Source organism: Corvus cornix, chromosome 6 (genome assembly GCF_000738735.6).
Source record: "Corvus cornix cornix isolate S_Up_H32 chromosome 6, ASM73873v5, whole genome shotgun sequence".
Taxonomy (NCBI): Eukaryota; Metazoa; Chordata; class Aves; order Passeriformes; family Corvidae; genus Corvus; species Corvus cornix.
This window is the reverse complement of record NC_046336.1, coordinates 17,162,883-17,303,612: the sequence shown is the minus strand read 5'-3', so window position 1 is coordinate 17,303,612 and position 140,730 is coordinate 17,162,883. Positions and strand designations below refer to the sequence as shown.

At 42.8% G+C, this 140,730-nt stretch overlaps 7 protein-coding genes across 24 annotated transcripts; 5 read left to right on the top strand and 2 right to left on the bottom strand.

Moving 5' to 3' along the window:
* Positions 1-14,328: 14,328 nt before the first annotated feature.
* On the top strand, positions 14,329-30,271 carry TMEM72 (transmembrane protein 72). 3 transcript variants are annotated; one of them, XM_019293421.2, is made up of 5 exons: positions 14,329-14,346; positions 27,415-27,481; positions 27,893-27,964; positions 28,652-28,791; positions 28,977-30,271. In XM_019293421.2, exon 5 carries the CDS (start codon positions 28,982-28,984, stop codon positions 29,435-29,437), a length of 456 nt encoding a protein of 151 aa, XP_019148966.1. In that variant the 5' UTR covers positions 14,329-14,346; positions 27,415-27,481; positions 27,893-27,964; positions 28,652-28,791; positions 28,977-28,981; the 3' UTR covers positions 29,438-30,271. The 3 variants fall into 3 exon arrangements, with proteins under 3 accessions (XP_019148966.1, XP_019148961.1, XP_010409281.1); XM_010410979.4 differs by lacking the exon at positions 14,329-14,346 and adding an exon at positions 22,950-23,545; XM_019293416.2 differs by lacking the exons at positions 14,329-14,346; positions 27,893-27,964 and adding an exon at positions 22,949-23,545.
* A 15,561-nt stretch (positions 30,272-45,832) lies between these two features.
* Positions 45,833-56,760, top strand: LOC104696583 (lipase member M-like). Of its 3 annotated transcripts, none has more exons than XM_019291601.3 (10): positions 45,833-46,029; positions 47,477-47,588; positions 48,705-48,822; positions 49,514-49,712; positions 50,220-50,329; positions 51,038-51,174; positions 51,685-51,831; positions 52,862-52,933; positions 54,833-54,904; positions 55,701-56,036. In XM_019291601.3, the coding sequence occupies exons 1-10, from the start codon at positions 46,013-46,015 to the stop codon at positions 55,944-55,946; spliced, it is 1,230 nt and encodes a 409-aa protein (XP_019147146.3). In that variant the 5' UTR covers positions 45,833-46,012; the 3' UTR covers positions 55,947-56,036. The 3 variants fall into 3 exon arrangements, with proteins under 3 accessions (XP_019147146.3, XP_010409271.1, XP_019147144.3); XM_010410969.4 differs by lacking the exon at positions 55,701-56,036 and adding an exon at positions 56,043-56,760 and having other exon boundaries at positions 45,839-46,029; XM_019291599.3 differs by lacking the exon at positions 45,833-46,029 and having other exon boundaries at positions 47,588-47,668.
* A 2,414-nt stretch (positions 56,761-59,174) lies between these two features.
* On the top strand, positions 59,175-72,464 carry LOC104696575 (lysosomal acid lipase/cholesteryl ester hydrolase-like). 4 transcript variants are annotated; one of them, XM_019293950.3, is made up of 12 exons: positions 59,175-59,327; positions 61,036-61,144; positions 61,726-61,911; positions 62,693-62,831; positions 64,134-64,248; positions 65,307-65,505; positions 66,131-66,240; positions 67,760-67,896; positions 68,480-68,620; positions 69,754-69,825; positions 70,716-70,784; positions 71,773-72,464. In XM_019293950.3, exons 3-12 carry the CDS (start codon positions 61,886-61,888, stop codon positions 72,004-72,006), a joined length of 1,242 nt encoding a protein of 413 aa, XP_019149495.1. In that variant the 5' UTR covers positions 59,175-59,327; positions 61,036-61,144; positions 61,726-61,885; the 3' UTR covers positions 72,007-72,464. The 4 variants fall into 4 exon arrangements, with proteins under 4 accessions (XP_019149495.1, XP_019149496.1, XP_019149497.1 ...); XM_019293951.3 differs by lacking the exon at positions 61,036-61,144; XM_019293952.3 differs by lacking the exon at positions 61,726-61,911 and having other exon boundaries at positions 59,176-59,327.
* An 848-nt stretch (positions 72,465-73,312) lies between these two features.
* On the bottom strand, positions 73,313-84,002 carry ANKRD22 (ankyrin repeat domain 22). 3 transcript variants are annotated; one of them, XM_019293953.3, is made up of 6 exons: positions 83,758-84,002; positions 77,398-77,589; positions 76,511-76,618; positions 76,118-76,195; positions 75,173-75,271; positions 73,313-74,406 (listed from the first exon to the last, which is right to left on the bottom strand). In XM_019293953.3, the coding sequence occupies exons 1-6, from the start codon at positions 83,791-83,793 to the stop codon at positions 74,329-74,331; spliced, it is 591 nt and encodes a 196-aa protein (XP_019149498.1). In that variant the 5' UTR covers positions 83,794-84,002; the 3' UTR covers positions 73,313-74,328. The 3 variants fall into 3 exon arrangements, with proteins under 3 accessions (XP_019149498.1, XP_010409254.1, XP_039410114.1); XM_010410952.4 differs by having other exon boundaries at positions 83,520-84,000; XM_039554180.1 differs by lacking the exon at positions 83,758-84,002 and having other exon boundaries at positions 77,398-78,510.
* A 3,249-nt stretch (positions 84,003-87,251) lies between these two features.
* LOC104697927 (lysosomal acid lipase/cholesteryl ester hydrolase-like) lies at positions 87,252-98,316 on the top strand. Of its 3 annotated transcripts, none has more exons than XM_039554482.1 (11): positions 87,252-87,402; positions 89,160-89,286; positions 91,159-91,273; positions 91,517-91,715; positions 92,505-92,614; positions 93,454-93,590; positions 94,537-94,677; positions 95,405-95,476; positions 96,788-96,856; positions 97,110-97,179; positions 98,020-98,232. In XM_039554482.1, the coding sequence occupies exons 1-11, from the start codon at positions 87,266-87,268 to the stop codon at positions 98,136-98,138; spliced, it is 1,296 nt and encodes a 431-aa protein (XP_039410416.1). In that variant the 5' UTR covers positions 87,252-87,265; the 3' UTR covers positions 98,139-98,232. The 3 variants fall into 3 exon arrangements, with proteins under 3 accessions (XP_039410416.1, XP_039410414.1, XP_039410415.1); XM_039554480.1 differs by having other exon boundaries at positions 97,029-97,179; XM_039554481.1 differs by lacking the exon at positions 97,110-97,179 and having other exon boundaries at positions 98,020-98,316.
* A 3,225-nt stretch (positions 98,317-101,541) lies between these two features.
* STAMBPL1 (STAM binding protein like 1) lies at positions 101,542-123,218 on the top strand. 7 transcript variants are annotated; one of them, XM_019293726.3, is made up of 12 exons: positions 102,248-108,814; positions 109,727-109,834; positions 112,609-112,803; positions 113,728-113,945; positions 115,339-115,414; positions 116,848-116,943; positions 117,568-117,922; positions 118,486-118,610; positions 119,504-119,641; positions 120,266-120,378; positions 121,897-121,996; positions 122,911-123,218. In XM_019293726.3, exons 3-12 carry the CDS (start codon positions 112,720-112,722, stop codon positions 122,965-122,967), a joined length of 1,362 nt encoding a protein of 453 aa, XP_019149271.1. In that variant the 5' UTR covers positions 102,248-108,814; positions 109,727-109,834; positions 112,609-112,719; the 3' UTR covers positions 122,968-123,218. The 7 variants fall into 7 exon arrangements, with proteins under 7 accessions (XP_039409708.1, XP_039409705.1, XP_039409709.1 ...); XM_039553774.1 differs by lacking the exons at positions 102,248-108,814; positions 109,727-109,834 and adding an exon at positions 101,542-101,788 and having other exon boundaries at positions 118,486-118,568; XM_039553771.1 differs by lacking the exons at positions 102,248-108,814; positions 109,727-109,834 and adding an exon at positions 101,542-101,788.
* Positions 123,219-124,780: 1,562 nt separating this feature from the next.
* Positions 124,781-134,409, bottom strand: ACTA2 (actin alpha 2, smooth muscle). Its single transcript, XM_010410909.4, has 9 exons — positions 134,305-134,409; positions 131,563-131,734; positions 129,724-129,852; positions 128,253-128,363; positions 127,678-127,762; positions 127,432-127,593; positions 126,995-127,186; positions 125,910-126,091; positions 124,781-125,125 (listed from the first exon to the last, which is right to left on the bottom strand). Exons 2-9 carry the CDS (start codon positions 131,689-131,691, stop codon positions 124,982-124,984), a joined length of 1,134 nt encoding a protein of 377 aa, XP_010409211.1. The 5' UTR covers positions 131,692-131,734; positions 134,305-134,409; the 3' UTR covers positions 124,781-124,981.
* Between the last annotated feature and the right edge of the window lie 6,321 nt (positions 134,410-140,730).

Below are 140,730 nucleotides of genomic sequence, written 5' to 3'. Positions count from 1 at the left end.
ATGCTGAGAAATCAAGCACCAACTTCTACCTGGTTTTAGGTACCCACACAAAGTGGGGTCAGCATAGCTCCTACACAGTCCCCCAGAATAGCACTAATGACACACATCTACCTGTCTGTCAGGGCCATGCCATCTTGAGTGAAGGCTGATGTTTGATTTGCACAGTCTTTACACTGTGTTCCTAGGTTTTAACCAGCATTCACCATTTAGCCACACTGATCTTGTGTGCACAGCATCTTCTCAACTTTGCATATCCCCTCTAGACAGCCCCAAACCACCATGCAACCTTCCTCTTGTACATTCAACACACAAGGCTATGACAGTGATTAACCTGCCTCATATGCAACCAATTACCCCACTTTACAGGCAAGTCCTCAAGACTCCACATTTCACTTTGTCTCCACAAGGTCATCCATCATGATAAAAATGCCTATCTTCAGCACTGGCAAATTCCTCCTGGGACAGGTAACTATCCTAGAGGTACAGACTCTTTGTACAGGTCTCACAGGCAAGTATAAAGCAAAGAGGAGGAATCAGAGAAAGAAAGGCCAGAGAAGGTATAGTTGTATGAATCTGACCAAAGGAAAGTTCATGGAGATTGATAGGAAGAAATGGCTCCTAGATGAAGGAGGAGTTCAGGAAAAAGCAACAGATTTCCCATTACTTGAGACCATTAAAGGTAGCTTGGACAGAGTTTGGGAGGGAATAATATCCCTGAGTTTTTGCATACATCATATGCCAAATAACTACTGCAGAACTGGCTCACTGCTATAGTATTTATTTTCTGTATCATTTTGCAGATATTTCAGCTGCACAGAGGAGCTATGTTTTACTCACTTAGTCTTGTTAGGTGGAAAGCAGTATCCTACTCACAGCTTATATTCGAATTCAGACAGGTCTCTCCCACTCCCTGCTAGCAGGTCTGCAAACATTGTTACAAAACTCTTCCGCATCCTTCCTTCTTCCTAGGCAGATCACTTTAACATAAGGTACAATGTTAAAGTGATCCTCCATAGAAACATCGCTGTATTCCTTAGCACAAAGTTCACTGAGCCTTTTGGTGTAAATTGCATTTTATTTCAACCAGGAAAGCATCAGAACTACAGGAACCAAAATAAAACATTCTAAACCAAGCATCATATTTATGTCCTCATGATCCTGATATTCTAACTGCTCAAATCAGAAATTTAGCCAAACATGTAACAGCCTCCTTTTGTCCTTTAGGATGCCTTTGCAAGGCAGGAAGGTGACCATGCACTGAAACCGACTGTCCCAAAAAGTTGTAGAGTCTCCCTCACTGGAGATATTAAAGAACTACCTGGACACAATCCTGTGCCATGTGCTATAGGATGATCCTGCTTGAGCAGGAAAGTTGGACCAGATGACCCACTGTGGTCCCTTCCAATCTGACCCATTCTGTGACTGAGAGATCAGTGGAGCTGGTACTTTTCATATTACAGGATTGAAATACAGCCAGGACAAATATTCCAGTCCTGAAGGCAGTGTCAAGGTGTACTGACACAAACAGTGCACGCTGCTCTGCAGACCTGTGCAGATGTTACAGCAGACTTGAAGGAACACCCAATTTCCACAGAGGCCATGAGGCATCTTCTTCCTCTTGCTGTGAGATCTCAAAGAAGTTTTTCCAATGTCCTTTCCTTTCTCCTTCATGGGAATGTTTTGGATGGTCAGTTAAGAGGGGGAGCCTACTCCCTTGAAACCAGCCACAAGCTCACCACCCTCTCACACCCAAGTGAACCCCTCCTTCGATAGCAGCTTTAGCCGTGCTGTCCTGGAGGAGTCTCCACCACCAGCAGAGATGAGAGACAGTGATTCCTCGGGGTCTGCTCTGTATCACTTGAGAACAGATTGTTCCAATATGTTGTGCTGGTTTTATGAGACAGACAAGTGTCCATTGGGACATAAGGTGTAATTATAGTGCAATTTCAATTAAGAGTTAAACTGTGGTCCAATAAGGTAAAAAGGTCAGTGCTGTATCTAGCAATACAGCTGGATGGTGGTTTTGCACTTGGCTACAAAATGAAGGGAAATCCTAACTGGGCCAAAAATAGCCTTGTCTTCAGCCATGATTTGCTGCCAAGCATCAATCCCAGAGAAAATTCTGAAAGGATATTTGCTGGGATTTACAGTTCAAGCAATGCATTTTGCACTCCATTGTTTTAGCAGGTTTAGGCTGCAACTTCCTTTCTTTCCAGAAAGCTTTTTTTTTCCCCCTCTCCTTTCCAAGCTTTAATTACAGAAGAACTTGCTGAAGAGATCCTCCTTTATAGTGAGTACCTCAGCTGTCAAGTTTTACATTATAGCAAAAAAGAGAACTAGCACATCATCCTGCTGTAGCTTAAACAAGGATTTAAGGAGCAAACACAGAAAAGAGACTTGCCAATTAATCATCAAGAGTGGGAAATTATCTCAGAGCACCTCCTAGAGGATGAAGTCTGAGAAAACATCTGGCAGGGAATTGGATGAAGCACTAACTAGAACAAGTAAGTTAACAGAGCATTCAAAAGGCAATAGAAAGGCAACATAACTGGTTCAAGCTCTAAAATTCCCTCAAAAATTCAGTACACTCAAAACTATTGGACAGTGCTTAAAATCAGAAGTCAAAAGCTGGACCAAAGTGTCATGAAAGAGTATACTAAGCAAGAGGCTGAAAAACAAGGAGGAAAGCAGAGGTCAGTAAATTCCCATGGTGGCTGGAACCAGTACTGTAGGTGGGTCAGCCCTGGCACTACAACTGTTTATTAGGGATTATACAAGTGGCTTAGGCCATACACAAAGCACACTATCTTTACAAGAACTCAAAGAAATGTTACACAGGAAAATTATTTTTCTTCAAATATATCTTATCCCGGAAGTAAATTTTTGGGAAAAATTTGTGTGGCTGCTTTTTCGCAGTCATAGACATGCAGGCAAATGACAACAGATTACAGCTTTAATGAAATCCTCAGTCTGGCATTTCACATTGAGTCTGCAAATGTTCACACGTGTCCATGAATGCTGCAAATCACAAGAACTGGAGACAACAACAAGCTCTCCATCTGAGCCCCCTTTGAAAATACCTCTGCCATCAGCAGGAATACTATATATCTTATTAGGGTTTTGGGAGCTACAAATGGGAACCTGGTTTTAAAGCTGGGCCAGCTACAATGTCAGACACGTGCTTGTGTCAGCCAACCATGAAGTGTCATCCAATTTTAAGTGCAAACAGCCTTCTGGTACTGTGAACAAGGACATCCAGGGGAGCAGCATCTCTACAGCTTGCTCCAGAAATAGAGGACACAGCCTGGGGAAGGAAAGGCTGAGTCAGTCATGAGAGCAATGAATTTTACCTCAGACTGGAATAGAAGGTCCTTTCCAAATAAGGCAGACATCACAGAAAGGACTGGTCTTTATCTGTCGTCCACTAAAATAAAAGATTTATCTGGGCCAAGTAAAAAATACTGAACACTTGGGCACAGAGATCTGTGCCAAGAAGATCTGAGCAGAGATAAAATGGATCTGGAGGATAACACAAAAAGCATAATGCAAGGCTCTGAACCTCTCATTCACAGATATCATGGAAAATGAGAAAACCCCGAAAAAATTTTTCTTAATTGGCTTGTTGTTACCTAAGTAACAATATCTGACCTGACAGCAAATTATGGGTAAAATCAAACTAATCTGCTCCTTCTTGAATAGGCAATATTTTCACCCTGTTCAATAACACTGGTAAAAAAACTGAATAGCTGAGATATGCCTCTTGTCCAGAGATAACTTTCTTCCGAGAAACATTTGGCAAAGTGGGCAATGCCTCCATATCAGAGGATTCTCATTTATCTAGGTTTCTTGTGAAAAGAAGGTTTATTTATCTTGGCTTTCCAGAAAGTTGTCAAAAACCATTGTAATCAGAGCAGAAATGAACTGTTCATCTTGCTCGCACTCATGAGAATTGCCATCAACTTCAGCAGGACAGATTTGCACCGAAAAAAAAAAAAGAGGAAATCAGTGGAAGAACTTCCTCATGATTTTGAATATAGTAACAGTGTGTCTCCCAAATATGCTCGTGTGCAGTTGATAACAAATGCATCATTTTGTTGATAAATGTTTTGGAAGACATTAAATCCATAGGCAATCCCATTATAGTAGAGAAAGTTATCTTTAAAACTGCTTATGAGTTCACCTTTGTAGGAAACAGTTTTTATTAGCACTGGAAATACACCCATTTTGTGTTGGCAAGGGAAAGGCAAGCACTGATTTCTGGAGTATCATGACAATATGGAAGTGCAACCTTATTAGTGTCAGCAACAAGACAGAAATCTGTAGCAGCAATGCAAAAGCTATACTCTACCCAGCTCTCAGTTGCAGTGCCTGAGCCAGAAATGTGGACAGAATAAAGAATTAAAAAATTTGGGAGTGTCCATGACTGCCCACAGCTGCACAAAACATGCAGGAGAAAGCTGCCTTGCTTCAAGGCTGCTGGACAAAAAGGCTTCTCACTTGAGATCTGCTTCAGTGTTCTCTAAGCCAAAAGGAAGACAAGCTGGTCCATTGGGGCCCAGAGCAGAAATGATTGAGACAGAACCTTCACACACACTGACAACTTGAAGAAATTAAAAGAAGAGCCCAGGAAAGACTTGGCTGGCAGTTCTCAGCCTTCTGCACCTGACAATGCGAGCCGCCAATTCTTTTGGATATCCTGCCATTTCCAGTTTGATGTGACATGGGAAACAAAACTTCTTGTCCTGACTGCTATTTGAACCCAGCATTTAAGTCCCAAAGGAAGAGGCTTCATTAAAGATGCTAGTTCCCAACACAAGACACATACCAAACAACACCCCAAGCTCTAGCTAATTAATCTTTTATCTCCTAAGCTCTCTGCCCTTTTGCTGGAATCACACCATGAAAACACCATTCTTGCTCCTGCACCTGGTTTTCCACCCTTCCCTGTGATCCCAGTGCCTTTGGCTCAGTCTGAATTCCCCATCTCCTCTAGGCCAGCCCCTTGCATTCAGCGTTCCTGCAGCCTGACAGCCAGATGTGGAGCTCAGCCTCAGTGCCACTCCTTTTTCACTCGGATTAAAGATCTGCATCAGCAACTGACATCTTTTTGGTTATATCTTTTTTTCTAAATCATTTCACTTGCACACGTGATCAACTGAAAAGTGCTCACGACTGCTGGAAAAAGCAGGCAGTCTCCAGCTTGCCTGTGGATGCAACAGAGGAGCCAGGACTCAGTTTCTCCCTGGAAGTACCTCCAGATCACACTGGACACAAGAGTCAGTCCAGGAAGCCAAGCTGCTATACACAAACCACGAGCTATCTGTCAACACCCAGAACTGATCCTGCCCAACTTTATAAATAACCCAGACCCACAGTGTTATTCTGCTGAATCTCAGAACTCTGCCAATATTTCTTGGACTGCCCATCTCCAGCTATCAATATATTGAGACCCACATTCTCTGTACCCATATTTTAAAGGCAGAATCTGGGAATGAAAATGTTACCCACTTCTAAAGCCCTCCCTGCAGGAGGTGTCAGAACAAGCAGCAGTCCACTGCCATTCCCATCACTCACATGAGAAAGATCATTGATCAGGAGGAGAGTTTCTTGCTCCCAACAACCTCCTAATGTGCCTGATGCAGACATGGCAGCAGAGCAACCCAGGCAGGCTGGTACCTGTGGGACAACAGCAACCTGAGAATACAATGCAGGAAATAAATTAACACCCAAAGCAGGGAACACCAGGAATGCATATGCATTTTAAAACAAAGGGTCCTATAATGCCTGCCTGGAACACTTAGGAAAACTAGACAAGTGTAGCAACCATGGAAATATTTTCCTGCTTCACGGCAGTGAGAGATTAGTTAGGTCCTGGACACATCAGTTACACAGTCTCAGCTTAGAATCTGTTTCCACAGAACAAGGATTGCATGTCCTGGATTTGGATTGTACCTTTAATTTGTACAGCCTTCCTTAGGGCTTCAGAGATCTTCAATACTAAACATAACAAAAATAAATTAGATAAAAGATAACAGAGCAGAAGCCCTAAGAACAGGAAAAAAAAAAGGCAGCAATACACCCAGTACTTCCAGTCTGGTTACAAACTGCAGTGAACAGCAAACTTTCCAAATTCTTTTGAAATATTTGAGTGCTGCAGGGATAGCATGATGGATTTAGATTCAAGACAATGAAGAACTATCCAACAAAACTAAGCCTTTGATTTGCACTCAAGTAAATCTTCCTCTGGATTAATCTGCCCAGCTCTGAGATAACATGTAGATTTTTTTTTTTTTCTTACACAGCCTAACATAAACAAATCCCCCACATGCAGTGAATGGTGGGGCAGCAAAAAGAAAAGCAGTTTGTACTTTCCAAGGAATGGAAAAACACTTTGTCATTCACTCCAGAGTTTGGCTTTCAGAAGTGCTGCCAGGGCACTGAGTGTTTGATATAATCAGTCTGCTACCAAGAGCTTCATTTAAGCACAGGGAGCTGCCTGCATCGCTGGGTGATTCCCAAAACAGCAGGGGTCTGGGTAACATCACCTCACCCGCCCCTGCTCTCCCTCGGCTAAACATGATGGAGCAATTGAGCTCCAGCCTGAAGAAGCTGGTGGGTGCTCACACAAATGCATAAACTGGTATTACTGGTCCCCAGGGGATATAAGGCTATGAAGGCAGGCTGGCAATTTTTCAGCAGTAAATGAAATCAGCCTTTACAACTGGTCATCACTTACTTTTTTACCCTCCTCTCCCATCAGCAGCAGTCTGATGTTCCACTGCTTGATGCAGGAACAAGACAGTGTTGTAGGATGGACCAAGGTGCAGTGAATTCTTGTCTAACCTGCACAGACCTTTTAGAAAAAGACATGTCTTGATTTCTTAGCCCCTCTGCCCTGCAGGCCCTACCCAAGGTGGAAGGCAGCTCCCTGGGGCTGGGCTCAAACACAGCCCCTGCACAGAGCCCATTGCCTGCAGGCCGTGTGGAAGCATATGGGTGCTGAACTCTGCTGGGGGGAAAGATCTCAGCTCCTCGATTGCCTGCTACAAAATCCCTGCTGCGTCTGTTAGTTTGTTTTCCTCAGCAGCAATTTTTTAGGAACAGCTGAGCACTCAGATTGCCCTTTCCCTGGGACTGAAAGCCAAGCAAACCCAGCTAGCACACACAGCTGTTCCTTCATAGGAGAGTGTTTTGCATCTGGCTAGATCAGTCCTCGAAAGCATGGTGAGAAAACACACTTGGATATCAGTCAATTAACACAACAAAAGACACTTGAAGTAGTCCTTTGCCTGCTAAATGTTATCCCTGCAGCCAGTCTTCTGGGTTTCTACCGCATGCATTTTCTTCATGCAAGGGAAACTTACCTAGTCTCTTCTTGGCACACCTCAGACAGCCCCCTACTTCCTAAAGACACAGCCCTCTGGCTGGGGCAGCCAAACTGAGCCCGAGTCAGCAATGTGGGTTCTTCAAGCAGTTTCTGCTCGGTGGCAGGTTCCACTGCTGACAAGCCCTTGCCAAGTGACTGCATGTGTACTGCACTGTTGCAGCAGTTGTGGAGATTGCAGGTGATGAAGGCTCTTTGGCCCTTAGTCTGATGCACTCCAACATCTTTTCTCACGTGGCTACACTGAAGCACCTCTCAGCAGTTTGAAGCAACAATCCTTATACATCTCTGTGGAAACTGGGTCACAGGCCCACACTGACCATCCCATGACCAACCCACCTGCTCACAAAGGCAGGGTTGGAAAGCTAACCCAGACCTGTCAGCTCTCAAGACTTCAGCAACAAACCACCTGATCACAAGCAAAATCACTAGGACTGGCAAGAGACCCAAGTCTTGCAGCTTTCAAGTCCACTCAAATTGAGGCAGATCTCTGCTGAAGATAGTCTGCAGCACTGCCAGGAGGGAGCATGGGCGGACACAGAGGCTGCTGTTCAGGGCAGTTTCCCACACCTGAATGGCTCCGTTTTTATACTCCTTTCCAGCAATAGCTGTAGAAACAGCCAGCAGGTTACAGACATCAGCACATTATGTGGAAAGCTAAAGGAATCAAGAGAAGTAACTCATGCCAATTATTTTACAATGCCCCTGGCCTTCACCTACTGCACTGTGCACAGACTGGTGAGGAGAGAGTGGAAAAAGCAGACACCACCTCCAGCTGAACAACTTCAATTAGAACCAACTGACTGTTTAATAGGGAGATCCTGAATTCAGGGAGTTCAGGCAAGTATAGCATTAGATTATGCCTATATTTACATCTGTCCCACAGGGCCACATTTCCTGTACTGCAAACCCCACAAGAAGGGGTAATCAGATTTTTCCTTCATTGATTTTTGGCTCTGTTACAGAGGCTTTGGCTTTTTGTTCCTGCAGGGGCTTCCCTGGGGAAACTATTTTCTTGAGTTCTACTTTCTCCTTCTGCCTGGCCTTTGCCTGAGCAAGGGTTACAGTGGGCCCCCAACCTGATCCTCAGGAGGTCTCCCAGGCTGAGGCTGGCCAGGATCCCTGCAGAGACCAGCCTCACTCTGCATCAGGCAGCATCTTGCTGACTGACACCCTCAAAGGAAGGGCAATTGCACAGTAACTGATCTTCAGTTGCTCATTCCACTCCCTAAGGAGGAGAATACCCAGACAGGAGATGTCCCCAAAGCATCCCTGTGAGGCAGTGAGCATGTGCATCCCAGAGGTGCCAGCATGGACACAGAGTCCCTGCAAGGCTGAGACTCCTCATTCACATTAAAGTTATGGCACAGGGTACCCACGAGCCTGCAGATGTAGCAAATCAGACTCCTTCCTTCTTAGATAGTGTGGCTGGCACCCCCATGCTAAAATCTGAAGTTTATCCAAAAAGCTAATAGGCAAGGAGCTGGAGTTGTCTCTCATCCTTTTCTCTCCATACAGATCATTTCAGCCTGAAAACTGTGCGAGCAGCAAAATAAGTCCCTGAGAAAAATCTAGTGACTGCATGTGACCTTACCCCTGCAGCACATTGTCAACACGTTAATTCACTTCTGGATAGAGTTCTAATAGATTCTGACCTCCAGCATGAGGAAGAGTTTCCTCAACAGCCACACAGCCTGGCAGCTTGCTCCTTTGTTCATGCAACGCTTGCAGGAACTTTTCAACAGAGTCAATAAGAGGAGCATACATCAGTTTCTTAAAATTGTTAATTCTGTCTGACAGAACACTTCTGATATCCTTAATCTTCCAGCTCCTCGTCATTCATAAAGAAATCATTTGGGAATATAGCCATGACCACACTTTACTGGGAGAAACACACTTAAGCCTATAAAGATCAATGTTCATCTTGAAAGGTTGTGTCACTGCACGAGTTAGTCACAGCTTTATTGACTACTGGCTGAGTCTCTTGACTGTCACACAACTGGCTCCAGAAAGCCCAGGCAAGGTTGGTTTTGCTGCCCTCTTAAGCACAACAAACATTCAACAGCAAGGAGATGAGAGCATGCAAAGGATTCGGAACATGGATTTCAGTCACATGGCAGCAGCAGCCTTTCATTCCTGGGCCTTGTGACATTTTTGACAAAATGTAATGCATTTCATAGATAAAGGTTCTGCTGAAGCTAAGCTTGAGACATGACATGCAAGACTCCACAGAGCTGTGGAAATCAAATTCCAGGCAGAGCTGGGATAGTGGCAGAGTCCTCAGCAAAGACACAGTGCCTCTGTACATGCCAAGACAAGGCACACAAGAACCAGGGGGTTCCAGAAAATATTGGGGAGTGCAAAGGAGGAAAGTTTGCACATGTATGTAAGACAGGTTTTCTCTGAAGGAACCCCAAGTGGCATGAAAGCTTTGTGACCCTGTGTTGGCCTAAGCAGCAGTCACCAGTATCATCCCACTGCACATGGCACAGCTCTCACCCCAAATACCCCACCCATAGGTTGTGAGCACAAGGCAGCTCAGACCCACGGCAGATCAAATAACAAATGTATAGAAAGAGCCACATTCCCCCAGGTCTTTCACAGGGGTTTGGGAAAGAGTAAGGACAGTCCATGAGACGAGCTCAGGCACCACAGGGAGAAGAAATGCCCTGGCTGTCTGCTGGGCTGACAGTGCCAGCATGACTCAGTCCCCAGCTGCAAGCAGAGCCCAAGCCAGAGTAGCCAGATGGAGAGGACTCAGTGGGCTGGAGCTGAGGAGGTGGACAGCCTGTAGGACACATTGCAATTCCTCTGTACAAAAAGCCTGAATTACACACTGCTCCTGGGATCCAAGGGACAGAGCCAAAAGCTCCTCATCTGGCATCCTTCAGCAAGGAGCAGTGCAGGGAGTTTGGAGAGAGATTGCTTTTTGGTAGGTCACATACAGAATAAGCCTCTTAACCACTACTGAGAAAGCAACCAAGCAGAACAGCATTTCTGCAAAACTATTTCAATGCTGTCGAATTTACTTCCCTACATAACACAGCTGACAAATACACAGAAAACAAGATCTTTTAACAAATAGAGCATTTACACCTCTTGAAGATATTTCTGAAACACAGGTTTGCTTCCAAACAGTAACAGAGGCAAAAAAACAACCCCATTTCCCAAGCCATCCATCTGTGCTCACGCTCCACCCCAGCAGCTGTAGAGCTTCAGTTCTGCCTAATACCTCTCCAGATTTATTGGATGCCCAGCTAAAAAGCGCTGATTGTTCCCTGTTGCAGTATTTTGCCATGGGTGAGGAATGTGGGAGGGATCCACAATATTTTTATGACTATTATATGACCTTCTGTTAACTTAATGGGACAAGTCACGGGGCCCTCCCTGAGAAGAGGGCAAGAATCCCTTGAGATGTATGCTCATGGAGAGGCATAGAGGTCAAACCAACAGTGGAGCCTGAACACTGCTAGGAGTTTTAATTATGAATTATGAATCTAGATACTACGGGTTGCTATTTTGGGAGCTGCTAAATTAACATGCAAGTAAGAAACAGGAGGATCTTCTCAAAAGATAGGGCACTTCCGCCTCCCACCCATTAAGGGATGTGAAATTTTTAAGTTCTGTATCTAAACCAGCAGTGATTTGTGGTGCTTGATTTATCAAGGTCATAGAGCACCAAGGCAAAAATCTTGCTTTCACCTCTGTCTCTCCTCATGTCAAGGGGAAAGCTAATCCTCCAGAAACTCTCTCACCAGCACAGATAATATTTCTTAAAATAGAGTATCATCTCCTCTCAATTCACTTTTCACACTCTGAAGAGTAAAATTGAGTGGCTTCTGGCTGAAGCTAGGTGATGCAACATTTTCTCTCATAAGAAAATGTTGCTAGATTCAAGCTGAGAGTTTTGCAAGCAGACATAAATCTAAAGCAAGAATAACTTCTGCTAGAAGTAGAAATATGAGAGTAAGAGAGCTTGGAGTCATTAAAAGAGAATTTTGCTTCTGGTTAAGACTACTGTTTTCTGCCTTTCTGAAAAAGGCTAAAATTTCCTTTGAATTTCATGCCAGAGTTGAAACAAGTTTTATCATAGGCTACAGGAGATTCACAATCCTGTGTTCCCCAATCATAGGAAATTTCATATCCATCAGCTAAAAATGCTGCTACAGCTATTCCATAAAGATGTTAAGCCACTGAACTAGTGATAGTAAGTGAAATTTGGACATGCTTGCACTTCTGAGAGGCAGCCGTAGCATCAAAAAAGGCAAGCTAAACCCCAGGATCTCTCAGGGCTCAGGATACCCCAGTGTGGATGGGAAAACCCCATTTCCAGGAGAGTGATTGGCCTTCTGGGAGCTCAGTGTGGCTGTGCCTGCAGAGAGGGGAGTATTTCAGCACCTTTTCTCAACAGAGCATTGCATTATTAGGAGCCTGGACACTTGGAAATTACCTTCCTGGGAACTGCTGCTAGCACTGGCCCGAGAGAAGCTGGCAGTCACGTGCAGAGCCTGCTTGAACCTCAAAACTTTGCTCATTTCCCCAGCTTCTTTTTTTGCCAGCAAAGCACAGAATAGGCCAGGGCATCAACAAGTTTCTTTTTAGGGCTGGTGGGTAGGGGAAGTACTTTTTCATTCTCTTCATAATTAAAGCATATGTCATCACAGTGCATGAGGGCAATTTACCTCCTCAGGGGGAGGAGTTTGCTGGCACTCAGCTCGAGGAAACAATCAGCTGGCTGGTGGTGGTCCTCAAGCTCTGCTTGCTTGTGTGGGAGCGGTCCCAGCCATGGCAGAGAAGCACCTGCTGCCCTTCCTGCTCCCAATAACCACGGCTCACAACCAGCCTCAATCAGCAGCTACACAAATCTGCCAAGGACAAGAGTGATGCGCAATAATTTAATACCATTTACATCACCAGCTCGGGTGAGCAGCACCATCTCCTCCCAGGACCCCAATACCACCAGGAAAGCCCTTGTTGATGCAGGGTGACCAGGGAAACGCCCTGGAGCTTGAAGGAAAGTTATGTACTTCAGACTCATGAAAGTTTCATTTACTTTTCTTGTAGTTGCTAAAGGAAGAAACAAGCTGCGTTGAATGCAACACTTCTACAAAATACATTCAAGGTAAGGAAGAACCTTTCAGCTGGAAGCAAAGTTGTTTGTGATCACAGACCACCTCCAGCAGGCCTTGCAGGCAAGAGGTCACTAGAGCTGCAGCAGGCTGTGCGCCACTGGAGATGCTGGCAGAAACAGATCCGCCCCATTCCCTCCATGTGTGTAGGGTGTGGGAGGAAGATGAATGCATAATCAGCTCCCAGCTGTCATGGAATGGCTTCTTTTGGGGGGGCAGGGGGTGTTCACCAAAGGAATGGCAGCAAATCTCCTGGGTGCGCACTTGAGAGACCTGAGTTAAAGCACTGCATCAAGAAACCTTGGGCCTAACTCTGGTCAGACTGATGTTTAGGAAACTAAAAGTTTCCTAATTGGTATAAACATAGACAGATGTATAGACATCTTATAGTCCATAAGACTGGGTTGGTTTTGCAATTTCAAGTTGTATTCAAGTGAGAATGTTTGAAGAAGGGCTTGAATCTGACCCAGGTTCATATCCAAAGGTGGCCTCAACTTCTGGTCGTTTTGCTCACAGCAGGACACTCCGGCATTCATGGCCACACAGCCAAGGAAGCTCGGAGTTACCTCCAGCCTCCTCAGTTTTCACTCATATCCCATGAGTGAAACTTCCATACATTTTATTCCATCCTCATTTTTAGCTTTCTAATTCCATGGTGGCCTCTTAAACATACTAAATATAAATGTGTGGACTCAGCTATGTAAATAAAGTGGCCCATGTGGTGAGCACACATGAGGCCAGGGGGCCTTTCCCATCGATGGGAAGGCTGATTGCCAAGCAAATCCCAAGCTCTGCACTCCTGCACTGGAAAAGGGAGCCTAAGATTTAGGAGCAGTCACAACTTTTCTTAAAACAGCTGATATGTTTTTCTGCCTAGGGTAGAAAATTACAGGTACTGGCATGCCAAGATCTGCCTCCATCACCAGGAGATGAAGGCATGGAGGAGAGAGGGTCAGAGGACAGGGAGGAATTTTATGGATAAGTGGCATGCAACCAGAAGAGATTACCCGTCTTACTGTTGTGTTGCTGATATATGTGCACATCAGTGTTCATTGGGATGCACACCTTATGGGGAGAGTTGGGTATAATTTGTTTGAGTGACTCCTTTGTTCCTCCCTGAAACAGAAGCAGCTCAGACTTGAAAAATAAGTGATGGGGCAGCTCAGGCTGCCAGACAGCTGTGGCTCCATTTCCTGTGCTATATCCCACGGTGGTAGGGGATCTGCTCCTCTGTCAGGCAAGTGGATGTGTCAGGGTCTGCATGTAGGGTGGTGGGGCTGGATGTGAGGACTGCGAGCTCTCCCTGGCGCACACCCTCCAATAGATAGAGGGTGACTTTGCTGTGTGCCCCACAGTGAGTCTCTTCTGACTCAAGAGGTTTTCATCATGCTGCCTGCTCTGACAGTCCTCTGTGCCATCCCACAAGGGCAAAGGAGCAGAAGGAAGGTGATCCAGGGCACATGACTTCCTAAGAGGAAGAACTCAGGGTGGGACAGCAGTGAGAGCACACCCAGGCTCTGGCTCACTGTCCCACTAACACAGCATTAAGCCTGCTCCTAACCTTCAGCAGGCACAAATGAGCCCATGCCAGGTTCAGGGACTGGATCTCAGTGCAAAGGGAATACAACTCAGCCAGTGCAATGCTGGATTGCAGGGGATGCCCAAGCCAGGCAAAGGTAATACATGGCAGAAACTTCTTCCCGTTACCACAGGCTCACCTGATGTGACGGACAAATTCAAATTTACATCCCAGCTTTCCAGCTAAGCCCAGGACTGTCTCCTCTTCTCCCTCCAAATCACACTAGCCATGGCAGGATCGCAAGGTTTATGGAGGTAAGCACCCATTTTTTCTGACACAGTGCCCAGTGCCTAGGCTGGGAGACCAAGCTGGCATCTGGGGTCTCTCCAGGGATTCATCTGACCTCACCCAGCCTCCATCTCCAGGAGGTATTTCTCCTTTTCTGCTGCTTCTCCTTGCTCTCAGACTCTTCCTATTCCCAGCCCCAACTAGGGGTGAAGTGACCAAACTTCTGGTTTTAAAGCTACATGCTTGAAACTCTTTTAGACAACATGGTAAAAGAGGTGATGGATCCTGCTGTGCTTGTTTGCTTTGCAGCCTTTTGGAGGCAATGCCAAGTAAAATCAAGCCCCAGAATAAATCCTACTAACAGGAACACTTTTACAAATAACCTCAGCTACACAGCTTCCAAGTCCTTGAGCATTTCCACATCTCTGCAGCCGAAAACATATGTTTTGTATTGCTTCACATAAATCTCCCTGGTTATTTATCTACATAAACCCTTCTATAAATTGCTCACTGGGACTTGCAGCAAGCAGGCTCTTTGATGTGTCTCAACCACCAGGTGCATCAATCACTGCTCTGCACACCTTGTTTGCTCCCATGCAGGGAGAAGTTACCAGTCCCCTTTGCCGCAAAAGGGGGCAAAGAGTCAAATGGTTTTGATGGATGGATGAATGTCTGTGGGCTAAAATTTATGCCAGAACTTGTTTATACTGAGTTACTAGCACTCCCTCCTCCCACTTACTGATAAAACACTGCTCCACCAGCCTTCCTTATGACATATACTCCAGATCAAGAGCCTGCACATGAATATTTGATGTCTTTGTGAGCTCCTTTTGCACTACTGCATTTCCTCGCATGGTGGCCATTTCTCTCTCTACAGGAACAAGTAAAACATCAGCCTTATTTTGTGATGTTAAGGTGGCATTTTTGTTTTGTTACAGACCTGCTCCACACAGAGGTGGATCTCACCCTTCATCATTATAGCACAACATTTAGTTCAGGGAATGAATCACGGGTTTAGGTTAGAGTTTAGCTAAGTAACTTCCCCGATTGAGAGCTGACATTGTATTTCACAAGGGAAGTGAAGACTTACAGACAGGTAGGCAAGATTCATCACCCTTGAGTAGGCTGTGCTGCTGACAACACAGTGTGATACTATCTGGATCAAGGCATCACCCTGCCTCAGTTTCCCCATTCAAAATGAAAATGAATCAGTGCAATACATTAACTGAGAGCATTTACTTTATGATGATACAGAACTCCTGTTGGCCTCATTGTCGGGTCTCAGTGATGAGAGTCAGCCTGCATGTAGAGAACACTGTAACATGTCACACTGCTCCAGGGAAAGCAGCCCCTTGTGAACACCCTTTCATGCCTGCATGTGGCTTCTGCACTGCTGCTGCAAGTTGCTGTCTCCCAGGGGGACAGCTGATAAGAGAATTTTTTTGGTGGAGTGGAAGTTGAAGGGATGGAGAAGTTGGAAGAGGGGAGATGGAACCTTAGAGCAGCTTGGCCATCAGTTTAAACACCTACTGTGACAGCCCAAAGCTCATATCCACTGACAGCTACTGAGGAAGGAATTGGCTGGCTTTGGGAGCAAGCTACAGTCTTTATTCAGGGGTCCCAGCAGCTGCTGAACAGCAGATTCAGACAGAAGATGTGTGACTGATTTCATCCCTTCTTTGGCTCCATACAAATGGGCTGAGGCTACTCTGGACTATCTCATGGGTAATTTTTCTGCCTCTGCACTGCTGCTGTGTAGTTACCTTTGGTGCCCCCTGGACTCTGCTTTTTTGTGACCTGTGGTGTGGGGCTGGATTTTTACTATAGTCCACTGCTAGAAACAACATGTTATTATTAAAGGTGGGGATAGGTCTTTCAAGTCCACTGCTAGAAACAACATGCTAATCTTAAAGGTGGGGATGGGTCTTTCAATCTTCAATTACCTCCCTATTTGATTACTCCAGTCCCATGGGACTTCTTGTGAGGTGAAGAATTGTTCAGTGTCAGTGGGAAAAGTGGATGTGTGCTTACTGGATCCATGTGATGTGAAATCCATGGCCTTCACATCCAGATCCCAAGCCATGCCTATGCTGCAGTAAGTGATCCTAAGCACAGCCTTTTCCATCTGCTCTGCCTGCCCATGTGTGCCTTACTGATCACTTCTAGCTGCCTCTTAGACAATGCTAACCAATATACCCACCTGCTAAAGGACTTTCATCAAGCTCAGACTCTGGGAATGTTTTAGACTTCAGCTGAGACATGGAAAAAGGAGATGGAGCTATTTTTAGTGTGACAGTCCATTGAGAGGCACTGATGCCAATTTCAGCATGATGAGTGTCTCTCAAGTTCTGCAGCTGATTGATTCATGGTAGGGGGTTCCTGTATGTGTGGACAACACGGTCTTTGTGACCCGTCATCTTTGAACATGTCTGGAGTTCCCACGGTTATTGTATGGGTGCAGTTCACAGCAAGGGAGTCTGACCAAACCTGAAAGAAAGAATGAGAACTGAGGGGCAGCAGGCAGAGAGGACATGCAGGGACTTGTGCAGGGTGTAGCCATGCCTTAAGATCACGAAAGTAGCTGCCTTCATGTTTCCCTTCCGTCTTTTCGTGCAAGTCGAGATCTCTATTCATCCACCAAGATCAGTCTCACAAAGACCAGAGATTCCTAAGGAAGAGGGACAAAGCACCAAGTCCCCACATCCAAGGCCAGCACTGAGCTGGGCTCCCTTTGCCATGGGCATACTGCAGCAACCCCATCAGGCTGAGGCTGCGCCCTCGCCCCACTCCTTGTCAGTGGGGCTGACAACCAGCTCCGTGGCTGTGTTGCCTCACAGTGGAGTGGAGACAGTCCCACTGGAGAGGGCTTGTACCTGCAACACGGAGCAGCCCCGCCTTGGTGCACCAGGCACATCCCTGAGGAACTCCCTGGCAGCTCCCTGAACAGAAGGCTTGTGCATCCCACTGGCTGGCATCCCCTGCCCCTTGATAATTTGGGGGAACACCCCTATCCCTATCAGGCCTCTGCTGCCTTCATGGTGTTTTGCAGCTCCCAGCCCCAGTCCTGCCTCAGCCCTCCTAGAGACTCACACTCTGCTGACAGCAAAGAAACTCCACAGGCACCTGAGAAGTGGTGAGATTGAAGGTGTTTCTTGCCTTGGGGCTTAGATTTTGAATTAGTGCTTTGAGCTTTATCTCAGCTCTCCTGACGTCCCCTCTCCCTAGTTCCACTGTGATATTCCTTGTTTAGCTGTGCTGTAATCCCCCAAAGATCATGCACTTAAATCATACAATTAGAAATAATACTATTAATAATAGGAAACAAAGCTTTAACTTGGGAGCTTTTTTCCTCTGGATTTTGAGTCTCTTTCTGCAGTTTTTCTCTGGAGTTTTGTGAGCTAGAAATGTGTTTTCATGGAGAGTCTTGCATAATCACGTGGTTCTGGGAGCTGGACACCAATCTGTGGGAGCCCTGCTGTGGAACTGGAGATCAAATGCATAATAAATAAATGTAATTTTGATAGTTCTTGTTATTACAGCTTAGTTTAAGAAAAACACAGGGGTTTTCAACACATATAGATGTGTACTTGCCTATGTATGCATACACCCTGATACACATCTCTCTGCCAAATACTATGTAAAATGTCACAAGCTCAGCACACATTGCTCAGCACACATTACTCAGCCCACCCCCTTGGAGACCAAAGTGGGACTGGGATGGGATTGATCTCAGCTGTACTGAGTTGGGCCAAGACCTGGGGGATGGCCAGCCAGGAGCCCCTCACCGTGCTGCCACAGGGGACTGGTGTTAGTCCACTTTTTGGAAAGCCTCTAAGGTTGGTGTCAAACAGGTGACCAAATAAGAGAAGGGAAGTTCATGCTGACATGCTGGGAGGTCGCTTTCCTGAGCAAGGGGCGTTAGCCTGGGGCTGGGGTGAGGAGGCTTGCAGGCTTCACAGGGAAAGCAGGAATCACCAGCAAGTCAGAGGTGCTGTAGAGGTCTGTGAGATCCCCACAAGTGCACCAGATGTGTTCCTACATCCATTTTCCGCTTAAGATTGCCTTTGCTACGGAGGCACCGACCTCACTCCCCTTCTCGTGGCATCATGCCCACATCATCACCCACCACCGTGTGCCGTGAGTTTTGCTAGCGCTGGATGCCTGGATAAGAGCTCAGCCCGCAGCTATCGCCAGGCACAGGGCACAGCCTGTGCAAACGCCAGGCCTGGCCCCGGGATAAATGCAGTGTCTCTCCCATTGTGACAGCAGTGAGAAGGTCCCCAGGAGGGGCTGCGCGTACAAAAGCTCTTCACCAGCCCCTCCAGCTCACCCTCTCTGCTGGTTCAGCCTGCAGCACTGGAGCTGCGCACCAAAGCTCTCCGGGGCTAGCTGCTCTGATGTGAGATAATCGGGGCAGTGTACTGCTGAGCCTTGGCACTTCTGGTGGGGTGGGAAATTCCCGGAGGAGCACACGAGTGTTCGGCAGCGTGTTGATCCCTTTGATCGCAGAGCATAAAGCAAAACACGGCAGTTACTGATCTGTGTTCGCTGCAGCTCTGGGCTCCCCCCGGTCCCCTTCAGATCCATGTGGTGTCTATCATGCTTTTCTTGTTCAAAGAGTAAAACTTAATGGTGCCCTTTCACCCGCACCGCGCAGGGGGCTGGCTGCAGCCGGCCTCGCACGGGGAGCAGCCGGGCTGTCTGTGCAGCGGTGGGGTCCTGCTGTCCCCTGCCGGGCATCCCCAGCACGGCTTGCAGTGCTGCCCCGGGTTTGGAGGCTCCAGAGGGCATCATTTCCTGTTATAGCAAAGGAAGAGGGGACACACTTAGGATTTGCTCTTTAGTTCTTCTGGTTATGTGACTTCAGGCAGCCCTCTGCCATGTTTTTCCCTGGCTCAGGAGGGGAGAGGGGGTCTGCCAAGCTAGCCTCAGGATGCTGTCAGTTCATTCGGACTGGTTTGAAAAGATGTGGACCTCTGGGGTTACAAGGCAAAGTGAAACTCTTGCTGACTGCAAGGAGATATTGGTACCCAGTGAAACCGCAGCTGCAGTTTGTTGGTGCTTCCAATCGACTGGCCCCATCTGCCATCAGCCTGCTGTTGTGACAGTCCATTTCCTCTCCAGGACAGGTGACCTGGTGGAAGGAGGGCACAGGGAGGTGGCACATGGCACCACTGTGAAGGCTCTGGGCAGGTGCTTGCTGGCTCCCTGTCCTCTGGTGGGAAGACAGTGTCAGTCTGTCTCAGCTGGACACTCTGGTGGGAGCACCTCAGCTGCTGCTGCTCAGAGAGGCGACCAAGGCTGCTGAGCAAGGCTACCTGACATGGTGGTTATAGCTGAGGGTTGAGGAGAGAAGAGGAGGAGAAATATCAGAAACAGATTTCCAGAATGTTGTACCAGGCAGTTTGGGAACTGTTTTTATACTTTGGGCAAGCTAAGTTAAGCATGTTCCCATAGGTTTCTTCCAGAGTGTGGCTTGTGGTACCCTATGCCCCGAGATGGGATCTCCACTATCTGCAGCTCTCTTGCAGCATCACCATTTTGTAGAGACAAGCAGGAGGTGAGTGTGCTGCTCCCCCACATCCTTACAGGGGCAGACACTCTGCACAGATACTGCCCTGTGGCCTTGGTCACAGAAGAGTGGCCATGGTGGTCATTCCACAGCAAAACTGGCTTGAGAAAAGTGTGAAGAGGGAGGGATGAAGACAAAGACTAACACCGCCATGAACCATAACCCTGAGATAAAATCCTCTCAAATCAACCCATACATCATGGGAAGCAGACTGTAAATGTGAACCTTGGCTGGCAGCCAAAGTGCAAATTGCAAGCCTCTGTGCAAGAGAAGTGGTTTAATGTGCAGTGGAGACCACTGCTTTTATGTGTCCTGGAACAGCCTGTGCTGGTGCATAGGTTTTGCAGTGTTGGTTACAGGCTATTAAACCCCTCTAAGCTCAGAATTTGTCAGTCCTCTTCTGACTGCATAAACTCATTCTTAAAACATCACCAAAACATACCCTCATTGAGGGTATCATCTCCCCACTTGAACAGAAGCAGAAGGAGAAGGGATCCTTCTACCAAGAAAAATCAAGTTCATGTGAGGTTGCTTGTAGGAGCACCAGCAAAAAAAAATCCTAAATGGAAGGAAGAAGCTGCTAAATGGATGTTGATACAAATAAAGTCTGAGGATACCAGCTCACTCCTGCTGGGCACTGGAGTGAAACACTTAGTGCACCCAGGAAGAGTGAGTGAAGACCTTATGCTGCCCCAGATTAAGGGTCTCCCTACGTGGGGGACAAGGACCTTCAGGAAGGCTAATACAGGCCCACTCAGAGGATGGAGGTTGGGCAGTAGCCAAAGGAACATGGGAAGGAGATGGAAGGTTTAAATAGTTAATGTATTAATCTGCATTTTCCAAATACATTTTGTTCCTCCATGACCAGCACCACTGCTGCCCATACATTTACATTTATTTAAAACCCTGGGGCATTTTACTCCCCAGAAAGGAAACATTGCTGTCAAGGGCACTTAGACAAAGTCATTTACTTTCTGGGTGAGAGCTCAGTGAAGTTTAATAGGAGTGCCAGAGTAAGAGCCCAGTGTGTTGCCTTGCCCCTGTTGGCTAAGCAGACCCCCACCTCAGGAGGAGGCAGCAGCTTGCTGCCTTGAGCAGTGCTGGGTGCTGCTGAAGGATGGGTGCTCATAGCTCAGGGCTGCACTCTGGTGTTTTCTGCTTCTCTTCAAGCCTAAGCTCATGGCTCTAAGTGATTCTGAAAGACTCTTATATCTTCCTTTCCTCTATTTGCTTTTAAAGTAGTTTTCTACTTTTCACATTTGTAAAGAGGCGCCTTCAATTCAACACATCAATGTTAAAAAAAAAAAAAGAAGGCAAGGAAAAAAGCATCTGGACTGCTTACACAACCTGAAAGAGCCTGCGCAACCTGTACAACCTGGGAATCCCTGAGATTAGCTCTACTGGTTAGAGTATGGTGCTAATAACACCAAGGTTGTGGGCTCAGTCCACATATGGGCCATTTACTTAAGAGTTGGACTCAGTGACCCTTGTGGATCCCTTCCAACTCAGAAAATTCTATGAATCTGTATTCTGTAAACCCCAGGGCTCTTAAGGCATTTTGGTGATTTCTGGATGCGGAGAGTGCTCCTAGAGCCTGCAGCAAAGCACAATTAGAGGGCATGGGGATCACCCAGGCAATGCCCAGCCATAGCATGCAGGGCAGCAGGTATCCCAGCTGGGCTTTTCCTCAGCCTTTGTGTGACCTTCTCTGTTGGCTGCCTCTGTTTTTCACTTTCTCGAAAAGGAAGGCACACCAGTGAGTCACCAGTTGTGGAAAATGGGTAGTTCCATCAAACACCTGAGGTGGTGCAGGAGGACAAGAGCAACACCCAAAGGGAGTGCCAGTGCTGCAAGGCAAAGACACGATTTGGGGGTGCGCCATTCAGCACTGCTCCTCAGGATGCTCTGGAAACCCTTCCCCAGTGGGTTTTTCCATTTTTCACATGCAAAATGTGCTCTGCACCCAAACCTTGTCAGGATTGCCTGCTGCAAAATCCCTGCCACTCACAACCTTGTGAATGTTCAAAAAACCAGTGTCAGCAGTTTTTTACAGGAATCATGGACCCATTTCATAAGCTCAGGCATTTGGCTGCCCTGGGAAAATCCTAGTTTGAAATACAGACCAAGAACCCATGGAAGAGAAGCTGTCACTGTGCCCTTGGAACAAGTCATCTCTACCCCCAGGACAAGTCAGTACAACACATACTGGCCAGCCTCAGCTTTGTTGTGTCAGGCAGGTGAGAAGGGATCACAGGGGACAGGTTCAGCTGGTTGCTCCCTCCCTGCAGGGCTGTCTGTGTGTGAGTTGAGGGTGATTCACCCAGTCCCTTGCCCACAGCAGCTTCCCAGCCAGCGCAGCGAGGGGCAGGAGCTGCAGTGACTGTCCAGATGCAAGCTGCAGCACAAGGTGAGCTCACTGACCTGTGAACCCACAACCCTGCAGGCACCACACATCCCTGCTGCCCACTGGGACTGTGCTGTGCTCACATGACCCTCTTGCCAGGACTGCCATGCTGCTGCCCCCACCACCTCTTCCCTGAGTGGCAGCAGGTGGGGATCGATGGTGACCTCCAGCAAGATGTACCCTGCTCAAGCACAAAGGAGTGTGGGGCTGGGGTGCCAGAACAGGCAGTGTTTTCATCTCTTGTCCTTCAGACATACGTAGGGCTGCCCCTCTCCTGAGGCAATGTGTCCTGCAGGGACAAGCCAACGATCCCCAGATTGTCTACCAAATCCAAGGCAAAGAGGTCGGAGTATCTGTGCAACCTATTCCATACGTTAGGACACTTGTGCAGCCCTGGTGCTATTCAAATGGCTCTGGTAGCTACAAAACAAAACCACATGTCACTGGGGTTCCCAAAACACAAAAATCAGATCTGCCTTGCTGTGCCTGTCCCAAGTCTGTAGGACCCCTGTAAATACATTTGATCTCCTTGTTCCTGTGATTGCACATCAGCACAGATGCTTCCCAAGTCATACTTGTTGGAACCTGGATGGCAAGCAGCAGCCATGGCCAGGGGCTCAGCTGCAGGAGGCAGTGGGTCTGGAGTGCCCCTCGTGACTTGCAAGAAATGTGCTGCTCTCTTGCCAAGAGCAAACATCGTCATCCTCACAAATGGTTAACCTGCCGGGAGCTGCACAGCACTAATGACTTCACATTCATTTAATCAGCTTGGGCTTCCAGAGCCTCCACCTCAGGAACAGGGAAGGCCGTGCACCCATGCACTTGGGGTACAAATGCTCCCAAAGCCGCACCCCTGCCTTACCAATCATTAATCACCCCGGGCCGACAAGGAGCAAGCGGTGAGCAGGAAAAGGCCAGGTCTCCACAGCCCCCACGGGAGCAGCAGGAAGCAGCACTGACCGGTTCCCTGGGGTGGCAGCTCATTCTCCGACCACCCTCCCCTGGGAGGCCCTGTGGAGGTGGCCAGTCCTGCACGAACTGCCCTTTGCTTCAGGAAGGTCACTCAGTCCAGGGAGCGAGAGGCTCTGCCTGTTCCTGGGAGCTGCTGGGCTACGCTTGAGGTGGGGGCTCTGAAGAGGGGTTTCTGGCTGGCTGTACCACAGCCCTCATCTCCTCACCATGCAGCACGAGGCATTTTGGAGTGCCCTGGAGTATACCTGCCGATTGCTGGGCATCTCCACCGCAGCAGGTAAGAGCAAATTCTCTTTTTCTTTGGCACTAAAAGGCACTGAGTGGGTGTTGGGACCCCCAGGCTGCCTCCCTGCCTTTGGCCAGCTGCAGCCACTGCCTCATCCTATGAGGGGGACAAGGAAACAAGTGCTCTTTTGCTTTGGGACCCAGGGTGGGAGAGTGCTGTGTGCCTGGCCAGGCTCTTTCCAAATGCTGTGGGAGGCACAGCGAGACATCAGAAAGGAAGAGCCAACATTCAGAGGTCAAGCTAAAGCACAAAAAAAAAAAAAAAAACCACCAACAAAAAAACTAAACTGTATTCTTCTAACACAGACATAGGCATAGGCAAGATGTGAATGAGACTGAAAAGCAAAATACTCATGGCTGTGCAAAACTGCCGGGCTACTCTGTGGCATGTAAAGATGAAGGAGGAGCTCCTTGTACTGCGCACAGTGAGATGTCCTGTGCCAGGCAGGATGGAGAGGTTCTGTCCCAGCCATCCTGGCATAGTTACTACAAAAGCACTGCTCTGCCTCTCTAGCAACCTGTTGGGGAGCAGCTCAGAGCAGTTCAGGTTATAGCTGCAGTACAAACACCATAAATTCACCCACCTGGTGAGTTGCATCCTCTCACCTGCTGCCAGGGGCTGCTTTGGACCAGGGTGTTCTGGGTTTGGTGACACACCCAGGTGCTTGGTTTCAGGTGAAATGCAGGTGTTTTGAGCCAGGTGTCAGACAGAGTGTCTCACTCAGGAGGATGGAACACCATCTCACATGGAGCATCTCCAGATGGGACTTGGGCAATCAGCTAAAGCAGAGGGCTCAGGGGTTGACTCTGGCACTGCTGCTGACTAGCTCTTACAGGACAGGACAGGCAGCACTCTCTGCCTCAGTTTCCCTGTAAGTAAAGCAGAGATCAAAGGGGCTGATTTGTCCAAAGTCTGGAGGGGTGAACCAGAGGTTCCTGGTGAGAGGTGGCTTGAGGTGGTGCCTGTGGTTCCTGTTTCAGACCCCCAGGGATTTCAGAGTCAGACACTGTAGAGTAAGTCACAGCAGGCCCTTCTGCCTTTGTATTTCCTTTATCAGCTGCAGACAGTCATGAAGAGGCACTTTGCTCAAATCAGGGACAAAGTGGAAAGCACACAGGTCGGCTGAAGCACGCACAGGTTTCCAAGGACACACAAAGCCCAGCTGGGGTGATGGAGGCTCTGGAATGTGTTTTAAAGGACTGATACTGATAACAGGCAGAGATCTGAGTCTCTGAGTTTATACAAACTCCCAGTAGATAAGGGCATGTCATGATGATACTGCAACAGTGGGAGATGGGACACATCTTTAATCAGAAAATGCAGATCTCTTCATTTCTTCATCCCCATCCCCTTGGGTCCGCATGAGCCTCATGCTGGTCATATTCTCAGTTAAAACTCCAGGGAAACTCAGAGACACCTTCCTGGGAGAAAACGTGAGCTTGTTGCCATGAGAAAACTAAAGCTAGAACAACAAAATTGAAAGTAGTTTACAATGTGGAAGTGTGTTAGTGGAGTATCATCTTTCTCTCCTTCATGTTTTCTTTTCGTCATTTTGCAGCATCTGCACCTCTTTCCTTAATTTTTCTTTAAATGAGCAGTGCAGTTATCTGTCTGCTGAGGATCATGGAGCATAGAGAGCTGTGCTTTTCCATAGCTCTGGTGCATTCCCAGTACCACCTGACTTTCCCGAAAGGCCAGTGAAGAATGGGATGTGCCTGTGTTTTATTTCTCTGTGTGTCTCAATGGAGTAAGAAATCAGCTTGATGCGGTGTTTAGTGATGATGAGGTGTGTGAGGTTTATACATGAAATGGAAACCATGCAGAAGAAGTTCCCATGGGTTTTGTTTGAAAAAAATCTATGAAAGGGAGAGTGCATCAGCCTCACTAATTGATTCTGAGAAGGCCTGGCCAGCTCCTTATGCTGCTAGTAAATACAGGTTACCCACATAATACAAACCTTCCCTTCCCCCAGAATCTTGGAGTGTAATGGCTCTCTGCAATGGTGGGGCTACAGGGCTTCCTTTGTATCAGGAAATGGCTAACTTGTCCTATGGCAAGTCAATGAAGAGTCGTCAAACAGCTCTGTGATTTGCTGCAGTGTTTGCAACATCTCTAGTTCAGAGATTCTAGGCCTTGTGATTTCTGCATCTAGGAAAGCGTTCCTACTTATTTCTTAATTCTCATGCTTTCAACCATTTAATTCCTAATCATGTGCCTTTAGCCACATGGTTTGGACAAGATCCAAACCAAGGCAGTGACTAGTCCAAACAAACACCTCGAAACAGCTCTTTTCTTCTTGCAGATTCTTCATCCAAACAGCTTTGTGGATAAAGCAGAAGCTGTGCAAAAGGAGGAAATCTCCCCATCCAGAGCAGAGGCTCGAGCTAACAGCCTAAGCTGTAGAATTCTGCATTCATCCACAGGGAATGAATGAATGAATGAATGAGAATGAATGAGCTCCACATTTGTAGGGAAGATTATAAAGAATGGTCCTCAGTCACAAGATAGTAAAAGACAATACTCTGCATGTAGATTACACAGCTCTTGCAGCTTCACAGCCCTCTGATGAGACTGATTTCCCTGTGCTATGCTCAGGGCTGGAAAGGCAGTGTAGGAGGGTGGCACATGGGCCCCATGTGTTCCCTTGGCTGACAGGGGCCAGCAGCTGCAAGTGACACAGGGAAAACACAGAGGGATTTCTTTCAGCCCAGATGGGAAAGCTGCCCCTTGGCATTGGCCTACATGGCAGTCTTGATGGACACTGATCTGTGTCCTTGCTTGGGCGCCTGGTACCCTTCTGCAGATGGGGCAAACCACAGCTCAGAGAAGTGGATCCAACCTGCGCCTCAAACCTTGGCCAGTGTGCATTGAGCAGGACCAGTGGTGAACTGCCTGAGCACCAGTGGATGGGTGGGGACTGGTCAGTGAGGGGGGGTGGAGACATCAGGTGCAGACAGAAGATTGCCCAGGGCGATGCTCTGGCCATGAAACCTGGGCTCCATTCAGCTCTACTCTGCTAACACTTGTGCCCTGTGAGTTGGCAAGTACTGGCCAACTCGTCACAGATTGTGTGAGGCATTAAATTTCCACTCCATTTTAGAAATAGTCTTGAAGGGAACTGAAGGATGTTGAAGGAAAGTTTCCGTCCCCTGAAGCTATTGGCCAATCCATCAAAGATTTTAGCCTTGCTAATACTCTTAATCCCCCTTAAACTGACTCCCTGGTGTTCTGTACTGGCTGAGGCACTGAGAGAACGTTCATTCTGTTTTTAATCTGCCTGCTCCCATTATATGTTTTTCTGTTTGGCTAGCCTGATGCTATGGCTACAGCCCTTTGTGAAGGCAGCTGGCACAGTTCCCCTGCTCTGCAGCCACGTGTTGGGTGCAGCAGGCCTAGGCAAGCAGGGAGGGCAAGGGAGTGGGGCTGGCAGGCACTGGGGGGGACCTGGGCAGAGAAAGATGGGGCAGTGGGCCCTGTGGCAGCTGAGATGTGGCAGCACAACAGAGGGTGGAAGGGTCACAGGACACTGCTGGTCACCTCCCCCAGCTGTCCAAGGCCAGCTGGTATTCCCAGAGCACCTTTCCCCAGCCCACACAGTGTCAAGGCTGCCACGATAGGGGTGCAGCTGGGACAGGTTTCAGGGCTGTATGTCAAGGACAGCACTCAGCTCTGACTCGTCTGGGCTGCCATGTCAGCATGAATCACATGTGCTAGCAGTCCTAACATGCTGCCCTGCATGGGAGAAGCAGCCTCTCTAGCCCCTGGGGGAATGGGGGCATCTATCCTGGGAGCTGGGAACTAACCTGAGGGAACTGGGAATGAACCCTGCAGTCAGCATCTTTCCTACCTTCTCTTTCTAGTGCTGATCGGTGTGGGCGTAGAAACTCTGCAGCGAGGACAGTTCAAAAGCCTGGCTTTCTATCTGCTGTGAGTATTTTTGCCCTTGAAATCAGAGCTGGCAGGGGTGACAAGGTGAACCCCTCCACCATATGTAGCACCAGAGTAGACTTCAACAGCAGCAGGGAACAGTGTCCAAGCCTTTGGGGATTTCAGATCTCCATACTGAGGTTTCAGAAAAATAAGATATTTCTGTTAGAAAAAGAGATGCTACTGAAGACTCAGGCAGGCCAGAGGTGACACTGGCTGCAAGTTGACTCCCCAGGGACAGAAGGGCTGTGAGTTTTCCTCCACAAACCAGATGAGCAGAGGGTGTTCAGACCCCAGCACACAGACTGTGCTGGGAACTGGATAGTAAATTCTGGCCCGCTGTGCCCTTTCTGCCCACCTGGAGAACATACTCAAGCACAGCCCTGCTCCCCTGACAGCTCCACCTTTCAGTTTTTCAGGGGTTGCAGTTACTGTCTGTGAAGGCTTCTTCTTTATCAGTTTGTTCCTGGAGATATGCTTCACGTGAGTAGACCCTGCCCACTGCTCTCCAGCCATGATGGGACCTCCCTAAGGCACCTTGCCCCTTACAGGCAACACCAGATCTGGGGGAGCTGCAAGTGCCAGACCAAATGTCCTGCCCCTAATGCCAAGGCAAGTGCACTCAGACAGGGGGGAGGTAAATGTGTCCACGTGCGCACACATTTAAACCTGTGTTTTAATCCAGGCTTGTGCCCTAACTTCCTGAGCATCAGCACAACAAACCCTGGTCTTCGGCGTGTGCTTAATACACTGTGTAGGCACAAGGTACCAGGGTTGAGGGAACGGTCAGATCCCCAGGGTGAGCGTCAGCTCCCTCCAGAGACAGCACAGAAGTTAAAGTAAAAACATAGACAATCCTTATGTCCTTTTCAGAGGCTGAGCACTGCTGCAGTCTCCTAGCATAAACTCAAAAGTTCTCACGGCTGAGAGGCAATAACTTACTCCAAAAAATAGGCACTTGATTAGTGAGATGCTGAGGTGCTGGCCTCTGGCAGATGCTCTTCTCCCAACAGGAGATGCTCGCTTTGCTTTCCTTCCCTGAAAAACACCCCAATCTCCTGGCAAACCAGAGTGAGGATTTGCACATCTAGATGGGTCACGCTTAGGTCCAAAACTTCTTGACATATGCTTGCTGCCTCATCCCACAAGGACCTCTCTTTGTCTCCCCAGTCACAAGCCTGAATCCCTGGCACAGGCCTGCTGGAAGCGAGCTAGACGCCCAGGGAGCTTCCAGAAATTCCTGGGGTACACGCTGCTCTCAGTGGCTTGCTTCCTGCATCCCGTCCTCGTCTGGCATGTCACCATCCCTGGTGAGAAGCTTGGGTGGGGAGTAGCACAGATGGAAGAGGAGCATGGTCTGCCAAGGGCCAGTGAGGGTGGGGATGTGCAGGGAGCTGGGCTGGTGGCAGATGGTGCTGAGCTAGCCAGACCAAGCACTGCTTGGCAAGCTCTTCCCACCTGCTCCAGCCCTCAGCCAACACATTCTTGTCCCCAGGGTCCATGCTGGTGCTCACTGCCCTGGCCTACTTCCTGCTGAGCAAGAGGAGGAAGAGTCCTGGGCACAAAGAGACGCATGCCCAGGCGGGCCAGTACGTGGACCCTTCGGCCACTGAGGCAGCCCCAACCATCATTGGTGACACTGAGCAGACCTACACCTTCCATGGGGCCCAGAGGGAGCAGCACTGCTCACTCCTGGGCCATATGAAGAGCATCCTGAAAGGCAGCAAGGACAGGACCTCAGCCCCCGAAACTCCTGCCCAACCAGCAGCCGTGCCAGTCCCTCGCAAGCAAGTGCACTTTCAGGAGAAGGTGGTGCAGATCATCCCCTCTGTCAGCGAGAACTTGGAGGATGTGGAGAGTGAGGCTGAGGAGACCACATCGGACACAACACCCATCCTCACCCCACCTGATGCCCCCATCATCCTCGCTCCTCTCAGCTCTGCCGGCCTCTTTTGAGCCCTCAGCAGGAACGAGGACAGGACAGACCTGCTACCCTGGAACGGATAGATGCTCCAGCAGCAGCCAAAGGGCCCCAGGAGGTGGCCCTTTCTGCCTTCCATACTTTTGGGGTGACAACTGTGCCACCCCCTCTTAGAGGGGCTGCCTGCACTACCTGGTCACACGCGTTGTGCAGGGCCAGGGGACAGGCAGTGGTTCAGCCAGGGCAGTGCCAGCACAGCAAGGTTTCTGCTCCCACAGCCTCATACACGTGTCACAACCCTGTTCAGCACTACACGCCACTGCAGTGCTCCTGCCTGACATCTCAGCCATGGCCTGTGCCTCCTTTCTGGCAGCAACAGGCAGGAGGAGGGGAGACTGCCATGCCCCAGAGCACCTTCTCCTGGGGCACTTGTGTCCCTCTGGTCCTCGCTGCACATTGCAGAGCTCGGGGCTGGGCCACATTCAGCACAGGGCACTGCAGCCCGCGGGTTCCCTCACAGCACCTGCACGCGCCGTAGCAGCTTGAGACATCCAAAACATTATTTCAGAAATGGGCCGACACCAAGCACACCCCTGGCCCTAGCACCTGCTTAGTACCACCACCAGGCACTCTCTGAGCCCAGCAGGGAAATAATCTCTGGCCCTGGGGACACCTAAGCAGGAGCAGAGGCCTTCGAGGTGTCCCCTCCTTGGACAGCCCCCTTGAATTAGAAGAACTTTGGGATGATATAGCAGCCCAGGTCCTGAGGTTCAGCAGCATGCCAGCACAGCAGACTGTGTGTAACTTCAGTGTGTGTAGTTATGGCCCCCAGAGGGCAAAGGCAATAATAAAATTACCATACTGTCCTACCATTTTCTTCCATGCCAGCTCTTCCCTGAACCCCTTAACTCTAGCTTAATCCTAGCATAATTTCTGCCTTTTGAGGACCATTGAGTTACAATCAGGCATTTTTGTCCTATTCAACTTATCCCTTTGGCTCTCTCCCACCTGAGGACATGTGGGAAGAGCTCAGGTGGCTGGATTCCCTTGGACACAGGACATGAAGCCACACGGTCACCATTGTTGGGACGAAATCTGTAACTGCTCTGAACCCAGACACACAGCCCTGGGGAGAAGTGATGGTAATTAGAGAAGGTTCCTGAGATCTGCTAGACTATATATAAGGTAGAAGCCAGTTAAGCTGGCTGTTTTCTTGTAAATGCGTTATTTCTTCTATTTAAGATCTCAGCTCTCCAAGTGGCAATCACCATGTTCATTTAGGAAAGCAGTGTAGTTCAAAGTGTAATCAGAAGGCAATTGAGATAAGAAACCAGTGCTACATTTTAATACATTCTTTTTAAGTGACTTCTAATTTGTGATATAGCTGAGGAAGAAGATGAAAGATATTGACTCACAATATTTGACTGCCTGTGTTTAATAATGAAACTGTTGACAAGAGCAGTTTATGAAGGGCTACACACACTCATCAGTCCTACAGTGAGACATAGACAAAAAACTTCATTGCATCACCAACATTTAAAATGGTAGCTGGTATCAATCGGCTCTAAACATGATACATGGATAAGAGACTTCCTGTTTCTGGCTGCATATATTTACCTTCCACCCTGCCATGGTGTGCTGGGGAAGAGTCACGTACACATGCGCCTTCAGGGTGGATTTGCACCTGTAAAAATATCTTCAGAAAATTGCACCCAGTTAACACTGAACAACTGACAGCAGCAAGCCCAGGGTCCAACCACTTCACCCTCAACCTGCTCTATTCATCACATTAGGAGATAAAAAAATAAAGCTATTTTCCTCTAAAGCTGGTGACAAACATATCTGCAGCAACCAAGATCCCAACCCAGCCATGCTAACAGGATACCCACCCTGGCCAGGTCTGCCCAAAAAGGCTGTGCTTGGAGCTGGCTCCCCAGATTGACCACACATCTGCTCTGCCATTAGAGCCCCTCTCATTAGCAAAGTCAGCTTTCTGCATCATCCAAGGCTCTCCTTTGAACATTGCATAATTAATTGCACACAGGGAGATAAACTTTGTTGAAAAGACACTGCTCCCAATATATGAACCAATCTGCTGACAAGAGAAAAACCATAGTTCTGCAGACTCCTCTCTAGCCCTCAGCAAAGCTCCTGGGCTGCCTGGGTGGGAACAGTTGCTCTGCCACAGATTTCATCCTTCAGCCCTCACTCGATCAGCCAGCCCCATTATTTGTACCCGTGGGGCAGCAGGGCCAGCTGGCAAGGAGCAAAGCAATGTGCTGACAGCACCTTTGGCACCCTGAAGTATGTAGGGAGTAAACTGCATTGTTCTGTGAAGTGCTTAAAACGTGTCTGCAGCTGTTAGAGTCTGCACAATCAGGTTTCTGTTTTTAGGCTCATCTTTTAAAAGTCTGTTGTAGGTTTTCCTTCAGATCCAAGACTGGAGGAAGCTACAGGTGAAGTGTTTTTTCAGGCTTCATGGAGCCAGCATTGGACCTGGTTGCTTTTCTTGCACGCTCTCTTGTGTTGGCCTGGCTCTTCTCCAACCCCACAGCTAGTTGGCTCAGGAGATAAAGGCTGGGAAAAAAAGCTGCTTGTCTTTTCTGTGGTATTAAATTGCCTGTTCAGTTAAGGTCCGTGGCTGACTCACCCTGGAGTCTGCGAAGAGCCTGCATCCATGCTGGGGAAGTGGCTGCTCCTTCAGAGGCAGACAAGCTGCACCTCAAACAGCACCTGAGCTGCCTCCCAGGTTCTCCCTGCCAAGGAGCCCATTTGTACATCCCCCCCCTCTGTTCCTCACCACCCATCCCACCCCTGGTGGGATGCCATCTTCCAGCTCCATCAGCATACAGACCTGTTAGTGCAGAGGAACAATAATTAGGAAAAAGAAAGCAGGTGGCTATCTTCTTGGGTAATGAGCCAAACAAGTTCAGGGAGGGCCAGCCATAAATGAAGGGGATGGGGGATAAAAGAACCCCTTTCAGAAACAGAGAGCAGCTCAACTGCTTAAAGAAACAAAGCCTCAGGCTTTCTTTAAAACCCAGTGCAGAGGAAATGTTCAGCCTCAGGGGGTGTCAGATGACTTTGCAGAGGCCTCAGAGATTATTCACTCAAGTGTGCACTTCTCTGTTGGCCCCATTCCCTACATCTAGCTGTGAGAGCCCTCCCAGGGGCTACCGAAAGCACCAGAGATGCTGTAGAGGGCTGTAGGAGGTCTGTATGAGAAAAGCTCTCATATATGTATGGTAATTGCAGGGAAAGAGGAAGAACTTGATGCTATTAACTTTGCAGTGCATAGTGTCCAAATATAAGCTGCCCGAACTGTAAGTCCACATAGCACTACATGAACTCTGCTAAGAAATTTTTGCCTGCATTGCAAAAATTCATTACTCAGCTGGTCCATTGAGATTAATCCACTGAGTTAGAGTGCATAAAGCTATAAACTCCTGTGGATTCACATACTGAAAGGAAATTAGATGAATCATCCAGAAGAAATACATGTGTAAGTTAAAACACTGTGAGGTAATCCTGGCAGAAATAGTTTCCTTCGAAATTTCCACCAAAGATCCCTATGCATCAGGAAAAAATTGCCTGCTTTACATGTACATGTGAAGTGGAAACACTCTACAATGCTACTTGACACCCCCACCAAAACTTAGTGAACTGGTATGTTGCAAGCAGTTAATCCATTTTGAGTTTTATATGCAGGAAAACCAGATTTTGGTGCAAGCTTCAGTTACAATTCCTCTCTTCTTCCAGTGCACAAACAGCTGTTGCAGAGTCCTGGAGACAGGCACACTACCTGCCCCACCATGGTGCTCCCACCTCACACCAGGGCCTTGGATGGTCACCTGCTGAACCCCCTGGATCCCCACAGGCACTCTGGTCCCCAGGTTCTCTGAGCACTGCTGTATATTTGAAACACGGAAATCAATGTTTTACCCAAACAACAGCAGTGCTAGGAAAATAAGGCACACTTGGAGAGAAAAGCATTCACTTTCTGCAGTGCCAGTACTCGAAACCAGGAATGCCCCGCTTTAAACCGTAACTGCAACACTCACAGCAGCAAACACCGCTATCAGCATCAGGGGCATTGGTGGTTTCTAATTTAGTATTGAGTCATATCCACATGCAGGAGAGGACCTGTCTCCACTTGATTCCAGATGCTGTATGCTCACATACCTGCAACCCCACCACTCTTCAGCCCTGCAGCTTCTCCTATCCCAGTCAGGAGATTCTCCCATGTGCTGGGCCAGAAATGCTGTTTCTGTTTTGGCTGGCCTCCTGCATTTTGTGCTGTGTGGGACGTTACAGGAACAGAAACTAGATCCCAACCCTACCTGGGATTGCTTAGAGCTGTCAGCTCCCTTGTCTGCTTGGCATGGTGCAAAAGCAGGAATGTGACTTGCACCCACAATGTATCAGCTGGCACGCCACTAGTGAAATGACTGCACAGGTTATATCCTAATGAATGATTGAGGTGCCTCTTGCATTCTAATTCTAGGCAATTATTCACTCAGCATGTGACTGTTTTAAGGCTCTAGGCAAAACACCAGGAACCAACCCAGGTCTTTGGATCACAGACTAAAGAGGGAATCCCTATTTCAGACAGGGAAAAAAAGGTAAATAAAAAGGAAAAAAGAGGGAAGAGTAATGTTTATTGGCAACTCCTCCTCATCACATCCTGGACTTCCTACAGCTCAGGAGGAAGTTGTGAACAGCATCTTAACACTACTCCCCATCCCACTCTCATCTCTTCCTTCTGCCCAGCCACTTCTTCACCCTTTTTCACTGCTCTTTTCCAACCCAGAGCACTATTTAAAAGGAAATATTGTCTTGATCTAGTCATGCTAAACAAAATTACATGCACTGTGACATGACTGCACAGTTCCTTCCTGCCCCTCCCTCTCCAAAACTCCTCTGTAAGGGGACTTGTGTTTGGTACTCACCCAGATGCCCAGCCTTGCTTGTCAGCCCTGAGCTCCCTGCTGGCACCCAGCTCCCCAGCTGCTGCACAGCCCTCTCCCTCAACCCTCTCTGGAGAGACATGCTTGCAGGTGAAATTTTGGATGAGGCTTTCAACACTGCAGAGGGGGCAAACATCTACCAAACTGTGCCTAGAAGGAAAGAAGCCAGCAGACACAGGGAATGTGCCCAGGAAAAAGAGACTATATCACAGCCCTAGCTAACTTGCTTTGTTTTTATGGGATTTTTTTTGGCAAACCTTACCTTCCAACTCTTGGTGGAGGATGCCTGCTGATGCACTACACATTTTGCACCATAAAAAAGCAATCTGGTTTTTTTCAATAATGTTTTTGCTAGACTGCATTACTTCCATCAATAGCATGAGAAAGCAAAAGAACACAAAAAAGTTTTATTGTGCGCAAAAGCGAGGGGAAGAAGCTCTTCTACACTGGCTACTCTCTAAGCCACACTCAACTAGAATTCTCTGGGGGAATTTGGTATAGTGATAGGACTTTTGAATTTGATATAGTAGCACTACATTTCTCCCTTTCAAGGTGGGGAGGCTTGCTCTGGGTTCTTTATTACTTTTACTTTTGTGCCTATTGAGGAAACTGTCCCCAGCCCTTTTCTGCGTATATGACTTTGCAGCAGTGTGGCAAGGAATCTTGATCTGAGAAGTTCTTGGGAGGTTGGACTTGAGAAAGAAATTGCACCCATTAGCAGCACCTTCCCCTCAAAAACCAAGGCCCAGGCAGGAAAGTGAACCCCATCTTATTCCTCTCTAACTAATTCTTATTCCATCTCAGCATCTGTTTCTCATGCAAGCATCTGCAATCTCAGAAGAAATCATCAGCTGCAGAAATGGAATTTCAGTGTCTTCTCCACCATAGACATGTTATGTGTTTCACATTGGGACTACATGTTGTGGCAGTGTAAAAAATATGACAATCTCACTGTCAACATCTCTCATGGAAGTGCCCTAAGAAGGAAACTGCAAACAAATTCCTGCTGACTGGTTAGGAAATGAAGAAGGCTCTGCTTTTGTCATTATTTTTCCTGGCTCTTATCCAGTACTAAAATACTGCATTTCTGCTATAATCATTTTATCAGCTTCATTGTTTCATGTTTTCTTCACTTCCAACTAGTAATCACAGACACAAATATTTCCTTATTCAAGCTGATTCCTTCTAAATCAAAATTCCGTGTCTGTTTTCCACTTACATAGCACTTTCAACCGTGGAAAAGATGGCACAAAATGGCAAAATATTTTTTGCTTTGTGTCCCGCGGCTAAAATAGAGAATGCCCCAAACCCATTAATTTCAGTGCTGCTCCTCCTGAAACTGTGCCACAGGTATGAATTACTCCATCAGTACTGTGCATCTAGACAGGGTACCATGACAGATCATGTGAGACAAACTACCGGACAAGGCAAAGTAAAAAATACCACATGGAATTATTGCCACAGAAATGCTGCTGCAGCCGCTGCGCTGGTTCTGCCCCAAAACAGTGTCCTGTGTGCCATTCTGGACAGACTCCCTTCTTTCTTGCTACTTGCCTATAGCTGTGAAAACTCTTGTGCCACCTCTGAAATGCTCATGCAGCCACTCTAGACTGCACAGAAGTGCCATGCAAAAGCTGAGCTTTGTTACTCAATACTTTTACTAAAAAATTAATTATTCAAGTAACTGCTCCACAAGCAGCTAAGTCTGTAAAACAACTAAAAACAAAAGTGTGAGAAAAATCAAGTTGAGCAACCTTTTTTTTAGGACTGTAATTCACATGTAAGTGGCATTCATTTCAGCCATTCAAATGGGCGTTTTTTCTTATTAAAAAGATTTTACATCTCAGGCAAGCACAGCCAAAATTAAAAGTTGAATGGAATTCATTCAAAGCTAATCTCAAGTAGAAAATCAGCAATGATAATTGTTAATCAAGTTTTACAGAGCTTTCACTTAACATTAATTAGAAATCACAAGTTAAATTGTATTTCTGAAAACATTCATCTGTTTTACAATGATTTTAATGCTGTAGTTGCTAAGAGAAAAGATAATTTTATTAATAGCATTTTGCCTTTGTTCTACCCTTTTAAGGAAAAGTTTGACTTCTATGAAAAGTTTTCTTGTGAAGCTGAGTAGGTGTGTACGTGGCTCAATACCTGTGCAGAAGAGCTGCTAAGAAGAACAGGAGCCAGTAGAATTTCTGTTTTGCTGTGCTGTGGTTTATATTTCATTTGATCTATTTAATCATGTTTTAGATCTGATTTATTCAAAGCAGTAACGAGAAACATTATCAGACCTCTGAGTTCACAAGTGTATAAACTTGCTCTGCCCTGGATGAATCACTCATAAATGGATGTGTACGAAAAGCAGGAGAGGGGAAATGGAGATTTTTTTCCCTTCTCCCTGAGCAGAAGTATGGCAACTTATAGTTGTATTTGAAACTGAAATTGCCACATATATTAGGAGTACCTCTTTCCCATTCCAAGACCAGAAGGCAGACTAAAAGTATGCAAATATATAGCAAGCATAAGCAAACAAGGTTAAATGATGATTAGGTGCCCTGTATAACTTCTCCATCAGCTTGTTAATTCTGAGCTGGTTTGAACACTGTGTGATACTCTGCTGTTGCAGCACTGCTGTGTGGTTCCATGGCAGGAGCAGCAGGACAACGTGCATCACCTCCCAGTGCAGAGGGAGGTCAGTGGATGGGACAGTGAGCCACGGCATGCCAGGGTGTGTGTGGGAATGGCTCCTTCTTATAGAACCCTGACTGGAGCTAACCAGATTTCCCTCAGCTCATCCAGGAGATACCACAACTTTCCATGCTATGATTGTATTTAGCAAACCAGGTTCATCTTAAATGACCACCCCTATCTATTCCTAATAAACGAGACAATGTGCACTGCATAATAAGAGCCTGCTATTTCATCTCATGTAAATTTGGTAAATCCACGTTGCTTTGATGGGAAATATCAGGGTGATTGTCTCCACTTAGGTGCAGTGGCACTATTTCTGACTGTGATTTCTCGGATAGAACCACCTGTGTGCACACTGGGTAGCCGATGCACCATGCATTTGACATTTCAGAGGTAGCAAACCCTCCGGGATTCACCTGCTAACAGAGATAACATCTGCAGCATGGTTACACACACACTCTCTGTTGGACAGATCTCTGCAAGCCAAAGTCTGTTGCAGGTAAGAAAATACACCATGGCTAGAAAAGTCATAATGTTGTAAGGTGGCCTCACCACCAGAGTAAATACCAAAACCAAATATATCAGTAAGAGGAAAAACAAACAAAAAACCCAACCAAAACCCTCTAACTTGCACAACATCAAAGAACTGGATAAACAACTATGAGATTATCTGTCAAGTATTCTGAAGTCCAAAGATAATATCAAACCAGTTATGATCATGTTAATGATTCCCAGGCTTGTCACAGCTATGAAAAACCACATTTTAAATTATAATGATGTTATAAATGAACGAATTTACAGAGATTTTGTTAAAAGGTTGGTTGGCATTTCCATAAAGATTGCTGTTCCTGGAGTCATGTGAGGTTATCAGACACTGAGCTCCTATTCAAAGGGATCCCTCTGTCACAGAGAAAAATCCTGAAGACTGGGAACACCTGCTGATCCTGGAGAGTTTGTTTGTGCCTTTGAATGCACAGAACTGGCTAGTCTGCATCACCTGGAAAGGGAAAATGTTTAGAATTCCTCTCATAAATGACTACTTCTTTCATCCTTTTCCCCCCTATCACGTTCGGCTACATCCAGTGTAAATTTTGCAGACCACTGATGTTCAGGATTTTAAACAACTTGTGCCCATCAGTCATCACAGATGGAAAATTTCTTGTACACCTGAAAATATGGCTGTTGCTTCATGTAAACCAAGTGAAGGTTACCTGAAAATCTGGTCTTCATTATTTACTTACAGTTTTGTAAATAAAGCAATCTTTAGCAGATTGAGATAAAACGCTTCACACAGTCCAGACATGATCCAGCAAGAAACTGGTTCAGCCAAAATGACTACATACAAAGCCTGAGTTGAATCCCAGAGGCAGGCAAGGTTCTCAAGTGCATCTGAAATGGCACTGAAGCCCATTGGTTTCTTCTTGCTGATGAATCCAGGATCTGATTACTGGTGTGCTGAGCAGCCCCTACTTTTTCTACACTCCACTCTTTGTCTAGAGTTCCACAGGTAGCAATGGCCAAGGATTAAAGAAAAAGGAAAAAACAGAGACAATAGTGCCTGAAATTCTGTAATTCTGTAAAAAAAAATGCATAAAATTCCCTCTGAGGTGAATTGCCATGTAAGGGAGAAAATCGCCGCTGTGAGCAGAGGATTGCATGAGCACACCCTGTGCGTATATACACCCTGTGTTTATGATTTTACCCACTGGTACCTGATAGCTACCACATAGAGAAGTCAGTTTGCTGTAAGTAATTATCTGCCTCTGGTTTGGATTTAAATTTCTAGTAAATAAAGTCCAAGGCTGTAATTCTCTGCAGTCCCAAGTGAAAATTATAGACCAGTGGTCACAGAAGCCATCTCAGAGCCAATCTGCTCTTCATGCTGCTCCTCTTCCCTGGCGCCAATAGCAGCATCACACGTGGAGAAGGCATCACGTGTGGGGAAGGCATCATGTGGGAGATCTGCTGATCTGGGCAATGCTGCAGTGGGGAAGGCAAGGCTGTCTCCTTCCTCAGATAATCCCAATGGCCCTCCCCAGGATCCCTTTCTAGGACTTGGTATGGAGACATGATTCACTGCTGCACAGTCTGGAACAACCTCCAGGGTGCTGAATGTGCCAGGTGAGAATTCACAGTACACAAAATGGTAATGATTCTTTCCACATACTTTCCAAAATCCTTGAAGACTGGGAACTCCCATCCATTTTGGGGTGGATCCCATTTTCTCTGAATTGGTCTAATTTCAGTTCCTCCCTTGTTAAAATTGAACCATGCTCAGCCATGCAGAAAACAGTGGCACTAACTTCAGGGTGGCTCCCAAGCCAATGCCTTCTGTGGAAACAAGTGCTTTCTTATGAAACTAAAAAGGCAGGTACCCAGTATATACATCACATACAAATTTGGCACTGTACATTGCCCATAATTTTAAGGGTGACCCTGACTGCAGAGGGTCCATTATATCAGAATAACTCATTTATTAAAATACTTGTGCATGTCTTCATTATTTGAAAATTACACGAGTCTGAAAAAATCTTTTTTTTTGCAATGGCACAATCCCTTTTCAAAACATGAAGATGAGCATTCCAACAGGAGTATGGAAGCATAAAGTGATTTTATTCAAAGGCTTAAGGGAGGATGGTTTAGCTGCCTTCCTAAGGGAACAATGTTCAGGAGATTATGCTGCCTGTGTGTTTGGCTGCATGTTCCCTGGCTTTCAGCATAGTCCTCCACAAAATAATTAAGGCTTTGTTGTTTGATAAAAAAAGTTGACGAACTAGAAGAGAAAGATGTGATATTGTCAGTGTCTCCTGACCAGTAAAGACTGCATCATGATTAGGAAATTAGAAGAGGAAGAAGGGGAGCAAGAGAGATACCCTAACCTTTGGAAATATTTAACTGGAGCCTGCAATCAACTGTAAGGTACAAACAGATAGAAAACCAAGATTGCTTCATCTAGCACTCAGAGAATGATTTATTAAATGAAAAAAAATTCTGATAGGACGAATTAAATTTTTTACAGCATTGCTAACTGCAAGAATTTACCTGCTTGTTAAAATTTTGTTTAAATATTTTCTTCAGATATTTTATTTTTCTCAAGGCAAAGAAAAGTGACATATTTATCTTCAGTAATCCATTCTCTTAAGTCTCAGTAAAATTTGTAATTAGGACATGATTTATGATTTATATGAAAAAAAATCTGACGTCCCTTAGGGCACAAAAAGAAGGATTTCAGCCAAAATTTTCACTTACTTATTTGAATATTCATTCAGATTAACAAGATTGCATCTTAGAGTTGTTCAGACAAGTAGCAGGGAGAGTTCGTGCACAAAATCCTCCTAATTGGAGGTGCCAACTGAAGCAGAGGAAGGAAAAAAAAAGCCCTGGAGATCAGAATTACTTGAGAAGACTGAACAACAGTAGTGAGTCGCTGAATGTCCCAGTTGTTAGACAAGGACACCAGACACTTATTTCAAGATGTCAGGATGAGCTGAGCAAGACTGTGGATACAAGTGCCGACACATTTGGCTGGACAGTGCTGCAGTGGCACCAGGGAAAGCAGCAGCAGGGAGATGCCAGCCCAGCTTTGCCAGCTGAGGGTCAGGGCACAGCATGAGGGGTACAGACCCTAAAGGTGATGCTGCCAGGGCCAGGGCTTAGCACGTACCCTGTGTGCTGCTCTGTAGGGCTGCTGCTGGCTCAGACCAGAATCAGCCTGAGGATCACCACACCACTTGTTGGACAGTGAAGACCTGACTAGATGTTCTGTTGGCTTTCAAAAGGAAAATACAAATTACCAGCTTTTCAGACCTGTTCTCCTCTAGTATTGGAGTCTCTCCACTGCAGATTGACAGTCCCACTAGGAGAGAGGGACACAGCATCCTCTTACACAGACCCTGGGAACTCACCACTTTTCAGATGGCCACTACTATCTACTTCAGGGGAGGGAAACCATCACAAGACCCCTCTGCAAAGGGATCTTCCTACCTCAAAACCCTTTACAAAATGTTTCCAAAGCAAAGAGGTCATCCTGATCATCAAAAGGACAGGGAATTCTTTTGTGATGGTAAGAATTATGCCCTTGTCTGATATTGTTTGTCTTAATGAAAGAACACTTCCTTGTTTAATGTAAACTTTTGATGTCTAGTGCAACATTCAGTGGGGCAGAGTTTGAAAGAGGTCCCTAAGTTTCATTTGTCCTCTGTGCAATGTTGTGGAACTATGCGTTGGCACTAACATTTTAGAAGTTAACTTCCTTCACGTAGCAAGAGCATGAAATATTTTGTTGACATAAGTAAAAGGGAACATGTAGGTTCTTCATTTGGTTTGGAAAAGTACTACTTTGGGGTCAGGAGGCAAATTTTGTCTTTATAAGGGAAAGCTTCCATTGAAAACACAGACTATATTTGATAAGCAGCTTTGCTATTTAAAGTGCATTTCTATAGCTAAGGTTAAAACACTTTGATCATGTCCCTTTTGCATTACAAAAGATCAAAACAATATTCTGCATCCCAAGTACAAAGTAATCATCTTAATTTTATAATTACTATGTGTTTGATTTTTCATTGTTTACAGTAGATTATTTCATGTGGGAAAATGAATGTTGATGCTCACAGCAGACCAGTAGTTTGCATTGGTAACTGTATCTTCACTTTTTAAACAAAAAGGATCCAATCTCTGAGTAAGCAAAACCTTTGCTGTTTCAAAAGAAATTCCTACTGTGTGCAAAGGTACAAGTGAAAAATAAGTGCTTTACAATTTGGAAAGACAGGTCTGTGATTATCTAACCTGCTGCCATAGTAAAAGTTAGGGGGAAGTTGGTTTTAATGCGTGAAAAGAATGGACAAACCATGATGGAGATGATTAGTAATGGAATTCATATTTGATGAGAATTTTCTAGCAGGAAGAAGGCCAGGAGAAAGGTGTTCATGGGAAGAGAGACAGGGGTCCCAGCCCACTCTGGGCTGCTGCTAAATCAGCCCCCTCTCAACCCAGTTACAGGTATGCAAAAATCCCTGTTTGAATGGAGGACAGAGGTTTTGTGATGCTGTCACTAACCCCCCAGCACCCCCCCTTCTGTCCAACAGCAAACCCATTACTTTAATTCTTAGGATTAAGAAAAACCCAAGCCACTCTGCCCACAGTCCCTTTGACCCCTTAAAAATAGCAGGGTAGGTCCTGCTGATGGCAGTACTAAGCTGACCAGAGACTTCTTTAGTCTGTGCTTACCAGTGCTCAGTGGCCCATGCTCACCAGGACACTGCTGCACACTGAGTGCAAGGCCTGCATAGTGCTCGTACTGCTCCCAGTTCTTCTGCCAGAGGATTTCAATTCACACTCACAAAGCTTTCATCCAGCAACAAGTGCAAGAGAAATAAAGCATATGTAATTTTCAGCTTTCCACATGTGTAGGCAGATGTGTAAACTCCTTTTTTCTCTAATTATAATTGATACCCATGGGGGTGACAAGATACTGCTCTATACATTAGTACAAAATTAGCAGAAGGATACAGAATAATTGACTGCAGATCATGAAGCAAAACAGTTTGAACAATGCAAAGCTCATAAATTGCAACACAGACTTCATCTACCCTCAGAGGTGAAGATACCCTGGCTTGCATATATTTCACAAACTTCAGCACCAGCCAGAAAGTGTTGTGGAAATAATTGGTCTTTTTGCAAGTTGTATTTCCCCTGGATAAGTTAACGGAGAGGCTGGTGCTGAATTTTCCATGTGCAAGCTGCCGCTTCTATGGGTGACTGACACTTGAGCAGGAGGGCAGCGCTGCCTGGGACTTTATCAGACAAGGCAGCAGCAGTGTCAGCAGCACAGACAGGCATTCAGCCCTCTTTGTCCATCATGAGCACTTCCTTTTGACACTTCTTACTTTACCTTTGTAATGTAAAATATGTATAATTATCTAGGTGCCAACGCAGAGCTACCTCACTCATCGATTACAAAATACTGTGCCACTCAGCCCAGTTGCTGGTAATCCCCAGGCAAGCACATTGACCTTGATGATGACAATCAGAAATATTTTTGCAGGCCTGACAGAGCTGAGAAGAATCTCTCATCCAAGCAGGGCCTGTTCTCACTAGTGCTTTATGCTTCTGCACTTCTGTCTCTGTGTGTATGGACTCCACTGAGAGCACTTCCTTCGCTGTTTGGAGGTGTAGGGTCCATTGCTGAATAGGGAGGCTCTGCCTTCACCCTCCCAACAGGCCTGTGCTGGGGGCCAACAGCACTCCACCCAAGGCAACAACATGGGGCGGGTAGCTGAGGGCAGTTGTTTCATGCTGCTGGGAACAAGGTATTATCCCAGGGACTCAATGGAGAGCACACTGTTAGATCCTGTTCTTAGTTCTCAGTGTTTTTCTCACTCTCAGGAAGCAACTGTTTACACCATTATGACATGAAATGTTTTTAAAGCCATATGAGTGCACAAGGGGATCCTTCTGTTTTTGCTGCTATGTGTTCCCTTGGAGACTCCTGGACAGCAATTTCACAAAAACAAGTCTGTCTCTCAATAAAGCATACCTCCCCTTAAAGGCCCTCCTTAACATACTTAAAATAGCCAAACATTTCTGATAACTAGGTTCGCTAGCTGCATGAAGAAGCCAAAAGGACATATTTGATCCATGATGAACTGCTATATTCAGCTGTATAAAAATATCTTCCATTCCTAAGACATTTACAGAGCCAGGTCTAGTTCCTGCAGTAGGAGGGAATGGGGAGAGCAAAGAGTTTACAGAAAACACAAAAATGCTAGGGATTATATGCTGTACATTGATGGGGGTTGTATCCATAAAAAGCGCTGGAAAGAGTTGAGGCTTCATAAACTGAGCATGTAGTGCACAATTTATATAAAGGCACTTATTTATATAAGGGCACCTAGACTGACCAGTTTAAAGTTTGTTTACATCTGAATCATGCTTGTGAAGTTGCAGCCACAACTCTCACAACAACATCTCAACCTTTAAGCATTTCCACTGAATTCCACACATGGTTATAGTGTGAGTAACTTCCACTGAAACCTGACAATTTACAGCAGACTGTGCATGTCTGTTTTTTTAAAAAAATCTGCCCAACACTCACCCAAGCTCACCTTCTTTGCCCATCTCAAACCCTTCAAGCACATACTGCCAATAACCTGTAATGACTTTATCCAGTCGTTTGCTATTTATGGTATTATGCCGTGTTTGTGCAATGTTTTAGTGAGGTTTTTTTTGTTATTGGAGCATTGCTTTGCACTAAAGAATGAAATCGGCTTTGTTCACAGAGAGTTAACAGCACATCTTAATGACTTAGAATAGCATGGGGTACTCAAAGGCAAGTACACATTTAAACAGTTCACTCACAAAATTCATGTTGAGCTTCAAAAGACATTGAGACTTTAAAAAGGGGGAAACCTGTTTTTCTTACAGGAAAGATGAAAGAACTTGGAGTGTATGAAGGGAAATAATGAGAAGATTCAAAAAAAACATCCCATCCCATGTGTAGAATCAATATTTGAAAACACTCCATGTTCTAAACCAGCTCTTTGAAAATCATTTCCTCTCCTAATTCCCTGCCAGAAACTGAACTCAGACATTTCTATTCCTCTTTGAAGACCTGATAACAAGTCTTGTAGAAACAGGTCTTCTCCTAAGATTTTCTTTCATATTTCTTTCTGATCTGTAAGTATTAAAGAAAATAACTTCTGAGGATATATTAAATATTTCTGATCCTAACCACAGGTGGTACTGCAAGAAGAAAGCATGCAAGTTATCATATAAATAGAAATATCAAATCCTGCTCAAAACCTTGTTCAATGTTTGTGTTAGTGTTTAAGCTGATCTTTTCTATGTGGATGAACAGTATCTGTGGGACAGAAAGAATAACTGGAGGAACAAAAACTGGTAACTGAACAAGGAAGAATAATTAATTTCAGATTTAAAAATACCTGGAACATGCAGAATGAAAAACCCACCAGCTTTTTAACAGAGCACAAAAGTGAAAAAAAAGAAAGAGCCTCAATCATACTTCTGCAAAGTTTGTATTGTCGTAGTGAGGACACCACTCATGGTGGAACACGGCTGCACTAGGCTTGTACTCCACAAAAAGAAGAGACTTATAAAGGTCACTGTCCTGAATCCCTTAAAAAGGACCTGTCTGAACTCTCTGTTCAGGCCCACCTAATTTCCACTGCTGAAAAATTTTGGCCCACTCAAACTATGCTTGAGACCACTGACACATGTGCCCATCTTGGCAATGCTTTCTGAGTCCGTACAGATTATGGAAAAGCCTTCTAGTTTCATAACTATTCATTTAGGGAATATACATTCAATTCTATGGCTATTTAAGACGTGAAATATAAATGGAGGAAAATCTCCCGAAACCACTCCAGCAACAATGCAGAATTTTGGAACAGCAATGAAAGCATTAAAAGAATAAAAGAAAAATATGCGCACTAATATCTGTAGAGGTATCAGAGTTCTTTCCATCCTTTCCAGATAACATGAGAAGCTGGAATTGTTAGGTTGCTAGTAGAAGAGAAAATGGTTGCAGGTCTACTGACAATTTCATTAGGTATGATAAGGTGTATCTATGAAAATATTTGCTTTGAAAATTCCTGATCCTGCTCTGCCACTCTACAGAGGCTGGTATTCTCCTTAAAAGTCCAGCAATCTGTGATAGCAGAAGAGCCTTGTTATAGCTGTGGTGGCTAAGGAGCTGAAAAGCACGAGGTCTGAGAATAAAAGGAGTCACCTCTCTCTGGTGTGGCATTAGGGAAATGTTGAAGAGATAGTAGAAGGAATGAGGGGTGGGAAAGAAACAGAGGCTTATTGTCAAGTTGCTGCCTGATTGGGGAAAAAACAGTGCATGACCATCCTTTCACTGCCAGCACCGCTTCCAAACAGCCAGGAATTGAGTTTTCATTCCTCTGCAGCCGCAGCTGCTCAGCCAAACACATGACTTCGGGCACAAGGTCAGTAATGCTTTGATTTATTTTTCATCCAAAACTGGTGAAGGCTTCACAGGAGCTGCAAAAGATGGTATCAAACCTGATCTTGAGGAGCTGCTTTATTATTTGGGTACAAATGTGTTTCATTGTGTTGTTTTGCTTGTAAGACTGGTAGGTGAAAGTATGACTACTTCTTGGAAGATTCCTTGTGGCTAAAGAGATTCAGGCCTGGCTCACCTAGCCTGAATTTAGATAACTCTGGGATAGCTGAAGAGGTATGGGAAGATGGCAAGCGAGGGAATAAGAAAGTGGTAGCTTTAAACCGAAAGAAAGGATGCTATCTCAGTAAAACAAAGGTTTCTAAATGTCCCTTTTTCTACAAAAGCAGCCAAGTATTTTCAACACAGATTGTACAGATTGCTGGTACAGATTGTACCAGCATTTTAGTTCTAGGAAGTTAGCATATAAATTGTTCTGCAATAAGAAAAAAAACCATTCACATTATTTGGGGAAAAAAGTTTAAAAGTCTTCTTGATTAGGAAAACAATAAATGAAATAGATTTTTTGGCTGAATCAGTCTGACTGAAATACCTGTAACTGAGAAAACAGAAGTTTAGATGTGGCCTCCGTGGGGTTGTATAGTGTAGAGAAGATGCTAATTCAAACACTGCATTTTCTTTGAGCTTAGACTATGGAGGTCTTCACAGACAGTGGAGCTGCTATTTGTGCATCTGAGCAGGATAGCTACCTCTCAGGTTTTTTTGTTCCTTTTTTGCTTAACAAAACTGGATGTCCCTGCACTCAGTCTCTACCTAGCATTACATTTAGCAAAGTTTTCTTTTCCTTTCTCCATCCTCATCCCATGGAGTGGATAAATCTTGTCGTTGAGCAGGTTTGTATAAATTTTGCTAGGCAACTATAAAGAACTGCTTTATTTAGGTTCCTACGTTTTTAATTGATAAATATTTATAATTTTTATTTTCAATTGTTTTTGCTTTTTTTCCTCTACCTGTCCAACAATTTGGTTGTCTCCACTTTGAAAGCTTCACTGTGACAATGATTGATTCACTTACGAGTTACCCAATAACTTTGTGTTTCTCAGAGTTAGCCAGAAATGTTTCCAAATTCACCTACAGATCAAATGCATGGCATGGTAATGCAAGTGACCTCAGACAAATGAGTGAAATCCATTTCTCCAGAAGCTTTGCTTCTTTTCTTGGATTCAGATACATTTGCCTTGATCAAGAGCAGCATCCTAGTCCAAACCTTAGCAGAGAGCCCAGGTTGCTGCCCAACACCCTCAGATAGGTGTTTGAAGTCAGCTTTTTCCTATTTAATTAACAAGTAAGGAGTACCAGACTGGCTCTGTTCAGTATTAGACAGCACTTTCCTCATCAGAAAAGTACAGAACCCGTCTGGACTGCAAGTGCAGAGCAGGACTACTGACAGATGAATATATTGGTTTTTGCAGAGAGAAGATATGGCTGTTTGTTGCTGTTACATACTTGTTTCAGGGAATTACTTACTCAGAAGAACTGAGAAGAATGAAGAGAGCTGTGCATCCTGAAGCCTTTATGAGTATTGTAAGTTGGTTGGTGGAGTGACCTGAAGATGGATGTTACACATGACAGCAGAGGGGTTTCTAAGTGTTAGAAATAACAAGGTAGATAAGCTGCCTTTATTTAACCTGTCCTCTCTAGTCACTGTGTATGCTACTGATTTCTTTTCTATTCTCTTCTGTCTGCATGTGTAAAAGCCCATCTTCTGTCTGATAGAAATTAAAGCAAATAGTAAATGTCCAGACTTAATTTCTTTTTAAATATCAGTTACCAGCTAGCTATTGCTGGCACTACCTATCTGAAAAAATTATTATGTAGAATGTCAGTATTTCACCAGCAATGAAGTCTATAAACAGCTAGTCGTGACCAGCAGAGACCAAAAATGGCCAGCTTTTCAGAAGAACCCCTCTTGCCAAGCAAGCTTACTTAGATCTTTAATCACTTGTTAAAATCCTGGGGGCTCTGTCCTGCCTGAAAAAATACATTGAGTAATTCTCTGAGTACAAGTTATAAAGACCAATCCTCTTTTGTAACAAAACAGGTTGAAAATTGCAGGTCAAAAGCACTATTTACTTCAGAGCTTAAGATGGGCTGTGCTAGGGATTTCCCTTGCAACAGTGCAACTGCCTGATCTTTTTTTTCCATAATGTAGTCAGCTTTTCAGCAGTGCTCATTGCATCTAGGCTGTTCACAATACTGTACTTGTGAAGCTCTCTGGATTCCTCTGAGGGTAGTTTAAACAAGCTGGTTCCAGGCTGGGTCAAAGCAAATCAGAAGCATGGCATCTGGGCAGCTCCTCATCTCAGCCACACATCTCATCCCAGCTCATAAACTCCTGCTATGAGCTTATAGTGATTCTGGTATCACCAGAATGCAAGGGCTTGTGATGATTGTATGGCAGGAGTGTAATACAGGTTTTATATGACATATTTTAACTGTAAAACCCTAGTAAAACCCTAGATATAACATAAAGAAAAAAGGAAATTTATTGATGCTTTAGGGTTACATACATTCAGATGCTTAATGTATGTAGGTTAAATCCCCAGTTGTACCTGCTTTCTAACATTTCTTTATTGTGAATATCTTATAATATATGAAATGGACTTGTGCAAGCAAATGCATTTGTACCTTCTCTCCCAGAATGAGCTCATTACTTACAAAGGGTACCCGAGCGAGGAGTATGAAGTGATGACAGAAGATGGTTATACCATTACCATTAACAGAATCCCTTATGGTACTCAGAATCAAGGAAGCCCAGGTACAGTTCTTTAATATGACACAAAACCAGCCTAGATAGGGCATATTCTCAAAAGAGGTACCTTGTATTTGTAAAACATCCACCAAAGCTTGTATACATAAGTGAAATTTTAGCAGAGAGTTCTGGCTGCCCTGAACAACCTGCAAGATCTACAGAATTAATGTCAAGAACACCTATTTATAGTAAAAATCCACTATAAAATGAAACATATGCTTCCTAGTAAGGGGTGGTGAGTAAAACTTTAAAAAAAAATTAGAAGTAGGATAAAGGTTGCCTAATCAGCTTGTTTTGCAAAAGCTTTTCCAACCTCTCATTTTGTTTTGCTTTTGCTTACACCTGGTTAGTATCAGTGTCTGATTCATATTTTGGGTAAAGGAAACCTCTAAAAACAGTCCCACACCTTCATCTCTGCATCAATGTTGAGAATCTCAAGCTGATATGGAAGAGCTATACAAACAATGACCAGAGGATGCCAAGTTAGTTTTCTCTGGTGTCAGGCAGATCTTTCCATAAATTCTTACAGAAGCTTAGAAGTTGTCTTTTAGAGAAAGAGGTGTTTTGTTCTTATGATTAGTTGATGCAGGAAGAAATCCCAATATTGAATAGGAGACAGTAATGTCCCTGAACTACCAGGAAATGAAAAGATAAAAACAATTACAAACTCTAGTTTCGGTTTTGCTTTGTTTCTCAGCTTCAAGACCTGTGGTGTTTCTCCAGCATGGATTATTAGGAGATGCTAGTAACTGGGTCACAAACATGCCCAACAACAGCTTGGGCTTCCTGCTAGCTGATGCTGGATTTGACGTTTGGATGGGAAACAGCAGAGGGAATCGCTGGTCAAGAAAACATCAAAAGTATTCCATTGATCAAGATGAATTCTGGGCTTTCAGGTAGACAGAACCACTGGAGGGGATATCTGTTGCCCATCCTTATGTGTTTATTTCAGTTGGTTAAATCAGGGATTTACATATGCTACTTTTTAATAAGCATTCTTTACATTCGCTTTTGCTGAGGTGCACCTATAAAAGCATGTGAACTGAAATAGCAATGGAGACTGCTTTAATTACTGCTTGAACAGGTTCTTCAAACTAGAGGCAGAACAGCAGCAGAATGACTCAGAGGAACTTGCATAGGCCATCTCTATGCCATTCCTCAGCCCTGGAGCCACTTTTGGCAGCTACTTAGAAATACTAGTCTCTATAATACAATAACCCAAAAATCTTGAGTAGTATCTTCCATATCCAGTGCCAGAAAAATACAGAACTTAGAATAATTGAATGATTCACTAAAATGTTCAGACTGTTCCTTTGCTGACAAGCCATTAAGAAAAATGTGAATTCAATTTGAAGTCTGATTTTTAATTTATGCATGCCTCTCTTTCAATCTCCTGCCTGCAGTTTTGATGAGATGGCAAAGTTTGATCTTCCAGCAGCAATAAATTTCATTTTGGAGAAAACAGGACAGGAAAAGTTGTACTATATTGGCTATTCACAAGGTACTACCATTGGTAAGTTACACATAAGAGAGGAATTCCTCAGGAAAACAGGTATAAAATGTGATTTGAGATACTGAGTTACTGAATGTACCTGAGGTTTTCATTAACTCTTTTGTAGATGTGAAATAATGTGGTAGTATAAGCAATTTTCAACATGTAGGCATTTAAAATTTGTTATACAGATAATAAAACATAATGGATCAAATGCACTGCTGCTGGAAATCTGTCAACTAAGAATTATACAGGAAATTATTGTGTGTGGGCCACGCAAATTGTTTCTATCCAAGATGCAAGGGTGTGCCCAACAGCAGCTGGGCAGTTGACCAAAATAAACAGAACAGGAAGATGAGAGTACAGAAAGAGAAGTTGTCCAGCTTAGACCAGATGTACAAAATTGGATTGACCGGAAGAAAAACAACTTCTCCTCCCAATAGTAAAAGAAAGGCATGAAAGTACATCAGAAGTGTACATTTATGTTTAATCAAGTCTGGAAGAAAGCTGCAAAATAAAGAAAGAAATTTCTCTGAATAGGAAAAAAACCTACAAGCTGGTAACTTACGGAGAAGAGGGATTTCATACAAATCTAGTCAGGACCATAGTTTCTGAACAACTAAAGAGGTTGCTTATGAATTTGGAAGTGCAGAATATCATCTATTAATACTGTAAACAGTCTAATGTAAAAATGATTATTTTTTTAAACTCCTCTTTTTGTTTTTTCAGCTTTCATTGCATTTTCAACAATGCCAGAGCTGGCTCAAAAAATCAAACTCTACTTTGCATTGGCACCTGTCACTACTATTAAGTATGCTAAAGGCCCAGCAACAAAACTCCTCTACCTTCCTGAAAAAGTGCTCAGGGTATGTGATACCTTGGTTTCCATTGTTTAACCGTATACTTGCTTGTTCAGCTCTTTAAATGGATAAACAGAATTACAGGGCTTTGTGAAGTTGACTCATTTGCACATGGGTAGGTTTACCTTGTGGCTGAGGCCTTCAAAAGTTCAGACTGGGCAATAAGAAAGGCTTTCAGTCCAAGGCAACAGTGCAGCACAGGGACAGGTCACCCAGAGAGGTACAGAGATGCAGGACCTCAAAGGTTTCCAAGATTCCTCCAGGCAAGGCCACAACTGATATACAAGCCTAAACTATGAATTGGAGTTAGCATTAACATATCTCTTTATTAAAAGTGATGTAAACCAAATTGAGTAATGCCCAAGCAGGCTGATGCAATGGAAAACCAAGTAATTTCTCACTTGTTTGTGGGAACATCATCTAGCAAAAGGAGAAACGGCAAGTAAGAACCACTGAGAGTGCTGGAGAAGAAAAGTGTGCACATTCCTAAATGAATGTTACCTTTGTATTTCACAGGGTATGCTTGGCAAAAGAGAATTCCTTCCCCAGACTGAGTGTCTAACAAGGATAATAGCCCCTGTCTGCAGCCACCAGGCTTTTGCCAGGCTTTGTAGGAGTGTCTTCTTCAATCTGGGTGGCTGTAACCTGAAAAACATTGATGTGGTATGTATAATTTTACCAGTTCTACTGGGAGTTTAAGCTTATGCTCCCAAAACTCACCCTCTACCCTGTAGTGTGAATTCTGAATTTCTATTAGTACCACATTGCAGGGAACAGTCCCCACTACTGGACAGCAGTATCTGCTGATTGCCCTATCACTAGCAGGGAACCACTGCCTCTCTCCTCAAAAGGACATTTGGCACCACTTCTGCAGTCAACAGGTGCTCAGAGCCACCCAAAATTCTGCAGTCTGCCTTCTGCCAGACCTCACCCAAGGCACCATATCATGGTCCATACTGTGGCTAATAGTCTGAAAAAGAAGAAATAAAAAGCCTACAGGCTTCACATTTTATCTTTGCAACAGACAAAGGAACACACACATATTCCTCCTTGTCCTCATTCTCCAAGCCTTGGACCATCAGGGATGTGCCCAGAGGCACAAGATACTTTGGGGGGACCTGAGAGAGAGTTGGCAGACACTGGTAGGAGAGTATTGGGACATACCAGCTATGTCCAACTGTAGGTCAGATCACCTGGGAGTCAAAATTTTGCTCCAGCATTTTTCAAAAAATGCCTCAGAGTGCATTCACTAAGGAAGGATCACACAGCAGCCTGTTAAGAAGCCCCTGCAGTGCTAGGGTGTGTTTTATTTCAAATAGTTTTATATTCCTCAGGCAGTTGCTTTGCTGTTCTGTCCAACAGTGATCTTCTCTCACACAGAATCTGACACAGAGTTCTGAAAAAAACCCATGCAGATTGGGGTCTAAATTTCTGGTTTTGTATTCTATCTCACTTACCTAGACTCTTTTAGATTCTCAGTCATCCTGGAAAATGCTCTGGTTAGGGATTCCTCTTTCAGTGCTACTCCTAGTCTAACACATTTCCACCTGTGGCGTAAATCTGAGGGAGTCTCCAGTCGTGCCACTCTAATTTCTGTTGCTTTTATTGGTACATGACACTGCTGTAGCACATGTTTTGGTGTACATCTGCATAGAAGGGAAGAAGAGAATGCTCACCGAGTATTTTCTTTCAGAACCGAATCAACGTGTATATTGCCCAAACCTCTGCTGGAACTTCTGTGCAGAACATAATCCACTGGAGTCAGGTATGAGCAAACCCCAGGAAGACAAAATAGGTACTCACCTCGAGCTGAATAGAGAGGTACAGAGATAACCAGCTGTGAAGCCATGGCTAGCTTCTTGGAAACACAGGCAACTTGTGGTTTGCAGTTGAAACCTCAGTTCAGAACACTATTTTTCATTGCTCCTTCTTTTGCCACCAGGATAGAAATGTCCTGTGTGACACAGGTACATTTGAATCCAGCAATGAAGTGCTGCATTTGTGTAAAAGCACGGAAGCTGTGTGTGAAGGTGTACATGGCTCTTCTTATTGTGCATCCAGTACCTTTTATAAATGATGTCCATGGTTCTGTAAGGAGTTTTTCTTAAGGAATTAGTCATGTTTCCAATGTGGTGTCAAGAAATGAGCAGGTCTTAGGCTGCCACATAAATGATCAAATTTTACTTTTAAAACCCTTGTAGTTTCTTTTCTCTCTTTCAAGGCTGTCAGTATCTGGACAGCAATAGAACCAAAACCTCCTTATTTAGTAGATTATTTGTATCCCTTACCTACAAGGTGTAGGTACAAAAATGCTGTTAGTGAGGATCTTCTTGTTATTTTCTAAGTCCGTGAGAGACTTTTCTCTCGCACAGAAGAGGTAGCAGGGAATGTAAACAACCAAGCCACCTGCAACCTTGGAAAGTTTATGGTATAGTAGAAAATATTTTGATAATGGATGTTTTAGGATTTTGGCCAATCATCCCCAAGGGGTGGCTGGTCCTTTGTCCAATTAGACTATGAAGAAAAAAGTCTATAAAAGAGTTTGTAAAATAGTTAAATAAATCAATCTTGCTGCACAATTCCTGCCTGCTGGATCTTCTCCTCCTCCTCCTCCCTATGGCTGCGGGACATGGTGATATACCGTAGGAACCAGGCCTGCAGTAATAACAAGGTACTGCCACAGTACCTCTTCAGCAGCAGCGCTGATGGGAGCTGCCTTTCTGCCGTTGGGCTCACACTCCAAGGATCCACAGAGCTGGGCTCCCTCGGAGGAGCCTCTGCAGCAAGGCAGGTTTCCTGGCAGCAGCATGGGCTCTGGAATGGTGCAGGAAGCAGCTGCAAGCACAGAGAGCTTGCAGGAGTGTTCCTGCACTTTTCAGCACAGCAAAAGCACCGATAAGTTTGAGTGATATCTGCACAGGCACTTACTCAAAATCAAATTATATTTTTGGCTGTGAGCTCACATTAGGCAGTAGGTTTGATTAAGTTGCTTTTGTAACCATGACCTAGACCTGTAAAGAAAAAGGGTTACAAAAGCAGAGTGGGGGGAGCTCTGACAGCTGACTCAGATGTAATTCAGTACCTAACCACAGACTGCGAGCACAAACATGCAGTAGTAGTACTCCTAAGTGTTTGTTGTCCTTACTGTTATTACAACAAAAGGAGCTAAAGGAATTTCAATACTAAGATTCTGGTGAGGGTCTCTCAGAGTAGTTACAACCCATGTTGTAGGTAAAGCCAAGAGGGGGAAGAACTAGAAATGCTAATTTCTGTATTCAAAATAGAGTGAGAAGAGAAAACATAAGATGGAGCCCCTCGCAGAGCTGAGTGTTGCCAACACAGCTGAAAGAATAGGACAAGGCAGTAGTGCTGAGGTGAACTTGCTGACAGCAGTTGTTAACAGCAGTTTTACAAACTTGGACAAATTGTCTGTGAGGACATCTTTGGGTCTTTCTGCAGGAGATGTGATTTTTTTTCATTGTGACAAAAACATTTGACTCCTTTTCACTGTTTGACACAATTAATTTACTGTTGGCTCCTTCATAGCTCTTAGAAGAACTTCTTTTGGGGCTTTAGATTGAAGTCAGAGGCTCATCAGGGAAAAACCACAAAAACTTCCCAAATTATGGCTTTATAACTACCCTTTTCTTGTTCATCCTCTTAGGAGGTCCGCTCGGGGAAGTTCCAAGCTTATGACTGGGGCAGTTCAAAGAAGAACATGGAAAAATACCAACAGGTATATTTTGGTGAAGCAACCTTGGACAGCACAGAAACACACAAGAAGAGAGCAAGGATGTGGTAGGAGACACATTTTCAGAACATAAGTAAATGAAAATATTACTGCTTTTCATTTTGGAAGTCAACAGAGAAAGCATGCAAGCACTAGTGGCAATAATAAATTTAAGACATTTTAAAAGAAAGAGAGAGACAGAGGAAAAGCAAAACTTTTCAATTAAATGATCAATAGGAATAAGAGGAAGTAAGGGCAGAAAAACCAGAAAATTAATTTTGAAAAAGAAGAGTACACAGAAGAGAACAAAAACATCTTACCTACTAGTGGAACTGAAACAGACGACAACATTAGGAATAGGAAAACTGGAGAATTAATAGCCACCCCTAGATTCTGGCAGCCAGAGAAAAAAGGACTTTGTCCTCAAGCAGACCCTGAGGAACATCTTTTCCATTCAAGACTCTAATCCCATCTTTGACTCTTCTACCCTTTAGTCTCCACAACAACCTGTCATTACAAGTTACATGTTTTAATGATGACTTGCATGAAACACAGCTTCCTTTGGCTTGCCTTGAATTTGCTTGCTCCTGGAAAGACATGGGATGCCTTCAGGTTTTGTGTTTGGTCAAATTAATTTCAGTGCTCTTTCTTCATACTATTTGGGTTGTATAAACCTGTCTCCTGTCCTTGCTCTGACGTCTCTTTTCCAAACACAGGAGTCCTAAGCTGCTTTCCCTCTCCTCCTACAGAAGCCATTTCATGATCCTTTTCATCCTTTTAACATGCTGTTTTTTCTCTCTAGCACATGTCTTCTGGGGCTGACCAGTACTTCAAAAGGACCATGATGGGGGTTTATCCAGAGGCATCCTGGCATCTCTGTCTTGTTCAGGCTCCTGCCCTAGGATCCCACTTGAGAGGGCAAAGACCTAACAATAACTGTTTGTCAGGTCAGGAGGTGTTTTACTTTTGGCTGTGCTATCAGTTGGGTAATCCCTGTGAGCACAGACTGAAAAGGCAAACAAGGGAACTTCCTTCCTCTTTGGTTTAGACACCTCTACTTCGAACAGTGACAGAAGAAAGCCCCAAATGAATGTTTAAAGTTTGCTGTGCTCTCCTGGACGTTCATTCCTGTACTGTTTTTCAGATTCTTCCTCCTCTCTACAACATAGAAGAGATGACTGTACCAACTGCAGTATGGACTGGGGGGCAAGACATGCTCGCAGATCCCAAGGATGTGGCCATCTTATTGTCTAAAATTAAGAAGCTTATCTATCACAAGAAGATTCCTGAATGGGCACACCTGGATTTCATCTGGGGATTGGATGCACCTTTGCAAGTGTACAATGAAATTATTGACCTGATGCAGAAGTATCCTTAACTCACAACCAGAAAACTTACCTGACTCGTTCAACAGCACAGATTCACTGGGTACAATAAACCCCTTCTGTTGCATCTGGAGTTGGGGAAAGGGTTCCTCCTGCCCTCTACATGTCATTCCAATGCCTTTTGCACCCTGATAGTGCACTTCATATTTTCTGGCAACCTTGTGGATCTGTAATACCTTCTCAGTTGATACAGATTTGATTCTGCAATAACTATGCTTTTCTAACAGAGGACAGGGTTTGCTTGCAGCCTACTCTCTTCTCTAGACTGTAACAGTAATGAAAGCACTTCCTTTCTCTGGATACATTCTGTGATCTCTAGATGTTTTCCATTCTTCATAATATTTCTCAGTTTATTGGGCTGACAGTTATTTAAAGGCATAGTGTAATCAAAAACTTATTCTAACAGTTGTGATATTGTATAATTTTATTATTAAACAAGATGATGAGCAGAAAGCAGAAACTGAGTTCATACAAAAAAACCACCTCACTCCTGAAAAGAATATGATTTGTCTTTGTTTGAAACAGGACTGCTCACTGTTTTCATGAGGAAGAGCAAGGGACACAGGGTAGACCCAACAGAAAACAGTAGCCAGTCTCATGGTTCAAGCATGCACCTGGAAAAAAACTTGACTTCAAGACCCACCCTGAGACAGAGAAATCCTTGCTGACTCAGTCATTTTGGCAATGGCAGCACTTCCATGGGACACGTAGTTCAAAGTTACACCTTGAACCCAGCAGAAACCTCACACCTCCTGCTGTTTCACATATAAGCTACTGGCTGTCTCAGAGCTGAGATGATCTAACCTTTGTCATGGCTCTGAGCAGCCTCTTTGGCATTTAAACACTAAAACGAAAAGTACCCAAACATTGTTAGAAACAATCCATTATCTTCATCCCATGTATATTTAGAGCACTTTGACCACTACTGGAAAGAGCTGCTTTCAAGACAATGATGAAGAATTATTCATCCTATTAATTTCCTGGAGTAACTATGACTCTAACAATTTTGTTTCAAACAGGTAGTTACAGCACAAAACCACTCAGTTGAAGGGTAACCTCTGTGGTTATTGGGTTACAGCATTATAGGTCACCATCCCTCCAAAACAAAATTCCATTAGCTTCTCTGTGAAAAGAAACACAGTGCATTCAGGGGTTTCCTTTCAGCATGACACCCTCACTGTCCATTTCAACGAAATGTTAATGTGGGCCAAGTCTGGGGTGCTAGCCAGCACAGTGCAGCTGCTACACTGGGACAGTTCACTGGTGACACTGTATGACCAAAGGACCCGTGTCTCACTCTGAGTAATGGTTCATTAGCCAAACAAATTAACCATGGCTGTTACCACTTCTGCACCTTTCCCTTCCAAGACAAACAACAGGCCTGTTTCATCTCCTGAACCCACTGCTGAAGGCTGTCCTGTTTCGTTCTGCTTCACAAATGTAACTAGAGTTTGATCCAAGCAAAACTGTTCCCCTCCAGACAAGGACATTCCTTCCACCAAATACAAATTCCTGGAGACAAATACCCTTCAGAGAGTCAATCTTTCAACCAACTCACTGCTTGTACGGAAAATGTATGAGTACTTGAGACCTACTTTGTAAGTTTTCAAAGCTTTCCATACTAAATGCAACACCATACCTGAAAGCAGACAGAGCATTCCCTAAAGCAACCTAGAAAAGATTGCAAATGTGCAGCTGTGTTTCAACCTGAGACCCCATAAAGGAGGCAGGGAGTTGAATTTTCTGGAAAGTCAGTAAAAGCAGGTTGACCAAACAGCATTGGACACATCATGGGGACTGTTGATCCCACCTTGGGACATGAGAAGGGATGAGACATCATGTTGCAGAAGTCCTTCCGAGTGTTTAATTTATGGTTTGATTATAGTTATCATCTTACAGATATCAGAGAAGTCAAATTGTAATGCTTTTCAGTGAGAAATTACCAAACTACTCTCTCCGCTCTTCCAGACAATGTTTTTTACTTTGTATGTAAAACAGAGCTGTTACTGTGCTGTCACTGACATCCTGTTGTTTCACTCCTTTCCTTCCCCTGGTAGTCAAAGGCATCATACTGTTTGCAGTGGTGTTCCCAAGAACACATCCCTCTTATCTGGTGTTCTTCTAAATGCTCATCAATCCATGATGAAACTCAAGCTCTTCTGAAGACACTTGTGAGCTAATTGGCTGAACAGGCTGATCCTCACGTAGGAGGATTCTACTTAGTTTATAGCCCAGCTGCCCAAGGACACGGAACGAGTCCTTCTGCCCATGGTCATCAAGCCAATCTCAGTGAGGACAGAGCCCCCAGGCTGACTACAGCTAATTCAGCCGTTAAGCAAAGATCTCCAGATACCATGTTTTCAGAGGTGATGAAAATGGCTTAGGATAAACAAGAACACTTGTTTGTACCCTCACTGGGAGAAAGGTTACATGTCATGTTCAAGCCTTCCTTGGCACTGGAGTATGATTAATGCAGAATAAGCTGGGTTTCATGAGTTGTGCTGCTCACTGGAAAACAGACTTAGGTCAGTCTGTAATGTTAAAGTTAACATAAACCAAATGAAAAGCAATTGCAGAGTCAGTGTTCTTGAGACACTATGTTGAGAAAAGCTGGACACTTCCTCTTTTTCATCTTAAAAGATTACATTTGAAGCAGCCCCTCAGGTGGGTAACAGTACAGATCAAGGTCTGCCACAGACCCAGTGACCTGTAACACCCAGGTCCCAGCTAAACATGCTGACCACTGATTTATAGGTACACAGTACACTCTCCTGCTCCAAGCTGCATTTTGGGGTGGTGGATTAAACCAGATAATCTTTGTCATCACAAAGATTTCCCCACTTCTGAAATACTGCCAAATCAGCACTTAAACACGCTCTACAATACGTGCTGCCAACTCATGACACTCACAGCTGCTTCCCTGAACTGCTCATTTTGTTTTGACTTCCTTTTGTCGGCGCAGGTTGCTGCCAGTGGATCAGTCTGCTGGTGGAGAAGGACCAGGGACCGTGGCAGAAGACAGAAGCAAGGCAATCAAAGCAGAGGTAAGTTACTTATACATACACGTTCATGGTCTCTTTCTCTATATCCTGTCTCCATAAAGATGTGATGTCTTGCTCTTGTGCAGCTGGTAGTAAAAATAAACAGTGTTTTTTCTCTCTCATCTGTAAGCCTATTGCTAGGCACAGAAGTGCTTCTTTGCTTGAACTAGAAGACAAAGAAGTTTGACCTGCACAAAAGGAAGGAAAAGGGCAACTATTTAATTTTTTTCTACTTGTTTTCTTCAGTCTGAGAACAAGGGAATGAATGTGCAAGTATTGAAACGTGTGCAATCTGAACCTCCTGTTCCTTCCATACAATGCATATGTATGTTTTGTTAGTGAGTAAGGCAGCATATTCTCATGCATGTTTAGTCACAGTTGCTCTTCTGGTCGGTGTGTGTATGCCTTAAAGCTTCTATATAATAAATTTTAGATTGCTTAAGGCACAAGGATAGAAGGGCAATTTTCAGAATGGCTTGTATTTTAGCTTCACTAAATCTTAAAAGCATGCAGGGGAACTTTCAAGGGCATTTGTCTCTCTGATCTTTTTACCATCTAAGCATATTCTTTTATGATAGTTCACCATGCTCAATAGTTACTTATGACTTCATCTCACTGGATGAAATCAGCTGTTCATGTCTTTATTCCTTGAGTTTAAGGGAGCAGTGGCCTGCGAAGATTGATGCTACTTGGCCCCCTGCACCTGAGTAAAAGGTTAATATCTGGAAGTCCATAAGCCATGCCAGCTAAGCCGGGTGATCACAGAGTGCGTTGAGGAAAGTTTACCTTAACAAGAGGGTTAAATAAGCCTCTTCATTGCCTCAACTAATCTTGGTAGTGATTTGAAAACAAGCTGAGATATTAGTAGAACTTTTTCTTGCCAAATTGAGATTCCCAGTGCAGGGATAGGGAGGCATATTTTACTCCCACTAGAACAGAGTAAAACAGAAAGAAAACAGTGTTGCACTGCCTGAGTATGAAGTTGTGAGGCTTCCTGCTTTGACAACAAAAATTAAGAAGTATTTGATATACAAAGGAAATCTAATGAAGTGTGGTTTGATGCTAGGTTTAAAGTTTTGGGTGTTTCCAAATGCTGCCTCATTTCAACTGTTTGATGACTCATGAAGCTTGACTTCTTAAAATTTGTTCTGTCAAATATAAAGGTTAAATTAAAGATCACTAAAAGTCAAAATGTATTTTCCTCATTTAGTTCTCTCTCATCCCACAAATTCTGTTCTTCTTCCCAATTGCTTGATGGGGAATGCTTCCTTATTTTCTCTTGATCTTCATATTGAACATTCCTGAGTACAAATAAGCTTCACAGAGTACCATGTCTCATCATAGCAGACGTCTTATGCTAGAAGCAGACTCAAGAAACATGTGGCTACATGAGAACCTCTGTTCATCATTAAAAATTGCATTCTCCATGTCTAATGCCTTGTTCCAGAAAGACTTGTCTCCTGAGTCTGCTTAACTTCCTAACAAAAACTGTAAGCTTGGGTTTGAGTGCAAGCTCACTCTTGCTGGCTGCTGCTGACTACACACCTGCTGCCTTTGCCTGCCATCCCCCCAGCAAGGCTGAATGCTCTCGAGTAGTCCTTCCCTGACAAAAAGTCCTCAGGAACTGCTGCAAACCCCATCACTGTGCAGGCTTGTATCTCAGTGCTGGAGTTGGCAGATATTTGACAATTACACCAAAATTTAATTGCAGGATGGACAGGAGGGTGAACTAACACAAAAACACCGTGGTCACAGAAGCGTGTCCTCTTCTTCTGAGGAAGCCAAGCCTGCAAGAGCAGTGGTGTTCCCAGTCATTACTGGTGAGGCAATCTTACAAGATGCCATGATGAGCTGAAGCCTTACATGGCATTAAGTCCCATGGATTCTACTGGTGAACATTTAAGTCTCCTGCCTGGTCTTTATGGACTTTATACACATGCAGAATGACGGCTGCTGTTCTCCTCACAGACGCCATTCTCTCCTCACACATTAAAGCACAGCATACAACAAATATTTGATGTATGATGTATGATGTGGCTTTTCCTGAATATGTAAGCACAGTACTGAGCTTCATGGATTAATCTTTTTTTGTGCAGTTCTTCAGAAAGAATAAGCAAGGAGCACTGAACTTGCAAGCTCTTGCTTTTCAAAGAGTTCTTACTATAATACCACACTCAGTAACTATCTGGGTCACAGAATCTGTTCTTCTCTTTTCTAAGGGATGTTTGAGTCAAAATTATCTTGTTGAAAAAAAAGTCTGGGAAGCTCAGAGAGAGCAGTGTTCCTGCACTCATTGACCTGGGCTCTGGAAAATAAAAACTAAAACTGGGAAGTATATCTACTGTATGTGGAGTTGGCATAAACTGGTGCTAGATCGACTGCACTCTCAATTTCTATTCAGAAAAGCTAATCTGGAACCATCAGTCATCCCAGGAAAGAGCAAGGTCTCACTTCCCTGTGACCAATACAAGATTTGCGCTACGGACAACCATTTCTAAGAGGTAACGGAGACAGGCCCTTGGCAGAACAAAGGCAGTGTCAGGATCCATTGCTTATTCCTCATGGCTGCTCGGCTGGTAGCCAAAAGGTAAGGCTGACTAGGAACTGACTCACGGGGATTTTGAGGAGCCACACATGGTCACCTTGTTTCCTTCATATTCTCAGAGGAACTGATTTGAAACAGAACTTTATCATGTTCGGGGTCACATCACCTTATGAGGAAAGCACAAATGGCACTGAAGTGGTGCAAGCATGTTGCCTTAAGTCCATTAAACCTCCTCACAGAGTGCCTGAATTACTCCTGGCCCCTTCATGATCTTCATTATGTGATTCCTCACCCCAGCATACCAGTGACAGACACAAGAATAGCATTCAGTCCCAGAGGAAGAAAGGGCAGGTCTAAAGAGAGCCATCCTGAATCTCTTTCACCTCACTCCTGAGGAGACAGGAAACAAACAGTGCTTTCTTCTCCTTTCATCTCTCCTGCTGGCAGAAGGTTGGAGACTGATAAAGGCAGACAAGCTGGGTGATGGTCATCTCAGGTGCTCACGTTTCTTTGTCAAGCTTCTGCTAGGCTCGTGCCAAGAGCTGGCCCTGTCTACCAACCTCAGTTCCCTTGTAATCTGCAGAGTGCTCAGGCATAAGAATATGGCATGATATGCCCAGGTGTTTTCCTCTCCTGTTCTGCAACCCTACCTGTTAAACAGGGTGAGCTGCAGCCAGCCCCTCCTCACACAAGTACTTATTCCAGCAGCCCTTGGGGAGCAGACTTCGGGCAACCTATAGGAGACTCCTCTTGGGTCTTCCTGTGGAATTCCACACCACTCTCTTCCTAACACAAACACCCCTTCATGTGCTCTTCCACACAGCCCCAAGATGTGGTGCCTCTTCATGCTGCTCTGCTCCCAAGGAATTGCTTTTTCAGCAGGATTCACAGCAGCCTCCATCCCGAGTGCTGACACAAGCCGCTGTAAGAAGAGTCGCGACCCCGAATGTTTCATGAATGTTGTAAGTAGGGTCACCTTCTCTCCCTTTCTAAATCTTCCCTTACAGTTACATAACTAACAGTCCTTTCCAGCAAGCTAAGAAGAGCCCCTTCTGCATTTCCTGTTTCCCACCCTGCTGTTTCCAAAACCACTGCCTCAGGGTCACTGCCACAGAGAGGGCTGGCTCTGAACATACCAGGGACAGATGTGCCTCTTGCATGTTGCATGAAGACAGACACATAGTACTGCAATGGGGACTGCTGTCTGCTACCTTTGCTTCCAAGGCTAGGCAACTCCCCAGAACCTCCTGAGGACCACTGGAGATCCAGACTGTGGAATTTTGATCCCAGCAGCCAGACTCAGCCCTGGACTGCAGACAGAGAACAGACTACATGCTCCAGTCCGTACCAAACTGAAAAACAGACCTCTGCTGCCTGCATTTAGGGTGAACCCCAACAGATATATGATAAATATGGAGCTATGTTATGCCTCATGATACCTGTTTGCAGTCAGCTTTCTCAACACATGTTGGTATTTCAGGCTACTACATAAGGGGAGGAGTGCAAACCTGGCAAGAGAACAAAGAACCCTCCAGCACTAGCCTGAGGAAACCTTGATTCTTCTATCCAAACAGTCTAGGCTGCCACAGAGAAGAATTGCTTTGCAGTGGAGGCAAAGGCTGGTTTCTTATCTCAAGTGAAGCAAAGGCCTGCCCTTCCACTGTTTGCTCAGAACAGTGGTAAGGGAGGTTGAACCCCTTCTACCGATTCTCACAATGCAAACTAATCAAAGATGCCTTGCCCTGAGTCACCAAAGATTTCCTCAGAGTTCATGCATAATTAGGTGTAGGTGGTCTCATTAGTTCCTTTGACTAGATCTCCACCCTTGTTTGCCTTGCGTGCATGGCTTGCCTAGCCACACTTTGACAAGAAAGTATTCATTATGGACCGTCCCCACAGCTTTTGACATCGTCTTATACAGATATGGCTGCGTCTTTAATCTGTAGAAATTGTACAATCCTAATCAGCCTTGCATAACATGACAAACTATCTCCCAGAAGGGAGTTAGTCACTCAGCACAGTTCTGCTTTGTCCCATAATAGGGGGCTGAAAACCAGACAACCACCAGCTAAACCTAAACAGGTCTGAAGAGGACTTTGCTTCATCTTTTTACAAGGCCTGTAGTGTTTATTCTCAGCCATGGTCTCTGTGGCCAGGGTCTTACACTACCACCATAGCACATCCCACATGCACACTGCTCATCTTGGTTAGGCTCCAGAACAGGACAACTGGCGTGTTAACAAACTCTCCTTTGGCTTTCCCAGAGTGAAATTATCCGATATCATGGATACCCCAGCGAGGAATATGAAGTTACAACAGAGGATGGATACATTCTTGGTGTTTACAGAATTCCCACTGGGAGGAATGACCAAAATACAGGTGTGACACAGTTATAGGGCACAAGGAAGGTCTGAGAGCCAACTCTTACATGGATTCCCCATCTTTCCCCTTTGCACCTGCAATGGCATGTTCCATACCTTTCCGTCTCCACAAGAGTACCTAGTCAGAAAGGTGACTCCAATACTGAATCCATCTGAAGTCAGCACATTCAGTGTCTCTATCCTTACTTCAAACTTTTCTAATAATTGTGTTATATCCAAGGGTTGGGTTTGGGTTTTTTTTCCCTCAAACAGTCTGGCAGGTAGACTGGTAAACTGGATTTGGAAAGGTTGTGCATTAACAACCTAAATAATATACATATAAAATAGTAGCCTGACTACAAAGCCTCTGAGGTTAGGCATATGAATATTAATTCCCAGGCTTCTGAAGGACAGAGATATTCTTAAGGAAGGAGGTAAGAAATCAGGTAGTCAGTGAAAAGCAAATGCATTTCATCAGTTTCATCACATTTTCTGAATTGAATAAAAATTTCTATCTGGATTTTGGGGTACCCTGGATACTGCTACTTCAACTATTAGTCCTTGTTAGTATTATAGAATTATTTATTTGGATGCCTTCCCCTAAATGGATCTCTTTTGGAAATCCTTTGGACCACCCGGACTCTCAAAGTGAGGCTAACCGAGTTAGATCAGGGGCCTCTCAGCCTTGCTCAGTGGTTGCCTAAGCATGGATTTCCTTCTTTGGATTAATTTTTCTTTGTCTTCCATGCACTGTTATGTCTTCAGCAGTTTTCAGCTTCGAGTAGATGGTTTCAGCATAGGGGCTGTAAGTTGGCTTTCCAGTGCAAGAGGAGGTAGCACAGGCATCCTCAGTAAATTCTTTATTTGCCAGACCTGTCATAAAATGGTTATGAAATGTCATTAAATGGTTTCTGCTTGCATGGAAAAAATTCTTCAGGTTTCTTAAACCAATATCTATGCATAGTTCTCCTGGGAGATTCTTGAATGGGGAAACCTCTCACAGACTGAACTCTGCACTCCAATATTAAATACACATTAATTGCTGTTCCAATATAAGAATATTTTCATGTTTTTCAGGGCAAAGGCCTGCCGTGTTCCTACAGCATGCTTTTCTAGGAGATGCTACTCACTGGATTTCCAACCTGCCCAACAACAGCTTGGGCTTCCTCCTCGCAGATGCTGGCTATGATGTCTGGTTGGGAAACAGCAGAGGGAACACTTGGTCTTTAAAACACAAGACGCTTAAGCCCTGCCAGAAAGAGTTCTGGCAGTTCAGGTACTCAGTAGAGAGAAAAAGACTCAAAAGACTCAACATAGAAACTCCAGGGGGACTAGATATCTTCAGCCTGATGGCTTTTACCTGAACCAGCATAAGAATAGGATCTACATCAACCCAGGACAGTAAAAAACCAGAAAAAGAAGGATGCTCACTACTACTCAGAGCTGGGAGAATGGGCTGGGGAAGAGATTTCAGAGACTGGGAAATGAAATGGGATGATGAGGAAAAGGGAGACAGTACTGTGAGAGGGAGAGCAACAACCGCAGCTGGAACACGCTGAGCAGTCTTGTCTAGAAATCGGATCTCTCACAGTTGAATTCAACCAAGTGAGAAATGTGTTTTGTAACATGTGCAGGTGAAAGCACTGAATAAATTCAGTTCCCCAAGGGCTGCAGCTGTCAGATGAAACTGGCACCTCCTCCACAGAGAGCCCAAGGCATCAGGCAGCCAGGCTGTACAGCTGCACCCCTCTGCCCACTTCCCCAGCTCAAGCAAGGATGCAGACACACTGTGCAACCTCCTCCTTCAATGGGTCCTGCTTGGTGCAATGAACAAAACTGACAATCAGTAGCTCACTGTGATAGTCAAATTGTCTGCCAGCTTTTTGTGTTTCTCCCTGTAGCTTCGATGAAATGGGTAAATACGATATTCCAGCAGAGCTGTACTTCATCATGAATAAAACCGGACAGAAGGATGTTTACTATATTGGTCACTCGGAAGGGTCAGCTTCAGGTAACATCAGGAGAATTTTTCACAACCGTTGGTGTTCCTCTTTGATCAGTAGGTGACTCTCCCCACTGATTCTGTTGTTCTTCAAGTTTCTAGAGACTTAGAAAAACATAGAGATTTTTCTGGGTTGAGACTTGGAAAATGTGCAAAACTTTTCTAAAATCAGATTTGGTTACCCTTAATAAGCAAATAAACTTAATAGAGGATGCAGTGATAGTTCAACTTTTTAAATAATTTCATAGAACGTAGAAATGGTCATTTACTGGGTACTTCTGGTACTGGCATTGGGTATTTTTCTCAGCAACAGGAATTTACATGAAGTTCTTCTGTATTAAGACAGACAATTAGAATCATAGAACCATAGAACATCCTGAGCTGGAAGGGACATACAAGAATCACTGAAGGCCAACTCCTGGCCCTTCCCAGGCCAGCCCCAATGTTTACACCATGTACCTGAGAGCAGTGTCCAAATACTTCTTGAACTCTGTCAGAACTGGTGCTGTGAACACTTCCTTGGGGAGCTTGTTCTTGTGAATAGGATTGAAAAATCAAAAAGATGAAACAGTCCACAAAATAATTTAAATGAATACATTAATTTAAATTAAATTGCTTGAAGGCAAGGAAAAATAACCTCAACATTACTAAGTCATGACTTACTGTCAATCTTACAACTTAAATTGTAGTTCATGAGTGGCTGTAACTGGCCACATTGCTGTTTAAAAACATAGTGCCAGAGACCAAAAATTAGGAAAGCAAAAATATTAGTAGTTTATTTTTTCTTAGGTGCAGCTTTTGTTATTACTCAGTTCATGGCCCCTAAATGCAGCTAACTTTCTTTTAGCATCAGTTGAAAGTTCTTGGTGTTTATGGTTTATGTGTAAGATCCATGAATGAACATAGATTATAAAGTAGCAACTGTCAGTTCATTAGTGTAAACAACCCAGAAAAAAAGAAAATCAAATGTGGAAAAATCATATATTGTCACAAATTCTGACCTTTTTTTTCTTTGCCTCTCGTAAGAGTATTTAAAGACCCTCATGGCAAAATAAACTAACAATCTAGATTTTCTTCATCTGCCTGTGATGCAAATAATTGCTTGAAAACACACAAAGCTCCCACTATTTAGCTAATTATTCTATAGTTTCGTGAAAGCATAAACATGCATAGATCTTTAGAGACTCTAATTAGAAAAACTCATTTTTTATGAGAGTTCCTTGAACTTTAGAGGGAATTGGTGTTATCTCCAAAACCTCACTGACATGTTGCCTACAAAAACTGTTCTGATAATGACAATGCCCAGACATGCTCTAAACCTCAAAATGAACTTTGCCTCCTAAATAAAATTAGTTTCAGGACTTAGCTCCAACAATTTTCTTGAGTAAAACATGCAGCACAAACATGAACAACAGACAATGGGCTGAAAATCTACTATCATTTCTTGTTTGCTATCTGCTGTTTATGTCTTTAATTTGTCTGTGGAGGAGATCTTCACTAACTCAGCCTGTCTCTTTTGTATTTGCAGGCTTCATAGCATTTTCTACATACCCTGAGCTGGCTAAACGGGTGAAAGTGTTCTTTGCTGTGGGCCCAGTAACTGTATGCTCACATGCTACAAGTCCTCTGATTAAGTTAACAAATTTTCCTGAACCACTGCTCAGGGTATGTAATTTTTTCTTCTAAGAGGTCCAATGCCTCACTAACCTTCACAGGGTTCACTCAAACTGAGACCAAGCATTCCCAAACAAGTGACATGCTGACACTGAGGTCTGGATGAATTGAGTGCTCTCAAAAACTCTGTTCCTAAATCCTGTGGGGAAAATAGTCAGGATATTAAGCTTGTAGCAGCAGCTCCCAGTGAAGTAGGAGACTTGTGAAACACTGTCTTGTTTTAGAACTCCTGCTGTTTAACTAAAATTTTGCTGGCCTCATGCAGGAGGAACTAAACCAGAACTGCAGTAACAGACATGATGATCTCTGGGTCTTTAAAAAGGAGTTGGCATTAAGGTCAGCACACTAGAAATGGAAGGATGGCTTCCTCAAGGATTGGTGATAGTAATATGAAGGAGGAAGAATAAATTATGCTCTATGGGAAATGGGGTGTTTTGAGGGGTGCTGTGAGGGTAAGCTGTTCCAGCAATCTTTGAATACTGTGTTATGAAGGCTAGGCTATTAGCAACAATTTCCTGCATAAAATTCTTCTGTAAGAAGAAAAAAAAGGTGTTGCACTTTTCCTTTCCCTCAGTTAGTACTTGGCTGCAAAGGAGTCGCGCACCAGATTGAATTTCTGAAAGGACCCGTGACACAGCTCTGTACAAGCCTGGATAAGTTTTGTGCCCATGTTCTGTGTTACATAGCTGGAGGCAGCATCAAAAATATCAACACAGTAAGTATATGCAAGAACACCTACTCATGGTAAAACGAAAGGGATTTTGGAAGGTACATTTGTGCACTCCATCCTTGTCTGGTTACCGTCACGCATGTAAACACACCTAAACCACAGCACAGTTCTCAGCAGGCTGAGGGAATGCCAGGACATTGTGTACTGCCAACAGCAGCAGCATGGCTAGGGCTAGGGATGGGTGGGACCATCAATGAGGCACATTCCAATGCCAGAAAGAAAGAACTGAATCCAAATTGGAGCTATATTGCATGTATCAAGATGTACCCTCTTTTGGGGCTAAGCCAACCAGATTTTGGTCACACACAGATGTTCTTTAAAAAGAGACAATGAGTGATGAAGTCAGAGTTCTTGGCAATACAGTTGCCAGTTTCCTTCCTTAGTATATAGACTCTGGGGGTCCTCTGAACACTGAAATACCTAAAAGACAGGGAAAAAACTCTCTTTCTTAATTTTCAGACTATTTGCACCAAAACTTGGTCCCAAAGACTATTGTAAGGGGCATTTTCCTGGTTTTGTTGACCTTAGAACTGGGCCCAACAGCTCAATCCACAAGGTGTAGAGCTACAGAAAGCCTTTCCACTGTGCTGAGGAGTGCAGCACACCTACAGTGGGATTCACAAACCCTCGTGCATCACTCAGAGGGGACAGGAGAGACAGAAGAGTTTTCCCTCTGTTTGCCAATCTGTGAACACTGTGGTGCCAGTCCCCTTTACAGTGGCGAAAGTATGCAAAAGCTGGCCTGTATAATGTTTATTACTGCAGTATCTGTAACAACTGGGCCCCATTTTTTTCATCTATAATCCTTTTTAAAAGTACATATGGGAAAGCAGTTGGAATCAAAGGTTCAATGCAAAAGCAATAGCAGCTTTTGAATTGTAGAGCTAAACCATTAAGGGTATTTCCTGCCTTGCTTAAGTCACTAATGTGGTTCTCAGTGCAAGATAACATAGCTGAGGAAGAATCCAGGGAGATGGAATTGGAACACCTCCTTAACAGAACTATAAAAAATGTTTTGTAAGCTGACTTCTTTAATATTAGAAACTCACTTCCTTCACAGTTTTATTCTGTCACAGCACTGGATCTCTGTCTTTATAAGATTTCTGCTTTCTCTCCAGAGTCGAATAGATGTGTACGTAGGACATTCCCCTGCTGGAACATCAGTACAGAACATTATTCATTGGCAACAGGTATAACTGTACATTGACATGTAAACAGTCTCTTACTGCTGCTTTTTATGCAACTGACAGCCTGCAGGAAAATCCAGAGGCTTTGGATTTGGGAAAATTACCATCGTACCTTCTCACCTACTGCCTTGAACACCTGCACATTTAATGCGGTCTAGAATATAGATGTGCTCCTGAAGACAAGCATTCCCAGCAGGAAATGAACACAAAACTTGGACAGCTAGTGACTCTATGGTCTATTTTGCCAGCCTCTAACAAAATTAAGTGCATAAAAAGCAAAGACAGATACAGGAAGATAAAATAGCAAAGACAATGCACCATACAGATTTTTAGCACATACCCAGCTACTTAAATCCTTGAAGCAAAGGTTTTCTAAACTAATAGACACTGACTTTCTATCACCCTTTATTACACAGCACTCACAAATGAAATTACTTGTCATGTTTGTGCAAAGAATTAAATTACTAAAACAAACAAAACACCTCCAGGTATTCATTCCCCAGTCCTACAAGGCATATTGCACTAGACTTGTAATAGCCCTGACACATAGGCACCCAGGTTCTCTTTCCATGTGACAACTGAACCCAACTCTGCATGACAAATAGGGACCCCAACTTTAGGTACCTAAGGTAGTAAAACAAGAGTTTAAGTAATAAAATATGCTGAGGCTGGAATATAAGGATCAGGACAGAAATCTAGCAAGAGAAAAGGCAAGGAAGCCACTTACCTTGTGATCTATCCTCAGCACCCTGGAAGCCTGCAGCCAGAGGAATGTATGGGAGTAACTCACAGTCCACTACCTGAGCCTTGGCTTAACTCACAGGCAGGAATATCCTTCCTTCACTCTACTTCTTCATCTCTCATCACTTTTATTCTGTATTTTCTTTTAAAAGGTAGCACATACAGACAAGTTTCAAGCTTATGACTATGGCTCTAAGGAAAACATGAAGAAATACAACCAGGTAAGGCAAAATGGCTTCCCTGAGAACTCCTCCTTGGGTCTTGGTAAAACTAGAAATAGAAAAATTCAAATTTTAGCACCTGTGAGTGCTAACAAGGGGGAGAGTGGTCTCAGATAATGTTTCAGCTGAGTCACACACAAGTGTAAAAGCCTATTCACAAACAAGGCAGAGATAGACCCTGCAGACAATTAACAGAAGTTCATTTTGCCTCCCCTACCAATGCAGGGGTGTGCCCAGTGACATGTTAACTTACACGTCATTGCAGAAATGAATAAGAACCACACCCAAGTCCTAGGACTGGGTGAGCACAGAGCTCTTCACTACCCCAAAAATCCTCAAAGTTTGCCTTTCATTTAAGAGAGGAAGTGGATCTCAGAGCTACAGTGACCTCTCCAGTGGACTGGCAATCATTTCACTTTTAAGCAGCACATTTGACTTGCAGTGTCCTGTGCTGTACCAAAATGCTGCTTTTCACAGACAGAAAGGCTCTAGAGCTACAATTAGCCACTTCTATCTTGCACACTGTCTCAGAAATTTTCTAGATTGAAATTATAAATGGCCAAATTATTTCCTTGGCACTTAAATTCCAAGCATAAAAACTAAGACCAAAAGTTGCACTTCATGCCCCCAAAAAACTTATAGATCTTCCCACTCTGAATATACACAGGAAAAATCTCCGCAGTCCATCACAGATAAATACCAACACTCCTCTTTCCCTGCCCACACCTCTGAGGAGTGCAAGCTGGAGTCAATCTGCAAGGCAACCCTTAGCCATGCTTTATAGAAAGAACAGGAATAGGATGGGTTATTCCATAGACAGGGACTGGGGTTAGGGCAATGAACAATAAGAGGGTGGCCTTCATCCTTATGGTTTGACTGTAGGCAGTGCAGAAGAAAAAAGCAAAGAGAGATGCTTGCACAGAAACCTTTCTCTAAACACAGCTTCTGCTACAACAGCATTCACTCAGCTCTCCTCCCTGTCCCACAGACTGCTCCTCCTGTGTACAAGATAGAGGAGATAAGGACACCAACTGCTGTTTGGAGTGGTGGAGAGGACAAATTTGCAGACCCAAAAGACATGGCAAGGCTACTTCCTCGGATCACTAATCTCATTTACCATGAGCATTTTCCTGCATGGGGACATCTTGATTTCATCTGGGGCCTTGATGCAACTGAGAAAATGTATCTGAAAATCATTGAACTAATGAAAAAATATTTTTGAAACCATGAGCAGAGTGTTGATTGTAAAAACCTCCAAAATTTCTCTTTGGCAATAAGGGTGATATCTGGGGAAGAGCTAAACACACAGACACACATAATGGATACCTGTATAGGTATTTATTTATTCTTATTTATTTCTTGCTTTCCTCATAATTTGAGGTTTTCCATGGTGTTATTGTGACTGCTATCTTCCTGGGAAGTTTGAGGTATATAAGAATGAAAGCAGAAAATATTTATATATTTGAGTACATACTGCAGGGATCACTGAATTTCAACAGTTTTTATTTCTATGAGACTAATTTTTCTAAGCCTGAATTCTGTTGTTCTCATATATATCTTATGTACCCATTCTCATGCCCAGTTTTTGTCTTCCTATGGAGACCCAATAGTGTGATTTGATCATTTCTCTGTTGAAATGAACAGTTTTGTTTAAATTAAATTATTGATCCCCTTGACAGAGAACTTGGCTTTTTTTTCTCCCTCTTCAAATTACCCTTTAATGTCAACACAACCAAAGATCTTCAAGCACAAGAAACTGAGCAGACAATAGATGACTACCAAACATTAAGCAGTGAGAATCAAGGAGTCCAACCTTAAAAATTTGTAGATGTATTCCTCTGTCCTCCATGCCTACAAATCACCCAAATATTTGTTAAAACACTCTAAACCCCTCACAGTTTCAAAGACCACGGACGGCAGCTGTGGAATATGGAGATGTAGACCCATCCAGGAAGGTGCACTCGAGGAAACAGAACTTCCACCCTATGAATTATTCTTCATGCTGGCAATGAAGCTGTTGCAAGCACTCTGAGCTGTCAGCATTCACTTTTACACAGCTCTGTGTCTGGACCATTCTTCATTCAAGCAGTTCCTAAACCATGGGAAAGCAGTTGGATGTTCTCCCTTTACGGCCATTAGGCCTAAGAGATGGTGGCTTCATAATCCATGCAAGTGCCTTCCATCTTCTCATCTACAAGCTGCTCTGGAGTGTCTGTCCCCAGGTTACACACAAAGTGTTCATTATTACAGGCTCCAACAAGGAGCTTTGTTTTGTGGGGTGTTTCTGGCTGCAGCCTCAAGCTCACCTTGTCCAGACAAGACCTTTTGTAGCTGGAGTTACACTGAAAAACAGATCTGTCTTTTTACACAGGAAAAATACACCAGCTTGTCCACACACCAACTGTAGCACCCATTAGCAGTGCTGATCACAGCACCTATGTTCTGCACTTCTGACAGCTTACAGGAAAAGGCCAAAATTGTCCAAAAAATAAAGATCCATTAGACCAAGGAGGCACAATACAGCAGTGTACAAAAAGAGTCTCCCTTTTATTGCTGCATTATTAAATCACAAAGCACTGGGCCGTTCTAATAGATTGCTCACTACTGCAGGTTTTCTTCTGCCTTCACCTATGCAAGAGAAGACTCATGGATATATTATTACTATGATTGGTATTATCCCCTGCTGCATGCGCCACTCTGTACAGCATGCTGTCCTGTCTAGTCCCATGGGAAGGATACATCTGGCTTCCATCAACCGCATTTCATTTATTGACTCTTTTTTTTAGTACACTGTTTATATTGGAAAGGTAGTCCAGAGACTGTTTCTCTGAGCCAAACATATTTTCATTACTACTTCTTAATGCATTAAAGTGATCTGGGAATTGAATTTCTTTATGGTCTCTAGCAAGGCACTGAATCTCTTTTTGCTGTTTCTTAGATGGAAAAAGAGAAGATAATCCTACCTTTGTAGCAACACAGTGAGAATTAAGGTGTGTAAAAATCGTAGGAAGGATGGAAGGAGGAAGGGCTCAACTGAGAGATTTGTTTTCCCAGCCACTCCCATTGTAGAAAGAGAAATAACAAGAGGAAGGGTACCAGACTTTTCATAACTGCTGTAGCATATTGTTTAGTTATCCTATGGAACAAGTAACACACTCTAAAGGAGATTTTATTTTTGCATTGGCTGCCAACCATTGTATGCAGTGGTTTAGGCTTCCAGATATTTTATAGCTAGCTTTCAAAATCCACAGTCTGTAGAAGTCAAGCAATAAAATTGATGAAGCAGATGGGAAGGGCAATATTTTGGGCACTATTGTAATAATTCATGGCTTAGTAAAATAAAATGAACTTCTTTCACCCCACACATGGCCTTGGGGTACTGACAAATCTCACACAAAATTGTCCAAGTCTGCAACAAGGAAGGGGTGGATGTGGACCGAGTCTTTATCAAGTATCAGCCCCCATCCTCTGCAGGACTTCTGCTGTTGTGAAAGGTGGTTTGTCAGATGAGGTAATTTTCTGCAGGCTTGAGAGTCCTTGATGGCTAAGAATCTTTTTCTATCATGCTTTCAATGTTGTGGAACTGTAATCTTCTTGCTATATCTAAGGGAGTCTCCCCATCCTGAAAGAAACACATGAAATACATTGCAATATGTTAGATAGGGGTCAAGTACAGAGAGATTTCCTGACTTTGCCACCTGTGTAAGGTCCCATGTCACTTCTGCTCTAAAACAAAGGTTTCAGGACATGCTGGGTCTAATACTACTCCGGCCAAAGACAGGAACAGAGACCTCCCCTACAGTAGGGACAGCCTTTCCACTGTTTCCTGGGAGTAGTATCCAAGTGCACAGAGCTCAGCTAAGATTTGATTTCCAGAGCAACATAGATAATACACTGCTCACCTCAACTCAGGAGTGCAGATACTCCCAGGTCAATATCGATTTGGGCAAGACTTGAGCTGTTCTGGTGGCAGAAGCAGCTTGACTTAGCCTCTCAGAAGAAGGGTCCTCAACAGCACAAAAAGCACCTAGGAAGACTTTTATCCCTCCCCTGCAGCCTACATCTTAGGAGCAACTGTGGAGTAGCTCTGAGCTAAGAAGAGGCAACATAAAGATAGCTAAGAGATGTGCCAAGCCCCTGCTAAGCCAGGGGACACAGGCAGCATTTACTGGTAGAAATCCAGCAGTGAAGGTTTCATACTTTGAAGTTGCTCTTGCCAACAAAGGCAATGGAACAAATGTTTCATACCAAACAGGAAACAAATTGGCTGCCAGGAAGCTGTGCACCCTTCTCCTTAAACTACTGTGCCTACACTGCTAAAGCCTACAATGTACTTACTGGTTCACCACCATGAGGAGCAAATACAGTTATCAACTCCACCTTCTTACCTGATTCTTTAAAGAAGTGTCTGCATGAGCTTCAAGCAGTAGAGGAATGACTGCCTGGTTTTTCATTTCACAAGCATAGTGAAGAGCTGTGCTGCCAGACTGAAGGGAAGCAGAAGCAGATGAGTTTTATTTCTATAGTAAACTTCTTAAGTAGGCCTTAGCTAAGTAGGACTACCTGTATCATTTTCCCCCTAACAGCTGGATACAGAACACACATACCATTTTCTGTCACAATACACTACACAGAAAAACAAATACATTATCATGAGAACAACAGGAATGAAAAAAAATCATTCCTTCCCTGGGATGCAACTGCTAAAACAGGTTTGACACATTAGCAGGAAGCCAATAATTTTGGAGGATTCCATAATCTTGGTCTCAGAAACTATGTCTTAAACTATACTTTTTGCTTGCACTTCAGTGTTTTAGAACTTGGTTGCTGATAAAATTGGGGTTTCTCCTTTTGTGCCTTAGAGTAGAGGAGCTCTTTACCACACCCAGGTAGGCTAGTGGATACATAACTCTGTGTAGGGAAGATCAGTACACTCTGAAGACCAAGAGAAGACACAGGGTCTTGCCTTGTAGCCCACAAATCTGTTCCAGTTCAAAAACTTATAAATGCTGATAAACTCAGATGCTTATATCTCTAGAATCTTTACAGAATCAAATATTTAATACATCAGTACCTCAGCCCAGTTTGCCTGGATTCCCTTATGAGGGCATTGGTCAGAAAGGGAGAATAGTTGATCAGGGGGGAATTACTTCTGTATACATTACAAAACTATTGCCTAAGTGTCAAGGGGAAACACTGAGTCTTCCTGGTACATCAGTCAGTTCAGTTCCCGAAGCTCCTACTCCAACTATGTTGCTAGAAGGTTCTGTAGTCTGTTTTTAGTATTGTTGCCTGCATGTGAGCCACATTTGCATTTGTATAAACCCACTTACAGAGTCTGTGGCATTCACATCGACTCCAGCTCTAAGCAACATCTTGACCAGGTGTTCATTCTGTTTTGTCTTTGAGACCTGTTTGGTGCAAGAGAAAGAGTTACACGGAAAAACAGTTCATCTGCATATAGTCTTAAGTACATTTGTGCTAAATACCATGTTTTTTCCAAAAAGAGGAGTGGTCTTTGAAAATGCCAGACTGATGCAGCAATACAATTCTGTCCTTCATCAGCTACATTCACAGCAAAATCCCTGCTCCTTCTGTTGTACACGTTCAGTCTGGTTTTAAGAAAGCAGTCCATATTCTATACATGTTCCTGGCCTGAAATACTGCCATGAAAAATGTGATTGAGGGAAAGATACAGGGTCATTCCTTCTTCCATCCAGACTCACCATGAGAAGATATCCAATAAGCATAACTGGCATGAGGATTATGATGAGCACGTAGTCAAGGAAGGTAAACCGTTTCCTCACAGCATAATGGAGGCAAGTGCGGTCCTTCTAAACACAAATTAACTCTGATTAGTACCAGATTCAGTGACCTCACTTTGTTTAATATTGATAAGAGTAGACCATTTTAAATTCCACAAGCTTTCTTTTAGACTATCTAACAGGAATACTGCTGTGATTTTCAAGCGGAAATAGACACATGCATCTTGCTTCCTTCAAGTAGAGGCACGTTTAACACATAGACAGTCATGGAAATCAGACTACACGTGCAAGGAGGATGTGGGATCCAAAGGATTCCATGTGTACATGGGCAAACTTGGACCTGACTGCAGAGATTCAAAGGAGAGAGTGGGTATCTCATGTGGCTGCTGCTGCCTCACAGCAAGTTAAACCAGCAGGAGGGATTGCCACAGCCCCCCTTCTTACGGAGGTGCTGGTTACTGAAGCAAGGACATGTGAGACCTTAGGACATCTCCTTTGGGACACTGGAGAAATACAAGAAAGTAGCAATAACCAACACAGATTCCTATAGAGAACAGAGTTTTAAAAAAAAATGTTTGAATACCAAATATACCAAAGCAACTAAAGGGCAGGGCTGTAAAGCATGCTACAGTGTTAAACTTGCTACAGGTTGTCAAAACGGAGATGGACAAACTAAGTTACACAGGGCCCCAAAATAAGCAGAGAAGCTTTTTTGTTTCACCAGTTTCTCCACACATGCCTCAGTAGGAAACAAACTTGAGGTTTGTCTGTGCTTGCCAGTGTTCCCACTGGCATTCCAAGAATCTGAAGGAACAGTCACTGCAAAGGAAGAGTCAGTGGCCACTTACCTTATTTCTGAGGTTGACATCAGCATGTTTTCTAAGAAGATAATTAACTATCCTGTTGTTTCCTTGTTTACATGCACAAATTAAAGGGGTGTCTCCACTGAAGCTGTCCTGGACATTCAGATAGTTGCCGTTGCGCTCCAAAAGGAGATGAACTTTATTGAAATCGTTGTTGTAAGCTGCCTGACAGATGGGCTGAAGTGAGAAGATAATATGCATCAGCACGTGTTTCACTAAGACATCCATACTTCCCATTCTGGCTTACTACATGTGTGTCCCAAAATACTTGACAGAGGCTGTAGTTCTTGGTGCCTTCCAGAAGATGGTGGTAGGAGACACTCCTGCAGCTGCTACAGAGCTCCCAGCCCTCTGCCCCAGAAGTCACAGCCTTTGCACAATGGAATGGATTTTCCGTTCATTTTGGATGCTACTTCTATAATCCAAGAAATAAATCCTGTTTATTTGCAGCCATTAGGCAAAAAAAACCAAACCCGGCTTCCACTCTCACAGGAGCTGGTCACTGCATTAAGCAGCAAGCAGGGACAAGCCCACGTCTCTGAGTTTGCATCAGGGTTTCCCTTTGGATGAGCACTGATGAACAGAAGGAACCGCTCCTGACTCATCCGTGCTCAGAAGAGAACCACCCTGCAGGTGAAAATTGAAAAACCAAGCCCCCACCAATGTTTCTCTTCTAGACCTTGAAGTACCTAAAAAACTCATGCCTGTGTGCCCACAGGTCGGATCCTGCTTGGCTTTTGCAAAATTCTTGCTGGTCAGGTCTTTGCTCAGTATTTCTGCACATCCTTAACCTAAACTGCAATTCCTTCCCTCTCCAGCAGCAAGAGACTGACGAGAAGCTGAGAATGACAGGAGTACTGTGAGCTTCTAACAGCCTAGTACAGGCAGAAAATGACATTTAGAGGTGGGGCAGACTGGTAGAATTTGAGGTGTCCAGTCAAAAAGAGAATAAGTCTTTTTCTTTTCTTTGATGCTGAGGATTTTAGCCAACATTTTCCAAAATAGAAATTTTCTTTAAATAATATCTGCAATTTTTTTCTTCTCCATTCTCCTTTTTTCACATCCTAAATACTCTGCATGAAAAAGATCTAGTCCTGAACTCTGAGCTCTTTCCTCACTCCTCCAGTTAGCTTCCTCCCCCCCCCGTCCTCCCCCCATCCCCACGCCTTCCTGCCTTAAAAATATTCATCTCTTTTACACTGTTTTAGTCAGATTTTGATCTACAACACAAGTTTATCTCCAGCATCATTACTGCTTAGTTTTCTGGACAGCTGTATAAGAGAAGTGATTTGTTTCCAAAGAAGGTATTTACATGCTTACCAGACCTTGCACCACTTCTTGTTTTGTTTTTATTATGTCAGACAAAAATCTACAAAGAACACATGTCACATTTTAAATTTGCACATCTGTCTGTATTCTTATAGAAGCCTATGTATACCATTTTCTGCTTTTCACTTCACTGGAACCAGAACTGTTTTAACGACTTTGAGGAGAAAAACCTCTTCTAAGTCCCTTTTGGGGTGACTTCCACACAGGTGCCAACTAAAAGATCAGTTCTCTCTAAAACCTTGCTCTCTGTCTTATTGGTGTCTAGTACTGTATCTTCATGTCCAGGAAAGAGAAGATCATGTGGAGTCTGTCTGCACCTCTGATTTCCCTACTACTCCTGTTTTTAGGATTGCTTTGCTTATTTAAAGATGTGGGAGATTTGCTCTTTGGTTGAACACCTGCTCAAATCCCAGTCATTTACCACATAAATTTACTCCTTTTTAGACTGATTCTTGCTAGGTCAGCAGCTCATGGCACCAAAAGATATATGCTTTTTTGCTTTTCTTTCTGTACTGCCTCCAAGACTTTTACTTGCTAGGCAGTTAAACCCAAGGCATTTCTGACTGATACTCTCATTGACCCGTGGGATCTTTTTCTAAACCTTACACTACTGCTGAACTTAGTTCTAGAGCCATGAAAAATGGTGCCACACAGACCACTCCCTAAGAGACCACATTATTTGGGGCTGAAGTCATGTACAGAGACTAGCACACATAAGTCATGCATACTCTTTCACCCACCAAAACCAGCTGTTCTCAGAAAACATCCAGGGCACAGAGAATGCAAGGAAACAGTCCTCATCCATTTCAACAACTAATACCTGGGTAACTGATGTATTTAAAGTATTTTTTAATCACTATTATTCCCCTGAAGTGGGGATTCTTTGTAGAAATTATACTCTCTGCATTAACATGTTCCACTCACGTTTAAAGAAAAAAAACAACAAAGCAACACAAACTTTTTTCCTGTTTGTGTGGGATTTTTTTGAGGCCCACTCTGCTGGTTTGTATTCTTGAAAATACCTTATAGTCAAAGAAAGGTGAAAAGTCCCACAGGCTAAACTTGTAATATACCTCCCAAATTGGCAAACACAACTCCACTGCTGGAAGAGCAAACATAGTAGCAGAATATTTAAGGAACAAAGCAGTACAAACAACTAGAAGTTCATGATATTGATATCAATAACAATAAGGATTAAAAAAATGTTTTATGAAAGTATAAAAATAAGAAAAATTACAGATAGGCGGCAATGAGTCACTCATCTAAGAAAGGCAAATGTTATATTAGACACCCTCTCTCACAGAAAGAGATGTTATAGAAGACGCTTAACTGGCAGAGTGTATACAGTTCTTGTCACTTGGGTCCAAAAATGAGGTCAGACTATGGCAGGAGCATGAAACATCTCTGCACCTGAGGAATATGAAGAGCCTGAAGAAAGATTGATTTGCTTAGCTGAGCTATGGAGTGACAGCATTGTAGCGGTTCCAAAATATATTAAAGGGTCAGTGTTAGAGAAGAGCTAATTAACTTCAAAGAACAAGGTAAAAAAGGTGGTATATCTGACCAAGATATTTAGCATGAAAATTAGAAAGATATTTGTATTCATAAGCAGACTAAAGTAACAAAACAGGCTTCCAGTAGCAACAAAATGGACACAAAACCTGCCTGGCCCCAGGGTGGGGCTTGGGCATGTGCCAGGATTTCTGTGGTTGTGAAGGCTCAGTCAGAAATCTCTTTTCCACTTCTCACTTTTTTGGGTTGTCACTCTGGCAGCCCTATCTAAAGGATGACTACCTATGCTTGAGACTGTTTTAAACAGGTCTCCAAACTTTTCTCATAAGACATTAATAGGATTTCTTACAAACAGACAGACAGCACCTGTCTGGAGTATCAGCAGGGAGGCCAGGTATGGAGTTAGAACGGTGTTAGGTACAAGCAGCAGATTCCATCCAAAACCCAAGAAAACATATTCCCTTTAAGTCTACAGAAAAGCCTGGAGGATAAAAGACTGGAAGATCTCACATAGTTTTCTACAGTGTTAGAAGATTGCCTCGGTAGTGATACAGCTCAACAATCAGCTTCAGATTTGTGTTATGGTTATTACTGTTGCTATGTTATTGTTATCCACCCATCATACACAAGAGAGAAATAAACCTATGGGATAATATTCAGAATACCTGGGCTTCACATGCAAAGTGCAAGCCATATGCAAAGACCCAAAGTTCTTGTCTCAGGCTCATGCTCAGCTGTGGCGAGGAGCAGTACTACGAGAGCAGAAGTCTGATGGCAGTGGAGGACTGCCAGGAGAGCCCCTGCAGCTTCCCTTGTTCCCAGAGATGCACTGGAAACTGGAGCACGGACATAATGTCTATGGCATCTCCTTTAGGGACGTGTGAGAAGAAAAGGCCAGTGCTCTCACAACAACAAATTCTGAAGAAAGCATAAGTGGGAAATGATTTCTCAGGTTCTGGAGAGGTTTGCAGTCCAAGACACGGGTGGCTACTCTTGCCCACATCACATCATTTATAAATCTCAGTGTCCTGATCACCCCAGGGAACTCAAACAGACCCGGCCCACTCCATAATGCCACAGGGCAGACCCGGCAGAGGCACAACAAACACTGCACCCAATACAGACATGGGCTCAGGTCTGAAGGGAGGGGCAGTAGGACCCAGAATTCCAGCTTGGGTAACGAGGAAGAGAGTGACTCTTTGGAATGTCTGGCAGCAAAGCCCTTCACCTCTGCTCTCATTCACACTTCTGCAGCACCACCCAGCATTCAGACAAGGTGCACGGAGTAAACCTGACAGTGTGACATTGCACAAAACCACTGGAAGGGAGGGAAAAAAAGAGAATCACACCACCAAACATCTTCTTCCCTCATCAGTGGTGCATTTTCCCATCCATAGCATCAGGGCTAACCATGAACTAGAGCTCAGTATGCCCAGCTGAAAAAAAACCTGTGGGCATGCACTGGAGACTGAAAAGAAGAGTTTGAATATTAGATATGCCAGTGAATGAGTATTTAAAAGCTGTCTTTCTACAATACTACTTTTGCAAACCTTTCAGACCAGGAGTTAATTGTCCAGTATCTTCAGGAAACGTGTGAAGTACTCACAGGACATGCAAGGGTTTTCATGGCTGAGACCACTCAGTACAAGATCACAAAATAAGGGGTGCAAGAAAAGCAATAAAACTTTCACTGCCAGGAAGGACAATAATAGAACTGATGTTTAATTTTTTTTAATCAATTGTGGAACATGATTGATGTCAGGTCCTAGTAGTTTACTCGATCCAGATGAACTGCCACACCTGAAGTTGTCTGCTTATTTTCAGAGTTTCTTGCATCCCTCTCTCTGCTTAACTTTGCTGAGCTAGTGATAATCCTTGAGCTATTTAGCAAGTTCTACCACACATGAAGTAAAGGTTAAAGGCACAGTATGAAGGACAAAGCATTCAACCAATAGAGAGGAGGTGACGGTAAAGCCTGTCTTGCAACTTGGAGAGCAATTTCATTTTATAATTGCTTCCTCCTTTAGAACTGCAGGGGATTGCCTAAATTACATCAACTCTTTGCAGTGGTTTAGAAAAAAAAAAAGATGCTTTGTAATGTCAAAATATTCTGAACCAATCCACAGCCTCTTCCTTTGCACTAAAATTATTCCGAAAGCATGCTATGAACTGAACAGGAAAGTCTAAATTATGTTTAGGATGTTGAGCAACACACTAATATCCAATACATACTGCTCAGAAAAGGCAACTTGAAGTTTTTTATTTTTAGTTCTCTAGTTTTCCATCCTGTATAAATGAACCATAATTTACCCAGAAAATTGCATCTCAAATTTTTTAAAGAAAGAAAATGAATGTATATGAAAATATTAACTAATAAGCATGAAAAATATAGACAGGATTTGACCATTCTTTAAACACCAGTGTAATTAAGCTAGATGACACTGGTTTCCCCTGCAATACTATCTCAGAGTAATAGGTCTGGAGAGAGGCACGAAATCCTTTCAGAATAGGTGGCAGTCTATTCAGCCGATCACCTTATGAATGCACAGATTCAAGCTCCTTGTGATACTGAAAGAGGAGAAGATACTTGCTTTCATTGAATAGCTTTTTAAAAATAAAAGAGTGGCTTTCAGCACAGAAATGTAACCTTTAAAAGCAACAGCTATGTAATGCTATCTCCAGAAAAAGAAACACCAGTGCAACGCACTCTTTTCAGAGTCACAGAGGTCCAAAATCCTCATTTGTTCCCACACATACAAATGGGAAATTTATAAAAAAATAATGTTTAGGTAGAATTTATGCTAAAGTACAGGAAAATGTTAAATGAACTATAGTCTGGGGACAAACACATAAAGACAAGACAAAAATATTACCTTCCTAAAACAGTATGGGGGCAGCAGGAGGTTTTCTAAGCATTAGCTTTGTTATCTGTATTCAGTGTAAGCCAAGGAGTTGTCTGCTTTTTGTGAAATTGTTTTTTGCTTGCACCATGTTCAGAATCGTTCTGATCTCAACACAGACCAACAAAAAATGTTGAGCACATACTTTGTGAAGCCACAATAATTACACCAGTTCTTGTATTTTCTTTGCTCCTATAAACCATACTACTGACAGCTTGTAATAGACAAAGGAAAACATTTCCAAAGGGGAAAAAACTTCCAGATCTGTATAAGCCTGTGTATGGGAGGCTGTGAAGGGAACAAACCAAGCCCAGTGAATATCCATACCTTCAACAGCCCCAGTACCTGCAGAAAATGGTCACGTACCTCTGAATAGAGTATACCCATGCCTATTCTTCACTCTGGAGTCCTTCTTGTCCAAGAGCCCAACAAGTTAACCTCACTTGAAATGCGCTTGAGCTTGTTTGAATCTGGTTAATATTTAACTTTAAAATACCACTTTTTCTTAAGCTACGTTTCCTTTCAGTGCTTTCTACTTAGCAGCATAAAACAATTGTCTTCAGAAGCCCAACCCAGGGAGGGAAACGTGAGAACAGCAACTTACGGGAGACTTACGGAACAAGTTACAACACACAAGCATTTTCCTTTGTCATTTTTGCAACAACATCCTCCAGTTACCTAAAAAGGAAAGTAGCAAAACAGGTCGAGGAGAGGAGGGAGAGAGAGGGGAAGAAAGTTCCACAAGTAAAGAAATGGGGGAGTGAAAAGAATAAAGAGCATGGAATCTAAAACTTAAAATAACAAAGAATAGTAGCTAGTCTGCGACTCAAGCTACAGCTGACTAAAACCTGTTCAAAACCCTCTGCAAGAGCACCTCAAATGCCTATCAGGAAAAGGGAAGGAACTACATCCCACGCCTTTAATGAGCTCCCAGTATAACTAGCCTCTCATTCTCTAATTAAACAGGCCGGCCTCTTTCATCACTTTTGCTCAGTGTTCTCTTCCTAGCCCAGCACAAACAATGAATATGATTCATGTTTAACCTGATAATTTTATATGCTAATTGGGAAGGGAATTATTGTTGATGGCCCTGAGGTTAAGATGCTGATAGCATTTCTGTACTACACTCAGTCTTTCCGAGTAAGGCATGTGTATTTCAAGTGTCTGCATTCACCTCAAAATAGCTTTTCCCTTTCTATTTCAAATTGTGTTTCATGTATCTCAAGCAAATTTTAAAACATGTTTTAAAACACATGCATGTAAGCATGCACCTTAAATCCAAGCCCTCTGCCTTCCATTCCAGAACTTTTATTTCCAAATAATTTTCATATTTATTCTACAGCAAGGTGGAGGACCATATAAAATTACTTATTCTATCTCCAGCCCTCTCTGATTAAAGTAGTACAGCACCACTGGCTGTAGTGTTCGTTTGCTGGCACCAGTTCTAACCCCTTCACTGGCTGTTTATCTGAAGAAAATTAGGCTGGCATGTAAAAGAAACAGACATAACATCTACCTGTGACAAACTCACTGGGACCCTCACAATGGACTGATCTTTCAGCATGCGCTGAATATACTGTTGGACTGAGGACATACAAGAGTGAGTAATACCTCAGAGGTGAGGAGGTCTTCCTCACTAGTATTTCTTCACATCCAGATCCTAAGATATTCACATCCTCTTGCATCTACTGACCAGCTTGTTGGAATTTATAAACTATAACTTGTTGAAAGAAATATTGAATCACTAAGCTGCTACATAAAACAACTTAGTACTTTAATTAATCCTTTCCTAACAAAAATAAATAAATGTATGGCAATCTGAAAAAGTGTTTAAAAAAACAATAAACAAACCAACAACAACAGCAAAAGCCCACCCTTTACAAAACAGAGCAATAGCTTCAGGCAACACTTTTCCCAAGCTAGTGTAAATTACCATTTAATTCAGCATCATATCCCAGATCACCTGGAAAAACACTGAAGTGACTACTTTGGTCACAGCATCAGGTAAAGAACAATTAAGCAGCCCAACCATGATGAGGTATGAGACTCATGTAAGTGTATATAGTCATAGGTTCACTCCTGTTTCACACATTGCTTCAGTGTTCTTCGCCATGCTTCTAAATGAAGATCAGAGTCCTGAAATTTAAAAATTTTTTTTGGTGAATAAGGTTTTTTTCTCCAGATGGTGCCAAGACTCAGTGCATGGGCAAACTGTCACCTACTCAGTCTGTGTAGGAAACATGATTCTTACATCCTCACAGAATTCCACAACACTTCAAAAGCTTCATGTGAGCCAGAAGGGAAGCAAATATTTTTCGGAAAGGCCTTCAACAGGGCAATCATAAGGTAAATTTATTTTTTAAACCAGATATCAATTAAGTTTAAGAACAGCATATTCAATACAAGTCACAGAAGGTCATTTGTCTCTTCAAGTTCCAAGCACTAGAGATTTTATAGCCACAAATTGCGTGAGTTACACTACTCTCAGGAAAGCAATCTGTGGCCTGTTGGAGTTGTGTGTGCAGAACAGTCCTCAGAAATGGATATTCCCAAGAAATGGAGTCCTGGAATGGCCAGTGTCTGGACAAGAGGGACACTCACAGCTTATGCTTTCCCTAAGAAAAGTGTTAACTACTTGTACAGGATCATTGTAGCACTCCAAGGGTCCCTTGCACCTCTGCTTCAGGATTAACTCAACAGACCCAACAAGCACTAAGAAACTCCTCAATGGCATGAAGCAGAGCCTGATTTTATAACATTAAACTGAGTTCATGCTATGTCCAGCTCTAGGCCAGACCTCCTGGGCTTCAGTTTTGCCACAGTATTTTAAAACAGAATACTTACTACCTCAGCTGTCCTGGTTCTCTGAGTAAGGACAGCCCATCCTGGGAAGTTTCTGTATACCTTCTAGGTTTTATGTTTTCTATTCTCTTTTTATATGCATTACTTTCATTCTCTTTCAGAGAGAAAGAAGTGCTTTCAGATGGGCATACCTTTTACTCTTCAACTGATTCCCATCAACAATATCAGAAAAAATATCATACATGCCATATGCCACCATGAGGTGAAATAGGTAAAACATTGCAGATCATTCCAGGCTGACAATTCTATAAAACAAAAAATGTAGGCTGATGTTAGCTGGGAACAAAGCAGGGAAAAGCCTTTGATACTTCTCACTAAGCAGGGCTATCAGACCTGTTGAGCTGTGATGCTTTTCACTGAGAAATCACCTATTTGGTTTTTCCACAGACTGTGTCCTACTTCATAAAGCAGAATTGTTTCTGTGGTGACTCTCAGGTTTTGTTTCCTAACAAGTACTTACTTCATTCATTTTCCCAGGCAAAGCACCAGATCATTAGCACCCACGTTTCAAACAATTTGCTGCATCAAGAAACCAGACCAGTTTCAGTGAGGATCAAGCTCCCCCAGGCTGACTACAATTAATTCAGTGGTTAGGCAGGGGTCTCCAGCATATTGTGTTTTAACAGAATTCATGGAGATGGCTTGTAAATAATAAGTAGTATTAGCACCCTCTCTTGACTCCAGGTTTACACAATGTTTTCAAACTTGATTCAGCTCCTGAGAATCCCTACAGAAGCAGGCTAATTCAGAGCAAACTCTTGCTTGCATGTTGTGGTGTTCACTGAACAACACATGTAGGAATGTGTGTGTGATGCTAAATACACACCTTTCAAATCACTTGTGCTTTTATTCTAAGATTATCTGACAAAGAAGGATTGTCCCCAAGCTATCAGCAATTCAGAAAAGAAGCAACAGGTGTGGAACCAGTGACCACAACAGCTTCTGTACTACTCACATCAGCAGAGATCACATTCATAATTGAGAAAAGCTGGATTCTTCCTCCTCTTTATCCCAAAATACGGTAGTTACAGCACTTACTGAGACAGGTAGCAGTACAGATAAAGATCTGTCACAGCCTCAGGGAACAAGAATAACCAAGTTCCTCCTAAGTATTCTAATAACAGGTTAGATGCCTCTTTATCCCACCAGATCCATGGTGCAATTTGGTCTTTCAGAATGTCATGCAACGGCGCTATTTATCATAGAGTAACTCCACTCCTTAAATACTGCGAAACAAGCAGCCCTTCAACATGCTCTCCTATACAGGCAGATCACACACAGAGCTCTGCTGCTGCTTCTTCCATCAGCACAGGCTTCTGGCAGTGAGGCAGCCGGGAGACAGACCAGGAACTGCAGCAGAGGGTGCAAGCAAGGCAGTCAAACAGAGGTAAGTTGCTTGTTCATATGCGTCCATGGTTTCTTTCTCTGTTGCCTGTCTCCATAAATTTGTGCAGCTGGTTCTCAGAGCAGCCAGCCTGCCATCCTTTCTGACTGCTGTGCATCAAAGTGCATGTTTGCCAGAGGTGGAGAGGAAAAAGCCTTTGACCCATGCAAATGATGCAACTGATGGCTTCATTTTGTTCTCCTTGGTTTTTTCCCCTAGGGGTGCCACTGTGGATGCGTGGAAATCTCAGCTTTGAAAGCATGTACATAAATTGAATAAATCTTGTAGTTCCAAAAGCATTTCAGTTTTCCCTGTAAGTTAATCCAGAGATTGTGGCATCTGCTAGCCTGGTGTATTTCTGTCCCATTTAAAGTGTATGTGAAAGCAATTACTACTCTCTCAAGAGTACACTGATAAATTTCTAGAATGTTTGAGGTTTGTTTTCATTAATACCAAATCTTCAGAAATGGCAATTTTGAACATATCTTTCAGGCACCTTTCTATACCATTTTTTTTTTCTTTTTAAAATATTTCAGTTATTTCCTGTTTGCCATGGTAAATGTCAGTCTTTGGCATTGTTTCATTGCATAAAAAGACTAGATTATTGTTCATTACTGCTCCTACAGTCAAGACTTGACCACTGAAATTAATGAGACAGTTGTGTGCCAAACCTTGGAGTTAATTGGTGCATTAGGTCTGATTTATAAAGCTTCCATATTCAGTACAGTATATAGAAAATTGCACAACATAAAAAGGGTAAAAATTTAGCTACTCCATTGCTTTACCTTTAGTACAAACTCTGGCTTGTGCTGAACTTTTCAGTTTTGTTCCCAAACAATGCTCCACATGCAGGAAGAAAGTGTTTTTTACTTTTGTTTGACCTGAATAAAGTAGCAGAAAGCAGTGGAATATCTACTCTGAAAATGTGCTTCCAGCGCACATAGTTGGGAGAATTTCTGGTGTATTGACAGAAGAATTGGAGTGTTCTTCTACAAAGTGGATAGACCACAGTGAGTTTGGATGTCAGTATTACAATTATAATATTATATTATATATATTACAATTTATATATATTTTTATATATATATAATATTCCAGTTGTGGTTTCATCCAAATGTTCTAGGCTCTCAAGGGATACGATAGATTTAATAAAAAATGAAAATAATTGACGACTCCTTCCTTCATTCCTTCATGAAGAAGTTCAGGGGAAACAAATATTTTACCTATCCTTTTTACACTCTCCAAGTCTTAATGACACTCTTTCCCATGGTGTTTCAGATACGACACTCTGGGTTTATTACCTGTTTCCTCCATGCTAATTACAAAGTTGGCTACAGCCAAAAACCAGGGCATTAACTATATAGAGAGCACTACAATTTCTGTTCAGACAAGCTTTACTGTGACCACCAGACAGAGCCTAAAATCCATGAAAATTCAGACTTTTCTCTAAGAAAGACAGATTTACAATAGAAAAGATGTATGTGAGAGAGAAAGGATGGTACTCAGCACAAACTAGCATCAATACCGTATAAACACAGGCCCCCAGGTTGGTTCCTTCTCATCCTGGAGCCTCTGACTCCTTCCTGGCCGATATCAAAGAGGATAAGCTGCAGACAACCCCTCCTCACACAGATACTTATCCTGGCAGCCCTTGGGGAGCAGATGTTGGGCAACCTTCAGGAGACTCCTCTTGGGTCTTCCTGTGGAATTCCACACCACTCTCTTCCCAACAAACATAGAGCATGTGCTCTTCCACACAGCCCCAAGATGTGGTGCCTCTTCATGCTGCTCTGCTCCCAAGGAATTGCCTTTTCAGCAGGATTCACAGCAGCCTCCATCCCAAGCCACTGCAAGAAGAGTCGCGACCCCGAATGCTTCATGAATGTTGTAAGTAGGGTCACCTTCTCTCCCTCTCTTTCTAAATCTTCTCTCCCACTACCACTACCACTGACTAACAGTGCCTGTCAGGAGGCTAAAGTAAGTTCCCTTCAAAGAGGTCTCTCCAGCACTGTGAGCATGGACCTGGAGGAAATGTTGATGCTCCTATCCGAACAGTGTTAGCCTGAGAGAAGGATTCCTTTGCAGTGGAAACAAAGGCTGGCTTCTAGTTTCAAGGCCCGCCCTTCTGTAACCTGTTTGCCTAGAACAGTGTAAGGGTGCTTGAACCCCTTCTTCAAACAGCAGATCCTCACAACAAAAACCCCTTGCTCTGAATCACCAAAGATTTCCTCACTGTAGCAGGTGTGTAATAGGTGGTGCTGTGAATGAGTCTGTAACAGAAGCTCCACTCTACATGGCTTGCTTAACCACACTTCGGCAAGAAAGGATTCACTGTGGAACAGATAGAGATACTGCTGCATGTTTAGTCTCTAGAAATGTACGACCTTGTTGTGGAGGAGAGTGGGAGCTTCAGGCAGAGTTCCTTATAGAAGACCTTCCATTGAGTAGTGAGGTGCTGAAAAGACCCCCTTGATTTCTAAACTCCTGCTCAGAGAGGAGCCTGGGTGCAGCTGAATCCAGTCTTAGCGTCCAACTGACACTGCTGAAGTCTAAGGAATTACAAAGGTGTGATTGAACCATTCTACAACTTTGTCTTGCAGGACTAATGATGGCAAACCAGATATATTTATATAAAAAAGAACGATTTATTATAATAAATGATTAGACAAAAATATCCTAATCAGAATTTTTTACTACACAGTACAGTAGCTAAAACTACTAGTATAAGATAGGATAGAAGAGTGCATTATATCAAAGTAATCACATAAAAGCAATTGTATTAAAGCTAGCAAAAAGAAACAATTATTAAAATAGAGATTGAGGTAACTCATCCTCACCCACACCAACATCCATGGGCAAAATCTCTTTCGCTCAACCTCCAGGAGTAACTTTGAGGGGCGTCCCCACGCAAAGGAGAAATCTTCACACACACTCCGAGAAGGGATATGTTAGGAGAAATTAACCGTATGAAAGTGGACTGGACTTTGATAGTGTAAAGTGATTGACTACCAATCATGTCTCCAGGTCAGCTTAGCAGTTTATCTGCCAGATCTTTGCCTCATTATCAGGATGTTAATTTGGGGTTGACGTGTCAGACCAGTTAGCATAATTCAATGCCAAAAGGAGAACATGATGTTCCCTCTCAGCCCACCACTGATAGCTTGAAAAACAGGATATTATTTGAGTGATTTGACCACATTCCAAGGCAGAGCATCATGCTACACACCTGTATCAGCCTTGCAAAAAATGACAAACTATCTCCCAAAAGGTTAGTCACACACTTTGTCCCATAACAGGGAATCAAATATCAGACAACTACCATCTAAGCAGGTCTGAAGAAGACTTTGTTGCATCCTGCTACTTTTATAAGTGTAGTGCTTGAGTACCACAGATAAAGCAATTACTATAATTTGAGTGATACGGTATTGAGTAGAATACACAAACCACATCACAGAAACACATCCCAACTCTTCTCACTGCTATTTGCATCTCCTGGCCTCCATGGCTGTGGCATGGCAGTTATAGGATCATCCACAAAAGAGAGAGACCTGGAGTTTGTTTTCCTGCAGGAATCCCTTTTGGTGTCCCTCCCTACCAGTAAAACACAGAGCAGTAGAGAAAGGCTAGCAATATGTTATCACATTTATCTTCATGGCAGGTTCTTGGCTAGTTTCACATTCGTGGACAGAGGCAGCCTCTGAACACTTCCTACACCAATATCTGCACTGTAAATGCAAACCCTCCTTTGGCTTTCCCCAGAGTGAAATTATCAGATATCATGGATTCCCCAGTGAGGAATATGAAGTTACAACGGAGGATGGATACATTCTTGGTGTTTACAGAATTCCTGCTGGAAGGAACAGCCAAAATACAGGTATGGCATATAGGACAAGATGAAGGTCTGAGAGCCAACTCTTACATGGATTCCCCATCTTTCCCCCTTGCATATACAATGGCATGTTCCATACCTTTCCATCTCAGCAAGGACACCCAGCCTAGAATGTGGCCTGAGTTCTGTATATTGGTTAAACACTCCTGCAAAACCAAATTCTGCACCCCAGTTTTAACAACATATTACCTATTACTAATACAGCCTAAGGAAACTCTCCTGTTTCAGAGAAGAAGCCTGCAGTCTTGCTACATCATGGTGTTTTAGCAGATGCTATTCACTGGATTTCCAACCTGCCCAACAACAGCTTGGGCTTCCTCCTCGCAGATGCCGGCTACGATGTCTGGTTGGGAAACAGCCGAGGAGACACCTGGTCTTTAAAACACAAGACGCTTAAGCCCTGCCAGAAAGAGTTCTGGCAGTTCAGGTACTCTGTGGAGAAAAAATTTCTGAAGAAAGCAACATTCAGGGAACTAGCAAGATGAGGCAGTTGGTACTAGAATGCAGAACCTTTCCCTTTCTGGTTTTATGAAAAAATCCTTTTCTAAATTATGTGAAAACACTACAGGTTTTCGTATAATCTGACTTCAAGCGGGACATGCAACATTTAAGGAGACTAGACAAATTCTTTTCCACAGATGTAGCCACTTCTGGGCATATCAGGGAGGTTGTAAGAAGGAATTGGCTGCATGGTCTGGACAGGGTCTTCTGGAATCAGCACACACAGAAGCAAAGCTGGAAGTATAAAAGTCATCTTTGTCCATACACCATGCTGGTTTCTTTTGGAAAAGGCTTCCAAAACTGGGAGGCATCTGTAACCTTGAGGTCTCCCACCAGATACCATGTCCAAAGTGCAGAAAGGAGAGGAGACTATTCAGCTCAGTCTAGAAATCGGATCTACCACACTTGATGTTAACTGAGAGAAAAATATTTCTTGTAACCCACAAGGGTGAAAGCACTGAATAAATTCAGTTCCCCAAGGGCTGCAGCTGTCAGATGAAACTGGCACCTCCTCCACAGAGAGCCCAAGGCATCAGGCAGCCAGGCTGTACAGCTGCACCCCTCTGCCCACTTCCCCAGCTCAAGCAAGGATGCAGACACACTGTGCAACCTCCTCCTTCAATGGGTCCTGCTTGGTGCAATGAACAAAACTGACAATCAGTAGCTCACTGTGATAGTCAAATTGTCTGCCAGCTTTTTGTGTTTCTCCCTGTAGCTTCGATGAAACAGGTAAATACGATATTCCAGCAGAGCTGTACTTCATCATGAATAAAACCGGACAGAAGGATGTTTACTATATTGGTCACTCGGAAGGGTCAACTGCAGGTAATGTTAGAACTGCCTGGGTACAAAACAGTCAGCATTAGTGCTTAGGATTTATGTGTAAGGTCTGTGAGCAGATGCTGGGGTTTATATCATGGTGTACCATTACCTTTTTACAAAAACCAACTTAGAAACAGAGTAGAAAATGGGGGAAGTGGCATTCTTAGACAATTATTTTCCTTTCTTCGCATATGCGCATTCTAAGAGTCTCTTTGCAGAATGAATAGTTCAGACCAAGTCACTGCCTTCTTTGTCTTTAGATAATTATGCCAACCAGCCAAATCCATCAGTGGAGAAATTTAAACACATTCAGAAAACAGGATGGAACAAACCCTTTTTAGTTTTAATTCCTTCCCTATACTCTTCCTTTATGTGTGAATTCACTTTCACCCAAGTATGTGTGTAGTTACAAGGAAAAATTCTATTCTTAATCTCCAGATAATTATTGTATTTCTTAATGCCAGCATAAACACATACAGTCTTTTAGAGACTGTAAGCTGAGAAACTCTTTTATTAGAATTTAGGTAACTTTAGCGAGAACTTGAATTTCAAAAATCTGATTAATAGACCTTTTCAACCAAAACTGGTCTTAACACAAGATTGTCAGCTCTGAGAAGATCAATATTAGGAGATGCTCTAATGAGCTTGTATCCTTAGAATGAACTTTATCTTCCAAATAAAAGTTTCAAGCAAAAATCAAACATTCTTACTGGGTCTGCAGCATAGAAATGGAAAACAGCCATTGGTAATCTAGTCTCACTTCTTTGTTGCCTACTGCTTCTTTATTTATTTGGTCTGTGGAGATCTCTTCATTAACTTGACTTCTTTTTCTGTGCTTGCAGGCTTCATAGCATTTTCTACTTATCCTGATTTGTCTCAGAAGATTAAAGCATTCTTTTCTTTGGCACCAGTAGTCACCATCACACATGCTACCAGTCCTGCGGTAATGCTCACACAGCTTCCCCAGCCACTGATCAGGGTAAGACATTTCTTCTAAAGAGAAAGACATAATTATCTGCTTTGTCTCTACTGCGCTCATGCAACCTGAACTTTTAATGGGTGATGAGCTGGAATTGAATTTAGTGTATCAGACTGTTGACAGTACCTGTAGACTTCAGACTTTCCAGAGAGCTAAGCTGCAAGGTTTCACACAGTATCTCTTCTGCAATTTCTTTAAGGTAGCAGGCATACTTTCACTGCTATTTCTTTAAATTAAATATCTCTGAAGAAAAATTTCAAATACCAGAGCAAAAGAAATCAAATATATTCTACTAAATCTAGCTTTAAGCACTAATAAAAACTACAAGTAAGATATTTCACATCTTAATTTTATCAGACATGCAGTTCATTTTTGCTTGTGACTTATCTACTTGTAAAGTGATACATGAAGCTTGTACACCAGAAGGTGTCAATTTAACAGCATTTACTGGGAATGTGGAAATCATGCATGCTATTATTTATGTCAAACCACAGGAGCACATCCTCTTTCACTCCAAGCTGTACCCATGATGTGACTATAGAACAGCCAGCTCTACACCCTTCTCATTTGTCTCATTTGTCTGATCCCTCTTTACTTGGTAGTAATACAGTACAGCTTGCGCCTGCCTGGAAAAAATATTAGGGCAAAACGGGACTTCCTATATTCTACAGTCATCAGTGCAGCCAACTTCCTTTCTCACTGAGATCAGTACACTAAAAACAGATGGATAGTGACCTCCAGCACTCAAGAAGAAGAACATGTGGTCTGCCCTTGAGAAGAACACACTAAAAAGGATAGTGGGATGACAAGCAGTTTCAGCAATCCTGCCTCTGGGGAAGAGGCAAGGCTATTAAAAAAGAGGGAGTGACTTATAGAAGAGGGAGTTTTCTGCATCAAATAATCCTGCAACAGCTAAAAAAAGGTTTTGCACTTTTCCTCCCCTCAGTTACTACTTGGCTGCAAAGGAGCTTTTCACTACCATGAACTGATGAAAGGACTTGCAACACAGCTCTGTGCATGTCTGGGAAAAGTTTGTGGCAGTATCTTCTGCGCCATAGCAGGGGGCAGGATACAAAATATGAACACGGTAAGCACATCCAAGAAAAGCTTAATACAAGTAAATCTGAAGTAGTTTTGAAGGGCAACTGGATGGAGAAAGAACTTTTTCTCTTTTGCACAATTCATATGTTTTCCTTCCTAAGCAACAAGACACCTGGCTCATCTTAACATAAGAGATGGTTTCTTTTTGCTTGCTACACATCAAAACATTTCCAGCCAAAACTCACAGCTATTTCTTCACACTTCTCTCCAAACGAAAGTTTGCATTCCTTTACTCTGGCTGCTACCTGTTTTTCTTACAGACCTTTCACGTGTCTGTTCTCCAGTCACCTTTAATCTCTCAGACTGTTTAACAAGTGTACCCATAAAAAGCCCTCACACATGCAGCTTCATTATGCTCAGGAGAACTGTGTATTAACAATCTTTCTCTATTGATTATGCATTATTTAAAGCATCATAAAAATCATAGAAACTAGGAAAACCAAGGCCATACACACTTTTAGAATTATGTTTTCTCTGTGGGTAAGGACTAATGTTGAAAAGACTGTCCCAAAGGCATAAAATCTTATGTAATCATTCCTACTGTAAACTAACATATTTGTGAGTCTTTCCTCAACTTCATTTTTTATAATTGAAGAATATCCTACAAAAATGGGGTTTTAACACAGCAGCAGTATGTTGCTCAGGGTCTTCACAGCTTTATTCTGTCACAGCACCGGATCTCTGCCTTAATAACACTTTTGCTTTGTCTCCAGAGTCGAGCAGATGCTTATGCAGGACATTACCCAGCTGGAACATCAGTACAGAATGTTATTCACTGGCATCAGGTATAACTGTTCTGACATACAAACACTCTTATTCCAGCTTTTTATGCAACTGACAGCCAACAAGGAAGGCCAGAGGTGACAGATCTGGGAATCTGCCCATCAGATCTTTTCACCTGTCACAGAGGGAGCACAGTTTCCCATGGCTTACCGGATCATTCCCCAAATTGCCCCTTTGGTACCAGGCTCTGAGACTGCCCCAGGGCACATCACACCTCTCCATGTTAGGCTCTAAATGCTTCCAGCCTTCATCCTTATTCATGAAGGCGTGTGCCTTGAAGGCTGCAGAAGTGAACACAAGCGCTGTCTAGGCACTTTGCAGCGAGGATAGCGAGAACTTCAGCAGTCAGGGATGAACCAAACGAAGAAGTGATCTAGGTTAAAGTTTGTCTCCCAGAAGGTTAACTGCAGCCTGGATTACCTCCAAAAGCCAGCTAACTGCACAAATGCCTCTGCTGGCACAAAGGCAAAATGGGGAACTGCCTCTTCTGCTGGCACCTCATGCCACTTTCAGACCCAAGCTTGTTCTGCCTAGGCTCCAAATCAGACCAGGGCAAGATAGCATTGGCTCAGAAACACATCACTGTATGTGAACTGTCAACTTAAGTGAACTCTAAGTGAACTGTGACACTTAAACCAGCACCTAAATACATGTGTGCTGCTCTACACTCCCCTGCCTAAAATTCCTGGTATCCAGAGCAGAAACCAAGCACCCAGAGCCACAAAACAGAGAGGAGGAGCTAGCAGATTTCTATCATATCCTCAGTCACTTAGAGGTTTGGATGAAAAAAATGCACACACATTATCAGTAAGACAGGGTAATCTTTTATTATTTTGATTTACCTTTTAGACAAATCCCAGAAGACAACAGTTCAGTGTTAAGGTAATCACACCCTGCTCCCAATACTCTCGTATGCAGTACAGAGCCTCTGATAGTGTTGCCACTACTGTGAGCAGACCAGACCAGACCAAACAGGCACACAAAAGTCGAGGTGTGTGAGGAGGTATCCCAGGCTAGTGAGAGCCCTGACATGCTCCTGCATCACAAAGAGCTACCTTAGCTAACTGAAGAGCCAATTAAGATAGGGCAGCAAGATTTTAATAACTAAACATACCAAGGGTGGTGGTTGAAGATCAGGAGGGAATGTTAGCAAGGGGAAAGGCGGTGAAACCACTTATCCCATGATCCCCTCCTGTGTATCCCTGGTATCCTGTCTCCTGCCTGAGCCCTGACTTCAATCATATGCAAAAAACCAGCTTCTGCACTGTCTCTTAACACTCTCATTTTATCTGTCTTTGTTACAATATTAACAGATATTACGTGCAGACCAGTTTCAAGCTTATGACTATGGCTGTAAGGAGAACATGAAGAGATACAACCAGGTGAGGCAATACATTTTTCTGAGAACTCATCATTGCGTCCTGGCAAAACTAAGAATAGAAAAATTCATATTTTAGCACCTTGAGTGCTCCAAAAAGAGGGGGAGGGTGGTCTTAGGTAAAGTTTCACCTGAATCTAATACTCATAATTGTCAAAGTCTATTCACAAACACAGTGCAGACAGATTCTTGCAGCCTGCCCTATTGATGAAGGGATGTGTCCAATGACATGTCAACTTACCTGCCATTCCCAAAAGGCTAAGAGCCACACCCAGGTCCAAGGACTGGATGAGTACAGAGATCTTCACTTCCCCAAAAATCCTCAAGGTCTGTCTTTCAGTTAAACACTAGAATGGGGAGGGGAAAAAAGAAAGTGGAAATGCCTACCTTGGTATTCAGAGGCTACTTGCCATAAAAATTAAACATAAGGGATGATTCAGTATGGCATAGTGGAGACTGCTGGGGTGAACTAAGGTATTCTGTATGGAAAAAAGGAAACAGGCAAAACTTGGTCTGCAGGAGTTCAATTTACTGCCTAGTCAACACTAGGAAATGCTGTGCTCCTCTTGCAACACTTATAACTTGCCTATTTTTTGAGGCTTGATCAGATCAGTTGACTTGCAGTGAGCTTTGTGAGTCAGGGCAGGTTGTTTTATGGGTGGCACATTATCTTACAGGTGGATAAAGATTCCAAAGACTTCTCAGTCACCTTTCATGCACACATACAGTCTTAAAATACCTGAAGTTTAAATTTTGAAATGGGCAATGTTTTATTCCCAATACTGTGGAAGGTTAGGAAACTGCCCAAAAAGCAGCGCAGAAGAAAGATAACAGAACCACCTTTTGATAATAGGGGTCAGTTTAAAAACGTCTTGTGTATGGTCCCTTACCACACTGACAAATAACCATCCTGCATTGTCATTTGGCCCAGATCTCAGATGATCTCCATTTTAATCTTCTGTGTTTCTTTAATTTCTTCTGTGATGATAAGCAAGGCAGGGACTGGGGTTAGGGCAATGAACAATAAGAGGGTGGCCTTCATCCTTATGGTTTGACTGTAGGCAGTGCAGAAGAAAAAAGCAAAGAGAGATGCTTGCACAGAAACCTTTCTCTAAACACAGCTTCTGCTACAACAGCATTCACTCAGCTCTCCTCCCTGTCCCACAGACTGCTCCTCCTGTGTACAAGATAGAGGAGATAAGGACACCAACTGCTGTTTGGAGTGGTGGAGAGGACAAATTTGCAGACCCAAAAGACATGGCAAGGCTACTTCCTCGGATCACTAATCTCATTTACCATGAGCATTTTCCTGCATGGGGACATCTTGATTTCATCTGGGGCCTTGATGCAACTGAGAAAATGTATCTGAAAATCATTGAACTAATGAAAAAATATGCTTAAAGTGCCACATAAGGAATTAATTCATCCAGTAGAAACCTCAGAGATCTCTATTTAGCAGTTGAATATTGGTATAGGGATATGTATAAAGGTTTACAAACCACTGACGACTGGTTGGCAATTTTTTTACACTGCTTTCTATGGTGTTACACTCTTATAGTGACTGCAATCTTTCTGAAGAAGCTGAGGTACATGTGGATGACCACTGAAAACACAAATATAGTAGATGGAACACTTCAGAGACCACTTACTTTGGAAGATTTCAGCTTCCATGTGACTGATTTTGCTAAAACTAGGATTTCATTTTCTGTTTCCTTGATGATCAGTACTACATATTTCACTTGAGACAAAGGTGTTGTTCCCTGAAAACCCAAAATGGGAGATAATTTCTCTGTTTGCTGAACTTTGCTGAAATTGAATCATCTGTCATCCTGATAGTGTTTCACCCATTTTTCTCTCCTCACATTACCAACAGCAGCAAGGCAGACCCAAAAGATTTTCACTTGTAAGATTACCCTGGCATCTAAGCAGTCAGGAGTTGGCTATACTGGCCCAAATGTCAAGAAATCCTGTGCTAGAAAATATATGTCAGAGAGGAAACACTTGACTGCTGGACAGATGCAGATACTCTCTTACCCTCACACTAATGGTTTGTTAACCCTCTTACTACAAAGAGCACAACTGTCTTCATGCTCCTAACCTGGCAACTGGGGATTGAGGAGATGCAGACATAGCAGCAACTGGCACACAAAAAACAACTGCATCCATCTCAATAAATATTTCTGCCACTATTAGTAAAGATGTTGTTAAAAGTTCTTCTAGGATCTCAGTTCACGATGTCAGTGCTCACCTAAAGACAATTCCAGGAGGTAAAGATTACACCAAAGGGTTCATCATTACAGGGCAAGTCAGGATAGCTCAGGCACTGTGGGTGTTTCTGGGTGGGGGCATAAGCACCAGTTCCTAAGTCAAAACTTGTGGAAAGTGAAACCCATTTGATGATAATCTGGGAGATAGAGAGCAATATAAACAAAACATGTTTGTCTCTACAGAAAACACATGCAAAGGGCATCTTCATGGAAACATGCAAATAACACACCTCCTCTTGCAACCTGTAGTACAACTGGGAACTGAGTTCTCAGGTTCTGGAGAGGTTTGCAGTCCAAGACACGGGTGGCTACTCTTGCCCACATCACATCATTTATAAATCTCAGTGTCCTGATCACCCCAGGGAACTCAAACAGACCCGGCCCACTCCATAATGCCACAGGGCAGACCCGGCAGAGGCACAACAAACACTGCACCCAATACAGACATGGGCTCAGGTCTGAAGGGAGGGGCAGTAGGACCCAGAATTCCAGCTTGGGTAACGAGGAAGAGAGTGACTCTTTGGAATGTCTGGCAGCAAAGCCCTTCACCTCTGCTCTCATTCACACTTCTGCAGCACCACCCAGCATTCAGACAAGGTGCACGGAGTAAACCTGACAGTGTGACATTGCACAAAACCACTGGAAGGGAGGGAAAAAAAGAGAATCACACCACCAAACATCTTCTTCCCTCACCAGTGGTGCATTTTCTCTTTTGCAGAATCACAGCTAACCATGAACTAGCACTGATTCTCCATGAACAGTTCTGATTCTCTCACACGGCTCTGCCCAGCTGAAGAAAGCAGTGGGCGCACAATGGGGACTGCCCTTTCAGGGAGGTGAAGGGACATGGATCTATCAGTTCCTCAAAATCTGGTTGTGTGGACACAGGTCTGAAATTAAGTTTACTCATCCTGGAAGCAGCCACCAAGGGCTGCTCCAGGACATCAAGTTCAAACTTTTCTAGAGCATCTTGCCGTGCTGTACAAGAATCAGGCACAGGCACACCTTGCAAGAGGTTCCAGGGAAACATTCAGGTCACTGACCAACAGGTCTTGGGAAAGAACACCATGTGCAATGTCTTCAATACTGAACACCTAAATCAGCATAATGTTCAGCCTAACTTCACCTCTGACCTAATTGAGTTCTACAAATGATTGCCAGTTTTTCTAACAGAAGACTATTTCCAAATACCCATCTGATAGACTCTCCATTTAACAAAGTTTCCTGCAACCAAACTTTATTTTCTTATTGGCATCCATCAGAAATGCAGTCCTGGAACGGTCAGGGTCTGGACAACAGGAATACCCACTTTACACTTCCCCTTGGAAAACTGTTAGCCACCTAGACAAAATCCTTGCAGCACTGAAAGTGTAGCTTCCGTGTCTGCTTCAGGATAGGATTAGCTCAACAGTTCCACTGAAAGCCCTCCATGGCACAGACTGGAGCCTCGATTTCATAACTCTCTCAGCCAAATCCAAGATAACAAGGTAAGTGTTTGAGCATACTGGATTTTTGTTGCTTGGCCAAACCAGTGCCTCGTGTTCTTAAAGCCAGGATCAAGACTGCTGTCTCACTCCACAGCTACCGGCACCAAGAGTGGTACTTCAAGGCTGGGATGCCAAGCAGCCCGAACAGCCTCACACACAATGAAAGGAAGGAATGGAAATTACATTACTGTGTTTGGGGGTGTAGGATGAGCTAAATACAAGTATCTTAGACCATGTCTAGACTTCCATGTCCAGGTTTGGGCCCCAAGAAAGACATCAATATGATCAATACCTGCTGAGCAAGTTCAGCAGAAAGACAAGAAGGTCATCCAAACTTATCACAGTGTGAGTAACTGCTGCATTGGCTGAACATTCCCAGTAGAGATCTAGGCCAGCCCAGAGCACTGCCCTGCCTCCTCAGAAAACCAGGCTACCTCCTCTGCCTTAGAGGAGGAAGTCTCTCATGTCCAGCGTGCCTCTTCCCAGGTACCACGGCCGCACGTTGACCACCACACTTTCAAGTTAACTTTCATCCTTTTCCTCTTGTCTCACGGCCTCCTCAACAGCGGTGCTAACCTTGTTTCCCCTCGGTTAGCCCTTTCCAAAGTTCAGGAGAGCCCAGGTGAAGTGTGCATACCCGCCGGTACCCAAGCAGATAAGGACTGACTTAATGATGACCTGGCTGACACTGGGACCGTGGGAAATGCGGAGGGGACACACTCCAGGTGCGCACGGACCATGCTGCACCCTCGGCACCCTCTGCCCTCGCCCGCCGCCACCCACGCCCGGCACCTCCGGCCGTCGCTGCCCCCTCGCCCCCCGGCAGCCGCGGGGCCGCAGCGGCGGCGGCCGGACCCCGCAGCGCAGAGCGGGACGCGGGCACGCCGCTCGCCCGGCGCGGCGCAGGCTCCTCCCTTCGCCCCGCACCGTGACACGGCCCGGCTGCGGCGGCGCAGGGCTCTCGGTCCCCGCAGGCACCTGCCCGCCCGGGGCCGCTCCCACGCAGGGCGCCCGGGGCTCCGCGTCCCGGTGGGGCGAGGCGAGGCGAGGCGAGACGCGAGGAGGAGGAAGAGAAAGAGAAGCGGGAGGAAGGCCCAGGCCGCCCCGGCGCTCCCGCCTCCCCCGCCCTGCGCTTTGTCCACGGCAGCCACGGCGCCGCCGCTCGCACTGATGCGAGACCCGGTAAGCAGCATCGCCCTTCCCGGGAGCGCGGGGCGCGGAGCCAGCGAGGCGCTGCCTCCCGCCTCCATCCCGCTGCTCTGCGCCAGCGGCCCCTGCGGGCAGAGCGAGGAGGGGCTGGTACCCCTTCCGGGGCCGGCAGCCGCGGAGCCGGGGCCGGTACCAGCTCCATCCGCTCCCCGGCCCGGCCAGCGTCCCGTCCCCGCCCCGGGTGTCAGGTGCGGTGACCCGCGGAGGCCTCTCGGAAACAGCCCTCCTCCGGGCAGGGCGGAACTCCGGGCGGGAGCGCGGCGCGGACGGGGAGCGGCTGGCGCTGCGGGGGAGCAGCGGGGCAGCAGCGGGGGCAGCGCGGTGGCACCGGGGGCTCGGGGCCGTGCGGGCGGCGAGCCCGGCCGGCCGAACCTGCTGACTCCGCTGCGTCCACGCAAAGAGGTGGTGACAGTGTGGTGGGGAGTCCGGAATATTACCGTGTGCCAGAGACAAATCAATCTGATAACAATATTCTGGTTTTAAATGATTTCCATATACGTGTGAAAGATGATCATCGGAACAGAAAGTGAAAGAATCTAAAACAGTAGAAATTGTGTTCACTGAGCATCTGTAACTTTCTGATGGGCTTTTTCTGCTCATATACTTGGTTTTGTACCTGCCTCCTTTTGACCTCTGTCGGATCTCAGGTGTCCTGAAGTGCACTGAGGAATGTAATTCACTCTTGCATATGCTGCCGTGTTTCAGAAGGGTGCCAAAAAGTCTCTTCTGGGGGAATTCCTCTTGGTCTGGAATTATTTTTATTTAATATGCACATGGTTCTGAATGCTCTGAGAAGTCATGGGCGGGAAAACCCCCACCTTCTACTGAGAATGTGAAGTTGTGAGATTATGAGATCTTGGATAGACTGTACTTCCCAAGGGGTTCACTCCCCAGGTGAAGACCAACTTTGAGAAAGCTCTGTTTTCACAGAAGTAGGGTTTCTCCTCATTGCAGGCTAAAGTGGATTACTATCCGAAACTGTAATTAGTGTATATTGATGAATTGCCTTAGACAACCAAGTCCTAGAAAATAGGATTTGGACCCAGAACTTCATTAAATATCCCCAGAGGAATGGAGTCCAGGTTTGTTGTTGTGGGTGCTGCTCAGGCGATATACTCTGAAACAGATGAGTTTTCTGATGTACTAAATGCATTACAGCTGGTATATTGCATGTCTAAGTGCTAAATGTTTGGATAACTAAAACAAAGGGTAGTGTTGACAAGTCTGGATATTCATAGATCACAGGATACTGTAGGAATGCAGGAGGCATTCCTCCTCTGTATACAAATTCTACAAATTCTGTATAATTCTGTAGGTACAAATTTCATAGTTGGGGGCCTTGGTGTGGGTGTGTGTGTTACAGTACTTTAAATGGCTCAAAGTGCAGGGGGGGTATTTTGTTGCATTATGTTAAAAATAGGGGTCATTTTCTTGATCAGTCCAGCAGTCATTTGTATTATTTGATACTGCTGTGCAGACACTGTGAAGGCATTTCTCATGTGGTTTTCTTTACGTGCACAAAACAGGCTCGAGGTTAGGCCTTAAGGCTTTTCCTGGAAGTTAATCACCAAGATCAGGAAGAGTACAGCTCAAGGTGAGGGGTGTTGTGCAATCTTCAGCTGCTGAGGGAATGGCAAGGTGCCTTGTGCATGAAGACACTGAACAAATACTGTATAAAACTAAGCACTGTTTGCTGGACATGTATGAATAATGTTTCTTCTGGTTTTATCAGACTCCTGAAATTTTATTTCTGCATCACTTCCAGTTTGTGTTCTGAAAATTATTTGTGGCCATGTAAAGGAAGATTTTCTATACAGTTTTAATAAAGTTAGAACATTTAGATTGTCATGCCAGGAAACATTTTCTGGTCATGCTTTCCATTATAAATAGACATAGCAGTCCATAAAAGAAAATTATCTTGCTTGTGCAGCTCCTGAACAATCCGTGTGCAAAGGCTTAGTATTGTTGTTGCAAAGAAATTCCTATTATAAAAATCCAGCCTTTTTGATCCTGCCCAGCTGATGATGCCTCTTGGTAATGCTGTGAGTCAGTCAGCTCCTCAGACACAACCCGCTGCCTACCACTTCCTACTGGCAGCTCTAGATGAGTCACAGCTCAGCACACAACATATGGAACTGCGTTATGGAAGCTGTGGGCTCTCTACATAATCAATGTAGGAAGCATCTTCCTCTTTTAGCATCTCTTAACCACTGTCAAAAAGCCTTCAGAGATATCTACTGCACTGTGTTGACACAAAAAGGAGCTTTTATAGGCTGCAAAGATCAATGGACTCATCCTGAGGGGGAAAAGCAAATAATTTGAATGTCTCAAAGGTAGTCTGTGCACAGCTTCACTGGGATGAATAGACTGTTGGCCTGCAAGGGTACAAAATGTTAACCAGAAATCGTCATGCTCAGCTTTGATATTCTGGATAATTCAGCTGACTGTCAAGCAGCCCTGTGAGCTGACTGTGTTACAGCCAGTGCTGCTATAAAACATGTGCTTACCACTGTCAATCTTAGAAACTTACATAAGAGAAATTCAACATTGTAACTATCCAAGTACAACAAGTAGTCTAAAGCACACAGAGCTCTTCTCATAGAGCCAGACATTCCTGTTGTTTCTCCTGCTTGGTTTTTTTTTTCTCATAGAACGCTAATCCTGAATCATATAGGATCAGGGAGGAGGTCAAAGATTTCCCTATGAAATCAATTAATGTTATTATTTTAATATAAGCATTGTACTACAGAAACATGACAGATTGAATGGTAGTTACTTGTACTGATTGATCACACTTCATCCTGTAGGTAATCTCACTATCGATTTCGTACCTGACCTTTGCTTACCTAACCATTTTTGTACAAAACAGTCAGAATCTTTTGAACTAGTGCCTCAAATTACTTTTTCTAGATTTGAGGCCAAAAGACAAGCTTCATTCTTTATAGGCAATTTAATAGACTTCAGATAAACTGTGAATTTGTATGTTAGAAATGTCAAGTAAATTTGATTTTCCTTTATTTTGTCCCCTCTACTTTGAGACATAGAAAGTAAGACAGCATAAGAATTTGTCATCAGATAGAAACAGAAATTGATTGTAGCAGCCAGTTACTCACTCAGTTAACAAATGTTCGTATTAGATGCTATGGAGTCTGAAAATGTTCTAAAATTATGTAGGATATATTTTGCCAGAAAAGATCTTTGCATTTTATAGGAAGAACCAGAAGATTCTTAACCCCTCTAGCCTAGTGGGACCTTGCCCCTGAGGGAAATAGGGATATGGATAGAAAGGCTTTGCAAGGAATCATGCTTGCTTTGTTTCTTGGAAGTCCATGAAGTTGCAGGCCTCTGTGCTGATTTGAGCCTTTCATTTGTTTCCCTTAGCAACACAGCTTCTCGTCTTCATGGTGGAAGTTAGTTTTATCAATAATGTTATGGATTGCAAGTATCTCCTTTTTTTTCAGTGTTTCAGTTGAATCATCACAGAACAAATTGTGTACCAACAGTTCTTCCTTGTGTTTCTGTCCTCTTCTGTGTTACTGTGCCCTGGTGCAAATTTGTTGGGGGATTGTTGTGGATTTCCCAAAGGAAGGAAACGGCAGTGTTTTTTACACCATGTCTAGAATATGCTTTTAGTGGGTCACTGGAAAGATACTGTTCTGTGTTGCATAAGTATATTTCACTGGCTGCCTAAGAAGGCTTTTGCTTGTAATCCAAGACATTCTACCGTGGGTGATATTTATCCATTATGTTAAAAATGTTTTTTTGCTGAAACTGAATGGTGTCACTAAAGAAAGGAGGGGGGAGGAGGGATTGTGTTTTGTTTTTACACAAGAAACCACAAGAGAAAGAACCACAAAAAAGAACTGTCAGTTCACGAATGAGCATTTGAATGTGTAATATTTCCAGTCCATTTTTCAGGACATCCTCTTAAGAGTCACTAATATTTTTGTAGACAGAGCATATTAATAAATCTGGTAGCGAGCCACCATCTATGTGTACGGCTCAAATGCATAGGGTTATGTTATAGTGGCACAACCATAGTAGATGTTGATTTCAAAACAGCCTGCATAAAAAATAATGAGAAAACAGTTGACAGTCAGAAGTCTCCTCTGTGCTTTGAAGCAATAGGAGAGAGAAGCCTGTAGTTCTGCATTCACATACTCTGTAACGAGTAAAAGTCAGGTTCTTGCACGTGCCATGTTGGACATTATCTGTATATTGTAGTGGTTTATCAGAGTCTTAGCAGATCCAGTAGCAATCTAATTTTATTAGTGTAGCTTCTTGATGCAGTAATGTTTGTATCTGTGCCGACAGGAATGCTGTTCCTAGAAAACAGGTAGTCAGTGCTATATAAGTAACTATGCTGACTAATTGCAGCAGTCCAAATATTTGCAGAACAACTATAACAGTCTTTAGATAATTATTCAAACTTTGTTTTAGCTGTGGGAAAACAGACTCTTGTGTCACCCACTCTTTTTTTTAGATGAAAATAAAGCTCAATTTTGTGATGTAAGATACAGCACTGAGTGGCTTAAGCATATAAGCAAGGCTTGGGTTTGGCAGATCTGTGCATGGAGGATCTTCCCTGCACATGGTTTCTCCCTCTCAGCACCCAAGCAGGTGAAGGTGCTGCTGTCTATACGTCACTGACACCGTTTGCAGAGAAGCCTCTGGGCAGAGTGCTGGGATATGGGAGGCACTGGTCCTTCACCAGGGATAAAAAGGAAATGTTCTTGACCCACTTCTAGGAGACATGATTGTATATCTCAGTAGCTGCTTCTGGGAGTTAGTGGAGCTTGGGAGGAGATCTTGGCACTGGTGTTTAAATGGAGCCATGGAGCTAAGGAGCAGTGTCAAATCATGAACTGCTACTAAGATGGGCTTTTCTGGAGCTGAGCTTAGTAGCTCCCACTGTAAAGAGCAACTTCTCCATTGAAAGGCGCAGGGTTTTCATGAACTGGCTCCTCGCAGTGCTTTCTTTCATTGAAAGGCCATTCTGTTGGGTTTTGTTGATTGGGTATTTCCTCTGCACAAGGGAATTATCTTGCCATGACATTCAGTGCTTTGTTGTTTTTCTTTCCAGAAGACACTACTTACTATACCAGCTGAATCACTTGCTGTGATGATGAGTGCTTGTTACAAAAAGCATGTTGACAGATGAACAAGCTGTTTGGTTTTGGAGAGAACCAACAGAAGGCAGTTTGCTATTTAGGCTGGTGTTTAGCATATTTATATATCAAACCCAAGTGTGTGTGTATAAATGACTATGTGCTGTGCCAATACATGGCCTGGCATTTCAAAAAGAGCTGAATGAGATAGTTGCTTGTATTTCTAACCTGTTTTTCACCAAGGTCACTTGAATGTCCACTTCCAAGTACAGAATTTTAAGTATTTGCTGCATGGGTGACTTACTGACATGAAATGGTCCTTTACCTTCATCTGGCAGTTGCTGGTGTGCCCTATTTAAAGTTTGCTGAGACAACTTATTTCCATTACGAGTAATTGAAAGGTGTTGCACTTGCTAATTTGGCTATTTTAATGAGGACTGACCTCCTTATGGTTTGAGATGCATCTTTATTTTAGGATTCTGTAATCATCACACTTCCTAATATAGTAACATGAAGCATGACTGTGTTAACTTCTCATAGCAATATTAAAGCAAGCTTTTTCTTGCCATGGCATGGTTGCAGAACAGTTCTCTCAAGAGCAGTTTGCAAAAAGTAGAACTGTGCCACATTTTAGCTTCTGTATTAGCAAATATTTCTAGATATACTGTAAGAATTCTGATCCCAATGGGCTGAAGTGAATGATTTTGGTGGGAAACTCATCTAGGCTTTACATTCCATGAAAATATCAAACAAAAGGATGAGTGTTTCTGAAATAATCCACTATTAAAACTGTGCAGATACTAAATTATTGCATAAATTATTCTTAACCTTTGAATGAAGAAAGTGCTTTGGAAAATTTTGCCAGTGATCTCTTTAATGAAGCTTTTTTTAGTAAGACCAATAGTCAAAATATTGATAAATGTTGCTCACAGCAGTGAAGTCAGTGTTATGATTAATTCCCTTGGAATTTAAAAATGTGTTACAAAGAGGAAACTAATGTTTCAAAGTAACTAATGTTACAAAGTGAAAACTATATATTTAACTAATATTTATTGAAGTTTCTCAGTTACTCGTTTAAAAATCTAAAAAGCTCATTCAACATTTTAAAACCTCTTCTGAAGAACTGAAGAGGGAAAAGCAGCCTCCAGATGATGATAAGGAGTTGAAATTCAATCCTCGCGCTCTGCAGTCAGTTTCTGGGAGCTCCTGACACCCTGAGCTCCTCTGTGTGTCTGTGTCCTCTCCGGAGAGCTGGAGCAGCACCGCTCCGGCTGGGGTGCCACAGTCCCGGTGCACATCCTCGGGCAGAGCATGCTCCCACTTGGCTTCCCTGGCTTGGCTGGGACAGCCATCTCCCAGAGTCAGGCTATGCCAGGGAAGGACCTGCCAGCCTGGGCAGGCATTGCAGGGTCTGTCCCAGCAAGGCATGGAGACCCCTCCCTGTGCCCGGGCTGTGTCCTGGCTGCGCTGGAGGCATTGCAATGACCAGCTGCGGAGCTCCAACAGCCCGTGCTGCACCGGAGCCGCTGCAGCCCCGCTGCGCAGCCGTGCGAGCCACCGCTCCCAATCTCACCACACCGCTCCCAATCTCACCACACCGCTCCCAATCTCACCACACCGCTCCCAATCTCACCACACCGCTCCCAATCTCACCACACCGCTGCAACGGGGAAAGCCAGCAGCGCCTGCCGGGCCCTGAGCACACGAGCTGCCTCATTTGTCCACATCCAGCCAGCCCGGCAATGGTTTGAAACGCCAGCATGCAGCAAACTGTGAGGGTGTCGGAGAATTTGTGGTGAATTGTGATATTACAGCTCTCAGAAGGGTTTGTTTGTGCATGCGTTCCCCAGATCTTCTCACACCACCTCTGTCTTATGAGCCTGCTCCTGAGGTACTTGATATGCTTTTTCTGTCTTCATGTACTACTCTTGGCATAAACTTTCACTTTAAATTGCTCTCTCTGCTTTTCATTTCCCTCGTACTTGGTAGGATGCTTGTTAACCTGAACAGAATGAATGACTTTCAATGCCATTTAAAATGCTGATTTTCTCAGTTTGCTCTGTTTCCTCTAATCCTCTAATAAATCTGGATTTTTCAAGGATCAATACATAGCATAATAAGATGGAACATATAGGAAAACAAATGCTTTTTGAGGAGGAAATGGGATTTGGTAAGAAGTGCTACTCCCAATGAAATCAAGAAAAGTTTCTTAACTGTTGAGTAGATGTTAGATTATTATATTCTGGTAATGACTATCAAAAAACTCATAACTAGGAAAAAAACTTGATTTGAATACTAAATGTCCTGGAATTTCTTCTAAGTCCATCTAAGTTAACCGGAATGCCTGAAATAGTAATGTAGAAAAATGCATCTTTACTCTTAGAATTTAGAGCACTTTATAGTCTATTAGATTAAGACAGCTCCAAGCTGGTATTGGTATTTATCCCCTGTGGTTGAGGTTGGAGTGTATTAGCACAACTATTTTGTATATTTGAGTATAATTAGTTTCAGCTATACAGAAAGATTTGGTATTTGAATTTATCCTTACTCTTGTAAGGTGAAATATAAGTTTATTTCCAGAAAACAAAGTCACTTGTCAGAACTGGGCAATTTTTGTAGGCACTATACAAGCTCTTAGGGTGCCTTTTCAAAGCCAGCTCATATCAATCTAGGACAGCACTGCCTCAGAAAGGAACAAATCTGTCTGCTTTGCTGGCTTCATGGTTCTGCCTGCTCCTTTGCATTTATTTTTGAGAAGGAAGTATTTAATTTTAAAAGCCCTTTTAATTTTAATTTGGATTAGCTACAACTTGCCTTGAAGCCAGTGGAGCCAACAAAGTGAGAGTACAAAGAAGGAGGGTGAGGGTGAGGGGAGCCCCTTGGCCGTGTCGTGCCCTTGGAGCAGCTGAAGGTGAGTGTGAAGCTGTGCCATGAGGAACATTATGCACAGAGGCATTCCGGGCAGCTGGCAGACCTGCCTCTGGTGGTGTTTTCACTAAAGCTTTACTCTCTGCATTTTAGTCATTCATAATGATGTGTCCACGTGTTAAGGACAATGTATTGGAGTGCAGCCATAAGTCAGTCCTTTATAGGATTTCTTTTTTCTTAAGTTACACTGCCACCTGTAATAGCAAATATATTTGAATCTTACATGACAGTTTTGTAAAAGGGATACAATTTCATCTTCGTATTTCTTCTTTATTTACAGTTTCTCGTTTTTAGTGTGTTCCTGAAGCTAAATTTAAAAAGTCAGTTTCTTCTTTTATTTGCAGGCATTCTTCTGCTAAGCTCTTGCACTGTGACATGTCTTATGTTCTCTGTAGAGCTTCTTCATCCTTTCCAGGCTCTGACACAATTTTGAGGAAGTGTGAGTTTCTGCTATTACCAGATGTCTCCTCTTTAAAATACCTGGTATCGCACTTTTAAAAATTATTGTTACTAATGCTTCTTTAGGTTATAAGTTCAAAGAATTATGTTTATAATTTTAATATTCTTAGAGCCAGTCGAGTTGGGAAATATTTGCAAGTAAAGGGTTCCATGATGTATTCCTGTGCCACTTCCAAAGAGATTTTGACTGGGGAATACCATAGGCTTCTTTAACAAAGATCTCTTTGGGAGTACTAGCCCCAAAAAAACAAACCAAACCACTAATTAGTGGCTCTTGGTTTGCCACTTGCTGCACTAACTTTTTTGCACTTGCTTACCAGCTAGATTGAAAGATCTCTAAGGAGTGGTGGCAGTTGAAAGAAGCATTTGATCCATATTCCATGCCTTCAGTGAGAAGCATCTCAAGAGCATTGTCCTAAATGTCCATTTCCTCTCTAGGCTTTCCAGAAGGTCTGTTAAGGGAGAAAGCCTTGAGAAGCAGAATGAGACGCTGCTACAGAAAGGTTTTCTTGCCAGAAGCTGCTAAATGAAATAAGGAACTGAAGAGAAATACTCTTCTGCACCTTTACTTTCAAACCATTTTTTTAATATACATTGAGTGAGTAGAACATTTAGCAGTTTGTTATGCTTGGGTGCATACATTAGACCAGATCCATTCTTCCATTCAAGTATTTTAGATGTCCCAGATGCTTCTAGAGGAAATAAAATAAAAAATTCATAAGTGATGGATAAGTGAATGGATAAATATTTGTAAAATATATGCTTTTTAGCTCCTTTTTTTTTTTGGTAGGTTTGGTTTTTGTTTTTTGTTTCTGAGTTCCACAAAGAACATGAATGCAGAATCTCTCATAGAAGATTTTATTTCTGCTTAGAATCTCGGCTGCATGGGCAGAAGTCTGACACAAGCTCTGCATTGGCCAAGCTTTTAGTTCTCTCCTTTCACAGTCTTCCACACCTACAGTGCCTCAGCAGAAGAAGGGTTTCAGGTGGATCTAGCCCTAAAGCAGAATGTTTCTTGGAGTAGGCTAAAGCAAAAATATTTCATTATCGTTGTCCCATGGGGCCTTTCTACAGTTTGTGAATAGGCAACGAATAGGAGCTCCTGCCAAGCTGATCATTTATACCAGAGCTCCAAGTACATAAATTAACTTGTTTTGAGAACTGGTTTTATTAGCACTGCAACCACAATTGAGCTTACTTTCTCAGCTGTATAAGCCATGCTCATTTTTTTGGTTACAAATTGGGCAAGCGGTTTGAATACCTTAATTTGCAAAAAGCAGGTCTTGAAATTGAATTGCATTAATGATTAAAATTAAGAACTGATCTAATAGATACTGTTGCTTTTTGGAAGAAAAATGAGGAAGATGCAAACACAAAAATCAATACTTGAGAAATACAGCCAGCTAAAAACACATCAGGGTTGTTTTCTTTAATCCAGAGTCTTCTGGCCTCTAGAGAGAGGTGTGTGGAGAAAACATCTTTGCTGAACCCACTCTATGCTTTTATAAGAGCATAAGCATATTTATTGCAACATATAAAGTGCCTTCGACATGCAGGATCAAATCTGTTTAAATTGAGTGCACAGAAGTGAAAAAACACATTAGAAACTTAATTTTCACATTTCCTGTGTAATTTAAGTATTTCATTCCTTTCTCAGAGTTGGGTTTTCTGGTTTAGGTTTAGTTTCTCTTTGGGTTTTTTTTTGATGACCACAATATCCACATTTTTTCTTTACTTGTTCAAAGCTGTGCAAGGAGGAATTTTTATCAGTTGACTCATCAGAGTTCATTGTATTTTGAGTTTTGAAGTCAGCAAGCTATGCAGATAGAACACATGGTGTTTGAAGTATTTTTTTCTGCTTTATATTAGTGATACAAATTTGTGTGTAAAGTTTTATTTTTACTTATAGGCTTAGCAGGAAATAAAGATACCAGATTCATACTGTTTATAAATATGTTTGTCAAAGCATATGCTCAAGGAAGCACGGATTCTGCAATTAGTCCTCAAACTTCTGAGTTTTTCACTTAATGCTTGAAAGTTAGGAGTTTTTTAAGTTGCTGTAAAAATTGTAAAAATAATTTATTGTGTTCAAATCCACTGAAATAACATTAGTACAGGTCAGCACAACTGCACTGTGAGCCCTTATGCATTCCCAATTCAAATTCTAGATGCTTGGTAAATTTTAAATTATTATTAAATATGTAAGTACTGTGCCACCAAAGTAATGTGTGTGTGCTGGCATGCAAATTTACATAACATTTGAATGTATTTCTAATCTGAGTGACTTATTTTTTCCAGCACACAACCACAATCGACGTCTCTATATCCCAGTTTCCCTTGGGCTATTAAACCCTGAGACATCTGGTGGCAAATATTGAGCTCCGGATTGATACTGCCCTTTTCAGTCAGATGGAGACTTTGGAGGAAAAGAGCAATCTCCTTGGTTTGCAGGCAGACAACAACATGGAGCAACCATTCACTGTCAGCTCATTGGTATGTATTACAAAGAAGTGCTTCAGTGGCTGAGCATCTTCTCTTTCAATTCAGAAACAGTTCAAGAGAGCTGTTTAGTAGTGGTGGCTCTCAGCTCCGTGGGTCTCTTGCTGCATGCTGCCACGTTCCTCCCATGTTCTGCCTGATGGTTTTGTTGGAATTTATTGTATTTCTATAAGTGTGATTTATGGGGTCTCAGCAATCAAGTTTTTAAGCAGTTGAAATGAGTATTTTGAATAGAAAGAGTAAAAAATTTTGTCACAGTAAGAGGAAAAAGCTTGCAGTAGCCATTTATTTATTTATTAGTTAGCAGAAAGGTAATGACCCTAATAAGAAGCTATGGTTCTTCTTCAGTAATTAGTTCTAACTTCTTAGTCTTTAACTGCCTCATTTAAAACTGGAAATGAAATTATTTGAAATGAACTGTTGACTGACCAGAGGTACTTACTGCTCTTTGTTACCTGAAGTATTCCTAGCATTCAAATGCTATACATCACTTAGTAGGAATCTGAGTATTCAGAACATCCGTCAAATTATTTCAGTAACTTAAGACAGAACCTTGTAGAATTCATCTGTGGAGGCTTCTAAAGAGGACACACTTTATATTGCCTTTGTAATTTCTACAGTGATTAACTTAATCTTTTTTCTTTTTCCCTACAGCGATTTCCCTTATTTTATCTTTTTGTTGTTCTTGTTTGGGGGGGGGGGGGGGGGAGGGGGATGAGATCCCTTTTTCTTTTTGATCACAACTTACTTGCAATTTAGAAACATGTTAGAATGTTTCAACTGTGGCTAGAGGTGGGGGAAAACAGTGCCTATTTTGAGAAAAAGTAGCTGAAGATTTCCCTTGAGCTTCTTGACTGACACCACTTACTGGAAGTGAAACAGAATATTCTCTTTGCTAATCAGACACTTCTTTTTCAGAAAAAGCTCGTAGCTATTCCTGACCACACAGACATCTCTGTGACCCCAGAGGAGAGAGTACGTGCCTTAAGCAAGCTTGGCAGCAATATCACAATCAATGAGGACATCACTCCCCGGCGTTACTTCAGATCGGGAGTGGAGATGGAGCGAATGGCCTCGGTGTATATGGAGGAGGGAAACTTGGAGAACGCTTTTGTGTTTTATAATAAGTTCATAACGTAAGGAACCAGTTGTCATCATTACAGCTTCTAATTCTGAGTAAACTGAAATGGAGAGCTGCAGTGAGAACTCCTTTAGATAAGGAGAAACTTGTTTAGCGTGCTCTCGCAGAACAGCTTTGTTCTCTGGAGATCTTTTGCACTAAGCATGGGCTTTGTTAAAGCTTCCTCTCACCTTTTCATATGGTTGTCCTATCCCTGTGTTAACTGCCAGGCATGAATTAACCTCACATACAGAGCTTTGAGTTTACTCTGCCAGGCCATACCATGAGCACTGTTGCCCTCAGCATGTTAGTTAAATAGAGGTTTTGACTTATAAAGTAATGTTTTAATAAGATTTCTGAGCCCTTAGTAGTTATGCCTTATGAGCAACTGCTGGTCTTAAAGATGGTAGTATTGCACAGCACTTAAAAAGCATAAGAAAAATGTCTTTTTGCTTCCTTTTGACTTTTTTCCCCCCAAAAGGATTAAGTATAATTTATTGTTTCTTACAGGAATAAATGCATAATCTACAATGTATGTTCATTGTATGATTATTCTCCCCACCACGAAAGAACAAATCTGGCCAGCTTTCATTACAGCTCTCAAAATAGACAGCTGAAAAATATATCAGTGACAGACTTAAACTTTTAACCTAGCTAGTTTTGCTGTAGGATTGATTGGTTTGTTCTGTGCCTTCTGAAAGGGTTTTTTAATGTGCATATTTTAAAAATTTTATAATAGAAGACATCTTTCCTCCCTCCTTATTTTCCTCATACTCTGAAAACTTGACCAAACCTTTCTTAGCCCACTTGATTTTAAATGTATCTATCTCTATAAGAAGAAAGGTCTGGAGGTGAATATTGTGCAAATTGCTGAAAGAATGGTAGCAGCTGTGTATTCCAAACTCTTTGCAGATGTTTGTTGCCATAATTTATCTGTTGGGTAGGTTAATAATACTGCAGATAGCTGTGCAGCTTGGTCTGGTAAAAATACCTGCTTTAATGATAGTCAGTGTTGCATTCTTGTCTTCCATTTAAGAGTCAGCATTTTAGCTAAGGACAGATAAAGAGAGTAGAAACGGGATTTATTAACACTGACCAGAGTGGAGGGTGTTTTCAAGGGATATTTTTAGATGCTGGCTGCTAATTAGTCCTTTTCTTTAACCTAACCCACTACTAATGAAAATCAAAATATATCAGATGTAGAAAATAGTCTCCTGTCCTTATTCTGTGTGTCCCATACAGGTCCATACCATAATGTGTCAGTTTAAACTGTGTGTAGAACCCTGGTCCAAGTCATCTGGAATTCAGTGTTTAACAGTTATGTGAAACTGATTTTTCTGCCAACATGAAAGCTATTATGGATATTCCTCTAACTTCTAAGGCAAACACATGCGTGTTTCATTTTCTAGGCTGTTTGTAGAAAAGCTGCCCAGTCACCGAGACTATCACCAATGTGCAGTACCAGAAAAACAAGATATTATTAAGGTAAGGTTATGGTTTCCTGGTCTTTAAAAAATATTTTGCACAGATTCTCTTTGTTTTTCCCAGCACACATAGGCCATAGCTTCTTTTTCCCCAGAGCACCCATAGCAGCCATCGCAGCTTGAATTTTTGATACCTTTCTCCACTACTCATTCATGTTTTATTTTGGAAATTAAATTATCAATCTAAAAAGTGAATGAGAATGGTCTCTGGGTTAGTTGGTACATTGTTGGAAGCTCAGGTACATCTATATCTGAAAATTTAGATATTAAAAATGCGCTATGTTAACAGTACTTAGTTTGATTCTGGTCCCACTTATGTGAAAGGGTAATGGTCCAAACTGACTACTGCAAACAGAAGGAGAAATGTGTGGCATTACTGGTGTCTGTGCAGTATTTTCTTACTCTGCTAAATAAGTGAAGTATATTTTTTCTTTCTTTATTACCAAATATGTATTTATTTAGTTTTTACCAGATTTTTTCCCTCCACTTCTATACAAAACAGTTTTACTTTTGTTTTTTTCCCCTCTAGAAAGTAAATTTTAAATAAATTTTAAATGTAGTCTTATACTGAACTTAACACATCTGGAATTGCCCAGCGAGAGTTGCTAGTAGGACCATGGGTGTCTCTTGCTCCATGCTCCCATATTTTCTTGCTTTCCCTACTGTTAAACTGAATGTTTTACTCAAAACCAAACCACTTCATGCCGAAGTTCCAGCTGTGGTCCACAATGTAGGAAAACATCCCTATTGACAAAGAGCATCTAACATTGCTTCCTCCTATGGCACTCAGTACAATTAAACACATGGTCTCTTTCCCTCCCTTGCATACAACCTCCGAATTATTTCGTAGTGGCCCTCACATTAGTAGAAAACTTTGGGTAGTGGTTTTGTTTTACAAGTAATTTTGTTTTGCCAGGTCAGCAACAGAAAGGTACAGGTAGAGCTATCTCTTCAAAGAAACTTTTTCTTTTCCCACTTGGAAATGGGCATATTCAGACATATTTCTGGCTGGGAAGTTCCAGAGAAAAATGCAATGATCCTACCTGAAACTCTCTAAGTTTGCCTTACCATTTTTTTACAAATTACACCTACAACAAAAACGTGGGTCATCACCCACCTGTTAAACAAAACAGAGATAAGACTGCTAGTAAAAGGACTAATCTTTCCCTGAGATAAGAAGTAGCCATGTCACACCTTTCACTAATATAGATCAATATATCTTTAGTGAAACCAAGGTACTATAGAAATTTCATAAACTGATGATTTAGTGTATATTTCCTCTTTCGCTTTTTTTTTTCCTGTGAGAAGAACAGGGTTTTTTTCTGTTTTGTATTTTTTAAAAATCTGTGTTACAGCTGAGTTTGTTTTCCAGGTGGCTCTTTTAAAAAGTGAAAAGTAAACTTACCTATCTTTTTCCCCCATCCCACCTCAAAGAAATTGAAGGAGGTTGCATTTCCACGGACAGATGAACTGAAAAGAGATCTTTTAAAAAAGTATAACTTAGAATATCAAGAATACATGCAACACAAAGTAAGTTTTATATGATTATTAAATGTTGGCATGAATATTTTTCTGTCATATAAAACTTAAAAATTAAGCAGTAAACTGCCAGTTTTACAAGACCCTAATAATTTCCTGAGCTGCTTAGGAATGACTTTTCATTTATTCTTTAGAATCAGTTGGTCATTTTAAAATAAGCAAAGCCAGTGTGCACTCGGAAATACATGTGCTGCCATATTTATTTAATAACAGTCTATAAAGATCCAAATAGGTTTTTGGTATGCTCTGATTCTGCCTTACAATGACAATGAGATTGATACTTATGTCAATAATTGGAAAAGGTTCCTTGGCTCCAAATGTGCTCCAGTTTGAGTTGAGATTGACGTCACTGAAAACAGGATCTATAGCTTAAAAACTTGTCTTGGAAAAAGCATCTGAGAAACATCTTTTTTGTTCCCTCCATAAATACTATGCTTTCCATCCTACTTTTGGGGATATAGTTGTATTTTATGGTTCAGTAACCATGTTCCAAAAGACTTCATTTTTAATGACAGGATTTTATGGTTTTATTGAACTGTTAGATTGTTTTTTTCCTTCCATTTTTCATAGCATTTTTGGTGTTCTGAGAATGTCACTATGTTGTGTATGTTTCAGAACAAATGTAAAACTGAATTTCTGAAGAAATTAGAGCACCAAAAGCTAATAGAGGCAGAGAAGAAACGAATCGCACATATGCGGCAGCAGCAGCTCGAATCAGAACAATTTCAGTTCTTTGAGGATCAACTTAAGAAGCAAGAACTAGCTCGAGATCAGAAAATCAAAGAGAGTGTGGTTATGTCTGAGCAGATAGATGGAAGTATGCTATCTTGTATTTCTGTACCAGAGAACAGTTCCTTATCTGCGGCGCTGCTGGAGAAAAAAGAGAGGAGTGGCACATCTGGCTGTGCTGGGCATTCGCCACCAGTAGACCGGGTCTTAAAGCCAGCAGCCACTCTAAGTGCTGTTCAGAGTAAGTGCAGACACTTCTTTTTTCCCCTATTTTATTTTATCTACCTGCATATGTCTTTATTCACTGTGAGGATGTCCATACTGAAGTAACCATGAACAGGTTTGTGCAAGCTCAGCAGTTCCTTATGGTTTCTGCATTTTAAGAGGGAGAGTTGCACAGTTTCACATTTTCTGGTTGAGTACCAATGGATGGATACAGAGATTAAGATTTAGTGTTCCTGTGAAATGAAGTCTGGGCTTCAAGGGAACAGAACAGAACCTGCAGCGGTTCCCCCTGGAAAGCCCTGGCCTGGGAGATGGTACCAGCTCACTGTCACCTCAGGGACAGGCTAGTGAGCTTATCTTGTGGGCTGGTGACTTCTATTGAGATGAAGTGCTTGTGCTGTAGATTTATTCTCATTAGAAGTCAATGATGTGGTAAGTATAATTATTTCACCTTTAGTAATATAGTGTAATATACTGTGTATATTTCCTTATTTTAGGGATCTTCATTGTGTTAGCAGTAAATGCCTTTTTTATCTCTCTTTCTCTCTCTTTTTTCTTTTTTTTTTTATTTTTGGTTAGCTCAATTGGCCGAAGCACTCAGAGGTGTCATTTTGCCCAGGGATCTCTGTCACAAATTTCTGCTGCTGGCAGAGGCAAATACAGTAAGAGGAATAGAGACATGTGGAATTCTCTGTGGAAAACTGGTACAGTTTAACCCTCACATTTGTATGGGGAAGACATATTTGATAGTGCTGTATTATCCTGTGATGTATTGATTTCAGAGAAACAGATATAAATGGTTGATCTTCCATATAATGAACTTCATATTATGACCTGAGTGGTCACTTCAGCATTGTGGGCTTGCTTTATTGGGGAAACATCTGCTCAAAGTACACTGCTGTTGTTATAAAGCCTAGCAAGTTTTTCAGCATGCTGTACAATACAGGCTTTTTCGAGTACTTTCTCTGGCATTCATCTAAGGTAAGTGAGGTTTAGCTACAGGACAATGAAATATAAAGACAGCTAGAATCCACTGGAGTCATCAAATTAATGATGGCAGAACAAAACAGAAGAAGAAAATCCCCCCCATCAAGCTGTAGAACATCTGATTTTCTACATTTTTCCTTTGACCTAGATAACACTTAATGTCCTTTGAGAGCAGGGAAAGATGTCATGGCTGATGCTGACACACAAAGAATTTTAAAGATGATCCCAAGTGCATTTGAATTGCATGAAGAGAAAGAACAGCAGTAATAGTCTTGTTCCAAGTTTCACAGAAAATCATTATAGTTTTCTCAAAGCTCTTTCACGTTTTTAATTATTTTAAAGGACAATCTTTTCACACTGATCTCTAAGAACATTTCAATACAACAGTCTTGTGTTGTGACTGATGCTACCCCGAATGTTTTCATGATAAATTGCTGAGGCATATTTTTAGGTGCAGTATGTTGGTAGAGCTGCACTGGCATCAGTGGAGCTGGAATCAGTGGAGCTGTACTGTTTTGTTTTAGCTGATAGGCTGACATCTTTCAGATTTTTATTTGGCATTTATTCCTTAGTTAGTCTGTTCCACCCTAAATCAGTGTTTGTTTTGCAGACACATAATGAATTTACTATTACACACGTAATAGTGCCAAAGCAAACTGCGGGACCAGACTACTGTGACATGGAGAACGTGGAAGAATTATTTGGTATTCAGGATCAGTATGATCTCCTCACTTTGGGTTGGATCCATGTATGTATGACTCGTAGATTCTGGCTTTCCTATATTGGCTCTACGTACCATGCGGAAAAACAAAAAGGAATAAACTAAAGAAACAGCTGGAGTAATACAAATTATTTGTTTACTTAATTCAAATTGTAGTGATGTAAATAAGCACGCATGTTCCCCACAGAGAACTCCTTAATGCAATTGAGGCATCCTGTTGGCACAATGGGCCTGCTTTTGCTGGTGCAACTTTTGTTTATGTTGATTTAAGGGTATTTTATTACTCTCTAATGCCATATTCAAAAGTCGGGGAGGGGACTACTGTGTTGTTTAAACTTTATATTAATTTCACTCTTAGGAATTTTGGATAGCTACATCATTTCCATTTGTCTCGTGCTTCTTCATTCTATCTTTTCCCCTCCTTGACCAGAAAATTGCTTGTATATCTGATTGTGAATGTGCCTCCATGAATCTCATCCTGAAAAGCCTCCCTAACAATACAGAATCTGGGTTAAGAAGAAATTAAGAAACCAACCTGGGGAAATACTGATGCTTTCACTTGCAACAAATTGTTTTTCCTTCTTGAATGTATGTTGACCTTGATCTGTAAGAAATATTTCATGATGTTGAGTTTTCCCTTTCTTTTTGTAGACACATCCAACACAAACTGCATTCTTATCCAGTGTTGATCTTCATACTCATTGTTCTTATCAGCTAATGTTGCCAGAGGCCATTGCAATTGTTTGTTCACCAAAGCATAATGAGTGAGTTCTGATTTTTTTAAAGTAATATTTAGGTATTTTCCCCTGCTTCTTGTCATAAAATTTGATCAAATGCAAAGGATATATGTCAACTCAGATGAAGGGCATGAACATTGTGTTGTGACTTTGTTTTCTATAAGTTGCCTAGGCTTGCATTTCAGTCAGTCTCTATGCACAGTATTGTTTCTGGCTTTTCTCTCCTCCTCCCTTCACAGATCCAGGGTTTTTTTGTTTTGTTTTTTTTTAATATTCTGCTCGACAAAGTAATAATTACAGGATCTATTCTTCTGCAGTACTCATTGCCAATGCCCTACCACAGATCTATCTTCACTCTGTCTGCTCAATGATGTGGAGGGAGGTTAAGCATATTTCTCTAGAATTAGATGAAAACTGCACTTTGCAAAGCAGAGGGGTAAAATCACTTTTTTTGATAATAAGGATCTATTTTTATATTTCATAAACTACAAACTATGTATCTTGAAAAAACTGGAACAGTGTAAATATTAACGTGAAGATTTGTAATGGGACAGGTTTCCCAGAGAGGTCATAAAGTCTACACCCTTGGAGACACACAAAACCTGATTGGACATGGTCCTGGCAACCTGCTCAAGGTGATTCTGCCAGAGCAGGGCAGTCTGGTTCTGCACCCCAGACAGTCTTCAGAGGTTCTTTCCTTCCTTTAGTGTGCCTGGCATTTCAGACTGTCAGGGCTAACTCCATTGCTTAAACTGTGAGTTTCTTCAGCCTTTCTTTCTGTCCTTCTGCCTCTGTAGTTGACTTCTATGAATCCTGTCCTGGTTGCCTGACTTCCTAAATGGGCCACACTGGTAGCAGAGCTGTGAATGCAGATTGAGTGGCAAGGGCACAAGCACTAGGCTTTCTAACCATGAGCATGCCTGTACACCTCCACAAATGTCTGCTGTTACAAACTTCGCTCACAGTTGATGCTGATACCCTGTAACCAACTCTAACCTGTTACATTTACGTTGTCAGATGCTGTCCTGCAGTTAATAGGCATCAATCTTCTTCACAGAAGGATGGCTTTGTCACGTTTTATTCAATACCTAAAGTGTTGCAGCAGTGCATTTTCGAATACTTTGTGTTATGTGATTACCCAAGAGTGGGGAGGATGTACTCCTACCAGTCACTCCCACAGCTGGTTTAAAGGCTGCTTTCTTTTAAGTTGCCTTGGGCGAAATGCAATCCTGAACACGTAAGCTTCTGGCTTGCATCTGTTCCTGTGTGAACCAGCCTTATCCCTCAGTGGCCTAACCTGCCTAATGGGAGCAGCGCCAGTACTGTGATCCTTCTTCTCCCCTTCCCCCATCACCTCTTCCCTTACAGGAATACAACTCCCCTTGATTTAAAATAGCTTTAAAAATCCAACTCATCCTGGGCTGCTGTGTTTTGAAAGTCACCAAGCACCTTTCTGTTGTCCTTCTTTTAAGCTTTTGTATGTGAAGCCTTGGACGTGTATCATGAGAGCAGTGTGTAACAGGAGTTTCATGTTTTGCTTTTCAGCACTGGCATCTTCAGACTTACAAATGCTGGCATGCTAGAAGTTTCTGCTTGTAAAAAGAAGGGATTTCATCCACATACAAAGGACCCTAGGTTATTTAATGTAAGTATATAATTCAACACAGTTTTTACTATTCAAACTCTTGACCGTGGTTCTGCTGCAAACAGAAACTTGAGATTAGATTTCTTAATAATATTCCCCGTTTTACTAATTCATTACTCTTAGTTCACTGACCAAGGCAGACAGCAGGAGACTACTTAAGCAGTCATTAGCAGCCTTGAGGCAAGTGTTACAAGCTGCCATTCAAATGGTGGTTAACCAGAGGTAGTTACCATCAGTCACCACTTCTACCTGCTTTCAGAAGGAGCAAAAGACGCGTTTTCAAATGGGAGTTACTCCTGAGCTCTTCAGTTTTTAAGCAATGTATCAGTTCATCTCCCCAGTTGTAGTGTCCTGACAGAACATCCCAGCTGCTAAAAAGTGCAGCTATAAGTAGGTTAAGCCCTATTTCCTTCATTGCCCATAATTTTGCCCTGGCTTCTCTAAGAATTTCTCTGTAACCACCGTATCTTTTGATGTTTTAATCACATAATGGTGTATGTATGGCTACACAGTGCTATTTCTCATGAGAAATAAGAGTCTTTACCTTTGAATAATTAAGGTTTGGGTTTTTTCAGTGGGGTTCACTTCAAATACAGCAGCATCTCATATAGCTTAAAATAAAATGATTCAATACCAAGAAGTAATGCTGAGAGACATTGGAAATTATTGTGTTGTCAGCTCTCTGAATGTCAGTCCTCAAAAGAAGGAGAGGTCAGAGTTCTTTGTTTTGTTCTGTTCCTTCATCATCCAGTGTAGGGATGATGAGACGGTAGTCCAGCTCTGAAAAAAGTTAAGGTTTTTTGTTCCAGGTAGGCTCTTTTCAGTAGTCTTTTACAGACTTAGTTCATGGATGAAGTTACTGACTATTTTACTGAAACTGATTTCTGAGAGTAATGGGTTGACTTCTTCTGCAGCCATGTACCCATGTGGTTGGGAAAGACATAAAGATAATTGTGCTGGATCTGAGGTGATACGGATGGACCATATCGATGTTACTCTGCAAAAGGCCAAAACAGAAAAATGGATTCCTGTTTTTTCCTACATTTTCAGAAATTACTTTTATATTTATACATTTTAGATTGAATGATTTGATATTTATTGCTCTAGCCTGTTTTGGAGTTATTTTGTTGCTCTGTCAAGATGGAGTTCAGTGGCATTACCCCATAATCTGTAAAAAAATCTCACCTATAAAACACAACAATAAAAGGAACTTCAAACTACAGTAACTGTGTTGAAATAAGTAATATTTCTTTTGTCACTTGTTGGCATTAATTTCCTCCTGAGAATTAGACATTTTTAACAGTGGTTGGCTTTTTGTGACTTCCAGCTACATACATCTCTTACAGCTTCAATAAATTTAAGTTATATGTAGTAGAGGCAAATCCATCAGTTTGGGTGATTTTTTCATCCTTTTCTCCAGTCCAAGTTCTAGACCTCAAGTTTCAGCTAAGTAATTAAGGAGAAAATACTTAGAAATACCCAAATCCTTTATCTGAGAGCTGACCCTCACCATTTTGGGATAGCAGAGATGTATCAGAGTCCCTAGGAGAAATGTGTCTTCTCCAGCAACCTGCCAGTAGAAACTTTAAACTGAAAGACACTTCTTATCCTGAAAAGGGTTCCCTGGATCTATCTAGAGTTAGATAAAAAGATCTAGACAGAGTTAGAAGGAAGAACCATACAAAGTTATTTGCTTTTACAAGAGTTTATTTAGTAACTGTTCCAAGAATCTAGATGACCTATACTTTAAATAATAAGGTTAGTACAAAGAGGTTTGCAACATGTGCTAACAGTCAGAAGCTGGACAAGATCTGGAACCCCAGGGTTATGCAGACATGGTAAATAACAGGTGCTGTTGCAAAGAGCTTAGTTTGAAAGATAACAAGTAACAAGCAAGTGAGGTAAACTACTGAGTCGAGAGAGGAAAACAGGTTAACAAACATAAATAGCATCCTTTATCCTGAACTCTATTGAATACAGATTGCAGCAAGTTCCTTAGAAGTGACCTTTTCCAGGTCTGTCTCAGTGAATTCTTTAGTCATATTTATATACTTCTAAGACAGTGTTACTGGCTCCAGCTTCTATGCATATACCTTTAGCTGATGTATTTAAGATTATAAATAGAATCAGAAAAACCACAGAAAAAGAAAGTTGTCTAAATTATTTTATCTACTTTGAACCCATTACTCCCCCCCTCTAAGAAAAAAAAGACGTTCTGAAGAGAAAGTGTATTAAGCCAGCTTAATTACCCTTTAGATCTTGCTAGAAATCACAAAATAAAAATAATAGGCTGCACTCATCCTGAGGGCATACAATAGGAAAGTCATATGTTTGACCTACTATTAGTGTTCAGATATGCTCCCAAAGGAACAGGTTTTGTTTCTTTAAAGAAAATACAGAATTGTTGCGGTACCCATCGTACACCGCTGGCCCATGCACTGTAATAAATTAGCTTTTCCTGCATGACAGCTATGAAGTAAGAAATGATGTGGATAGATAATATTTTTGGATAGAGAAGATGCAAAGCAGGGTGCCTGTGTTCATCTTGATACTGAACAGATGCTGTGCTCCTTTGGTACTGCCCAGAACTTTGTAAGAACCACGACTGGTTCTGTTTGCAGATTAAAATGTTTTCTGAGGCTAAACTTCGAGAACGTGCAGCCTGATAGGTGAGCATTTTCTGGCATTGGTAACATTGAGATAAAGGCACCTCCGTTTCTGTTAAGCCCAGTACAGTGTAATAATAAATTCATGTCACAAGATGGAGCTTCAAGCCAGCTGTAATGGCATCTGCACTCATGCATGTCTTGCCTTTTGTTTTTAAATAGGAGCAGCAATTTCATAACATATTTAAAATTTATTTTAAGAAATACACAGTATCCAATTAATTCGATTAATTACGATGAAGGATTTATGGAATGAAATTATAAGAATGTATTTCCCTGAATACATTCACACTAAGGAGACATATAAAGCTAAAGCAATTTAAAAGCATTTGCGGTGAACAATGGATGGGCCAGCTTCATCATATTCCTGTTTGCTGATCCACATCTGCTGGAAAGTAGAGAGGGAGGCAAGAATAGAACCTCCAATCCAGACCGAGTACTTGCGTTCAGGAGGAGCAATGATCTGTTCAAGAAATAAAAGCATTAAGTACAACTGACTACTGTGAATAAAATACATTTTTATACAAAAATACTAAAGCAGTGATATGTGATATCAACAAAAACACTGCCTATATATGCTAGTGCTATTACAGCTATCCATTGCTGCAAGCAGAAAAGTTTAAAGTTTGTTATAAAAATCTATACCCTCAAATTCTCTGCCTGACTCAGCCTTTTCAGTGACCCCTATCCCTGGCGCATTCGTGTACCCCCAGGCACATATGAGAAAAGGGGAGATAATTGCTCTGGAAACATATAATGGCAGTCTAGAAAGGCTTGAAAAAATCAATGACCTATGGAGTGCTCCTTCTGGTATAGCTGATAAAATGTTTGTAAAGCAAAGAACAGAAGATTCGAAGCAGCAGAATGAAGATTAGTTTTTCAGGGTCTCTTTCAAACCTGTAAGGCAAACACAAAACCAGCATTCCCTCTCTTCCATGTCCGTCACACTAGAAGGGCTGAAGAAGCTCACATACAGCCCCAGAGGAAAAATCATGCTGCTGGGTCCATGCTGTTTTTTGGCCACATTAGGGCACCTGACAGAATTCAACATGAACAAGGCAATGAGAAAAGGTTCTCTTCTTCCAGCACCAAAGTTACCAGGTGGTGATTATTTGCTAGATAATCCAGATGTGATTCAAAATATGTTAAAAGCACTTACTTTGTAAAGTGTTGCATGTTTTACTACATCTTTGAGGACTTTGTAAATGCCAGCTCATATAGTCTACAAATGATTGTACCATACATACCTTGATCTTCATGGTGCTAGGAGCCAGAGCAGTTATTTCTTTCTGCATCCTGTCTGCAATACCCGGGTACATTGTAGTGCCTCCAGACAGCACGTTGTTGGCATAAAGATCCTTTCTGATGTCTATGTCACATTTCATGATGCTGTTGTAAGTGGTTTCATGAATGCCAGCAGACTCCATGCCTGGGGAAGGTACAGAAGAACACTGAGGAAGCAACTCCATACAGAGACTTAAAATTATTAACACAGAACTGACATGACGTTTAGTGACTCTTTGGAAGACATCAGTCTCAGAGCTTTGGAAATCTGGAAAGTCGTTCTGCAGTTGCCTAAATTATTTGCTAAAGACTTCCTTCGTGTACAGCCCTTCTCTCCCCCCTTACACACACCACCTCCTCCTTAAAAAGAAAGTTGGGGGTGTGGAATAGTAAAGTTTCCACTAGGCTTTTGCAGGAAATCTCAATTGTCCTAAGAATTCCTTATATGATCTTGGAATAATTTGTTTTCTTTTTTCTTTCTTTTCAAATTAAGTCAACTCAGAGACAGAACAGTCAAAATATGTCCTAATACCTCTAGGTATGCAACTACATTATTTCTGAACTGAAATTCTGCCTATTGGCAGAACTGACACTGGATTTCTGTGTGACCTAGTTGCAAATCTGCCTTCATGGATGTTGATTAGCATCGCATTGTCTTGGCTTTGCTCCGAAAAGGCAATGAACCGTGGATTCAGGATTTGGAGCAGTCTTTTGGAAAAATAAAAGTAGGTCTTGCTGCCTGCCTGCCCCTCCTACCTCTTCCCACTCTTGGCAAGCACATTCAAACATACAAAATGGCACAGGTCCAATGCCAGAAGGCAAGAATAAACATTTCAGGTTTATTTTGGGAAAGCATTTTGGCTAATTCTTTAACATGAAGTTCTATCTACCATATTAATAGTTCTGTTGTAAAAGATTATTTTATAATGGGTGCTACAACACACTCATGGCTAGGTCTGGGTGAGTTAGTAATGGAGCACATCTAAAAGGAAACAGGGATGTGGTATTTCTGCGCAGTTCACCACGGCAGAACAGTCACTGAACCTACCAATGAAAGATGGCTGGAAGAGGGTCTCTGGGCACCGAAAGCGTTCGTTCCCAATGGTGATCACCTGACCATCAGGAAGCTCATAGCTTTTTTCCAGAGAGGAGGAAGATGCAGCAGTGGCCATCTCATTTTCAAAGTCCAGGGCCACATAACAGAGCTTTTCCTTGATGTCACGGACAATTTCACGCTCCGCTGTAAAGAGGATTCAATCTTTAAAATGGAATTCAGGAAGGACCCAGACATGTTGACTGGTTCTTCCCTTTCATCCTCCAACACTCCCATATTTTAAACAAATTGTCTGCTAGTCTTTCAAGGGACTTTCATGTTGGAGACCTTGTCATGCCTATTCAACTGCAGAACCACTGATAGTCCTTCTAAGGCCAGTGGAAACATCGCACATGAGCAACTCTCCTTGTCAGCCAGCAGCGTGTCCTTACCAGTGGTCACGAAGGAGTATCCTCGCTCTGTCAGGATTTTCATGAGGTAGTCTGTCAGGTCCCGGCCAGCCAGGTCCAGACGCATGATGGCGTGTGGCAGGGCATAGCCTTCATAGATGGGCACATTGTGGGTGACTCCATCCCCAGAGTCAAGCACGATCCCTTTGAGAAGAGAACACACGATTCATTCCCGTCATACCCGTGGAACTATTTCAAACATCTGTGCCATGTTCCCCTGAGGCCTACCTGTGGTGCGTCCAGAGGCGTAGAGGGACAGAACGGCTTGAATGGCTACATACATGGCTGGCACATTGAACGTCTCGAACATTATCTGAAATGCCATTAAAATAATTGTCTTAGCACTAGGGGGTTTAGCTTAGTTGAAGCAATTTACTGAAAGAGAGGTAGAATACAAGATTTTCATATTTCTCAATGGTTGGTAAAAACAAGACAGGAAAAAAATCTAAATCCAAAAGTATTTGTCCTGTAAGATATCCCCCTGTATTTGGCCTATACCTTTATGGTATTGATATAGCCACATCCACATATTAAAGATAATTTAGGAAGGGGCCTGGGCATAAAAACAGATTAAGATGACATAAAGTTTGGACAGACTGAAGTACTCACATTCAAAGTGGATACAGTGACTTTCTAAGCTATATGTAATAACATGTAGATATGACAGGTGGTCACTATGTACTTTCCATCTTCCATAACTGAGAGAAACAGACTGCTGGACAGCATGACTAACTAGAATGATGACGTTCACAACCTGTTGAATGAAAAGGTTGGATTATTCCACAGCTTTCCTGTGAGCTTACCTGGGTCATCTTCTCACGGTTGGCTTTGGGGTTCAGTGGTGCCTCAGTCAGCAGAGTCGGGTGTTCTTCAGGTGCAACCCGGAGCTCATTGTAGAAAGAATGATGCCAGATCTGAGGATAATGAGAGAAGCCAAGGGAAAGAAACACCATCAATCAGCAGGTCAGCATCACTTTCAGGAAGTTACTGAGCTCCAGCACTCCGCTTACAGTTCTAGATAAAGGCTGGTGATGTTTCTCATGCAGTTGTTCTTACTGCTTCCATAGAGACTACCAGAATAACTGTAGAAAAAACCCACTATCCTCAGGTTTTACTACCAGTAATATACAACTTACTTTAAGGACACATAAGCTAATGAAAATGAATATATTATTCTTGCAATAGAAAAGACAGAACTGGACACACTTGGTTCTAGCAATGCTATTTCAATAATGAAAGGAAAGGAAGGGAAACTGAAAGGTAAACAGTTCCAGAACAACTCAGAGAACATACACAGAGGTCAATAGACAATGGGTCTCTTGACAGTTTCATCTTTTGGTTTGTACAGGCCAGCCCAAGAATTCATAAAAAGAAATGAAGATAAATGGCTTGTGAGGTTGAAAGTCAGCTTGTGTTTATCACCTCCACATGACTTATTCCTACAAGCTGTAAAATTCTGAGGCCAAGTGGACTGCAGTGAGGAGGTTAATACACTGATAAGAAGTAAAACAACCAGAGATTTCAGTCTGAAGGCCAAGAATTTTTTGCTAAGTTTGTTTTCAAGCTTGTGGTGATTAGGGACTGTTAGTATGTTTGGCATCTAAAAGATTTTGCTTTCAAGTGAAATTTACAATACTCATTACAGCACTCATTAAGTGCTGTGTGACTCCGTATACTTACAGTGTGTTGTTATGTCCTGACTGTTCCAAATAACCCTATTTTCACAGAACTACATTAAATGGAGATCCCATTTTGGAATCTTAGGAATTATGTCATCTGTACAGACTATGACTATAAACATGGTTCTGGAAGCCTTTCATTCAAATACTGGCTGTGAAATGGATGCATGGCACTGTAATATTGCTAATCTTTCAAGCATTAAAAAGTATGTGTATAAACAGTGCCCTTCACATCAGAATCACATACATGCTTTGCATTTTTGCAGAAACAGGCACCTTCTTAAATTCCATTTTTTTTACTAGAAAATTGATATATTCTCTTTCTTTCTTCCTTGCCCTCTCTCTCCCCCCACCCTCTTCTCAGTAACTGGCAAAGATCAGGCTGGAGTAAAAGAACTCCCAATTTCAATTTTGAAGTACTCCTACTGATACTCAGCTTTACACGCACATTAACCTTGGCTGTTAATAAGCTTCTCCTTGAGCCATACTTAATAGCATGACAATTTAATCTAAAATTTAGTGGATATTCTGTAAATACTTAGTTCAAGTAGTTCTGTTTACCAGTGGTACACATCAATTTTCAAAGCTGAAATACCTTCTCCATGTCATCCCAGTTTGTAATGATGCCGTGCTCTATGGGGTATTTCAGGGTCAGGATTCCTCTCTTGCTTTGAGCCTCGTCACCAACATAGCTGTCTTTTTGACCCATACCAACCATCACACCCTACAGAATAATACAAATTGCATTAGTCTCTCAGGGAAAAGTGTCATTAAGTAGACAGAATATTAGCTGTGAAATAAATCCAGTTGCCAGTTACACTAGTTGCAACATAGTTTACAGACACTAACGAATGAAGAATTGCAAATTGCTCTTAAATTGCCAATATTAAATGATTGGTTATTAAATTTCTGGAGTTCATGTTTCCACTACAGTTAAATAAACAGAACAAGTACGGTATTAAATGCATCAAGATAAAGTGGAAAAATTGAGTTGTGTTAATGTTTGTTATTATCTAGGGATGAACTGTCTACTAAATGATAATAAAGTGGAGTAAAAGCAGAAAGTGATATTGTGCCATCTAAGGGTCAAGATGGAGCAATACACACTTCACTTTTCCCAAAGCTTAAGCGTCAACGTTTTTTAATCTTCTTTTTGAATGCCATAATACCGTAATTAGGGATGGACAATTTAAATTTACTGGTATGGGCTTCTTTACAGGTATTTTCATGAATCCTGTAGATATGGTTAAAGGACCAGAAGCTGGCAAGTACTCTGGATATACCCTATGTTAAAGTCAGAAATAATGAAAAAAAAAAAATAGTATGCAGTAGGATGCTTTCAGTGCATAATACTCCTATCAGAACTTAGTCATTACAGACTCCAAACCTTGGCATCTCTAACTCTGTGTCTTAAAAACAGGCATCCCAGATTTGCAATTTTTAATGGGATGATCCATCCTACATGATCAGGAAAGAAATGTTCTAGAAATCTGTATTTGTTTCTTTATGTATTTGTAACTTTATGGCTTGGTTTTGAGCAATTAATATCATTCACACTAGCTACAGACAATGGCATTTAAATACACTTTTTAAATTATGGTAATTCCCAGAGACCTCAATTAACCCTCCAGTCCTACTTTCTATATTGAAAGGCAGGTATTTCTCCAATCCTGGAGAACTTAAAATGCATTTACTGGGTATATGAAGTGCTACATCTTACAAAGAGTTTGCCTCTTCCCACCAGGGCCTTGGGTGACATACAAGCAATTAGGTGGATCTGCTAATTGCTTGGATTAGTTTGTGATCTAGACAAGCTTCTCTAGTTCATGCTAATGGTGATCTGTCTCATAAACTCTCTGTATTTAACAGCTCAGACAATAAATGTATTTTGAGAACTATTAAAATATAGTGGAATGCATCATATACTCAAATGTAAACCTTGAAGCTAAAGAAACTCAACCCTAGACAGGTGCCCACTTCTGACAGTTAAATGAATAAAGTCAAAAGGGTTAGGAGAAAGCTGACTGAAAACTTCTGCTTCCTCCTTCAGTGTTCCACATATTACCTATTATCAGCTTTAAGGGAAGTCAGAATTTCCAGATGTTCCTGTGTTGGGCTTATTTGGGGTTTGGGTGGGGTTTCTTTAAACAAGTTTTACTCAACAAGTTCTCTGGGCGATTCAAAATCAAGGGGCAGGGAAAAGATGTCACAGAAGGGAGTGAAAAATTTTAAAAGGATTCCTTTCACAAGGCAAGAGACTTCCTTTGACTCAGGTGAGTGCACTGCTGGACTCATTTTGCCTGGAAAGACTGTTACACAGATCACCCTAGGCTGGCCTAGTGCCAGACACAGATGGCCCTCGGGTGAAGAGCCAGGGACAGGGCAACAAAGCCTTCTACAAGCCCAGTAAGAAACGACCAAAGTAGTTCATCACCTGGTGCCTGGGACGACCCACAATGGACGGGAAAACTGCTCTTGGAGCATCATCTCCAGCGAAGCCAGCTTTACAGAGCCCTGACCCATTGTCACAAACAAGGGCAGTGCTGTCCTCTTCCTCACACATCTTCTACAGCAGTGTCCACTGGCCTTCCAGACAGAAAACAGCCCTATGAAAACAGCAGGGAAGAATTAAATCAAAACCAAAAAACATACTCAGGTAGCAGAGCCACCCTGGCTCTAGGAAAGCAACCAGAACGTGCAAGGAGAGGTATGGCCCCGGTCTGGGAATCACAAGGACTGCGGGGCCATGGGAGGGAATGGGCTTCCTTCTGAAAGCATGAGAGGTTTCAACCATGTCTGCCAAAGGGCTGTGCACACTAGAGATTATCCAGGGAATTCCAGAGGAGACTTCCAGCCCTGCGGCACGGGCAGAGAGTTCAGGGAGCAGCAAATGTTTATCTAAATTTGGTCACAGAAATCCACGGCTGGGGGAAGGAGATAAACGAGAACCCTGGACTGACAGCTGCAAAAACAAAGATTCATTTGCATTGAATTCTGCATTGAATTCAGCACAATTTCTCCTGCTTTTCTATCACCCTGACAAAATCCTGACACATGTGGATAACCTGTTAAAGGTAAGAGCATTTCAACTTCCCCTTCTAGTCTTGGGCTTCCCAAAAACTAACTACATGAAATGCCATGCATGTACCAGGGGCGTTTTCCTGATGCAGATATTAATCCATTGGTGAAGGTGGCCAACTAAGTTTACACTTAATGTTTTAAAAAGATAGAAATTTTCCAAATAAAAAAGGGGGAAGAGAAAAAGGCAAGTCTTTTCCAGTTCTCCCCTAATCACTCAGAAAAATAAACCCACTTCTAAAATTAAGCCAGAGACAGTATGTGTTTTAAAAACAGGTCATAAGGTCTGCTCTATCATAATTTCAAAGCAGCTAATAAACTACATTTGTAGAGTGACAGAACAATTTATGTTGGCTCCTTGGCTCAGTAAAAAGAAACTGTTTTCTTCCTCTAGCAACAGGAAGATAATATGGGTAATAAAAATGCTTTGAAGGCTTTGTATTAAAGTCAATTACAGAAACAAGCGCTGAATACCAGGACTCAAGAAGAACTGTTTGCTCGCAATTTATAGCGTGGTAGGGAATCACTTGGCCTGCTCCAAGCCCGGGCTTCCATGCAGAGTTCAACAAATTGCAATGTGTTAACAGCTAAGGGAGACAGCTGACGTCCATGGACCAGCTGGCTCCACATGCAGTCTCCAAAATCTTCTGCTGCAGGGATACTGGAAGTGCAGGCAGAAATGAGAATGGGGTCAGCAAGAGCCATGGCCAATGAGCAAGGGAGGCCACAATCTGTTTAGCCCCTGCAATGGATGGAACAAGCACGGACAGTTCTCCCAAATCCTTCATTTGAGGTCCTCTGTCTCTCCCCAGCCAGGCAGCCACGAGACATGGCTGCAACCCTGCTCCTGCAGGCTGTGTGGGCAGAGCTCCCAGGAGAAGACAAGGATAGGGAAATCCTAACTTTATATTCCAGATATTTTATCATTATAATTGGGGAAGGAAGGAAAGTAAGTTGCAATTTTTTCATTTATTAAACTCCTAGGGGGAAAAAGCTCTTTATATTAAAATATTTACTGAATGGAGTACAATTGTTATCTAACATGAATGAACAGACTGGTTTGGACAAACTTTTCCTAATTAGGAAATACGCTTTTCAGCTGTCTGTTTTTGGAACAGCATTTGAGGTCAGGGGGGTTGCTCAAACCAATGCAGCTAATGCAATGCCAAAAATCACTTGGGGGAGGGGAAAGAAGGGGGCAGGAAAGGCTACATTTCTGAGCTTACTGGGCTCTAAATGAAAACCATATTTAGTAATAAAGCACAAAAAGTTGAAAAATCAGACAGAGGGCTCTGCTACCAACCAATGAGTTACAGCTCAGGACTGCCACTGCAGGCAGTAACAAGATCTTAGAGCAGCAAATGTCACTGAGTACCACGGAAGAAAGGAAATTTTTCTCCCAAGAAAACAGTACAGTCTTTAGCCTCTTTCTTCTCCCTGTTTTACATGTAAATATAATAATCACCTCACCAATCTCCACAACAAATTATTAAGAGAACTCCAGCTGCACAAGAAGTACTGTATGTAGCCTGTTCCTTAATGAATATTTGGCATTTTACAGAACAGTAGTTTCATACACATAGAGACAAGGATAAATACACATGCATCCTCATTCTATCCTATTAGACACTGCTAATTTGCATACTCCCAGCTCTTCTTGCAGTCACATTGCACAAAACACTCTTTCACCTTACACTCGATTAAAATCACTGAAGCAAATCTGCTAAGAAACACTGCTACATACTCCGTCAGGAACCCTGTCCCAAACTAACACCCCAATGTCACACAGGTTCATTTAAACCAGAATATAGCTGTAATTCCAGCAGTGACATTACCCAAACTGTTTCTTTATACAGTTGCTGAAGTGCTGGTAGAAGCAGCAAAATTATTAGGGTAGAATTTTTCTTTTCCTTTCAAAATATAAAATAAAGACAACTCAGTATAAATACTACAAGTATTTTATCAACTCAGTTGTAGTAAGTTTCTTAAGCAAACTACAGCACAGCAGTACATCCTCCTGAATAGCTTCCACTTGACATTATTTAATTGAAATCCTCCAGCAATCTGTAAATCATGCCATTGGTTCCGTGCCACTTACCCTGACAGCGCTTGGCTGGGGATGGCTGCTCTAGGGTGGTACACTCTGTATCTGAAACCTCAGAGATTATATAGCCCCTTCAGCTCTTCTCCTCCCACTAGCCTCCCAAACAAGGAGCAGAGACAGACAGAGACAGAGCTGAAGTCTCTAACAAAACCATATAGGGACCTTAATACAAAAAACTCTAATCTGGGTGGCCACAGGCCCTGGGTCTCTTCCACTGCATTCCAGTGCAGAGCTCATGAAACAGGAGGAGACTTTCAGCTGAGTAAGATAAACACTTTAAAACTTCAGGAGAGTTGCTAAAATACAGAGAGAATGTGCCCACAATAGATACCCTCTGGCAGAAGGACCATGTGCTCAAACAAGAGAGGTCCAGGACTCCACAGTAACATCCAAGAAGCAGAATAGATATTGGAAGAGCAGTCGTTTATAACAGGGGAGGTCTTTTTAAAGAAACACCTTGCTGCCATTAAAGTTTTTGATAAAAACAATGAATAAATATTTCTGGCCAGCTAAACAGCTGCTCAATTTTCCTACAAAGTCTCTTTAAAAGCTTAGCATTTGGTTTGTATACTAAATATTGCCCACAGGCTTAAAGGTAGTAAAAAAAGTACCTGCTGTTGTACAAGGTTCACAGAGAAGTCTCTGAAGGTTGTGAAAAAGTTCAGTTAAAAGGTTGTTATGATCCCCTTTGGACTGTGGTGGGTTAGAACTCATTCTGTTTCTCTGAAAGCTTATTTTCCAACCCTAGGACCTGTGGCCCAAATTTGCCCTAGTGCTGCTCTACTGATGGCCACAAGCCTGGACTGTCATAAACTCACATCCCAAATTGCTCATAATACAGTTGTTGAATTTTATAACCCCAGCTATCTTTTCCACTGAACATGTTTTTAGCAAATAAAGGAACAGGTCACACTGTACAAGTTATTTTCAGCACAGGCCTGGATTTCTACAGCTGTAGCCAACTGTTCTCTGGACAGACAAATTCTAGTGAAGCAGCCCTATCACAGCCAGCAATATTTTGTCATCAAGTTTGTACAAAATACCAGAAACAGCATCTCTTAACTCCAGTATTAAACCTTACAAATTCAAAAGTGCTCCAAGCATACAAGCCAAGAGAGATGTGAGAATCCAAGTGAGAGCCTTGCTTTGCAAGCCTTGTTACAACAGGGAGAGGCATTGTGCGTTTGTTTATGGAGTGCTTGCTGCCTGAGTAGTTTTCATGCAAGAAAACCTCCCAGAAAACCACAGTGAAAGTTTTTCTGATGTGAAAATTTGAGGAATAAGCTACTAGTAGAGATAACAAATAGGCAGAATTATGGATTGAACACCAACAGGAATTTAACTTTTAAGGAAAGGAACTTTTAAGGAATGCGACTGCCTTGGAGAGTCAGAAACAGAAGCTAACAAGTGGTGGAACGTGAGCTGTGCAAAAGCTATTTATTATTTAACTTCCATCATCAGGGTGAAAGACACAGATATTAAAAAAAAAAAAAAAAAGAAAAAGGGGGGGAAAAAGGAAAATAAAATACCCACTGAGGTAAGCAACTCAAAGCTGAGGATCTAAACAGGCCCTTTTTTGCATATCTCCAACTGACATTCAAAGGACAGCCAAACCCAAATTCTTTGTTTTTAAACAACACTCAGTAACATAGCCAAGAAAACTTACATGCCTCATATAGAACATATGGTATTAGATCAGGGAACCTTGGTCGAGGGGAAGGGGAATTTCGCACAGCAGAACCCTTCAATGCAGTATCATGTCTGATTTCAATACAAACATCAATTACCTTCTAGATCAGAAGAAACACGCTCCAAGGTTTTCAGAAACATCGCCCTTGAAATACCTTGAAAATACCCAGACCGGGAGAAAGATTCAGAAGAATCCAAACTTTCTGCCTTACTGAGCAGAAGTTCACACTCACAAAAAAACTTAGTGGTGATTGTGCTATGGTGGGTACCGCACATGTGAGATTGCAGAGCCAAGTAAACAACCCTCCAGTAGAACTGGTGCATCATCCACAGTGCTCAGCATAGCTAGAAATATAGGCAACAGTTTTCTACAAGAGGCCTCTGTGAACATAAAGGAGACAGTGGCCACACAGATACCAGAGACTTGTACCTCTGTTAAGCTCCACCATGATACCTGTAACCTTATCCTGGTGCATACCACAATTACTGCTGGCAGCAATGACAGCAGCAGCAGACCCATGGCTGCTTTGAGGAATGGTTATTTGGGTGCAGATCACACATCTCCTTCCCTGTAGTGGGCACCAAAGATTTCAGGGTGCTCATGAAAAAGATGCGGCTCACAGAGTCTCACTCCAAGCGGGTAGCAGTGGATATGGAGATACAGAGTAAACCCCAGTTGTTTGGAAGGACCTGCCATATGAAGAGTATTGTTAGAGACAGGCATAGGCAGACTAGAAGGAAGAAATAAGCCCAGAGGCTGACTGAGCAGGAGTGAATGGATACACAGCAACAGCACAGGGAAAATGCAGAGGTGCTGCCCAGCCACAGCTCCAGGGCACAATGAAGAGCAGCGCTCAGCAGGCAGCTCGTCTCTGCAGTGGGACGTTATGGAAAGTGCTGGGGCAGGAAGGAAGGAAGGCAAACAGGTGAACTATACAAGGAAATTAGGTCAGTCCAGATCCAGGGACGTTATAGAATAAAAGAATTTATTTTCTTTTTAGTGACTCCATGCTGAAGTTATGATCACACAGATATTTCTATACATAAAAGCACACGTGGAAAAGATTACATTAGTGGCTTACACCTTTCTTCTCAGTAACTTAGGTCATTGACAGAGGGGCAGGGGGAGAGGGAAGAATGGACTCACCATGAGACATGAATGAAAACCTAAAGAGAGCTGAATAGAAAAAGTCTTCTGAGAATCAAGACTAAATGCTGGGGATCAAATCTCCGAACCCTCCTCTGCAGCTATGGACAAATAAGAGCTTGGCCCAAATATATATATGTGGTGTGGGGCTTTGGATTTTTTGTTTATTTTTGTTTGTTTGTTTGTTTTTCAAGAAAAAGAACATAACACCATTCCTGAAGATAGTTTAGCTTTCCCTCTGGAGGCCACTTCCAGCACCAGTTTCTGCTGCCTGTCTGTAAATCCTTATCCCACTCATCATGTAGTTTCATGTACAGAATCTACACAGCACAATTTGCCTGCTGTGTCTATACCCCAAGGTTCCTTTTCTTTCTTTGTATCCATAGCCATAATCTATGGTTTTTATTTAATTTCCCCGGAGAACTTCTTTGGTTTTCCATGCTAAACCCTTTTGCAGTCTGCATCACAGTCTGGAGTACAATCACAGAAAGAAAAAGAAGAGGAAAAACGAGTTTTGTCTCTCTCTTTAGTATCTTTCCCCCAATCTCTTAATAGAGATACTAGCAAAGCTCCAATTTACATTGGGAACTCTCCTATTGACTTGAAGCATCTTTCAATGTATCAGTCGAAACTCTTAGCTACACCTTCCTTAAGTTCTTCCTTTTCAGTAACCTGTGTGGATTGCCATAGGGACATAAAATGTGCCTGTGACTCGACAACAGCAGGAGAGCCAACCGTGCCTAGAAAATGGGCTCCAGCTGGCCTGAAGAATGCCAGCACAGAGGCCCAGCACCAGTGTGTAGATGCCATACTTTTTTGGTAAAGGAGGACAGAAGCTGCAGGCTTATCCCAGTCTATAGAAGACTGTGAATAGAGTAATCCCTTTGCTTTACTTTATAAGGGAAAACAACTTCTGAGATGTGCGTGGAGACCTTCCTGCCTCCATCCAATTGGCTGTTTAGGAATGAGGCCCTGCTAAATATGTCTCTGGCTCCTTTTTATTTGGGGATTCCTTTCATCTTCGTAACATTAGCAGAATCTCTAAATGTTTTGGTTTGTCTGGCTTCAGGCCCTCTCCTCTATCTCATTGATAGGCTTTACACATCCCTATCCCCTATTTTGAGAAAGACAGGAATAAATAAGCTTTAGGAGCAGAAAGTCACTCTAATAGCCTGATTCATTGCAGCTGTCACACAGTAAGCATCTGTAAAGTGTCAGGTTAACCATAAACTGTCAGACCCATAGATTAGCTTTCTCCATGATTGTCAGGCTCTTGCACTGGTCTCTCTCTAACAACTAAGACAAAATTGCTCTAATAATTTTCAAATATAGCAATTTTGAACCTACAAAGTTTGGAAAATAGTTTTGTCAGTGCTCTTCAAGAGCTAGAGGAGACAGTGTTTGCCAGCTGGGCCTGGGCCTCTGAAGTAGGCTGATGAAGAATATTAACCCACAACCTTCCTTCATCTTCTTGACAAGGTATCTTCCTCCATGGGAATGTGGTAAAATTATCCTTCATTCAAAATCAAAGGAACATATTCAAAGTAAAAATGAGATAATGTCTCCCCCATCATCCTTAGATAAATAAACAGAACATAAGCACAAGTCCTGCAGGGTCAGGCTGATATCCATATAGCTCAGCATCCTGTCTCTGAGATTTCCTGATAGCAGATGCTCGGAAAGAAATGGGATGCTTCCAGTGGTAATTTTCGTCCTATATCCTTTCTGCTTCCTTATGTACAGCAGAAGGAATTGTTGAGACAGGAGTATGTACCCATATCCTCATGCATAATAGATGCAGATATATTTCACCTTTTTCCTCCATAAATTTGCCCAGTTTAAATACATAGTTTTGAATGCCCTTCACGATTTTTTTTTTTTTTTTGTAGAAATGAGCTCTTCATTTTTTCTGTGAGGCATCACCCATAGCTCACACTCCAACTGGTGTAGAAAAGCCTGATGTTACAAAGAAAACATCAAATATATCAGAAGCATAGTCAAAGGAATACTGTCTATACCAAGAGCTGAAAATCCAGCAGAGATCCTGAATAAGCCCTCAGGCCGCTGGCCAGGGCAGAGCTCTGACCCACTGTGTGCAAACACTATCAGCAGCACCTCAGTAGCTCGGTCACAGTTCCTGCTGACAGATCTGTCCAAAATTACATTGTAGATAAGGCCTCATAATAATGTTACATTGGAACATCTCTCAAGAGCCAGGTTGCCCTAGATGATTAGAACCTCAGCAGTAACATGCTATCCAAACTTGTCAAAATGTAAATGACATCTTCCCACCCCATCACTGTGGAAAACAAGTCCTGCACTCCCAAGGAATGGGAGTTGTGTGGGACAGGCAGAGCACAGGGGTCCTTCCTCCACAATGACTCCCCAGCTCCCCAGCCAACACATTCCCAGACTGACAGCAACAAGCAGAGCAGCTCCCCCCACGTTTTCACAAGTGATTGTCCTGTTATTATCTCACCAAGAGCAAGATTGCCAGGTGAGCTTGCACACAGTAAGAAAATGGAGAGTTCCCATGAGAGAAACTCGCTGGAAGTGAGTTTCACGGAGTTATTACTTACAGATTAAACACATGGATTCTGAATGCTTGGTTATATCACAGCTTAACTCCTGTAGGAGCCAGCATGGCTGGCTCTCTGGCAAACCATGAGCAAAAGGACCTCTACAAGGTAATTTCTTACACTAGCCAATTTAATAATTTGCTGTAATGCCAGAGTTTCACTTTTTGGCTCTAGATGATGGCAAACTGTGGAATCACTCTCACCATGAATGTTACCAAGCCGGCACCTGCCTCTCCCAAAGGCCCAGCCCTGGCCTCCATTCCTTTGTCCTGGCACTGGATTTGGAGCACTCAAATGTTAAGTGTCAATGCAGGGCAGGACAAGGAGATGTGGCCCCACTGCAACTTCCTTGTCTTCTGTATGAGTCACTCAGCACAGTTGTGACAAACAGCTGAGAGCACAGCTAAACTTTTTTTTTTTAAACTTACACAAGAGCCACTAAATAACAGTGAAGGAATGAGTGTTACATGGCAATAAACCAAAAAATGTACAAAATATACAAGGGGAAATCTACCACCTTTGTGGCTAAAATGAACACATACTTTTAAAAATACTTTTGAAGAAAAAGGAAACCTACTTTTGTAATTGGCATGCCATTATATGAAAGTGCATGCAGTTACATGCAAAAGTAAAAAATGTGGCAAATGCAAACATATTTAGTACACATGCATTTTCTGTACCAGAAAAAAAGTCAGAAGTCAAATTGAAAGTTTGCAAAACTGTTTGGGACTTTTTTGATTTGAACTCCACTGCAAGAGGATGCTAAAAGAGCCATCAATAAAGTTGGGCATGGACATTGCAGCAGGCATGACTAGCCTGCATCCACACAGGTGTTAGAAAGAATAGGCCAAAGTGCTTCCAGAACAATCAACACTTACTTTCATTAGCCCTTAAAAATGCTTGAGGGGTTTTCCCCAGGAAGAAAGGCAGTCTTACAAAAATTTCAAGCATGTAATGACAAGAAGTAACTAATTACAAACTTGCCAGATGAACACACCACTCTAA

Bases quoted from the DNA above. Each gene is read 5' to 3' on its own strand.
- LOC104696575 (XM_019293951.3), top strand. From the start codon at position 61,886: ATGGCTGCTCGGCTGGTAGCCAAAAG. The intron at 64,249-65,306 runs GTGTGACACAGT...CATGTTTTTCAG, and splicing joins GAGGAATGACCAAAATACAG to GGCAAAGGCCTGCCGTGTTC. The intron at 68,621-69,753 runs GTAAGTATATGC...CTTTCTCTCCAG, and splicing joins GCATCAAAAATATCAACACA to AGTCGAATAGATGTGTACGT.
- ACTA2 (XM_010410909.4), bottom strand. From the start codon at position 131,691: ATGTGTGAGGAAGAGGACAGCACTGCCCTTGTTTGTGACAATGGGTCA. The intron at 128,364-129,723 runs GTATTTCAGCTT...CATTATCCTCAG, and splicing joins ACTGGGATGACATGGAGAAG to ATCTGGCATCATTCTTTCTA. The intron at 127,763-128,252 runs GTAAGCTCACAG...ATGGCATTTCAG, and splicing joins ACCGTGAGAAGATGACCCAG to ATAATGTTCGAGACGTTCAA.
- LOC104697927 (XM_039554480.1), top strand. From the start codon at position 87,266: ATGCTCTCCTATACAGGCAGATCACACACAGAGCTCTGCTGCTGCTTC. The intron at 87,403-89,159 runs GTAAGTTGCTTG...TCTTCCACACAG, and splicing joins AGCAAGGCAGTCAAACAGAG to CCCCAAGATGTGGTGCCTCT. The intron at 93,591-94,536 runs GTAAGACATTTC...TCCTCCCCTCAG, and splicing joins TTCCCCAGCCACTGATCAGG to TTACTACTTGGCTGCAAAGG.
- TMEM72 (XM_010410979.4), top strand. From the start codon at position 23,476: ATGCAGCACGAGGCATTTTGGAGTGCCCTGGAGTATACCTGCCGATTG. The intron at 27,482-27,892 runs GTGAGTATTTTT...TCCACCTTTCAG, and splicing joins AGCCTGGCTTTCTATCTGCT to TTTTTCAGGGGTTGCAGTTA. The intron at 28,792-28,976 runs GTGAGAAGCTTG...TCTTGTCCCCAG, and splicing joins CTGGCATGTCACCATCCCTG to GGTCCATGCTGGTGCTCACT.
- STAMBPL1 (XM_039553771.1), top strand. From the start codon at position 112,720: ATGGAGACTTTGGAGGAAAAGAGCAATCTCCTTGGTTTGCAGGCAGAC. The intron at 117,923-118,485 runs GTAAGTGCAGAC...ATTTTTGGTTAG, and splicing joins CACTCTAAGTGCTGTTCAGA to CTCAATTGGCCGAAGCACTC. The intron at 121,997-122,910 runs GTAAGTATATAA...CTTCTTCTGCAG, and splicing joins AGGACCCTAGGTTATTTAAT to CCATGTACCCATGTGGTTGG.
- LOC104696583 (XM_019291601.3), top strand. The intron at 51,175-51,684 runs GTATGTGATACC...TGTATTTCACAG, and splicing joins TTCCTGAAAAAGTGCTCAGG to GGTATGCTTGGCAAAAGAGA. The intron at 54,905-55,700 runs GTATATTTTGGT...TTTTCTCTCTAG, and splicing joins ACATGGAAAAATACCAACAG to CACATGTCTTCTGGGGCTGA.
- ANKRD22 (XM_039554180.1), bottom strand. From the start codon at position 77,649: ATGGGAAGTATGGATGTCTTAGTGAAACACGTGCTGATGCATATTATC. The intron at 76,196-76,510 runs GTGAGTCTGGAT...TGCACCAAACAG, and splicing joins TTATTGGATATCTTCTCATG to GTCTCAAAGACAAAACAGAA. The intron at 75,272-76,117 runs GTAAGTGGGTTT...GCTTCCCTTCAG, and splicing joins ATGTGAATGCCACAGACTCT to TCTGGCAGCACAGCTCTTCA.